This window comes from Peromyscus leucopus, chromosome 5 (genome assembly GCF_004664715.2).
Source record: "Peromyscus leucopus breed LL Stock chromosome 5, UCI_PerLeu_2.1, whole genome shotgun sequence".
NCBI lineage: Eukaryota > Metazoa > Chordata > Mammalia > Rodentia > Cricetidae > Peromyscus > Peromyscus leucopus.
In genome coordinates this window covers 142,639,540-142,783,718 of record NC_051067.1, presented here as the reverse complement: position 1 = coordinate 142,783,718, position 144,179 = coordinate 142,639,540, and the positions used below count along the sequence as shown (strand labels likewise).

General features: G+C 41.9%; 2 protein-coding genes across 7 annotated transcripts; one reads left to right on the top strand and one right to left on the bottom strand.

The window, feature by feature from the left end:
• Positions 1 to 75,213: 75,213 nt before the first annotated feature.
• Xkr9 (XK related 9) lies at positions 75,214 to 114,234 on the bottom strand. Of its 6 annotated transcripts, none has more exons than XM_037206418.1 (5): positions 113,729 to 114,234; positions 109,781 to 109,901; positions 101,947 to 102,596; positions 82,190 to 82,410; positions 75,214 to 75,907 (listed from the first exon to the last, which is right to left on the bottom strand). In XM_037206418.1, the coding sequence occupies exons 3-5, from the start codon at positions 102,216 to 102,218 to the stop codon at positions 75,279 to 75,281; spliced, it is 1,122 nt and encodes a 373-aa protein (XP_037062313.1). In that variant the 5' UTR covers positions 102,219 to 102,596; positions 109,781 to 109,901; positions 113,729 to 114,234; the 3' UTR covers positions 75,214 to 75,278. The 6 variants fall into 6 exon arrangements, with proteins under 6 accessions (XP_037062313.1, XP_037062315.1, XP_037062314.1 ...); XM_037206420.1 differs by having other exon boundaries at positions 109,837 to 109,901; XM_037206419.1 differs by lacking the exon at positions 113,729 to 114,234 and adding an exon at positions 112,931 to 112,961.
• Positions 114,235 to 114,418: 184 nt separating this feature from the next.
• On the top strand, positions 114,419 to 142,978 carry Lactb2 (lactamase beta 2). Its single transcript, XM_028864596.2, has 7 exons — positions 114,419 to 114,607; positions 123,579 to 123,742; positions 126,474 to 126,600; positions 134,334 to 134,512; positions 138,184 to 138,332; positions 142,111 to 142,192; positions 142,676 to 142,978. The coding sequence occupies exons 1-7, from the start codon at positions 114,486 to 114,488 to the stop codon at positions 142,717 to 142,719; spliced, it is 867 nt and encodes a 288-aa protein (XP_028720429.1). The 5' UTR covers positions 114,419 to 114,485; the 3' UTR covers positions 142,720 to 142,978.
• Positions 142,979 to 144,179: the final 1,201 nt, after the last annotated feature.

The following is a 144,179-nucleotide window of genomic DNA, read 5'->3' as shown; positions in this document are numbered from 1 at the left end:
CATTAACATGGAGAGACGGAGAGCATTTAAATGAGGAAATCTGGCTGGCTACAACGCTCAAAATAGGTCATTCAAATGCTGATGTTGGTTGGTGATTGTTTTCACCATCCTTACATGTTCTACTCCTAATTAGCTCTAATTGGAACAGAGCAAACTTGGAAAAGGACCACACATCCTCTCCAGCCTGCCCAGTACCCCTAAAGTAAGACTGTGTCTCTCCCAGTTCACAGGCACCAGTGAAACCCAAGGACAGTCATAATTCTCCAAATGTTCACCTCACCCCTCAGCCAGAGTCAAGCCCAGTACAACCAGGACATAACTAAGTTCCACTTGCTAAGTGCTACTTTCTCCAACATCTGTCCCTCACCCCCTCCACACTGTTCTCTCGACCTCTGGCAGGTTGGGCTTACTGGCCTGGGTGCAGAGCATCCTCCCCCTCTGCACCCCGTTTCCAAAAGGTTTCAGTGTGCTTCGGCCCATTTCCTCACCCCGCTCCACTGTACACCGACATGTCCTGCTTCTCACAGACTCCTGATGGCAACTCTGCCTTAACCCTGCAGACCCGGGCAAATGATGAATTCACTCCACCTCCATACCTGCTGTTCCCTATGCATTATGCCTTACAGCCAAGTGGCAGGGACTTGGAGTCAAGAAGCGCCCATCTAATGGAAACCATAAGTACATCAATAATCACACTAAGTGGCATTATGTGGTGTACATGGAGCTACAGCTCAAAGGAACCAGGGCCTGCAGAGGCTCAATGACCTGCTCCAACTCACCATCAGTGGCAGAACTGTGACTCCGAGCATCCATATCTTGTTCCAGAGCCGGTGATCATGACCACTGTATAGCAATGTGGTTGTCCCCAGTTAGTCCAATTATTTTGAAGTGGAAATCAGAAAATAATTTAGAAATTTTGCTTTTATAAAATATGTCAGAATCATATGTTAAACCAATAGGAGGGAAGTACATATGGAGAGGTCCACTAATCTTCACAGTATATCCCTACTGTGGGCATGTTACAGCACCCGCCTTGGTTTACTTCAAAAAGAATATGATAAAACTGAACATAGATTTATATCCAAAACATAGGAAACATGCTTTATTTATAACTAAGACCTGGAAACTCAACTGTTCAACAACAGGACGACAGACTTTTTAAATGTGGTGTGTTGATACGTAAACAGAACGCCCTATTGATGTAGCTGACAACATTGGTGAGTCCAGAAAGGAGTACTGGGGGCTGGAGAAACGTCTCAACAGTCACAAGTGCATTGTTCCCCAGGGAACCCAGCTCCAGTCCCCAGCACCCACGTGGGTGGCTCACAGCTGCCCGGAACTCCAGATCTAGGGGACACAGTGCCCTGTTCAGGTGTGTACGGTCACCTGCACACACAGGTACTCAATCACAAAGTGTTTGGGTTTTGGTTTTGTTTTTTAAACAACTCTGGAATATAAGAGCAGTCAGACACAAGAGGACCAAGCATACCTCCAATACAGGAAGTCCAACAATGGAAGTGAAAAAAACAAACAAACAAACAAAAAAAACAAGACAGTAGTTACCTCTGAGGGTCAGGGAAATGGGAAGGCCTTTGATGGTAATGCAATGTTCTGTGTCCTGAAGACAGACGGTTTCTATCAAGATTCAGCACAGTTCACTTAGGATTTGTGCGTGTTCGTTAGCTGAAAATCTTTGCTTTTTCACTGAACTTTTAGAGGCCGATGGTTCTGGGTTAAGAATTAAATGGCCAGCTGATCTGTTGCAAATAGCTGATTGAAAAATAAAAGGAAACTCCTTTTCTTGGTGGAAAGGGTTTCATTTGAGTTTTATCTGTGTGTTGTTGCCTTTTTCCTTTTGGAAATAAAGACTAGTTTACACATTTAAAATTCTTCTGTAAATGTCATTTGGGGGAAGTAAAGCTTTTCTGAGAGATCACACAGCTGCACTCTGCAAACTGGGGCGGCAAGCCTCTTCCTGATTATGCCACAGCGCCCCCTTGTGGTTGGCTGGAGTAAGACCTTTAAATTCCTGTCCAGCAAAATTGAGGTGATCCTGTCATTTATGACCCAAAACATTGGCAGGATCTCGTCTTTATTCCAGAGCTGCTCAGTGAGCCCCCAGAGACACTTGGGAAGTGCCCAAAGTACAACTGGGACCTCTTAAATCTTTCTTGGATATAGAATCAATTTTCATATAAGCTTTATTTATTCATATCTAACTCTAAACAATAAATTCACTATTTTTTTCTTTGGTATGCAGTCAGTTTAAATTGCACTATAAAGGAAAAGGATTCTGCTTTATTGGGTAACCAGTCTTGTCCTGTTCAACGTAATTCTTATTAACAATTGAAATGAATACATAGTCTTACATACCCTTCTCGTAAGTAGTCAAAATCCAAGGTGACCAAATTGTAACTAAGAAGTAAGCATTTTCACATGGCATGAAGATAACAAGATTGGCTTTTAAATGAAAAACCTTCCCTAGGAAATTCAACAACACGAAACGTAACTGGTACAAGACTTAACCTCACGTTAAAATCAGTCAGAAAACCGACAGCAACAATATGGGGAAATCACGGGTTATCAGCAACCTCTGCCTCACTGACTCACGTGGATGCATGACAAACAGAAAGGCCGCTCTTCAGAAGCTGACATGAATTAGGCTACATCGAAATGAATGTCCTAAATGTCCCGCAGCAATAAAGTGTAACTATTAGTGTAATTACTCCACTAGGACAGCCGGTAGCAGTGACAGCGAATGAGCCAGTGGTTCCCACACACCACATCTAACCAACGGAGCAGCAATATGCAAATTAATACACATACCGTTTTCATAAACGTCCGAAATTTTGAATGCAAAGTAATGCCATATGTTTCCTTGAAAGGCAACACTATGTTGTCTAATAAAAATACATAGAAGGGAATACTAGGAATGTAGAAGTGATTGAGTTCGGGAGAGCTCAGAACTCCGCTGGGAGTCTATGCACACCCATTGTGCTTTTCTGTGCGTATTTTTATGTCTTAAGGGTCAAGTAAATATTAAACTCTAGATTGTTTTTAAAGAAATGTGTCGTCTATAACAGTGAATGGGAGGTTGTTGACGTCACCTGTCTTACACTATTGAGACGAAACGTTGGTTGCTCTGCCCTTTGTGGAGGTCCCACGCCCTCAAAGGATCTAGAAGAAAGCGAGGTGCGCTGAGGGCTGTGGCTATAGCTCGGTGCAGAGCACCTGCCTGGCATGACTCTGACTCCAGGCTCCATGGCCAGCCTCACAAAAGGGGAAGAAAAAGAAGAGTACATTGAAAAGAGCCTTGGGTAAGGGGAGATTCAAAAGCATGCCGCATGGAAAAAAATAAATAAATAAAAGAAAATTGTTGGATTTTTTTTTTAAGTATTGGATGGGCACTAAGGTATAGACCCAGAGCTTTAGATACATGGTATACACCACTACACCTGTGTTAAGTTTTGTGTGTGCACAGACATGTACATGTGTATGCATGCATGTGGTTGGGCATCTCCTGCAGTCATCCTTCAAGTTATATTTGAGATAGGGTATTTAATTGAATGTAGAGCTTACCAATTCAACTAAGTTGGCTGGCCATTGAACTCCAGGGATCCAACTGTACCCACCCCAATCACTACCCTCAGCAATGTGGTTACAGACACCCAACACTTCATCGAGCTTTTATGTGGACACTCAGATCCAAAGTCAGGTGGTCAGACTTGCGGGACAAGCACGTTACTGATTGGCCATCGCCCGAGCCCCATCAGTGTGTCTTTCTTTTGAAATCCTGTCCCTGAGGCTTGGGGGTCATTGCAGAAGAGAGGAAAGAAAGAACCAGAGGACCAGGGAATTTGCTGTGGGGTTGGACCATCAGAAGCTCCACCCACAGAGTCTCACTGGCATGGATGCCTGAACATAAGCTGAACAAGGACAACCCCAATAGACATGCCACCATGGAAAGAGGAAAGCCCATGAGGCATCAACCCTACACAAAGAACTACATGGAACTGAGGAACACTGGGAGCTGAAAAGAAAGTCCTCCCCAGGGAAGAGAATACCAACGCATCAATTGGTATCCAAAACCAAATGGTCAGCATTGAAAATATATACATGCAAGTGACATTGTACCATCTGAGCAGGATGTGTGTGTGAGAGAGAGAACCGATGAAAAAGTATCAAGGTGGGCTATAGGGTTATGAGAGGATTGGGGGAGAGGAAAGGGAAGGGAGAAATTGTGTGATTATATTATAGTCTCAATAAATCAGTAATTTTTAAAAAACCTTTCTATGGTTTCTAATGTATTTCTGAAGTTTAAAACCACTGGGGTAAAGGTTACTAGATCTTCTGTAAGATATTTCCCATTTCTTATCATTTTATTTAGTTGTTTATTCTTGTTGAGATGTAGACTGTCTGTAGCCCATGGTGGCCTTAAACTCACAACCCTCTTGCCTCCGCTTCCTGAGGGCTGAGGTCACAGGCATAAGCCACCTCACCTTGTGATTCTTGTACTCTTTTTTACTGTCTAACACATCGCAGACCTCTGATAGCAATGTCTGCAGTTTGTTTTTTTATTTTCCTTTTGATATTTAAAGCATGCAGGGGATATAATGTACCTTGCTGAGTGTTAATCCATAATTTAATGATGATGTGACAGGGATTTCCAATGCGGTGAACAGATGACCAGCCAGTGTGGACAGGGGCTTGGTCTGCCAGTCACCACTGTAAAGACATCACTTCTTCATTCGCCTGATTCCACAGAATTGGAGAGGACAATTGCTACAGACTGTCATTTGGAAAAGCCATGACTGGATCCAATTGGTAAATGCTACATTTTATCTCCACCATTTCCAGATGAGATGGGTTTATCCTGGGGAAAAAAATCACTGATAAGCTGTCTTGGGGTGGGGGGAGGAGGGGCGGGGGACATTGTACTTAAGAGTTTAAAGAACAATGTAACAAATTACTGAGATGTGTTTTTGCTTTGCTTTGTTTTGTTTTGTTGTTGTTTTGCTTTGTTTTTTGATACAAATCTTTATTACAAAAGGATTATGGCATAGTCCTGGGATTAGACTGGATTTTGTCCACTTATTCATTCTTTTAATGAACAAAAGTCACCCACGAACCAACTCCAGTGCGGGGCTCTGAGCCAGGCTCAGGAGACTTAGCAGTCAAGGGACTTACGTTCTCCTGGAGATAGTTGTGAATAAATACATTGTTGCAAGTCCTGCCATTGAAGATGTCCATACCACACCCACTATATCTCTTATTGGTTCTGTGACCTGGAGCAAGCTCTTAGCTTCCCAAAACTTCACATGCAAACCCAGGGTAACCTTCCCATAAGGTTGCTTAAAGGGTTAAACACATTAACTATCTCACACACAACAATGCTCAATAGGGACTGTATGGTAATCCTAACTGTCCAGTGGTTACAGCACTTGACATGTACACTCACTCTTACTTGGTGCTAACACCCTTTGCTACAATTAAACTTCCTCTAAGCTCATTCTCTTCTCTGCAGAATTAATTCCCTTTTGATATCAGTTCTGGAGGAAGTCTCCTTCCCTCGGTCAGGTTATCCGCCACAAAATACAACTCCTTTTATCTTTTCTACAAATCTTTTCTTCCACTCCAAAAGCTGTTTGCATCCATCACTGCCACATAGTATTGTATCGCCACGCCTTCTTTTCCCCTTTCGTCTTCTCAAAAGCAGAGAAGATGGTTACAGGTCCAAATCCTACCAATACTCAGCCCCCATTGTTTGTAGAAACTTGAAGAGCAGAAGGTCTTAAGAACTGTCCGTCAGCATACCCTCATCCGGTCTGGAGCATGATGCAAACCCAACAAGACTGAGCTCACAGAGGGGTGAGGCAATGTGTTCGTTTCTGAAGAGGAAATTGCACTCAGGACACCTGCTTTCTAGATCAGTGAGGAGATGGCTAGCGAGCTAAAGTAAACCTCTTAAAAGTTCATTTTTATGTGTAAGTCAAGCTGTGCAGAATGACCCTGGATGGAATTAGGTTTATGGGATAGGAACCAAGAAGTACATTTACAGCTGCTCAGACACAGACGAAAAACTGCTTCCAGGCTCTAGCAGGTGAAGGGAAGCTGCCAGTCTCCAAGAGGCTGGGAGCCAATGCGACAGGCCCTGTGTCTGCTCCCGCCTCAGCCTCAGCGCTCACCAGCCTTGGCCAAGGGAGGCAGCTTCTCCAAGGCTGACCCACACCTATGGATGGAGAAAGTCCTTTCAACACCTGCCTCAGATTTCTTAAGGATCGGAGACAATAATTATGTAATGAGGGCACCTTAAACTTTCTCCATTTTAACCTTCACACACACACACACACACACACACAGGAAATTTTTATGCAACTCTAGGTATATAAGTATAGAAAATAAGTCTACAAACCAAATACTTAGTGACAATATCAAGATTTTTATTTTCTTTTTTATTAAAAAGAGATTTTTTTCATGCATATATTCTGATTACAATTTCTCTTCTGCCTGCTTCTCCCATCCCTCCCCACCTCCCCTCCCATTCAGATCCACACCCTTTCTGTCTCTTGTTAGAAAACAAATCAGTATTTAAGGAATAACAATAAAATAAAATACATTAAAAAAATAAATCTGAGTATGACAAAACACCAAACAAGAAAAAGAGCCAGAGAAAAAGCATAAGAAATATATACACACACACTGTAATCCCATGAAAATCCAAAATCAGAAGCATAAGAAATATACACACACACACTGTAATCCCATGAAAATCCAAAATCAGAAGCCATAAGATATATGCAAAGGACAGGGAATAAAGAAAAAATTCCTGAAAGCATATGAGACAAAGAACCCCAAAGATGCTCATTTTTGGTTGGCCGTCTACTGCTGGGTATGGGGCTTACCCCGCCTGGAGTGGTTTGTTTCTCCAGCGAGACTCCTTTAGAAAAAGCTAATTTTTCATTTGAAAATTGTTTATCAATTGGAGATATAACTGGGTTAGGGATGGGAACATGTGTCCACTTCTCCTTTCAATTCCAGGACCTCATCTGGTGCAGACCCATGCAGGCCCTGTGCATGCTGCCTCAGGCTCTGTGAGTTTATGTGTATACCAGCCCTGGTATGTCTAGAAGGATGTTTATTTTCAAATAATTGTTTGGTATAGACACATGTATGTTTGTAATTTTTAAGATAAGCCAATTAACAGAGCAATGAGATGGACATGATTATTTATTTTTACATAAATAAATAAATCCTTGGCTGAATATGTGACACTGCAAGACATAAAGTATCTTCAATGCTTTCCAGCATCGGTCAGTATTTTATATTTGTCAATATTGAGAACATTCCTTTGCATAAATATACGCCACAAGGTGACAGAACTATATTTAGGGCTGGGAGTATTTTCCTAATCCCAGGGCAAAATTCAGTTAATGATTTTTATGGAACTCAAGACAGTGAATCAAATAGTAGTTTTTAAAATCAAGCATTCCAGTCACAATACAACTCAAAGATAGGCTAATTTGACACAGGCTGGGGAATCATGGGACATCTATTTAAAAACCTTTGTTCTATGTCGTTAAACCATTATCCCTAAGAGCAGGAGATCTCGTCTGTGGAGTAAGCACAGCAATTCACAGCATCTCGTAGGCTGTATGCATCAGCATTGCATGGAGTGGTAGAATGCACAGGAGGCCTGCATGTGTTGCATGCTTAGAACCAGCACTGCAGTGAAGTCACGTGACCTAACACAGGTGAGTGATTCTAGAAACCTCTCAGATTTGTTTCACATTGGACCCTGAATTAATTGTGGTTTGTTCACATTTTGAAACTTTTTGCTGTTGCTAAATTTCCCTCAACCCCACATCAATTTAAGAAACTTTTGGCCATGCATTCTGGGTCTAAGTGGATGTGAGATCTGGACACAGGTTTCATCTTTGGAAAAAGTAGAGAGTGGGAAAAGTCAGGACAAACGATAACAATATAGTCTACTGAAAGATGCTCTGTAAAACAAGGGTTTGCGACATGGACCATGTGCGTATGGCTGCCGTAAAAGGGGAAAGAAGGGAACCAAAGGATGTTTTAAATGGGGACAGGCTTCAACATGAACAGTTTAAATATAAGCGTTAGTTCAATGTTGTTTCCTTTCTTCTCTGAGAAAATGTCTGGAATGGCAAATATGGAATCATAAAATTCAAAGAAGTTAGGTTCTAAAATAGTTACTGTGGATAGGGATGTGGTGAGCGCTAGAAATGTGTGCCGGTATGAGCAAGGTGTGCACTTGATCCCCAGCATGACAGAAAACTGCCCTCACTTATATGTGTAACTTCTCAAAAACCGAGACAACAAGATGGTAGGAGGAACAAAGCATGGGTTTATAACTGGAGATCTGCAACCAAATTCAAATTCTTGGCCATTTCCTAGTTGTATGAACTACAAGTAAATGCACCATTTCTGAGATCTGTGTCTTTGTGCATAAGAAAGCCCTAACAATGGCCATCTTACTGTACTTTATAATGGAGCTGGAAGAAGTGAAATAAGATCATACAACATGTGTTAAGAGTGACTTGTAAACTAACATGTGCAATATCATCAGATGGCATATACCTGGTTTATTATTTTCTATTTAGAGAGAAACTTTTGCTATGCTTTTATGGCAAATTTTAATTAGAATAAGTGGTTTCTTAAGTTCCCATAAATAGGATTCAAAATCCTTGAAACTGTTGGGTAAACAAATCACTTTATCACACCCATCAGGAGTTAGAGGCAGTAGGACATTTGTAAATCCTAAGGATGGTGGCTTCTCAAGGAATCACCCAGAAAATGATCTGAATATAACAAAAGTACAGTAATCAAGAGGTATTAAAAAAAAAACAGTCAAACTCTTAATGCAGAAACCTCAACCTTAGCTGTAACTGGGTCCCCAGCAGTCGTCCATCGGCTGTCAAATAGAAAGCCCAGTGTCTGTTGTAGGACATCTCCCCCTCCCCCACCAGGCTGTTGGTCGGAGATGTCTTGGAGATACTCCAAACAGTGCAGGCTGCTGCTGTGTCTCTTGGTTGCCCACTGGAACTGGATGGTAAGATGGCATTGCTGAAGACATCACACACATGATCTCAGACACTGAGCAACCAGGCCGGCGCTGGTAGGGAAGCTTCCTCCGTGCTGGAAGGTGCTACGTGGACTGTTGGGAGTAAAGGGTCATCAACAGCCTGACCCAGCCATCAACTCTACCTAGTGACTGGCAGGATGTGGGGGTTTAAATCCAAGCACTTTGTGGTTGGATTTAAGCCCTGCGCTGAGCAAGGAAACACATGCCTGATGTGGTCAATTTGGCCAAGAACCCATAATTGCGAAGGTCCCAGGCCCCAGGGGGGAATCTACTACTACTATTTGCTAAGTAGATATAGCATCCAACTGCTCTCTAAATTCACATGTCCTTACCTATAAGTTTGTTCAGCCCTCAGACATCATCAGAGACATTTCTGAAGTGGATGGTGGTTAATGCAGAATCTCACAACTCATCTAAGTGCAAAAAGTAAAAATGTTAAGCGGGGTGCTTTGGCTCCAAATGAGATCTCTTTATCACTTCCCTTCCCTCCCCAAGGCTCACAGGGCACCATGGAAAAGGGGTTGGGAGGACCAGAGTAAACAATGTCAGAGGTGCAAGAGGACTACTGCACTCCGGAGCTCACAACCGCCGTGCCTGCCCGCGGAAGGTCAAGCCAGTCAACATGCTAACATGGAGGGGGACGTTCCTAAGTCCCCACCCCTAAGTGAGGCGCTGTGGACAGCTGGTGGCGTCTGATCACACTTCAGTGGATGGCCTCACACGCAGGGGTACAGGAGCCCCACAACGTGAACTTGAAAGGTTATTTTTAAAAAGAATATGTAAGGTTGTGTGGGGTTGGGGAAGCAGAGGTGGTTCTGGAAGGAGTTAGGGGAAGGTGTGAGGAGGATGAACATGATAATACATTGTGTGGAATTCTCAGAGAAGTAGTAAAAATAGTTGAAACCAACATTTATTTAGTTCTCATTTGTTGTTTTTGTTTTGACTGTTTTCAGGTAGGGTCTCCCTGTGTTGCCCAGACTAGACACTGAGCAACTGGACCCACATGCCACCACACCAGCTAGTGCTCACTGTGTCGAGTGTCTTGTTTACAATCCTTTCCTGTTTCGCTTACTCAGGAGTCCTATGATTGTCCTTTGGGGGGGGGGGGCGGACTGAAGGAGGGAAAGATTACATTGTTTCTAAGGTAATACATTTGGTAAGTAAAGGAGCTAAGATTTAAGTTCACATTGAACCACAAAGCCAATTCTTTTTATTAAAAAGAAAAACTGATACACAAGGACAAGTGATAATAAGTGTGAAAGAAATGTCCTATGTATGACCTACCCTGTGGGCAGAAGTCATCGTGACTTTTCCCACAACTGAAGCGGTTCTTCAGAAAGACCATCCTGAAGATTGTTAAAGGACTAACAGAGAAGTCGAAGTTTTGATGCATGGAAAGACTTTAGAATGGACACTTAGACTTTCATATCAGAACCACCAAAGACTCTGTTGATGATAAGGTTTGAGTAAGATGCCCTTCATTGCTCTGATGTCTTCTCCCTCCACCTTCCTACAGCATTCAACAGAATTCACCCCGATGCCCACGCCAAACCTTAAAAGCTCTGCTCCATTCTTCCTACGGTGTCCTCACTACCAGCTCCCTTCTTTACATTCACAACCGCCATGCTGTTATGATGAGCTAAGGGATGGAGGGACTGTTCATTTCACAGTGACGTCGTGAATCGAGATGTTTAAGTCTGTCCAGACTCTACCTTTTCAACCATGTGTTAGACACCTACTTACAAACTCCTCAGGCTTCATCGCTAGAGACAGAGACAAACTCAAACCCCTAAAAGGCCAACAAATGTGCTCAGTTCTTTCCAAGTTTGCCATGGAACCAAGTCAAAATGTAAGTGGCCAAATGGAAACAGAACCCTACCTCTGCTGCGTCAGCTGCTCCTGTCTGATTGTTATCATGTGTTTTATGTGATGTCCACACTCACGTTTTATAACACTGTTAATGATGAAATTCTTGTGCAAAGAGCATTGTAAAACCACAGTCACTTTATTTATAAATAAGGTGTTCATTGGATTTATTAAAAATATTCATAACAGGTTCGCTTAATTGGAAATATATCTACTAGGATAAAAAAGGAAAGTTCTGTTTAAATTCCACACAAAGTGTAAACTTTTGTAAAGTTAAGCAACTTTTATTTGGTTAAAAGTCTTCCTTTTTTAGTATGTTTTCATACATTTTAATGGTTTGAAAAGGACCACTTTCTTCCCTAATAAATACATTCATAAGCAGTACTGACATTTTTTTGGACTCTGTTTAAGCTGACAGAGATTTTTGGCATTTGGCAAAAAGACAAATTGTAGTGTATATAGGCACCAAGAAACAAGCTTCTAGCTTTGCAGAAAGGATCTGTGACCACTGAAGTGACATTCAAAATTATGCTACAGCTGAGACAGAAGGCTGGAGGGATGTTTCCAAGGTCACACAGCAGAGCTGAGAGATTTTCTTCAACATCACAAAGCCTTCCAAATTTCCTTTATCCTTCCAATTACGTGATGCACCACACATAAAATACCTACACATAACTTTCAGGTGTTATCCTTCTCTGTATGTTTGGCTGCCAGAGGGGGAAAAAAAGCACATTGGAAGTCAAAGGAAACACTAGATAAGCTTGGGTCTTACCTTTGGCAGCCACAGTCCCATATCAGTTTGATGTCTGTTGAGGTCACATTGTTTTCTTCCCTCTCAGTTTTCTGGGAACTAAGCTTTGGGCCATTTATAAAAACAAACAGCAAAACCATATGTGTGTGTGTGTGTGTGTGTGTGTGTGTGTGTGTGTGTGTATACATACATATATATACATACATATATACATACATCTATATATGTGTGTATATATAGATGTGTATAAATAAATATGTGTGTATATATACATATAGATGTGTGTATAAATAAAAATGCATGCAAATATGCTTTTTAATTATAATATAATCCATCAAAGAGACTTTCATGTTCCATAGAGTAGGTTCTCAAATGACTCCATGGTATCATGTTAAAAACCAGAACACAGTCCATTTTTACAGTAGATTTACCCAATCACAGTTACTAATTAGATTAGCATCGCTTTTATGTCCAACCAATTCTAAAAGTGGAGGAATCATTAATGTTACACTCACATGCCTTGCAGCTTGTGTTATTTTACTTGTTGACTTTTACTGAAAGGAGTCTTCGAAAGCCACTTCAAGGCATTATTTTTCTTTGTAAGCTATACTTAAAATAAAATGCAAATGCATCATTAAAAATGAAGTTACTGATGTCAAGTGACTTGACATCAGTATTAGTATGTTTTAAAATACTAAACACTTTTGCTATATAAATGTAGCTAAGTTCCATTTCCACATAGATACTAGTTGGGACTAGTACAGGGATGTTCCTGAAGGCTTTCTTGGAAAACTGTATCGTGGAAAAGTCCTTTATATTTAGGCAATGGAAAGCCTGAAATATCTATTACCAAAGTTAATTTGGTGTTAATTCTCATGTAACAGAATTCAATATAAGAAAATCTATATGGTTAGACAGAAATTTTCCATGCCTTTAAATTTCTTATAACTTAAATTCAAGTACCATTTAAGTCATTTTGGTAGCATTGGATTTGTATTTTACTTTATGGTATCTTCTACACAAAGACAGAAACACTATGTCTAATTATATCTATGGATAAAGGATGTTGTTCAGCAATGAAAAAACTAATCTGAAAAAGCGTTTGCTTTTGCTAATTATAGGGGGCAAGCAAAGAAAGATGTCACAAAGTTTCCGGCCGGCCAAAAACTAGTTAGTTCAAATTTCATCTACTGATTTTTGTGATTCATATTTTGGAGGCTATATTGAGAATCAGTTACAAATTTTGGATACAGAATTAAAATTCAGTATCAGAAAATGAGTTATATGGTGCCTTGGACAACACACCCAGCCAATATGATCCTCCATTAGGAAACAAAGCCCTGAGTAAGCTGTAAGACTCACCAGTGTGCCTTATCTGCTTTGAGGTCTCTGGCCTTAATTTTTATTAAGAAATAGTTTATTTCACTCTGTACCCTAATTTTAAACTAATTACATGGTGTTTTAGGTGCTTACTCATTATGATATAATAAAAATACATTATTCATTATAAATATAACTATGGTAACATAAATATATAATCCATAAATAAATATACTGCATCTACAAATGCAAGTACGTATGTATATACAATGACGTTATGAGCACTAAAACCCGTCTGGAGGAAGGAAGCACAGTTCAGGTTTTTAAGTTTCCTTGTGGAAATTCCATTCTCCAACACGCTCATGGCAGGACGAGAGAAAGACGGAAGGAAGCTGGACAGTTAATAGACCATGTCCAGAGATCCCGCAAATGAATGATCAATTTTCAAAGGATTCTTAAGTGTCCAGGTGTCTAATAGATTTCCCCACGGCTTATCTATTAAAACTCTGGATGTCAGCAATGACCTTCACAGACGTGACTCTGCGGTTTGGGAGACACGGAAGTGCCTGGCTGCTCATGAGAAGACGCTCTTTGGGCTGGCCTTATGAAAGAATTTCCATCCTTAGCATCTCCAGGGACTGAGGAGAGAACCACTAAGCCTTCAAGAAACGTGCTTTCAGCCAACACATGCAGATCATTTTTCTAGGATAAGGCATCTTTTGGGCATGCTGTGAGAGAATCATGTGAGTTATAAACTCTGCACTAAACCCAGTGAAACCCTCAGACTCAATAAAAGGAATGAGATAAGCTTCCCTAACAACAGAACTCAAAAAAAAAAAAAAAAAAAAAAAAAAAAAAAAAAAAGAGGTCAGGCCAACAAATAGCCAAGCAGGTTATTCAATGAAGCAAGGACGAGTGAAACACATCAACCCAGATGAGAACTCCAGCGGGAAGTAGAGAATCCACGTGGCCAGTGGGGAAATGGAGTTATGGTTACAATTGGTCTTTCACTTCATAACTCCAACAGAGAAAATAAGACTTCCAGGAAAACTGAAGCAAAGGCCAGTCTGAGTGTCCAAACAAGAATGCCATAATGAGTATGGCACTGGACTCAGCTTAAAGCAACATTCGGAAACTGCAGTGAACACTGTAACCTGACCTGGAGGACATCAGGGTCTAGGCAATGTCATTATTGACTTCCTGTTACCCTAGGAGTCCCTGTCTCTCCATCATCCCTCAATAAGTGCTTTCATTTCAATGAGTCCACTTAAAGGCAGTGCACCATAATTCAAGGAGACAAGAAAACAGCTTTCTTCACGATTACATGTATTCACCGGGCACTAGTCTGCCTTTGTTAATGTTCCACCGGCAAAACCGCTAATGTTCCCTGTATCGGAGTTTTGAAAAGCAGAGAGAGGGAAGGCAAAACTTTGGTGGACTTCGTGCTCAGCTTCTTCATGGCTTCAGTCCACCAGCAGCTGATAAGGGGCTGTGACGAGCAGAAGAACATCACCCCTGTGTAGTCCTCCTTTGGTCTTTCCCAGGGATCTATTGCTTGAGTCTCTCTGACCCCCTGAGGCAATAAAAGGCATTTTGGTCAAGGTGTTAATGAGAAAGCTTGACAGTAAGATTATGAGGCTAGGAGAGAGGGAGGCCTAAATATAGAGGGAACAGGGAGCCCCAAATAAAGAAAAAAGAGGGAGATCCATATAAGGAGGGAAAAAAAGGAGGCCCAAATAAGAAGAGAAGAGGGAGACCTAAATAAGGAGGGGGTCTGGTCGTGAAAAAAGAAGAGAGCTAGAAGACCTAGTGAAAAGAAAAGAAATAGTAAGCAGGGCTTCCACTTAGATTTCAGCAAAATTCTATGTTGAAAACAATAATCCCCGTGGCCCTACTGCAGCCAGGATCTGGGTTGATATCAGTGACTCCTGATACTACCAAAGGCCATGCAAATATCGGGGTCTGGGCTGTCACCTGAGACCTTGTGGGGATCTGAGGGTCTTGTTGCAGCTGGGGCCATACAGATCCAAGCAGCCTGCACTGCCACAGGGTGCCATGATGACAGGCGGCCGGGGCTGCAGCTGAAGGCCATAGTTTGGTCCATGGCCCTACTGCAGCCAGGGTCTGTGTTGATATCTGTAGCTCATAATACCATCAAAGGCCATGCCAATGCCAGAGATCTGGCTGCCACCTGGGGCCATGTTGGTGTCCAAGTGACACACTGCCGCTGGAACCTTACAGATTGGAGTGGCCTGCGCTGCCACCTGAGGCCAAGGTGACATCTAATCCCAGTCCATGTTGGTGCTCCAGGGCCATGCTGACACCAGAGTCACAGCAATCTGAATGGTGTGTGCTGCCCCCTGGGGCCATGTCTGGGTACCGCAGCCAGGGGTCTGAACTGATGTCTGTGGTTGCCGATACACGGAAGGCCATGCTGATGCCAGGGGTCTGGGCCGCCACCTGGGGCCATGCTGGTGACTGAGTGCCCCTCTATTGCAAGGGGTTTGCAGATCTGGGTGACCTATGCTGCCAGTTGGAGCCATGGAGATATCCGATCCTGGGCTGCTAACTGGGACCATGTCTGGGCCCGTGGTCCTACCACAGTCAGGGGCTGTGATGTCTGTGGCCCGTGATGCCACCAAAGATCACACGGATGCCCAGGGTCTAGGCCACATCCTATGGCCATGTTGGTGTCCTAGGGCCTTGCTGCCTCTGAGGGTCATGCCAATCCGAATGGCCTGTACCGCCACATGGGGCCAGGCCTGAGCTGCTGCCCTGGGCCATGCCTGGGTCCGTGGCCCAACAGCAGCCAGAAACTGGGCTGATGTCCATGGCTCGTGTTACCACAGTGGGTCATAGGAACCACGTGTGTTGAAATCTGAAGGCCTTGCTGAGCCAGCCCTGTCCCTCACTGGCCCTGGGATAACTGGCCCCGCCCCTCACGGGACACAGCCGCAGGAGAACTGGCGTCTCCCCGCTCCGTGGGCGAGCTGACCCCAGCACTGGGGAGAGATGACCCCATCCCACACCAGAGTCGTGGGAGAGAAGACCCTACCCCTCACCACAGGCGTAGGAGAGCTGGCCCCAATGGCAAGGGTCCAGGAGAGCTGGCTCGGGCCCCGTCGACTGAGGGGGTGATCCCAAGGGCCCCAACTGAGCAGCTACCACCAGCCCCACATCCTGGGCCTTGAGTCGGCGCACTCTTACAGCCACCCCATCTTTGACCTGCTGGAGTGGCCCTGCAGAATCATAGGATCCCCATGACTCAGGGCAACAACAGGATATCTGAGAGGAGTTTTGATGAGGACCCAGTGACGGTGGTGTGCCAGTACCAGAGGCTTTGAACCAGGCCATGTTCACTGCCACGAACATTTTGCAGTGGGGCTGAGTGGACAAAAGGGGTGTACCGCATGACACACCACAGCTCCTGACGCCACTAGGATGAATGAAGAGGTGTTGGAAAGATGGAGGAGCGAGGTGGGTTTTTTCTTTGTCTGTTTTGTTTTGTTTTTAATTAATTTGGGGGGACATACGGCAGGGGTGAGGGGTGGATTTGGAAGGACTGGGAGGTGAGTGGGATTGGGGTGCATGAGGTGAAATTTCAAAGAATCAACAAAGAATTATGTTGAAAATAAATTAAATTTTTTTTCAATGAAAGAAAACATAATCCCACATTTGCTGTTGTGTCAAAAACAAATTACAAATGTTTTCTACCTACTATGTAACTGAATACCATTTAAAGCAGGTAAAACACAAGATAAAGAATAGCAGGCATTCAGATACTTTCCTAAATAGCAGGAAATGGTCTAGTTTATTCTAATGCAATATCTCTAAAGTCATATCTCAGAGCTGTAATATATAGTTCATTTTTCTAGTATTCTCTGCGTAGTATTATATTTCATCTGTTGTACTCCAAAAATTGCTGGTATTATGCTTTCTCATTAATTAAAATCTCAAAAGAATATAGTGATTTGCAATTCTACCACAAGGAGTTCTTGCTATAAAAACTAAATCTTTTTGAAACAGATTTCCATCAGAACACAGATGTGTAAAGCCACCACTGAACTGAAGGGAAATGGGAAAGGAAGAGATTCACAGCACCACCATTATCCGTGGACAGGCAGATTCAGGCAGGTCCACTCCTGGCCATCTGATTTACAAATGTGGTGTCATCAACAAAACAAAACATTCAAAATTCTGAGAGAGAGGCTGCCAAGTATGCCTCCCAGGATGCCTGAGTTTTGGAGAAACAAAGCTGAGAGTGTGATCATGGTTCCACTATTGACATCTCCCTGTGGTAACCTCAGACCAGTTTAGTGTGTTCAAGGTCACAGCCAAGCATGGTGACCTGAGTCTTTAATCCCAGTACCAACCATAGAGACCAGGAGGTCTGTAGAGACAGGCAGTGACAAGAAAGACATGTGACTGGGCTTAGAGCCAATGAGAAGGCAGAACAGGAAAGCAATAAAACACAAGACACACAGGAAGAAGGTCTCTCTCTCAGGGGAAGGACAGCAGCGAGTGGCAAGCTAAGGTGGTCTTGGCTCTTCACTAGTGCTCGGGTCTCTTGGGCTTTTAACTCTGTATTTGGCTGTGTGTTTCTTATTTAATAAGACCATTTAGAATTTTGTCTACACCACTCTGTTTGCATTTTGAGGGTGGGTAAAGTCTTTTTGTTGCACATACACTAATTGTACAAATAAAAGCAGTTCATTAGGACATGTCCACATGAGTGTGTCATTTACTTTGATTGTGTTCTCCCTCCAATGGCTCTCTTTTTGTTATTCTCCCTTCCCTATCCTTAGTGAAGACGACTGACTAGTTATTCTTCCATAACTTATGGTAAATGTCCTATAATTAAGGTTAAAATCACTCTGATAAAATTTAAAAAGATATACAAGATCTCTTTTTAATTAAAATGTTAAAATAAATAGTATGCAATGCAAAGGATTATGTTGATTTTTTAATCAAGTGGATATGATGTCAAAGGCACGTCTACATCACTCTACAATAATGGGTTAAGTCTATTTAGTGCATGTGTAGTCTCCTTTCATAGATATAAACAAATATTATCCTTGAAAAGATAGACTGTGGAGAGAACAAAGCTTCTAGCTTCTCCCATCACTGGCTGATGCCGGTAAACAAAAGATAAAGTATGCAAATGTATTTAATGTTTTTAAATGACACAGACTTCAGAAATGAAGACCCAAAGAAACAAGTGCACTTATTTATTTTTATGTTTAGACCTGTAAAAGGGCAGATGATCATCTGTGGGAAAATAGGGTTGTTTTAACAAAGAGATGAGGTCTATTGTTAATGAACAGTGGAGAATTTGGCAAGGCCTCTTCAGATTCTCCTGAATCCCCAAGTCTTCAGTCTTCAAAAATGAGGATACTCATTTCTTCTGCTTTGGAGGCCAAGGCCTCCCCAAGGGACATCTTCTGCCCTGCTTCGGGGAGAAAGAACGGGTGAAGAAAGTGAACTTCCTCCTTCTGCTGTTTCCTGTCAGAAGTCTGTGGTTCCCAGGAGACTTGCTCGAAGACCTGTGATTTAAAAAAAAAAAAAAAAAAAAAAAGTTTGGGGGGGGGCCTTCCTCTGACTAAAGGTTAGTAGACTGAGACGGACTTAAAGACCTGAGGGTTTCTTCTCCACTTTCCTCCAAACAGCATCACAGAGACTGACACCTGTTGTGTCTGGGAGCAAGTGTGGCCCTGGAGGAATGACTAACTTCTGGCGGTTGGAAAAAGCTGATATTTTCTTTACAGAAAGGGGGAAAGAAAGAAGCCTTGGCAAGGACAATAGCACTTTACATTTGCAAAAAGCTTCACAGGATACAAAATATTTTCATTTCCATTATTTTATTTGGTTCTTAAAACAGCCCAATGAGGTAAGTAGCAGCTGGTATTTCTATCTTACTTGAGGAAATTGAGGCCCAGAGATGTTAAGTGGTTTGCCTGAAGTAAGTCCTCAAATTGTTAAGTGACACAGTCATAACGGGAACCTTTCCTGAAGTCCCAGCCATAGCCATCTTCTCGTCACCACTCCAAAAACAAACAACAACAAAAAATCTGAGTCCTGAAACCCCAGTGACAGCCTTCTGAAAACAGTCATCCTTGGAGAGGGACTGGAAACCGGACACGTGATGCTAGCAGACTATAAACGTCTAAGAGATATGGTTATCTCTCTCCTTCCCTCCCTTCCTCCTCATCCACTACCTTTTCCTCTCCCTGAAACATTACTAAACCTTTTATGTCAAAGAGCGGGGGAGAGACAGAGTATTGTCTTCACTTCAGTCCCTGCATGGAAAACGTGGACATCTGCGGCTATCTCATCAGTGAGCTAAGACACCAAGAGGAAGCTGGAGTTTTATTATAACAGACAAACCAGGAAATCTGTTTCTGTGCAATGCTAAACTAACAGCTCACAGGGGCAAGAGAACAGATCCAAGCTGCTGCTCAACATGCAGCAGCTCCCTTTCCTCATAGCTTCCTGGTGTACGTCTTTGCCTGTAAGTAGTGTTATGAAATGGTGTGATTTTAATCAGCTTTGACTGCACCTTGCTCTAAAGGTTTACTCAGCGCAGTCCTTAGAGGCACATTACCACTCGGCTCCTTTCCAGGGAAGAAGTCTGTTCTTCATCAGGGCGAGAAAGACAGGAGTGCTTTTGTCTCACCGTTCAGAGCCAAAGAAGGACCTAAGACCCAGATGGCTAGCCACAGACTTCATCTTGTCATACTGCAGCTACATTGTAAACAGAGCGGTGCGTAATTCAATTCTCCAGTAATGAATTATCAGAGATACGTCAAAAGGCTGAGGGTTCAGTCTCCAAAACCCTGTTACATTCTCTAGAGTGATTTAGTACAAATGAAAACCCCAGGCCATCAGGAGCATTCAGCAAAATCCAGCACAAATACTGCCCAATGTATACATCTTTCTGCCTGTGGGTTTCATATGTTTTTCCAGAATTTCTGCAGATATTAAGATATAGTCGTTCAATATATAATGCCCAGTATAGGTCATTAATTTGTTATTATACAAGGAATAAAATCATAGTATCACACTCACAGTCTAAGAGACTGATGGCTCATGGGTAAAATGCTTGCTCCGCAAGCATATGACCCCAGATAAAATCCAGCACCCACATAAAAAGACAGGCACAGAAACATATGTGGGCGGCAGGGACTTGCTGACCAGCCAACCTACCCAAAACTGTGAGCTCTGAGTTTAGGAAGAGACACTGCTTCAAAAAACCAGAGAAATGATTAAAGAAAACGTCCTGAGATCTACCCCTGGTTTCCACACACAGTCACAAGGGCAAGTGAAGCCATACATATACATATGCTGTATACACACCAAGTGTATCATCTAATCAATAGACAGTCAAATGAGAAAACAAAATTAAATGTAATTACAAAGTAAGAGAAGTATGCAGATTCAATTCAATAAGGGACTGTAATAGAAAGTGTTTGGAAGGAGTCTGGTGAAAGATCCACCTCGGCTCCCTCCCCCATCTCTTTCCCTAAACCCTCCCCTTCAAAGCCTGCCAAACACAGCTCCACCCCCAGAGAGGCTCAAGACCCCTCCCACAGGGTATATAAGCTGCATCCCAGAAAACAGACTCAAGGTTCTTCCGGTCTCTCGTCCCTGTCTCCTTTCTGCGTGGCGGGGAAACACCTGGGAATGCTTCACCCATTAAACCTGGGCTTTCCAATTTGGTCTGATTCAGTTTGTTGCGATGGTGGAGAGGCCTTCGGGAGGCCTAAAACTTATCAGAAAGTAACAGTGCCTTGATGAGGAAATGTTTTACATAGGATAACCATGGATAGAATTTCAGAGGACTCAAGCTAATGCTTGAAGGTTGAAAAGGAGATAATTGTGAGAAATGAACAGGGAAAGGTACTCAACGATCTGAGTGAAGGCGCTAAAGCTTAAAGGCCCGTGAGAAGATGCAATGGAACCAAGGGGGAGTGTTGAGATTGGAGGGTGAGTATGGAACAGGTGAGACCTCAAAGTCTGTAGTCAACACTGTTACAGTATTCAAAATACAAGAGAAAAGAGTCAACTATTTAAAGTTGAAGATGAGCCTAAGCCTATTTATATTATGAAAAGGCCGCTCCCCATCACCAGTTCTGGAAATGCACTGGGAGAAAGGCAGGCAAGAAGAAAAGACATCAGTCTGAGGCTGTTGTGGTTTACATGAGAGATGATGGTGATGCCGTACCTGAACTAATATTACAGCATTGTAGATGGGGAAATATTGACAGGTTCAAGACATATTTGAGAGACTAACTCTCCAGGCCATACCATTGGATGAAATAAGGAGAGGGAGTGTTAAGGAAGATTAAAGAATTATAGATACTCTCTTAAGGCAAAGAAGACTGAAGGAAGAATCAATATCAGGAGGATGTGGAGGGGACCCTGGGGATTAGAGTCCCAACTTAGGCTACATTAACTCTGAAATAATCCTATGAAATACATGATATGAGATATCACAGATGCAGCTAACTGTACGGGTACAAGGAGAGCCTGTGCTAAAAATATAAATTTGAGATCCACAAATACAATGGTTTTATACAAGGTCATGGGAATAAGTGCTATCACCAACATAAAAATATTTAGAGAAGACAAGGAACCTATGACCTAAACCCTAAAAAAAAATTCTAACTCCTAAGCCAGGTAGAAGAAAAGTTGAAAAAGGAACAATACAGAAGGCCATGGTGGTAGTTTTATTGTCATCTGAACATGATTTAGAATCACCTGGAAAGAGACTCAATGACAGATTATCTGAATCAGGCTGGCCTATGGACATGTCAGTGGGGGATTTTCTTGACTGTGTTAACCGATGAGGGAAAACCCAGCCCACTGTGGGAGGCACCATTCCCTAGGTTTAGATCTTGGTATGTGTCAGAGTCGAGAAAGTGAACTGAATAATGAGCATGCTTGTGTTCATTCTCTCTCTGTTCTTGACTGTATGTGTGTCATGTGACCAGTGCTTCAAGTATCTGCCACATTGACTTCCCTACAATGATGGGCTGGGACCTGGAATCTTGTGCTAGAATAAGTCCTTCCTCTCCTAAGTCACCTTTTGTCGGGATGTTTTATCACAGGAACAAACATGAAACTAGTCAGCCACAGCGATAGAGCTGGACTCAACTGGCCGATCTCCAAAGGTGCCCTCATCATTACTGTGTTTCTGTTTGCCAGTGAGGATTGAGTCACACACATCTAACACAAAACCCCAAATAGCAGTTGCTTAAACAGGTATCATTTAAGTGATGGTCTTGTAAATGAAGACAAGCAGTAGCAGCTCCATAATTGATATTCAAGCCCAACATTCTACCAACCTCAGCATGTCACTTCCCTTTTGAAGGTCACTTCACAGTGTATGGTAGTTGCTGGAGCTCCATCTGCCTCATGTATCTCATTCAAGCCACAGGAGAGTGGGTGGAACACTAAGAGCATGTCCTCTTCTTTCTAATGACTCGTCCCAGAAATACCATACAAGACTGTTACTTGTGTTCTTTGGCTGAAAGTTAGGTGCCAAATTATGCCTTACTGTAAGGGAGAGCCCTTCATATTGTTTCTTAAATTTGTACCACAATATGCTGATCTTAAAGTGATGTCTTTCTACTAATAAAGAACTGATATTTGGACTGGACAACTAGTGGTATCTGCTACAACCCTCACCCCCAAATCATGGTGGAACATGACTTCCTTCCAGAAGAACTCTTGAAAGACAGAATAGTTAGGAGTGTAGCTCTGGAACCAAACTGCATGATTTATATTCAAGCTTTTAAAATATGTGTGACTTTCTACCAGGGACACCCCTCCCCCTCCCCCCCCCTCAGTGGTCATACCAGACGGGTCAGGTCAGTGCCTCAGTCAGCCAGCATCAGAGAAGCTTCTTTGTGCAGTAGATAGGAACTATTACAGGACCTACAACTGAGCAATGTGCAGAGAGTGAGAGACCTTGGAACACTCAGTCCTATATGGTAGGTCTCCATCAAACCCCTCCCCTCAGGGTTCAGGGATCTACTGGGAAGAGATGGAAAGATTATAAGAGCCAGAGGCAATGGATGATTCCAAGGAAACAGTGTCTTCCAGACACACTAAGACTGTTGTAATATAAACTCACAGAGACTATGGCAGCATTCACAGGTTCAAGCCAGATGGGTAACAGTGTTGCAAAGGGAAGTCGACATGGGCTCCCACCCTTAACCAAGAAGCTACCTGCAACAGACAACTGTTTGTGAAGAAAAAAATAGTTTTCTCCAATCAAGTATCACTGGGTATAATAACCACACTTCAGGGTAGGTAAGTTATTTACTATATAAAAACCCATATCCAGCAGTAGATAGCCAACACAAAACAAACTCAATGGTATTTTCGTAGACTTTTTAGATCGTATTCTTTGGGGATTTTTTTGTTGTTTTATTGGTCTTTTGCTTACATATTTTAGTTTCTGGGGTTTTTTGTGGAAGAGCATGTGTTTCTTGCTTTTTTGTTTATTTTTATGTGAAGGAGAAATGGCATGAGGTTGGGTGAATGAGAAGGTTGAAAGGATCTGGGGGGAGCTGAGAGCATTGTTATCAATATATATTGTTCAAAAGGACTTTTTTTCAATTTAAAAGTAAAATAAAATGCGTATTTCAGTTTCTCTTTCTAGAAATATAGTCGAGGACCATTATCTCATAGACTTGATATAAAGATTAAATTTGTTATATGTTAGAATGGTGCATTAAACAAAAACCATAGTAAATATTGGTCAGTATTATTTTCTTAGATATTTTCTTAGTTACTTTTCTACTGCTGTGATGAGATACCAAGACCTGAGGAAACTTACAGAAGAAAACATTTACTTTGAAGCTCCCAGTTCCAGAGGGTTTCAGTCCATGGCCATCAAATGGTGTGGAGCATGGCAACAGGCAGGCAGTCATGGTGCTCAAGCACTAGCTGAGAGTTTACATCCTGATGCACAAGCATGAGAGGGAGAGACGGACTGAAAACGGTGTGTGCTTTTGAAAACCTCAAAGCCTACCCCTAGTGAGCCACATCCCCCAACAAGGTCACTCATCTTAATCCTTCCCAAACACTTCTCCCAACCAGAGGCCAAATATTCCAATATGTGAATCAATGGAGGCCGCTGTCATTCAAAACACCACTTATATTCCTCTCATTTTTAAAACAACAGATTTCTGCACCAGACATCCATCACCCACGTCCTGTCATGAAAACCACTCCTCTAAACAAACATCTTGCCTAAGATCTGCATGTACAGAATAGATCCTTCCATAGAGAACCAGCAATCAGACTTGTATCTGCCCTCCGAAAGGAAACAAAATATCCGATCAATCTTCCTTCAGTATTAATGGTATTAGTCCAGTTATGTGTTCATGGTGAGTTCCTTACACGGCATACAAAAGCTAGAATTTACATCATTCTTAACCTCTGCTGGGCATTATTCTAAGCATTTTAATACTGTGAACTAATATGACTCCCCATGTAACAGCTGGCAAACTCAGGCAGGAGGAATCAGTGACTCCATTAAGATCACAAGTAGAAGCTGCAGTTATGAAGGAGGTGACCTGATTTGAAAAGCGTGGGGCACCTCCCTGCCTCTGTATTGTGGAGCCCTTAAAGGCTAGGGCTGTGGCATTGAAACTGATGACCAAATAATTCAGAAAACCGGTTTGATTGATTTACACTGTCGTTTGGTCTTGTTTTTATCCACTTGTTTAAGTTAGCATACAAAGTAATGGGTTCCATTGTGGTGTTCTCCTACATATAGGAATATTCTTTGTTCTGATCATATTCCCATCACTCTCTTCTTGTCCCTTCTCACTTATCCTCTTCTGATGACCAAGTAATTCCCACTCTGGCCTTCGCGTCCCATTTGTCCCATTACTCTCTATATTCCTTTCTCTACCTTCCCTCTGACTCCTTCCTTCCTTCTCATGAACCTCTTTCTACTTTAATGAGATGGACAGACAGACAGACATTTAAATTTAGATTCCTGGTGTAAGAGATATATGATGTTTATTTGGGATTGGCTTATTTTATATGCCAGAATTACCACCAGCTTCATCTATTGTCCTAATATCATAGTATTATTCCCCTAAATCTCCTAAATATCATAGTAGTATTCTTTGCAAGTGAACAAAATTCTATTGTGTCTATATACCCCAATTTCTTTCTCCATTCATCCATTGTAGCTAGAGTTTTCCTGCCTGGCCCACAGTCAGGACAAATCTCTCTTACCTACCAGTCCCACAGCTGCTCAGACCCAACCAAGTAAACACACAGAGACTTTTATATTGCTAACAAACTGTATGGCCATGGCAGGCTTCTTGTTATCTACTTCTTCTATCTTAAATTAACCCATTTCTACTAATCTATAAGTTGCCATGTGGCTCATGGCTTACCAGTACCTTACATCTTGCTTGTCATGGCAGCGGCTGGCAGGTCTCTCCCTCTGCCTGCCTGTTCCCTCAATTCTCCTCTCTGTTAGTCCCACCTATACTTCCTGTCTGGCTACTGGCCAATCAGTGTTTTATTTATTAACCAATCAGAGCAACACATTTGCCATACAGAACATCCCACAGCAATCCATTGAAAGGACTCTAAGCTGATTCACACCTTGACTGCTGTGCACAATGCAGCAGTGTCAGAGAGGCTGTCCTCTAGTGCCAGCACATGCTGGGGAAGTAGTGGAGAACGAGGACCTTTTAACACTGTTGCTGAGAATCTGAACTGCTACATTCAGTTCCTCTGGAAACTAAAAATAGAACTATCACAGGATCTAGACACACCAGCACTGGATATAGACCCACAACTGTGAGTCATCATACCACAAGGATACTTGCTAGATTGATTTTACTTTTTTTAAAGTTATTTGAAAATAACATCTTATGGAATAGTCTTTTTGTACACTGTGAAGATGTGTCTTTGCCAAGGCACCTTCTGATTGGTTTAATAAAAAGCTAAATGGCCATTAGCTAGGCAGAAGGTAGAGGCAGAAAAGCCAGAGAGATCTCTGGGATAAAGAAGGGTGGAATCACAGGAGTTGTGAGCCAGACACACAGAAAGCAGGAGATGAGCATGCCATGTTGAAAAAAAGGTACTGCCACGTGGCACAGCATAGATAAGAATAATGGGCTAATTTAAATTGTAATAGCTAGTTAGTAACAAGCCTAAGGTATTGGCTGAGCATTTATAATTAATAATAAGTCTCTATGTGGTTATTTGGGGAGCGGCTGACAGGACAGAGGCAACTAGCAGTCCTGGTTTTAAAAAAAAAAAAAAAAAAAAAACTCTGCCTACAATAATGTACAAAACTAATAAGAGAAAAGCACAACAAATGTTGAGTGTCCTGGTTAGCTTTAGTTGTTACCTTGACATGGCCTAGAGTCATCTTAAAGTAAAACCTGGGTTAAAGAATTACCTAGATCACATTGACCCTTGGGCATGTTTGTTGGGGATTGTCTTGATTGTTAACTGATGTGTGAGGGCCCAAGCCCACTGTGGGCTGTATCAGCCCTAGGCAGGTGGTCCTGGACTGCATTAGAAAGCTAGCTGAGCATCAACCAGTCGGTCAGCACTCCCTAGTTCCTGCTTAAGGTTCCTGCTTGAACTCCTGCCCTGACTTCCCTCAGTGATAGACTCTGATCTGAAAGTATAAGCCAAGTAAATAGATACTTTCACCCTCTAGGTTTCTTTTGCTAATGTTGTTTTTCACAGCAACAAAAAGGAAATGAGAGCAGGGCAACATCATTTTTCCTCCAATGTGTCCTTTGTGCTGGACAAAGTGTTGCTACATCATATCAAACAGTGTGATTACTAGGGAGGTATCTTAATTAAACAGAGCTTAAGTTAGTGTTTCCAAGAATTAAAATTAAACTTACAGTCATCCTTCAGGCTTCTCCTAAGTCTAGCTAGATGAGTCCACTTGATATTCCCATCCACATATCCTGTCCAACTCCTCACATCTAGCCCAGGTCCCAAATCCAATACCCAGTCTAGTGAGGCCACCCCTGCCTATGAGACAGTCAACATCTAGGCTTCTTCCAAGACTGCTCTACCTGCTCCAATGCACAGGCCCGTTCCATACTATGCCCAGCCGCTCTACAGATCCTGAACACCCTTCTCTATAGTCTATCTTGGTGAGTCTACCTGGTCCTCCCAAACACACCCTCCCCAATCCCCAGATCTGCCCTCAACCTCCAGGCTTGAACCAGGCCCCACATCCTGTATACCAGCCTAGGCCCTGGTATCTACTTCACATCATTCCACTTAAGCCATATCCAACTTCTAGGCCCAAACTAACTTGCACATCCTCTCTTCTACCCCAAACTTCTGTGTCCATTCCAGACACAGAACAAATAAAAGAAGTCTGCAAATGCAGATCTCATCACAAAAATACAAACAATATGTAAGATCAAAGCACTATTTTCCCCAAAAACTCCACCATTCCCATAGAAGTGTTTTCCTATGAGAATTACCTAGATGAGCCCCAGAGCACAGAATTTTTTTTTTAATTTTCCAGAGCTGAGGACTGAACCCAGGGCCTGTGTTTGCTAGGGAAGCACTCTACCACTGAGCTAAATCCCCAACCCCAGGGCACAGAATTTTGAAGAACAATTATAAACTTCAAAGAATTCAAAGAGTATAAACAAGATATGAAGAATCAGTTCCATAAAAATAAAGAGAAAGAATGTAATGAGAACAAATGGCTGAGTGATGCCCAAATATAAGGCTGATGGAAATGAAGACAATCCAGTATCTGACAATGTAAAGAGAGGACAACATTGAAGAAAACTTGAGCTGAAATGAAGATGGAACTGGAAAGTCAATGAGCTAGCTGGAAAACTCAGAGAAAGCCTTATAAGCAGAATGAATCAAGAAGATAGACTATCAGGACTGTAAGGTGAAACAGAGGATCTAAATGAAGCAGCCGAAGAATATACAAATTATTAAAAGCACAAGAAGGGAACCTACAGAAAACGTGGAACACCATGGAAAGAACAAACCTTTGAGTTATAGAAATAAACAAGGGAAAAGGATCCAAAGTCAATGTCATAGACCACATCTTCAACAATATCATAGCAGAAAGCTTTCACAAACTAAAGAAAGACACAGACCACCAAACAGACAGGACCAGTAAAAAGAAGTCCCCCATAGAACATCATAATTAAAACACTAAGTATACAGAACAAAGAAAGAGTATTGAAAGCCTCAAGAGAAAATAAACACAAGTCACATAAAAAGGAAACCCCACCAGAATAAGTTAATTTCTCAATGGAAACTTTGAAAGCCAGAAGAGCCTGCAAAAATGCATTCTGAGTCTTCAAAGACCACAAAAGCCAACGTAGACTAATATCCCCAGCAAAACTATCTGCCATATTTTAAGGAGAAAGAAAAGCTTTCCATGATATAAACAGTTTTGAAAAAAACTATATACAACAAACCTAAAGAAATTACAGGAAGCAGTATTTCAGGCTGAAGCAGGGAATGGGCATAGCCACAAAGCTACGGAAAGAAGTACAACACCATAATTACTAAAACACAAAGTACCACTGAGAACACAACACCAGCAAAAATCAACAACCCAGTAATGGCAGTCAACACACCCCTTTCAGTAAAAACTTTAAACAGTAACAACCTCAAATCTCCAATCAAAACACAAAGGTGAGCGGAATAATGGACCAAGAAACAGAATCTATCTGTTGTCTCCAAGAAATACATCTTAGCTTTAAAGACAGGCGCAGCCTTGGAGTAAAAGGAAGAGGAGAAAGGACTCCAATCAAACAGATCCAAGAAGTAAGCAGGCATCCCCATCTTAATACATGACAAAACAGACTTCCAAATAAAACTAATCAGAAATGATAACCAGGGGTACATCCTTTGAACCAAGAGAACAGAAAGGCATTACTATTCTAAATACAGATGCACCAATCTCTGGTGCACCCAATTTCACAAGAAATATACTTCTGCATTTTTTTATATAATTTCTTTATTGAATCTTTGGGAATTTCATATCATGTACCCCAATTCTGCTCACCTCCCAGTCCTTCCATATCCTCTCCTCACCCATGTAGCACCCCCAAAAGAAAATTTTTAAAAAATCAAAACAAAACAAGCAAACAAACAGAACAAAAACTAAAGCAAGACTTTTTAGCGCCTCCACCTTTCCCACCTCCCCAACACCTCTTTATTTGTCCTGGTGGCATTGGGAGCCACACTGTATACCCTTTTGTCCAATCAGCTTTACTTACAAATGCTCATTGCGATGAGTCATTGGTGCGGTTCAAGGCCTCTGGTTTCTGGTGCACCACCATCACTGAATCCTCACCAGAACTCCTCTCGGACAGCCCTCGGCAGCCTGAGCCAAGGAGACCTTGCAGGTATCGTGTGTTCCACCAGACCAGTCCCGTCATGTGCTCCAGCAGGTCCGAGCTATGGGGGATGTTAGGGTGGGCCAACCACAGGCCCAAATGTGAGCCTGGGTGGTAGTTGAGCTCGTCAGTCCAGGCCACCGGGGCCACCCCCATCAGGCAAGGGGCAGAGCCAGCTTCCCTATGCCCATGCCATCAGGGTCAGTTTTCCCTCGCCTGTGGTGAGGGGTGGGGCCATCACTCGTGAGTGCAAGGTCTAGCTCTCCCAAGAGGGTCAGGGTCAACTCCTCTGCTGCAGTGTCTACTTAGGGGCAGAGCCAGGGCCAGTGAAGGGTGGAGCCAGCTCAGCATGGCCCTCTGATTTCATCACACATGGTTCCAATGGTCCCCTGAGGTGATATGAGCCACAGGCATCAACACAGCATCAGGACCACAGACCCAGACATGGCCCTTGGCAGTCAGTATCTTGAGCCTAGACAACATCCTGGCTCTGGGTAGAAACATAAGCCATTCAGATCAGGGTGGCTCTGTTGGCAGCATGCCCTCCCACCTCCCGGACACCAACAAGGCCACAGGTTGTGGCCTCAACCCCAGGTTCCATGTAACCTTTTGTGGCAAAATGGTCCTCAGACTTTAACAGAGATCCTAGCTGCAGTAGGACCATGGACCTAGACATGGTCCTTGGCAGCAGCTGGGTCTGGATGTCACCATTGCCCCAGGTGGCAGGCATGGCCCCAGCAGCAGCATGGCCCTTAGAGACTAAAATGGCCCCAGATCTCATGCGCTCACATGGCCTTTGGTGGTAACAAGAACCTCAGACATCAACACAGACCCTGGCTGCAGTAGGGCCATGGACCCAGACATGGCCCCCAGCTGAAGCTCTAGCCTGAACATCACTGTGGCACCAGATAGTGCTTCTGCATTTAAGAACACAGATTAACATCAATCCATTAATAGTAGGTGATTTCTATAGACAGATAATCCGGACAAAATATAAAACAAAAAACATTAGCATCAAATGGCATCAGACATCAAATGGAGTTAATAGAAATCAACAGCATATTCCATACAAACACCAAAGAATGTATGCTCTATTCAGCAGCACAGGGAAACTTTGTTAAAACAGACCACATCCTAGAGCACAAAGCAAAGCTTTACAAATTTAAAAAGATTAAAATGACTTCATATATCTTATTTGAAGATAACGCAATAAAACTTAAACAGCAAACAAATCTCTAATAAGTACACAAACTCATGGAGCTTAAACAACTCATTACTGAATGATGAATGGGTCAAAGAAGAAATCAAGACAGAAATAAAAAATTTCCTGGAACTAAATGAAAACAACAAAATCACTCCAGGATTCTCATATTCCATACTGGCTGTCTTCCTTCTATATATTTCTCTCTGTATCCAAGTCTCTCTCTCCTTTAGGTATTGATTATTGGATTAAAATCAACAGTAACCCAGTCTGATTTCCTGTTAATTAAATTAGCCTTACAAAGACATTATTCCCAATAGGTCATATAACAGACACCAAGGGTTGGGACCTCTTTTTCCAGGACACCATCAGCCACAACACAAGAAATTTCACTTCTAATTCCTAAGCCAAAAAACTGAAAATAATGTGTCTTAGTTAGAGCTTCTATTGCTATGAAGAGACACCATGACCATGACAACTCTTACAAAGCAAAACATTTAATTGAGGTGGCGAGTTACAGTTTCAGAAGTTTAGTCCATTATCATCATGGTAGGACATGGCGGCATGCAGGCAGACACAGTGCTGTGGCTGAGAATCCTACATCTTGATCCAAAGGCAACAGGAAGTGAACTGGGACTCTGGGCATAGCTTGAGCATATATGAGTCAAAATAGCCCACCTCCACAGTGACACACTTCCTCCAATAAGACCAACCTCCTAATAGTGCCACTCCCTTTGGGAGCCATTTTCTTCTAGGTGTTAAACAAAACCTATACATGAATAATTCATAGTAACAAAAGTGCAAGCAACTCATCTGACCATCAACTGATGAGTGGATAAACAGAACGAGGTGTGTAAAAATAACAGGAAGACATGAAGTGCTGCCAAAGACTGAAAATATTCCCACTTTGCAAAGGGGGAAAAGGTTACACACAGATAGTCACATTATATAACTCCGTGAAATGTTAAGGGTAAATAAATTCAGAGTCGGAACACTAGGTGTGTGTTTGCCAGGGTGTAGGAAAAAGAAGAGTGGAGACTATCAACAGTCTTTGGGGTCATATGTACAAGTTCTGTAATTAGGTAAAGTCAGTAATAAACCTGTTGAAATAGGAGAACAAACCCTGGGTTCTGTACTTTAAAGCAATATCTATTTGCCAATTTCATCTTCATAAAAGTAAAATTTAAAAAGCTGTAGATGCAAATCTACAATGAGAATGTACTGATTTTCTCTCTTAAAATGCCTCCATAGAATTGAAGACCCAGAAATAAATCTACACACCTATGGACACCTGATTTTTTTAATTTAAAAAAAAAAAAACACTGGAAAAAGACACCATCTTCAGTGAATGTTGCTAGTCAAATTCGATGTGTATGGGTATTAGAATCTAAATAGATCCATACTTATCCTGCACAAAATTCAACTCCAAATGGACCAAAGACCTTAACATATAACCAGATACACTGAATCTGATAGAAAAGAAAGTGGAGAACAGCCTTGAAATCATTGGCACAGGAAAAGACTTTCTGAACAGAACACTGTTAGCACAGGCACTAAGATCACAATAAATGGGACCTCGTGAAACCAAGAAGCTTTTGCATGGAAGAGGACAATGTCATTTGGACAAAGTGGCAGCTTCACAGAAGGAGAAAGAAAAAATTTACCAACTACACATCTGATAGAGAACAAATAGCTAAAATATATAAAGAACTCAAAAAACTGAACATCAAGAAAACAAATAACCTAATTTAAAAATGGGGTATGGATCTAAACGAAGAATTCCCCACAGAGGAAACTCAAATGGCTGAGAAACACTTAAATGTTCACCGTCCATAACCATCAGGGGAATGCAGATCAAAACTGCTTTGAGATTTCATCTTACACCAGTCAGAATGACCAAGATCAATAAAACTAATGGCAACTCATGTGGGTGAGGATTTGGAACAAGGAGGGCACTCATCCATTGCTAGTGGAAGTGTAACCTTGAACAGACACTATGGAAATCAGTGTGGCAGTTCCTCAGGAAGCTGGGACTACATTTACCTCAAGCTTCAGCTATATCATTCTTAGGCATATACTCAAAGGACTCTCCATCCTGTTGCAGAGACACTTGCTCAGTCATGCTCATTGTTGCTCTGTTCATTATGGACAAAGATTGGAAACAACCTAGATGGCCATCAGTGGGAGAAAACAACCTAGATGGTCATCAATGGGTGAATGGATAAAGAAAATGTGGTACATTTACACTCAGCCATTACAAAAAATGAAATCATAGCTGGGCGGTGGTGGTGCATGCCTTTAAGCCCAGTACTCGAGAGGCAGAGGCAGAGGCAGGCAGATCTCTGTGAGTTCAAGGCTATCCTGGGCTACAGACTGAGTTCCAAGAAAGGCACAAAGCTACACAGAAAAAAAAAAAAAAGGAAATCATGAAACTTGTGGGTAAATGGATGGAACTCAAAATAATCATCCTGAGTAAGGTAACCCAGACCCAGAAAGACAAATAAGCATGTATTCACTTATTTGTGGACATTAGTTGTTAAGTCATTGATAAGCAAGCAACAAGCAACAATTCCTAGAAGCATAGAGGTTAGGTATAGAATAAGGGAGTGGGAGATGAAGAGATCTTCCTAGCAAGGGAAAATAGAATAGATAGTTAGAGATGGACAAAGGGGTTCTAGAATGAGAAACTCAAAAAAAGGAGATTGAGGGAAGTGGGGAAGTGGGGGGCGCAAGTGAGGGTATATGGGGAGGGACAGATAAAACCAGAGGTCATATGGAAACCTAAAATAGTAGAAGTTTCCTGAAATATACATATATGAAATCGGTCTAAATTAAACTGCCAAATAATGGGGAAGACAGGACAACTGGACCTCTCTCATCACCAAATAAAGCTTCCAGTACTGGGATTGGGTTGGTTACATATAATTGAGTTGTTGGCCAAAGGGATGCTATGGGAACCCCAAACAACCCAGGCTGTTGCCAAGGCTATTGTTGGCTCCCCACAAACTGACAGTAAGGCCCTGTTGCTGAAGACCACACCCACACAATGCACTGAACATGGAGAAGATGAGCGGGTACCTACTTAGAGTCTTCCCTCCATGGACTATGTTCGTGGTACTGGAGGGTACTCTGCAGCACACGACCAGAGGAGAAAGGTAAAGACCAAACCATTCATAAACATTTTGGTCTACAATGGTTACCTGCCTGCAAGACATGCTGGTGTAATAGTGGCCCAAAGCTTATGAGAGTAGCTACCCAAGATATGATTTGATTTAAGGCCCACTCCATGAGATGGAATCCATATCCAACACTACTGCTTTGGTGGCAAAAAATCTGAAGCTAGATAATCCAGGAACTTCTAGATAAAATCAAATACTACCATTTGACTAAAGGAACGTGGCCATAAAATGACTCCTAATGATGTTCTGCTGTACTCCATAGATCAGTGCCTTGCTCAGCCATCATCAGAGAAGCTTTCACCTGCAGCAGACGGGAACAAATGCAGAGACCCACAGCCAGACAACATGTAGAGAGTGAGAGACTTTGAAACACTCTGTCCTAAATGGGATGTCTCCATCATATTCCTCCCCTTGGGGCTCAGGAAACCCCACAGAAGAGGAGGAAGAAAGAGTACAAGAACCAGTGGGGTTGTATGATACCACCCAGCATGACCAATGCACAAATGAACCCACAGAGACTGAGACAGCACACACAGGGCCTGTGTGGCTCACACCAGAGCTGAGAGAAGTGGACACACACCCCCATCCCTAAGCCAGAAGCTAGCTCCAGCTGATAACCACTTGCAAATGAAAAATTACTTTTCTCCAAAGGAGTCTCACTAGGGAAAACAAACCACTCTTTAAGAGTAGGCCCCCATGCCCAGCAGTAGATGGCCAATCCAAAAGAACTCAATGGCATCTTTGAAGATTGTTCATCTCATAATGCTATGTTTGGGCTTTTTTGTGTGTATATATTATGGCTTCGAGGTCTGTGCTCGTAAGTGATTCCTGTGTGTACAATAGTGCGGGTCTTTGTATCTGTATGTTTCTCATGCTTTTTCTTTGGCTTTTTTCTTCTGTTGTTTTGTACTATTCTGACTTATTTGTTATTGTTTTATCTTATTATATTTTATTATTATTCTTTTGGTACCTGTTTGTCTTCTAACCAGAGATAGAAAAGAGGTAGGAAAGAATTGGGAGGCATTGGGGGAGGGGAAAACATAATCAGAATGTACTGTATGAAAAAAATTATTTTAAATAAAGGGAAAAATTAAAAGTCTCCTCACAGAGATAGGGATCATCAGTATATATTGATATCAGTCTACAACCTGATCATTTTAATTGAGTATACTCATTATTTAGAAGGCATTTACAGAACTCTATTATGGTCTCTGGACATTTTTCCTCTAGCATGTTATTATATGATGATTAATTATTATTGAAAGTTAGATGGAAACTATGCTAATTACACAGATCCTAAAATATAGCCTCTCTTCTATTTGCATCATTTTACCAACACACACACACACACACATACACACACACACACACACACACACACACACACACACACGCGCACACACACACACACACGCACACACACACGCACACACACACACACACACAAAGCTACTGAAAAATCATGCTGCAAACTCCCATGTGAGTGTGGATTTCATACTTTGTCCTAACATCTGACAACCCAGCAACACTATAAAGCAGGATGATATCATCAGTGATTCAAACAAGAGTCAAACGGCCTCATGTCTGTATCTTTTTCTCATGTGAACATCCTATGTCCTATAATTTGGGGCTGAGAGTACAGAGGAACATTCTTAGGGCACAGCAAAGACAATTTTCAAAGCCACTTCACTCCTCAATAATAGTCATGTCAGGAAGATTTTTTTTAGAATAAATTGTCTTAGCTGTGAGCTTAAAACAATAACAACAACAGCAAATCCCAATGTCATGTGCCACTGGCAACTCGTCGATCTGCTGCGTGGACAGGCAAGCTAAGATGCTGGGCTTGTGCCTCACAGGCCTGATGAATTCACAGACCTGACAACGACAGGGCAGACTGACAGTGTGGGACAAGCCCCCACTGAAACTTCAATTAGGCCTTCAACCGAGCCATTCCTGCTGCGTCTATTTTTGCTGTTCCAGTAATGACACATTGTAGCAGATCCACCCCGGGAATAGCGGGAATAGCGTCGTCCTCCCAACTTCTTTGCAGGTCTCCCCACCTGCAGGCATTCTGCAAAGACTGCACACAGGGACAGCGCCTGTCACCTCAAACTTGACATTCACCCTTCAAATAAACAAGAATGGAAAAAGTATCAGTATCGGATCTGACTTCACCAAAAGCCAGAGAAAACCCCTTGAAGTCCCTCAAGCTGCTCTTTCCTAGCATTGCTCCGACATCCTCAACTCACCAGAAAGGCCAGTTATCCCAAATAAATGTATGTTCTCTAGACATAGTTCCTCGTCTGTTACAATCAAGCATGATTTGCTTAATGCAGCATCAGTAATCCTTGCTTAACTAACAAGCGAACCATTTAGGGAACTTCCTTCAGGCAAAACCTGCTTTATTATTTTTGGAGAGAAATGTTGCTGTGAGGAGATAGTCTCTGTTGAATTTTCTGACTTTCCAAACAGCTGCTTTCCTGAGCTTGAACTACTGTGACGAATGGTCTGGTTATATCAGAGGGTGTTGTCAGCACAACGACAGTGTAACTTCGGAAGAAACACGATGTTTGGCCAGCTGATTTGCTAACAAAACAATCCAAACTTCACAGTGCCTTAAAAGCATGATATCCAAATTCCACTCTTTGGTTTTGACATGATGTGGATACAGTGGCAATTAAAAAGTAAATTAAATGTCACGGCACAGTGATACATGGTTAGTAAAATGTTGCTGAGTTATGACTGTATCAGTGCAATTTAGTCACGAAGCAGCGGTGAGAAGCAACAAGCCATCCCATATGGTCTCCGTCTCAGCCCTTCACTCTGATAGCGGAGCTGGAAAGGCTCCACCACAGCGTATAAACAAATGAATGTGGCTCTGCTCCAGTAAAACTGAAAAATGAATTTCATATGATAGTAATTCACCAAGAAATATTATCATTTTGATTTTTTTTAATCAGATAAAAATGTAAAAGCCATTTTCACTAACTGAGCACAAGTAAAACTGGAAATCTGAGGAGGGTTGGTCAATGGTATCAAAGCCGGTATCTTGAACGTGGTACTACACAAGGTAGTTTTTCAAGCGGTTACTAAAAGAACTCTTCCACTTAAAGAAGACGTCCTAAAACTGAGTTCTATGTGTAGATGTAACCAACCATCTTATTAAATAAGAAACACAGAACCAATGTAAAAGAGAAAGCTAAGAGGTCAGAGCTCAGAGCTAAAACCTTACCCTTCCTCCTGCGGTGGTCCTACCTCTCCGAAAGAGACCTACTTCCTGTGTGTTTGTCTTTAATATAGTCTTTCTGTTTTGCCTTCTCATTGGTTGTAAACCCAAACACATGACTGCCTCGTCACTGTCTGAATGTACAGCCCCCCAGGTCTTAAAGGCATATGTCTCCAATGCTGGCTGTATCCCTGAACACACAGAGATCTATGAGATTAAAGGTGTGCGCCACCACCGCCACACTCTGTCTATGGCTCTAATAGCTCTGACCCCCGGGCAACTTTATTTATTAATATACAATCAAAAGCACATTTCAGTACAATTAGAATACCATCACATCTATGTTCCTGGAAGTCTGTACAACTCCTGGAGATTGCTGAAGAAAAAGCAGCTGACCCTACCCCCAGACCAACAGGTGGTGGAAAAAACAGGCGGATCACTCACCCCGAAGTTCCAAAAACAGTATATCTAGAGAAAACAGTTCACTATAGCTCACTTCCCCTATTCTGCCCCTAAGGAAACCGGCTTGCCCGGCTTGCACCTACCTATAGCACTTCCGCTCCCCATAGTCCACCCTTCCGGAGTTACTCAGAAATCCCGCAAACCACATGGTAGTTATTCTCTAAGCCGCTACACGTGGCTGCACTAGGGAGGCACTTCCGGGAAGGAAAATCAAGGAGTTAATTATTCCTCTCATCTTCCTTTCGGTAGCATGCAATGCCAGGCTCTATCTGGGGCTAGGGCGGAAGAAGAACAAAGCCCACATAACTTTATCTTTTCAGGGAATAATTTAGATCCCAGCGAATCGGGAAGCTGATGTTTACATGTCTAGTGTTGCCAGGGAGATGGGAGATGAGGTCAAAGGCGTCGATAGCCGCCCGCTCCTGTGACTGGATTGCAAGTTTCAGGAGCTGCTCTATCGGGTGAAAGCAGTGATTGCAGCTGTACTCAAGAAGAGCCTCACGGTGAGAACAAATTTCATCCCAAGATGTCGCCTTTTCCTCAGCTATCCCTCTCTGGGAGCTGGAATCCTCCCTCGGATCATGTAAAGACACACTAAAAGAACAGGGGAAAACAACGGTTCATCTTGCTGGCATAATACCCATAAATCTGGTGAGATACCGCCAATATTTTAACCTTGAACCATAAAGTCAGAGTTAAAGCATCCCGTGATTCATGCAGTACATTATTAGTTATCAACTCCCACTGACTCAGAAGTCCCCTATCTGACTGATGTCATTTATTAATTGTTTAACCATGACTCAATCAAAGAATGTGCTTGTATTAGGTGGCTAGTTAAAAGGTTCAAAGAATATTTCAGTAGGTTAATATATAGATTTCATATCTACATTCTAAGAAATTACCATTGTGCTTGGGTCGGAATCGATGTGCGTTATGTAAATACTGCAAAGCGAAGGTGTGAGAGAAGCTCAGATAGATGAATGTATTCCTGTGCACGAGAGCAAACCCCTGGCTCAACTGTTCTTTCCCTTTTTGCAATATAAAGTTTGCTAAGTGTATGAGAAACAAAAAGAACAGCCTCACTGCATTCTTGGTTCCGGGCCTTTTTTAAAGGGAGTGGGAGGAGGGGAGATAAAGGGTGTGTGCAGCAGCAGGAGAGAGAGATACCACTGGGAAGTCCTGTGCTCTCCCCACTGAACCAGACAGCGGCTGTCAGCTCTGAAGTCTCCGATGCTCCGAGAACTGAACTACACTTTCAGGAAACTCGAAGCAAGTGCCGCAGAATCATATGCAGAAACCGAGCCTGTAGAATACTTCTAGACTATGGGGAAGAGCATTTGCCTCAGAACTCCAGAGTTCTCACTGAAGTGGAAAGCGGGTCAGAGACAAAGTCTGTGAAGAACTTCCACATGGGTTCCGAATGCATTCCCAATGTTGGTAAGGAAGAGCAAGGATAAAGGCCAGCATCTACAGTCCATGAGTCCTAAACAGCTACCTATATGTTGGCCATCTCTGTGATCCACCCCATGAAAGATTGCTCACTGACAGGACAAGCATCTGTGACCTGGCCTTGGCTGAAAATAGGACCATCCAGAGCTGTGAATAGCATCTGTGACGTGACTCATGAAGGAGCACCAAGGAGAGTGACAGCCTTCTGCAAGCCCAGGAAGGGATGCTAAATTAAGGTTGCAACCAGGGAAGGCCCCAGTCAGGCTCTATTCGCCGCCAGCTCTCTAGCCTTCATATTTATTTCCCCTCTACTTAGTACCCAATGCTAATATAGCAGGCTAATTAGTCCAGCTTGTCCTTGCTCTGTCTGTCTATCTATCTATCTATCTGTCTATCTATCTATCTATCTATCACCTACCTCTCCATCTTTTCTTCCTTTTTTTCTCTATTCTTCCCCTCGCCGCCCCCCTTTTTTTCCTTTTCCAAAGACTGTCTGCTAACTTGGTTTGTGGGACCTCAGGGTGTCAGCTTCCTAAAAGCTGACTCTCTCTTAGACTGTCTGCATTTCTTACCTCCTTTTCATTCTACCCTTAGCCACAAGGACCTCACTCCACTCGCATCCCCCCATTGTTTGTCCCCTCCATTGACTTTTCTCTCCTCTACTCCTCTACAGACTCAGTCTTAGTCTCCAGTCTTAGTCCTTGAGGAATGGAATGATTTCTTATTACTTGGTATTACTGTATGCTCATAGTAGGCCTACCCTTGGATAGGAATCAAGACAGTCTTCTCCTTTTAGGGGGTTCAGAAGACTGGCCCCGGTGCTCTGAGCACAAATATAGCAAAGGCAATGACAGCCAACCCTAATGAACTTAGCCACTCTGGAACATTGCAAACCCTTCCAGTGAAAGAATAAGGTGATTAAACAACAAGAGCAAACATTTAAATAACTACCTCTCCCCACATGTACAAGTCCAAATGCAAAAGTACAAGAAACGGGAAGAACCAAGGCAACGTGACTCCTCCAGAAATCGATAATCCCACAGCAATTTCCTCCAATGAAAGTGGAGTAGATAAAATTCCAAACCAAGAATCCAAAGAAAACACCTAAATAAATTCCAAGAGAACCCAAACCAGCAACTGGGTGGGATGAGAAAGCTAACACAGAGTATGAAAGGGAAGTCAATGTGGAGATAAACATACTTGGAAAGATCAAAAACCCTGAAATACTGGAAGTGAGGGTGAAAGTCCCATTGAAAGCCTCATCAATAAAATGAATGGAGGGGAGGACAGACTATCAGAACAACAAGACAGGGCAGAGGAACTGAGACTTAAGCCCATTACAAAGATGCATTTATAAGACGTACAAACACAGCATTCATGATCCACTGGATAGTGAAAAAAACAAATACCTAAGTTATGGACAAATAAGGAGAACTTTATCCTAATTGTATAGAAAATATTTTCAATAAAATTACATCAGCAATTTCCCCAAATCTGAGGGAGGAAATGTCCACTGAGGTACAAGAAGCACTTGGTAGAATATCATATTGTATCATATTATAGCCACTAAGCATGCAGAACAAGGAAAGTATAGTGAGAACTACAAGAGAAAACTGCTGTTACGCATGAAGACAGACCCATCACAACTAGAGACCCAGCAAAATCTTTAGAAGAAAGGAGGGCATCAAGTACTCAAATACCAGAACCATCCTTCCAGACTGCTATACACAGCAAATTTCCTGTCACAACTAGAAAGGAAGGAAAAATTGTCCATGGTGAAAAAGACTAAACATATTCATGACCATGAAGCCAGGGCATAGAAGATACTGGAAGGACTGATAAGAAAGATAAAAACATTGAGGAGACTAAAGAAACGAATATACCACCGTAGACCAGTAGTTAAGCAGATGGAGAATCAAAAGATACAAAATCAAGAAAATATCAGAAATTAATAAACATCTTTCAGTAACAGCCTAAAATATCAGCAGTCTCAATTCCCCAATCAGTAGTCCGATTTGACTATGAACTCTGCAAGAGACAATGCCAAGCTGCCAAGCAAATGAGCCCACTTGCGAAATAGTGGCATGGTTGTTACAGGGGTAACCAACTACTTTTTTATTAGAATTTGGGCCCACCCCACTGAAGAAAAATCATGCCTTGCACAGTAAACCTGGTCAAAAGCCCTTAGCTAGGGAGATCCTAGGCCCTGGGATGTTTTTCTAAATGGACATGGTATCAAGCTGGCCTCTAAATATTTGTGTTCGTAACTGTATACCACTGCTGCTCTCAGCTTTAGTGAGAGTAGTTTTTCTTAAGAAAGTGAAGGAAGGAAGGAAGGAAGGAAGGAAGGAAGGAAGGAAGGAAGGAAGGAAGGAAGGAAGGAAGGAAGAAAGAAAGGAACTTTCTGGCCTACCTTGTCTTGTCTGGTAGTTGGTTAGACTTGACTTTAGGAGCACTGTTCCATACTTACAAGGAAGGAATGCTGAGTGGCTTTACCGGGTTTTCTCATGCAGTCTATTAGCATGAGATCATTCTCTTTTAGTCCAATCACACAAAACCCCAAAGGAATAAGTTTGGAGAGTTTTCTAAACAGCTGGACACCTGGAGGCTTGGAGGAAGACAAACAGAAACACATCTCCATGCTGAGAGGTGGCCCACACTAACTCCTTGGGAACAGAAACTCTTGTTTGGGACACTTCCCGACCATGACCTGTATACCTGTTCATCCAGCTGCTTATTTTTAAATATCATTTATAATAAACTTGTAATTGTAAGAATAATGTTACCAAGTTTTGTGACCCACTCCAACAAATAAGTCAAGCCCAAGGCAGGTCCCAAGAGACCTCTCATTCACAGCAGATCCTAGGCCAGGGCTTGCAAATGCGTCTGAAGTGGTAGCAGGGTTGGAGACTGAGACCTCAACCTTCAGGATCTGCTGCTGTCTCCAAGTAAGACAGCATCAAAAATGAATTGGAGAGTTTGTGTCCAATTGTGTTCACTGTGGAACTAACTTCTTGCTTGCTGATGTGGAGAAATTCCCAACCCCTCTGAGGTCATAGAAGTTGTTTGTGCTGATAACATTATTACAGGAGCAGAGGAAATGTATTCTGTTTTATCTACAATCTATGCAGTAGATTTATCATAAGTATACATTTCCATTACTTGCATGAAACAGATTTTAACTTAATATTTTCATTGTCAATTGATTTCTCACCAAGCCAGAGAATAGAGCATTAGATATAATTCTCAAAATTATCTGACTGAAATTAACAATCCTTTACCCTTGCCATTAAAATCCTTTAAAGTCATGTGCCAGCTACATTCTTTTATACTATTTTAGAAAATTGAGAAGACTGAAGTTTTTTAAGTCCTAAAAACAAAGACTTCCAACTTAAAAAATTAAAAACTGAAGAATTGATTTTGGTGTTCATTTTCTCACAAGATATTTTTTTTATTTGTTAAAACATCTGAATGTAAAACTGTTAATGAAATTAAAATTGCCATGGTATTTCACTATGAGGGTATGACCAAGAGATATGATCATCAAGACTACTTCAGTATATCAAAATAAAATCTTTTACAGCATACATTGTTAACTCCCATGTCACAGAGTCCCAGGCTAGTTATCTAACAGAGGCAGTAATAACAAAGTCATTTCATAATTTTTAAAAACTGGGTTGGATTGCCAAGAAATCTGTTTTTAACTAAATTTCCCTATTATTACATCAGACCATTTAGAACCATGGCAGGGTCAACACAAACTGGAAATAAAATCTTGAGACTCTTTTGTCAGGGAATATTGTCCCAAAAGTGAAGAACTGAAGAGACATGTCATTTCCTTCATGTTCTTTCTCAGAATTCTGTTTTGAGATTACCACATATCTACACAGAAGCAATATCTATTAAACATCCATGGTATCTCAGTTGTCATTCTGGACTCTGGAACAAAGCATGGTCCTGGTCTCAAATTTCTTATTATCTAGTAGAGAAAACACATTACACAAGAACTAGAAGCATTCTTCTGGTGTTATGAGCAATCGTAACAAAAATCTATGTATAAAAGTACTTACTAGTGCATTATACATGGCAGAAAATGTTTGATTCTGTTTATCTAAAGTTCTATATGGAAAAGTTTCTTGAGTTTTTTTAGTAAACTAACTTTAATTTTTCAAAGACATTCATGCAAAGATCTTATTAATATCCATAATCTTCCTTTTTACTATGTCCTAAAAAATGTATACTCTAGCAAGACTGGATGATCTACTTTACCCAAGTCTCAAGAGAAAGGGTTTGATAAGGAAAAATGGATTCTCAGAAAGCAATCTCCAAGGTATTATTAGAGGCTGGAGTTAAAGGAGTATTCCAGCCAATCCTTCCTTATATCTCAAAGAACATAAGTCTAATGTATCACAAATGAAAAATGAAATTAATGAGACCCCCCAAGACCCAGAGCTACAAGCTCTGAATCCTCTATTTCTGTTTCTATTTCAGGTAAAGCCAGCCTGAAATAGAGGCATTCTGACCTCACACTATAATTTATAGTCCAGTTCTGTGTTCATTTAATGTCATCTTTGTTCTAGGTTAACTAAAACTGTTATTTGGTCCACAGGTGATAAGCATAATATTTTTAAGTATATTGCACTTTCCTCTTTAAATTTCTTATAAATACACTGAACTTCAGAGCCTAAAGTTTTCATTTTCCTTGAGGAATGAGAGGATAAGCATGTTATTGCATTGGCATAGTCATTTGAACCATGGAACACAAAAGTTGAAGACAAAACTAGAATCCAAAATAGTCCTACAAATCAAGCTTTGTAAGAGAAAAATGAATTTTCTAAATTCCTTAATCTCTCTAATGAATGAAGAGGCAAGTATAACTGACTTGAAAAAATCTATTCATACATTTTTACACAGGAGACACTCAGATAGGACAGAAAAAAATGGGCTGGAAAGATGTCTCAGTGCTTATGAGCACTGGCTACTCTTCAAGAGGACAAGGGTTCAGTTCCCAGCATTCACGTGATGGTTCACAACTCTTGCCAAGCATGCAAGTGGTATGCAGACATGCATGCAGGCAAAACACTTGTACCCATAAAAAAATTAAAGATAACATGAATTATGAAAGCCTACTTCTTTCTTTACCAATACACTTTTGGGACGGAGGGGAAGACAGAAAGGGGGAAAGATGGGATTTTCTGACCTACCCTCTCCTGGTTAAAGTCCTCAAAAAGAGAAGCTTTTAGACAAGATGGAAGGAATTCTGCATGCTGATGGGTTTGCTTTGCCCTCTGGTTCTCAGAACCAGACATCTGTGGAAGACTTCAGTCTTGCTACCCTGCAGAATAAACAGGGCATAAAAAAGTATAGCCAAGCAGAACTGAGGCCTAATATTCCCAAGCTCTCCTTGGGTGTCATAAACGCGAGGTTCTGCACTTACCTCTAAGGAACGAATCAAGTGACAAGGAGCAGTTGACCTGGGACCTTCTCGGAAAGGGTCAGTCAGAGCTCACAGGTAAGGTAGGAGACAGGGTAGGTTCCGAGCTGTGTGCAGTGGGTAATGGATACTTAAGACAAATAGAGCATAATGGGAGTTCACATAAAGCCGTCCAGACAGGCTGTATCTCCAGCTCCTGAAAAGCCTGAGTCTAAGGTTACATAATGAATCATATAATTTACAAAATCCACAAGCCAACCAAGGACCAGCACAAGACCTGGGTATAAGTCCCTCCTCCCCAAGGTACTTGATCATTAATTTGAAGGAGAATAACCCCACTGTTTGCATTTCTACTTCTACTAGCAAACAGAAACAAGTCACTGACTACATTTGCTGTAAGATGTCTGGTGGGGACGGGGGGGGGGGGGTATGAATTTTCAGAAATAGCTTCTAGATTGCCTTTGAAATCCGAAATTTCCTTTTAGGATACAAAATTCAAATTAATTGAATATATGTATTATTACTTTTTTTTTTACAAGAATCTGTTTTAAATCTGCATTGAATATAGTCATTATATAGAATAATTATACCTAAGGATATTTTTATACAAATATATATTGAATGTTATATCATTATTTATGAAAATTATATATTATAAATAGAAGAATAACACTAATGAGAACTCACAAGGACCAGAGCAGCAGCTATGAATTCTCAAATTCTATTTCAGATGAAATATATGTGGGGTCTCTGTGTGTGTTTGTGTATGTATATGTCTGTCTGTCTGTCTGTGTCTCTGTGTGCCTGTATATGTATGTATCTGTGTGTGTGTTTGTATGTGTGTGTCTGTATATGTCTATGTACATGCATAAATAAATATGCTGGGGACTGAATCCACAGTACACTAAGCTGTATCTCCAGCCCCTACAGGAGGCTCTGATCCTATACTCAAATGGTAGAAATAACAGAAACTTACAGGATACTCTTGAGTTCTATGAAAGAACTCCATCTATGTGGTTCCTGTTCTCACCCATCAGAACCTCCCAGAAGGGTTCATAAACATGTGCAAAAGTAGGCAAGGCCATTACCTCAGAACAGTGTTCAAACTTCTTCACCATGCTTCTGGAACAGTGGAGAACCTTTTTCTACCACTACATGTTTTGAACTTTCTCTGGGGCAAGAGTAATCTTTCAAAGTGCCTCAGAGGCCATAATTTTCCCTCTGCTAGCCTCCAGGTTGAAGTTAATCTTTAGATCATGTAAAGGGCAGAAATCACTGTGTAGTAAAATCTGCTGGGCAGTGGTGGTGCACGTCTTTAATCCCAGCACTGGGGAGGCTGAGGCAGGCGGATCCCTGTGAGTTTGAGGCCAGCCTGGCCTACAGGGTGAGTTCCAGGACAGGCACCAAAATTACACTGAGAAACCCTGTCTCAAAAAACCAAAGGGGAAAAAAATCTCCTTTTCACTTTTGTGTGACTCGGGAACTACGAAGAGCTCTTAGGACTGGACACTTTCCCTCCCTCTCTGCCACAGCATCAATGGCTGCTGTGATGTCTGGACTACAGCTGCTTTTCTTTAAGTACTTAAGAATATGAATAGCTGTACTTAACCTTACCATATGCTAATATTTTTTTGAAAAACATATGACTTTGAAACCCGGCAGAGTGGCACACACCTTTAATCTCAACACTTAGGAGGTAGAGGCAGGCAGATCTCTCTGAGTTTGAAGCCAGGCTGGTCTACACAGTGAGTTCCAGGATTACATAGAGACACCCTATCTCAAAAAAAGTGTGTGTGTGTGTGTGTGTGTGTGTGTGTGTGTGTGTGTGTGTAATTTTGGATGGCTCAAATTTGGAGACAGAATGACTCCAAATTTCAATAAAGCTTTAAAAGGTGTTAATGTTAAAAATGTGAACACAGAGGAAAATGTTGCACATGAAACTAGCACATAATCCATCAATTCAACTCTAAAAGAACTGAGGGTGAGAAAATGTACTGAGGCCAGTACACCAACATTTATAGCAGCATTCTTCACAGAAGCCCAAAGACAGAGGCAACCTAATCATCCATCATTATTTTACTTGTAAATAAAAGTGTGACATATAGATACAATAGAAAAGTGGCCATAAGAAGCAATAAAACTCTGACATATGCCACAATGTAAACAAACCTTGAAAATATTGTAAGTGAAATGAGTCAGAAATTTTAAAAAGTTCCATATGATTCCACTTATACAACATACCCTGCGTAGTTAAATGACAAAAGTCAAGGAGAGGCAAGGTCTGTTAGAGAGGGGACAAGAAGTCACTGTGTAGTGGGTACATCGGTTTTTATCACAGCGGTTGAAAACACCCAGGGAATAAATAGTGGTGGTAGGAGGGTAAAACTTAGTATAATTGATGGTATTGAATTCTACATTTAAAATTGTTAGAATGGTAAATTAGATATTATTTCTGGAACAAAACGTCGTAGTAGCTCTTCTCCCTTCCTCCTCCATCGTGCAGTGGACTCTTGACTTGGCTTCTCGCCATGTCTTCTTGTGGTGGTATTGTGTTCCCCAAAAATATTGTGTACTCTAATAAATTTATCTGGGGTCAGAGAACAGACAGCCACTAGATACAAAGGCTAGAAAATGGTGGCACTCACACCTTTAACCCTAGCGTTCCAGAGATAGAAATCCCTCTGGATCTCTGTGAGTTCAAGGTCACATTGGAAATAGCCAAGCATGGTGACACGCCTTTAATCCCAGAAAGCCAGCCTTTAATGCCAGGGAGTGGTGGTAGAAAGCAGAAAGATATATAAGGCGTGAGGACCAGAAACTAGAAGCATTTGGCTGGTTAAGCATTTGGCTGGTTAAGCATTTGGCCTGGTTAAGCTTCAGACTTTTGAGCAGTAATTCAGCTGAGACCCATTCCGGATGAGGACTCAGAGGCCTCCAGTCTGGGGAGACAAGACCAGCTGAGGATCCGGCGAGGTGAGATAGCTGTGGCTTGTTCTGTCTCTCTGATCTACCAGCATTGACCCCAATAACTGGCCTCAGGTTTGACTTTATTAATAAGAACTTTTAAGATTCCTGCTACATCTGGTGCCCAACGTTCGTGTTACGAATTCATGAAAAAGCTGTTTGCCTGTGGTCTTGTGAGCCCCAGCTCAGGCCCAAGCTACACTCAGCCGGTTGTGGTGGCGCACGCTGGTAGGATTTACTGAAGGAGGCAGAGGCAGGAGGATCCCGAGTTTGAGCCGGCCTAGGAGGCTTGGGAGAAGCTTTGGCCCGGACTGAACCACAAACAGTGGTGAGACCATGGAAGCAGTGGCTACTGCTCCACATTGCCAGCTCCTTCTCATGGTGTTGGTGACTGCGGTGATGCTGCTACCTGGGATGAAGGGTTTACTGCTGCTGGTTCAGAGAAGAATCGCCAGGACCATTGTGTTACAAGAAAGCATCGGCAAAGGTCAGTTTGGAAAAGTTTGGCAAGACAAATGGTGGGGAAAAATTGTTGTGAAGATTTTCTGTTCTAGGGGAGAATGTTCATGGTTCCAAGAGACAGACATTTATCAGACTGTGATTGCTCCAAACCACAGAAGAGGCAAAAAAAGAAAAAAAAATGAGTCTGCAGGAAACCATGACCATGCCTAACAGTGACTTTGAAATCTTCAAAAAGATGACAGGATCCTACAATGATGATTCCACATGGACTATGATAAAGCCTAGGCTGATTAACACCATGGAAAAATCGACTTTGGACTACAAACTGGTCAGGACAATTTCAAGATGACTAGCTGAGATGATCCAGCCTGACAGACTACTTGAGCAAGGACTTGTGACAAGCCCTGAACTTTCCTTTTATGCAGAGACTGGACAAATGATACAGGACTTGAAAATTAACCCAAAAATTTTCTTTTCAAGATTCCCTAAAGATATCTTCACCCCTAGAAAGCAAAAAGAAAAAGAGAATATAGATATGAGATAGATCATCGAATCTACTCTGAGAAAAAAGATAAAGAAATAATAGGATAAATAGGTAGATCACTGAATCTACACTGAAGAAAAGGGGGAAGATATAAAAATGACAAAAGGTAGACTAATGAATCTATTATAAAAAAAGAGAAAATATGGATATGATAAGATAAAAAGGAAGATTATGGAATCTACTTTTAAAAAGGAACTACTTGTTTTAAATAAGATAAGTAATGATAATTTTTTGGTCTGAGTTTATCAGATGTTACTGGACTGGACATTGTTAATATATATAATGGAGTTTTTTGTCTGGATCTGTCAAATGTTAATGGGCTGGACATTGTTAATATAATCTTGACTGTATATTGCATATACTTATTGAAGATAGTTTTTCTTGTATTAGTTATAAGCTTTTTTAATTTTAGACAAAAAGAGAGGAAATGTGGTGGTATTGTGTTCCCCAAAAATATTGTGTACTCTAATAAATTTATCTGGGGTCAGAGAACAGACAGCCACTAAATACAAAGGCTAGAAAATGGTGGCACTCACACCTTTAATCCTAGCATTCCAGAGATAGAAATCCCTCTGGATCTCTGTGAGTTCAAGGCCACATTGGAAATAGCCAAGCATGGTGACACACACCTTTAATCCCAGAAAGCCAGCCTTTAATGCCAGGGAGTGGTGGTAGAAAGCAGAAAGATATATAAGGCGTGAGGACCAGAAACTAGAAGCATTTGGCTGGTTAAGCATTTGGCTGGTTAAGCATTTGGCTGGTTAAGCATTTGGCTGGTTAAGCATTCAGGCTTCTAGCAGCAGTTCAGCTGAGAGCCATTGGGATGAGGACACAGAAGCTTCTAGTCTGAGGAAACAGGACCAGCTGAGGAAATGGCAAGGTGAGATAGCTGTGGCTTGTTCTGTCTCTCTGATCTACCAGCATGGACCCCAATAACTGACCTCGGGTTTGATTTTATTAATAAGAACTTTTAAGATTCCTGCTACATCTTCTCACAAGACTTTCAGAATCAAGCAATGCCTGGCCAAGAAACAAAAGCAAAATCATCCTATTCCTCAGTGGATTCGGATAAAAACTGGTAACAAAATAAGGTACAACTCCAAGAGAAGACACTGGAGGAGAACAAAGCTGGGTCTGTAAGGATTCACACAATGGCAAGACAGAGTTTATACTGAATTGTGGGTCATCAAGCAATCCTACCACATGGAGTTCAACATTTTAACCTGAAGACTTGGTCATGTTTTAAGTTGGGGGAGTAGTTTGTCCAGTAATAAAATGCAGAAACTTCCAAAAAAAAGTGGTAGTAACTACTAAGCATTGAAATAACATCTCATAAAATACTTTGTACCTGTGCAGTGAACTTAAGATAAATATGTGGCATATCTCATTTGCTACATGAGAAACAAAGATTAGTCAATTGGTAGGCAAACATTGAAGTAACTGAATATTCATAAAGATCAATGATAATTATCTTATCAGTGGCCTTACCATCCTACAAAGTGGTTGCAAGTCAAGGTAAGTTTTGTTTGCCTTAGAAGTTAACAGAACAGGTAAGTATATGTTGTCCTAAAGAATTTGAAATCGTTCCAGATTGGTGCCTGAAATCAAGAACTGGATGAATGTTTTAAAGATCATTGGAAACATTCAGTCACAAATAAATACAGGATTAAATTAAATACATATGGTTTCAAAATAAAAATACAATAGGATATGGTGGAAATACATAAATTAGATTGTTATGGCCAATAAAGGGTTAAAATGAGCTGCAGTCTTGGAGTGCTCACCCTCCTCGAAACATGGCTTCATAAATTTGATTCATTTATAGAGTGTTTTTGATGATAGGCAATTCTTTGTTGAAAGTTAAGTGCTCTTTTATATGAATAAATAAAGAAGGTTTTGGTTTGAACTAATACATTACTTTGACAAATGTTTATTGGAAGCCCAATTATGGGTTCATAAATCAAAGTTCTTTGTAGTCCATCAGGTGAGCTTGCCGATGCCAGCAGATGTTATGGTGTATACCAACAGGGTAATTACAACAAGTCCATGGAATGCTGTCCCTTTCCTACACAATGCAGTAGTCAAAACAGGAAGAAATGGCTTATTACCTTTTGGTTCACTTACTGAAAATATTTCTGCAAGATGCCATGGCCACAACTTAAATGGGGAAAAAAAGCATTTGTTTTCTGTTTATTGTTACATTCAAATAGCAAGGTCAAGTGCATGATATTTAGACATTTCTCACAGTGAAAAGTGATTCATATACCTATGAAAACTGTATTCTTAGAATTATCTAAGAATTCTTAGAATTCTTTTTTATCCCTTTCCTCCTTCCCTTTCCCTGTTTTTCCCCTTTCAAATTCCTGTCATTCTCCACCCCCTCCTTTTATTTTGAAAATCCTGTCTGTTCCTAAAGAAGTTACTCTCAACAATGCCTAATACACCCAACATATGATACATTCAGCTGCATAGTACATAAACTTGAGCTATTCGAAAATTTCTATAATGAAAGCATATATTCTTCAATTGCTAAATAGGAATACTGGCAAAACAACCCCTGCAGAGCAGAAAATGCATTTTCATCTCAGAATTGGAAAGATGCTTTACTCTAAAGACTTTTGTCACATGCCTATAAGCCAGCATTTGGGAAGCAGAAACCAGAGAATCAGGAGTTCAAAGTTATCCTCTACTACATAGCAAGTCCAAGGCAAGCCTGTACTACATGAGATTCGGTCTCTAAGACAAAATATAACAAAGCAAAAGGCTTTTGAATGTCTCCATAAAGTCCTAGAACTGTCAGGCAAACAGGAGGGGAATAAGGTACTTAATGAAAACACATATTTGCATATTATAGCTAAGTGAGGGGAATTCTTTGATATTTGATTATCCTATCTTAGGAAAAGCATGGGGGGGGGCGGGAAACACACCTGAGTGACCAGCACAAATAAAATACAGTCTACAGATGTCCATGGTATTGTCAGAATTATTCAACTAATCTCTATTGTAGAGATTTTCCTGTCTTAATCCTTAACTGAATTCATTCCTAGAAAGGCAATGTATGGATTTATTTGGAGGATAATAAGTATGACTTCTTTGCTGTGGATGATTGATAAATAAATAAAGTGCTGACTGGCCAGTAGCCAGGGAAGAAGTATAGGCGGGACAAGGAGAGAAGAGAATGCTGGGAAGTGGAAGGCTGAGTGGAGGAAACTACGCTGCCAGGCGCTGCGATGGGGAGGAGGAGGATGTAAAGTACCAGTAAGCCATGAGCCACGTGGCAAGGTATAGATTTATAGAAATGGATTAATTTAAGCTATAAGAACAGCTAGCAAGTAGCCTGCCACGGCCATATAGTTTGTAAGCAATATAAGTCTCTGTGTTTACTTGGTTGGGTCTGAGTGACTGCGGGACTGGTGAGTGAGAGAGATTTGTCCTGACTGTGGGCCAGGCAGAACCAGGAAAACTTTAGCAATATTTCTTTAAAATTTTTTAGTAATTTCTGCATTGAAAATATAAATTTCAGCCAGGCTGTGGTAGTGCACACCTTTAATCCCAGCACTCAGGAGGCAGAGGCAGGCGGATCTCTATGAGTTCAAGGCCAGCCTGGTCTACAGAGCAAGTTCCAGGACAGCCAAGGCTACAAAGAAAAACCCTGACTCAGAAAACAAGAAAGAAAGAAAGAAAGAAAGAAAGAAAGAAAGAAAGAAAGAAAGAAAGAAAGAAAGAAAGAAAGAGAGGGAGAGATAGAGAGAGAGAGAGGGAGGGAGGGAGGGAGGGAGGGAGGGAGGGAAGGAGGGAAGGAAGGAAGGAAGGAAGAAAGAAAGAAAGAAAGAAAGAAAGAAAGAAAGAAAGAAAGAAAGAAAGAAAGAAAGAAAGAAAGATAGATGGATGGATGAGAGAAGGGAAAGGATGGGAAGGGAAGGGAAGGGATGGGATGGGATGGGATGGGATGGGATGGGATGGGATGGGATGGGATGGGATAGGATAGGGTAGGGTAGGGTAGGGTAGGGTAGGGTAGGATAGGATAGGATAGGATAGGATAGGATAGGATAGCATAGGATAGGATAGGATAGCACAGGATAGGATAGGATAGGATAGGATAGCGTTGGATAGGATAGGATAGGATAGCATAGGATAGGATAGGATAGCACAGGATAGGATAGGATAGGATAGGATAGGATAGGATAGGATAGGATAGGATAGGATAGGATAGGATAGGATAGGGTAGTATAGGATAGGATAGGATAGGATAGGATAGGATAGGATAGGATAGGATAGGATAGGATAGGATAGCACAGGATAGGATAGGATAGGATAGGATAGGATAGGATAGGATAGGATAGGATAGCAAAGGATAGGATAGGATGGGATGGGATGGGATGGGATGGGATGGGATGGGATGGGATGGGATGGGATGGGATAGGGTAGGATAAGGTAGGATAGGATAGGATAGGATAGGATAGGATAGGATAGGATAGGATAGGATAGGATAGGATAGGACAGCATAGGATAGGATAGGATAGGATAGGATAGGATAGGATAGGATAGGATAGGGTAGTATAGGATAGGATAGGATAGGATAGGATAGGATAGGATAGGATAGGATAGGATAGGATAGGATAGGGTAGTATAGGATAGGATAGGATAGGATGGGATGGGATGGGATGGGATGGGATGGGATGGGATGGGATGGGATGGGATGGGATGGGATAGGGTAGGATAGGGTAGGATAGGATAGCAGAGGATAGAATAAGATAAATTCCATCTTTCCCATATAGCAAAGTTGTAAAGGGCTTCTGCATTTTCTGTTTGTCCATCCATGTTTAGTGGGACTGGAGGAGCCCAAACTGTAACTGCTGGATAAACCTCCGTATAATTCACCCAAACAACCACAGCTAGCATAGGTCAATGCAGAAATACCTAGTGGCTAGGTTTTTAAGTTGCCACTTGCCCTGGGCAGTGTAGTTACAGCGGTGGACAGCAGAGCTCTGCATGTGGGACACCTGCTTGACTGGTCCAGACACAGATCCGCCTACTTAAAAAGCTAGCCAAGGATACACTAACCCTGAGTCTTTTTAACGCCTTAAAACAGTTGTTATTTGTGAAATGGAAATGAAAAGACTGCAGACATTGTATGCTAGAACAGTATTTAGAAAATACGAACTGTGATCAGGGTCTCCCAGAGCATGGTTTGAAGCATGATCCTAATTAGTCTTAACAATAAAAACCCAGAGTCAGATATCGAGGGTAAAAGCTGGAAGATCAGAGAAACAGAGTAGCAGCCACTAGAAACTTCTTTCCTCTAGGAGATCTCAGACCGAATGGGAGTGAGATCCTGTTTCCACCTCCCTAGAGCTGGGACTAAAGGCATACACCACCACTGGCCAGCTGTTTCTCTTTTAGACTGGTTCAATCTCCTGTAGCCCAGGGTGGCCTTAAACTCCTGATCTCCCTGCTTCCTCCTCCCAAGTGCTGGGATTAAAGGTGTGTGCCACCACTGCCTGGCCTCTATGGTTAACTAGTAGCTGGCTCTGCCCTCTGATCTCCAGGCAAGCTTTATTTGTCAGAACACAAACAAGATATCACACAACAATCGATTATACATCATCTAGGAAGACTCAAGTAAAAACAGATCTGATTAAACAGGGGTCTGAAAGGCCCTGAATTCTCGGAAACAAGAGACTCTTACTGGCATGTGTCATAGGAACCTTCATAACACCAGGTCAGTAGAGACCTGTCAAGAACATCTGTGAACAGTGTCATGGCAGCTGTCCTGGTTCACGTTTTGTTGATGTGATAAATGTCATGACCAAAAGCAGCTTGGGAAAGAAAGAGTTTATTTGGCTTATACTGAGCAATCACAGTCCATCACTGAGGAAAGCCAAAGCAGGAACTCAAGCCAGGCAGGAAACTATAGGCAGGAACTGAAGCAGAGACCACAGAGGAATGCTGTTTACTAGCTTGCTTCCCACGGCTCTCTCAGCTCGGTTTTTTTGGGGGTTTTGTTGTTGTTTGTTTGTTTGTTTGTTTGTTTGTTTTGATACATTCCAGGTAGCCTGCCCAGGTACAGTGATGCCCACTATGGGCTGGGCCAGCCCACATCAGTCACTACTAAAGAAAATGCCCCCCACAGACTTGCTTACAGGCCGATCTAATGGAAGCGCTTTTGCAAATGATGCTCCCTCTTCCCATGTGATGCTACCTTGTATCAGGCTGACAAAATCAAACTAGCACCATGCCATGAGGAGCTCCATTGGCCTACTTGTTAGACTGTGGGATTCCACTTTAAGACACTGGTCACTGGGCCACTAGTGGTAGTGGTGGAGGTCCTGGTCACTCTAAGAGACCATACTAGATCCATAACCTGGAAAATTCAGGCCATGCCTCTCTGCAGCACCTCTCTCTCTCTCTCTCTCTCTCTCTCTCTCTCTCTCTCTCTCTCTCTCTCTCTCTCTCTCTCTCTCTCTCTCTCTCTCAGAACTAAGAACTGATCATGGGTGCTACTCCCCCTCCTGGGGTGAGGAGAGTATGGAGCTGCAGGGCTGCAGTAGGCCAGTATGATAGCCACATCCAGGGGCCAGCCTGAAGGCAAGGAGGTGTGCAGCAACCTAGAGCTCACACATGTTCTGCCCCCAACTTGCTGTCCAGCTGCATAATCACCCTGGCTCGGAGCAACAAGATATCCGAGATAAAGGACGGTACATTTTCTGGATTAAGCCTCCTCAAAAGACTTCCATGGTCTCTGCTACTGCTGGAGGCCATGTTGGTGTCTATGATCTGTGCTCCATCCAGAGGCTGTACAGGTGGCTATGGTCCATGATGCAGCCACAGGTTGTATTGATGCCTGTGGTCTGGTTGTCACCAGAAACCATGTGAATGTCAGTGGTCTGTGCTGCTTCTGGAGGTCATGTGGATGTCTGTGGTCTGTACTGCTTCTGGAGGTCATGTGGATGTCTGTGGTCTGTACTGCTTCTGGAGGTCATGTGGATGTCTGTGGTCTGGGCTGCCTCTGGAGGTCATGTGGATGTCTGTGGTCTGGGCTGCCTCTGGAGGTCATGTGGATGTCTGTGGTCTGGGCTGCCTCTGGAGGTCATGTGGATGTCAGTGGTCTGTGCTGTTTCTGGAGGTCACATGGATGTCAGTGGTCTGTGCTGCTTCTGGAGGTCATGTGGATGTCTGTGGTCTGGGCTGCTTCTGGAGGTCTTGTGGACGTCTGTGGTCTGGGCTATCTCTGGAGGTCTTGTGGATGTCAGTGGTCTGTGCTGTTTCTGGAGGTCATGTGGATGTCTGTGGTCTGGGCTGCTTCTGGAGGTCATGTGGATGTCAGTGGTCTGTGCTGCCTCTGGAGGTCATGTGGATGTCTGTGGTCTGTGCTGTTTCTGGAGGTCATGTGGATGTCAGTGGTCTGGGCTGCCTCTGGAGGTCATGTGGATGTCTGTGGTCTGTGCTGCCTCTGGAGGTCATGTGGATGTCTGTGGTCTGGGCTGCCCCCTAAGGCTATGTTGACATCTATGGTCTGTGCTGCGGCCAGGGTTATGTTGGTGTTCATAGTCCAGGTTGCCCTCCCTGAATACATGTTGGTGTCTATGATCCATGCTGCTGCCAGCTGCTATGGGCAAAGAAGCTTCTTTTGCAGTGTGCAGTGGTGTTGATGACTGCAGATTCATAACTGAGAATGAAAGACATTGAAGGCTTCTGTGTTACCCTCTTCTGAAAAAGAAAGGAAGGAAGGAAGGAAGGAGGGAGGGAGGGAGGAAAGGAAGGAAGGAAGGAAGGAGGGAGGGAGGGAGGGAGGGAGGGAGGGAGGGAAGGAGGGAGGGAGAGAGGGAGGGAGGGAGGAAGGAAGGAAGGAAGGAAGGAAGGAAGGAAGGAAGGAAGGAAGGAAGGAAGGAAGGAAGGAAGGAAGGAAACATCCAGACAGGAAGTTATCGAAAGGATCCTTAAAAATTGTGATAAAGAGGTCGGGAGGCAGTGGCACACACCTTTAATCCCAGCACTTGGTAGGCAGAGCCAGGAGGATTTCTGTGAGTTTAAGGCCAGCCTGGTCTATAGAGTGAGATCCAGGACAAGCACCAAAGTTACACAGAGAAACCCTGTCTCAAAAATTTTTTTAAAAAATGTGATAAAGAGCCAGAAGTTATTGGCGGATGCCTTTAATCCCAGCATTTGGGAGGTAGAGGCAAGTGGATCTCTGAGTTCAAGGCCAGCCTGGTCTACAGAGTGAAGACACCCAGGGTTACACAGAGAAGCCCTGCCTCAAAAATAAATAAATAAATAAATAAATAAATAAATAAATAAATAAATAAATAAAATTTAAAAATTAAATTTAAAAAAAAAACATTGTGATGAAGATACTGAAATGTAGCTCTTCACAGTTGATCGTTTCTGTCAGGGGTGCAGGTGGGGAAGGACTCTGTTATCTTTAAGGGGCTGACGACCAGCAGTTTCACCATGCTCCAAAGAGTATATAGGCAGCACAAATTGGACCTGGTGTCTTTCTTTCTTTCTTTCTTTCTTTCTTTCTTTCTTTCTTTCTTTCTTTCTTTCTTTCTTTCTTTCTTTCTCTCTTTCTCTCTCTCTTTCTTTCTTTCTTTCTTTCTTTCTTTCTTTCTTTCTTTCTTTTTAGGGAAGGTACAGGGTGGCAGGGTGGACCTGGGAAGAATGGGAAGTGGGTGTGATCAGGGTGCATTGTATGAAATTCCCAAATAATCAAGAGGGATATTATGATGGGGAAAAATACAGAAAAAAAATATTTTTAAAAGATGTGTGCTTTATCAAACCCCACACACTAGTAGTGGGAGATTTCAACACCACTGAATAGAACTGCCAGACTGAAACTTAACAGAGAAATAAGGGACCTAACAGAAGTTGTGACTCAAATGGACTTAATAGATATCTACAGAACATTCCACCCTAACACAAAAGAATATACTTTCTTCTCAGAACCCCATGGAACCTTTTCTAACATTGGCCACATGCTTAGTCACAAAGCAAATCTCAACAGATACAAAACTTTGGAATATCCTCCTGTATTTTATCAGATCACTATGGCTTGAAGTTAGATTTCAACAACAAAAATTACAGAAAGCCTACAATCTCATGGAAACTGAATAATGCCCAAATGAATCATCAAAGGGTGAAGAAAGAAATAAAGAAAGAAATTGAAGATTTCCTAGAATTCAATGAAAATGAAAGTACAACATACCCAAACTTATGGGACACTATGAACCCAGTGCTAAGAGGAAAATTCATAGCACTAAATGCCCACATAAAGAAGATGGAGAAATCCCACACTAGTGACTTAACAGCACACCTAAAAGCTCTAGAACAAAATGAAGCAAACTCACCCAGGAGGAATAGATGCCAGGAAATAATCAAATTGAGAGCTGAAATAAATAAAATAGAAACAAAGGGAACAATACAAAGAATCAGTGAAACGAAGAGTTGGTTCTTTGAAAATATCTCCAAGATAGACAAGCCCTTATCCAAACTAACCAAAAGGCAGAGAGAGCATCCAAATTAACAAAATCAGAAATGAAAAGGGAGACATAACAACATACAAGGAGGAAATCTAGAGACTCATCAGATCATACTTCAAAAACCTGTACTCCTCAAAAATGGAAAATCTGAAAGAAATGGACAATTTTCTGGATAGGTACCATATACCAAAGTTAAATCAAGACCAAATAAACTATTTAAATAGACCAATAACCTCTAAGGAAATAGATAAGATCTACATGAGCAAACTGGGGATGGGGGTAGAGGGCAAGGGATGGGGGATGAGAACATAGAGGAACGGGAGGTTCGAGCTGGAACAGGAACAGAGTGGAAAAGCAAGGAAAGAGATACCATGATAAATGAAGACACCATGGGAATATGGAGAAACAGAGTGCTAGGGAAATTCCCAGGAATCCACAAGTATGACCCCACCTTAGACTACTGGCAAGAGTCTACTAGTCGAGAGGGTGCCTGAACTGGCCTACTCCAGTGATCAGGTAGCTGAATACCCTAACTGTCATCACAGAGCCCTCATCCAGTGACTGAGGGAAGCAGATGCAGAGATCCATGGCCAAGCACCAGGCCGAGTTCCAGGAATCCAACTGATGAGAGAGAGGAGGGATTCTAGGAGCAAGGGGCATTGAGATCATGATGGGAAAACATACAGAGATGGCCAGCCAAACTAGTGGAAACGCATAAACTGTGGACCAATAGCTGTGGAGCCCCCATAGTACTGGACTGGGCCCTCTGGATAGGCGAGACAGTTGTTTAGCTTGAACTGTTTAGGGGTTCCCCAGGCAGGCAGTGGGATTGGGACCCATCCCTGGTGCATGAGTCAGATTTTTGGAGCCCAGTGCCTATGGCGGGACACTTTGCACAGCCTTGTTGCAGGGAGGAGGGGCTTGGACCTATCTCAACTGAATGTACCAGGCTCTGCTGACTCCCCATGGGAGACCTTGCCTTGGAGGAGGTGGGAATGGGGGGTGGGTTGGGGGGAAGGCTACAGGGTGAGAGGAGGGAGGAGAGGGGAATCTGTGATTAGTGTGTAAAATGAATAGGAAATCTCTTAATAATAAGAAATATATATAAAATAAAAAAACAAAAAAGATGCTGTACTTTAATTCAATAATTTTTTCCCTTATTAGAATCTTTCTCTTATATATTACATCCTGATTGCAATTTCCCTCCCTCCTCTCCTCCCAGCCTCTCTCCACCTCTGTATTTCCTCTCCCCTAGATCAGATCCTCCTCCTTTCTCTTTAGAAAAGGGAAGGCCTCCCAGAGACATCAACCAAACATGGCATATCATGTAGCAATAAGACTAGGAATATCCTCATATTAAGGTTGAACAAGGCAACCCAATAGGAGGAAAAGGGTCCTCAAAACAAGCAAAAGAGTCAGAGACAGACCCTCTCCCACTGTTAGTAATATCATAGTAACCCCAAGCTACACAACCATAACATATATGCAGAGGACGTAGGCCAGACCCATACAAGCTCTCTCTCTGGTTGTCAGTTCAGTCTCTGTGAGCCCCTATACACTCTGGTTAGTTGATTCTGTGGGTTGTCTTTGTGTGGTGTCTTGACCGCTCTATAATCCTTCCTCTCCCTCTTCTGCAGGATTCCCCAAGCTCCACCTAAAGATTTGCTGTGGGTCTCTGTATCTGCTCCCATCAGTTGCTGGATGAAGCCCCTCTGGTGGTGATTATACTAAACACCAGTCTTATTACATAAGATGTCCAGTTCAGATTTCACATCCCCATTTCTAAGAGGTCTTCACTAGAGTCATCATCATGGATTCCTAGGAGTTTCCATTGCATTAGGTTTCTATCTTGCCCCTGAAATGTCCCCCAAATCCAGTCATCTCTCCCAATACTCCATTGTGTATATGTACCACATTTTTTAACCATTCTTGGGTTGAGGGACATTTAGGTTGTTTCCATGTTATAGCTATTACGAATAAAGCTGCTATGAACATAGTTGAGCAGGTGTGATGAGGCATCCCTTGGGTATATGCCCAGGAGTGGTACAGCTGGGGCCTGAGGTAAATCAGTTGCCAATTTTTGGAGAAACTGCCATATTTGATCTCCATAGTGGCTGTACAAGTTTTCACTCCCACCAGCAATGGAGGAATGTTCCCATTGATCCACATCCTCTCCAGCATGAGCTATCACTTGTGATTTTGATCTTAACCATTCTGATAAGTGTAGGATGGAATCTCAGAATCATTTCAGTTTGCATTTCCCTGATGGCTAAGGATGTTGAACATTTCTTTATGTGGTTCTCAACCATGTGAGATTCCTCTATTGAAAATTCTCTGTTCAGATCTATACCCCATTTTTAGTTGGATTATTTGGCTTGTTGGTGTCTAATCTCTTGAGTTCTTTATATATTTTGGAGATCAGCCTTCTGTCAGATGTGGGGTTGGTGAAGATCTTTTCCCATTCTGTAGGCTGCCGTTTTGTCCTGTTGATGGTATCCTTTGCCTTACAGAAGATTTTCAGTTTCAGGAGGTCCCAGTTATTAATTGTTGACCTTAGTGTCTACACTGTTGGTGTTCTGTTCAGGAAGTTGTCTCCTGTGCCAATACATTCAAGGCTATTTCCCACTTTCTCTTCTTTCAGGTTCAGTATATCTGGTTTTGTGTTGAGGTCTTTGATCCACTTGGACTTGAGTTTTGTGTAGGGTGATAGATGTGGATCTATTTGCATTCTTTTACATGTCGACATCCAGCTACGCCAGCACTATTTGTTGAAGATGCTTTCTTTTTTCCATTGTATATTTCTGGCTTGTCAAAAATCAGATGTCCATCCGTTGTTGCGTGAATTTATGTCTGGATCTTTGATTCAATTCCAGGAATGGGAAGTGAATGTGATCGGGATGCAGTGTATGAAGTAACCAAATACTCAATAGGGATATTATGTTGGGGGGAAAATACAGAAAAAAAAATTTAAATGTTGTGCTTTAATTCAATAAAAATTCTTTAAAATTTTGAAGAAGGAGGAAGAGGAAGAGGAGGAGGAGGAGACAACATATCCCATGCTACAGCTTCGCAGATCTGCCCCTTCAAGGCGGCAAGTGTTCAATGGCTCCTTGACATGTAGGCTCTACTGAATGATGTAGTATAAAATTTCCCATCAGTCCACCAAGAACAATAAAAGCCATAACACCCTCTTTGTTCAGGAATTTTTTCCTGGAAGCCTGCTTCGCTCCTGCCTCATGCTGCCCATGGTGACTCGGTCCTTTATCCTCTACTTAAAACTGTATTTGACAATGTTTTCATAAAGCCTGTAATGTTTTCCACTCGAGGCCTGATCATGGCTCTGTTAGACATGAGGCTCTCTCCAAGGAAAGCTCATTTCTAAGTGGGTGATTTCAAGTCAGCTCCTTCCCTGAACCTGCTGCTCTCGTTCCCAACACTACTCCAACGACACTGGTGAAAAGTCTTTTAAAAGCAAGCACGAGAAGCTTCGAAAACACGGCTTTACATGCAAACAGCAAATGAAGAAAATCTACCTCCAAAATGTACAAAACTTCACAGAGGGCAAAGACTACCCTCTGAACTCCCACCTCAGAGTCGCCAACTCACAGACAGTCACAGTCAATAAAAGCTACAGGACTCACCAGATGGCGGTGGCGCACACCTTTAATCCCAGCACTCGGGAGGCAGAGGCAGGTGGATCTCTGTGAGTTTGAGGCCCGCCTGGGCTACCAAGTGAGTTTCGGGAAAGGTGCAAAGCTACACAGAGAAACCCTGTCTTGGAAAAAAAAACAAAAAACTACAGGACTCCATCTTCCCCAAGCTTCCAACATGGGCGTTCTTCCCGGGAGGAACAGATACTTCTTCTCTTGCTTCTGTCTGGCTGTTGCTGAGTCTGATCTAGACAAGTGTGGCCAAGAGGTGAAGCTTCCTTCTTCTGCTCAACCCCTAAGTATGGAACCAGGCCATGGTCCACAAGCAGAGTACACCAATAATACGGGGACCCCCAAAGACACGCAAGTCGAGATGACCTCAGACTAACTCCTGCCCACTCTAGCCACTCCGTACATCTTCTACAGGGAAGGAGGGTCGGAATGGTCCTTAGCTCTCAAAGCAGGCAATGAGGACATAAGTCTCCTAACCACTTCCAAGGATGTAACTTCATTCAGAATGCCATTCCTTCCTAAGGAAAAGTTTAACATACTAGGACTGTCAAGCCAGGAGAGCAGGGCCGGAGTGGTAGCTTTGTGGATAAGATGGCTTGCTCCTCTTCCAGAGGATCCCAGTCCTGTTCGCAGCCCCCACATCAAAGGCCTCTAGCTCCAGGCAATCTGTAGTCACATCTATACATATGAAAATAAAAATGCTGGAGAGAAAAAATCAACAAACTGGAGGTTATGTGAGAAACAACAAGGAATGAAGCCCTGGGTTGCTGCTCGGATTGCTAAATGGCCTTTCTAATGATCTTATAATAAAAAACCCTGACCTAGATATTGGGGTAAATGCTGAGAGATCAGAAAGACAAAGGAACAAGCCACTGCCGCGTCTCACCTCTCCAGCTCCAGAAATCTTCTGACTAAAATTCTCTGAGTCCTCTAGCTGAAAGGGACGCTTCTGCCGAAAAGCCTTTAGTTCCTGTCTCCTCACTCCTTATGTACCTTTCTCTGCCCAGCCATCACTTCCTGGGATTAAAGGCCTGTGTGCTTCCCAGTGCTGGTATTAATGGTGTGTGCCACCACTGCCTGGCCTCTATGTTTAATCTAGTGGCTTTTTCTGTTCTCTGATCTTCAGGCAAATTTTGTTAGGATACACAATATATCAGCACACTAGGTTCAATCTTCAGTACTGGAAGAAAGGAAAGGAGAAGACAGGAGAGAAGGGGAGACAGTGGAGTTAAGGGAAAGGGATTAGGAGATTGGAGAATCTAATTAAGAAGTCTAAACTGGCTAGCTAGTTTTGAAGGAGAAAACTGAGAAATAAGATAGATGGGAAGGTGGCCCCTTGGGTTCAGGTCAAATGTCAAGTACTGACTATAGAAATTATTGTTTTCAAAAAGTCACAGTTTGACTGGATTAGTATATAGGGATTTATGCTCCAGAGCAGACAAATGGGCCAGCAATTGATGGAGTCCCACAGCGGGTGTGGTCAGGGAAGCATGGAAGCCAGAGTACCAATGCTGACTGTCATTCTAAACTGTGTCTCAAGAGGAGCAAAGGCAGACGCTTAACACTGTGGAGGAAGAAGCCGCCAAGAAGGATGGGGAGAGCCAGTCACTAAACAAATAAGCAAAGAGCAGTACCACACCCAAAGTAGGGACCATTGCCCATGTTATCTATACTATATTATCCACCAACAGAAAGTTATGAGATACACACAGCTCCAGAAAAAGAAAAAAAGTAGATATTGCTTGTAAAAGCAACCTAATGTCCATTATGAGAAGGAAAATGTATAAGTAGCCACCTGAAGCCAAGGCAGGAACCCAGAGACGGGAACTAAGGCAGAAACAGTGGAGGGAAGCTGCCTACTGCTCACTCCTGCTGGCTAGCTTGGCCACCTTTCTCACTTAGCCCGAGCCCACTGCATCACCCATGGTGGGCTGGGTCCTCCCACGTCAGTTAGCAATAGAGAAAATGCCCACACACACATGCCCACAGGCCAATCTGATAAAACCAGTCCATGAGTTGAGACTCCCTTTTCCCAAAGGTATCCAGGTTTGTTGGCAAGTTGACAAAAACTATGACACAATTGTAATAGGGCCCCAGACCTTGGCACAACTCCATGATGAAAGTGCCCTTCAGACTGTAACACTCAGACTCTAGCAGACAGCACAACCAGGCAAAGCATAAAGACCTAATCCATCAAAGCACATAGTTCTTAGAAAGTCTCTAAATGTATTAACCTTGCCTTTTGGCTTCTGTAGTTCCACTGGGACTGAAAGAAAAAAAGAATTAGTGAGTTGAAGATAAGCTGGTAGGGACTACACAAGTCAGAGAACATGGAGGAAACTGAACAGAAATGTGGCAAAGTACTAAGTGTGTTAATATGCACCTGTCTTAGTTAGGGTTTCTCCTGCTGTGAGTAGACAGCATGGCCACTCTTGTAAAGGAAAGCACTTAATTGAGGTGGTGGTTTACAGTTGCAAAGCCTCAGTCCATTATCATTATGGTAGGACATGGTGACATGGAGAGGTAGCTGAGAGTTTTACATCTTGCAGGCAACAGAAAGTGGACTAAAACACTGGGCAGCATGTTGAGCATATATGTGCTGGGGATGTCTTTCTGTATGCTGTGAATGTGTTGCTCTGATTGATTGATTTTTAAAAAAAAATGCTGATTGGCCAGTAGCCAGGTAGGAAGTATAGTATAGGTGGGACAAGCAGAGAGGAGAATTCTGAGAAATGGAAGGCTGAGTCAGGAAATGCTGCCAGCTGCCACTGCCATGAGAAGTAAAATGTAAAGTACCAGTAAGCCACAAGCCACGTGGCAACTTATAGATTAATAGAAATGGGTTAATTTAAGATATAAGAACTAGATAGCAAGAAGCCTGCCTTGGCCATACAGTTTATAAGTAATATAAGTCTCTGGGTGTTTACTTGGGTCTGAGAAGCTGTGGCCTGAGCAGGACTAGAGAAAATTCCAACTACATATATGAGACATCCACAGTAACACACTTCCTCACACAAGACCACACCTATTCCAACAAGGCCACACCTCCTAATAGTGCCATTCCCTTTGGGGGCCATTTTCTTTCAAACCACCACAGCACATAAGAGCTGGTGGCACTTGTCATCAAGCCTAATGGCCAGAGTTCAACCCTCAAGATCCACATAATAGATCACATTTTATTTTTTTTTTTGCTGTACTTGTACACACACACACACACACACACACACACACACACACACACACACACACACTGTAAAGCTTAAATGAAAACAGTAAGCAATAACCATGATACTACCGGGCAGTGGTGGCGCACGCCTTTAATCCCAGCACTCGGGAGGCAGAGGCAGGCGGATCTCTGTGAGTTTGAGGCCAGCCTGGACTACCAAGTGAGTCCCAGGAAAGGTGCAAAACTACACAGAGAAACCCTGTCTTGAAAAATCAAAAAGAAAATAAATAACCATGATACAGCCCCATAGGAACCTGAAGCTGTGATGTCTAGGGGCAGAAAGAGACTAAATTCTGCTCTAGAAAAGAGCAGTTCAACTCTCCACTATTGCTTTGTTTTTTCTATGGTATCAGCTGGTAGATGTCACCAACCCTGCCCACACGGAATAAGAGCAAATTCTCCTTGCTCAGTCCACGGGTTCAAATGCCTTTCTCTTCTGCCTCACGAACACTCCTAGAACAATGCTTTACCGGTTGCCTATTTCATCACTGTGACAACCACCAACAGAAGTAACTTGGGAAAGAATGTACAGTGGCACTTAGTTTCAGGGTTACATATTGGCAAATTAGGAAAAAGAGCTCCGGCCAACACCAGAAGTAGATATAACCTGCAAGGTCTGCTCCTAGCATCTCACCTCTGCTAGCTAAGCCACAGTCCCAAAGGTTCTGCAACCTCCCAAAAATGGTCCCACCAGCTGGGAACCAAGTATTCAGATACACGAGCCTGTGGGGGTCATTTCACACTCAAACAATAGCACCAGCTATCTGAAAAATCCCTTAATCCATTCTTGTTCTCACCTAAAATTGACTATTACATGGATTTTAGAGGCTGATAAATCCAAAATCTCCAATGTAGGCCACTAGACTGGAAACACAGAATGAGCCAAGGCTGCAGCTCAGACCCAAAGGCCAGAGTTTTTTCCTTGTCTAGCAGAGATCAACAGTCTGTCTATCCAAACTCTCAGCTGATTATATGTGATGCCTCCACATTAAGGGAAGGGAGATGATATGTTTCAAGTTCTTTAATTAAGTGCTAATATCATCCAAAAATATTCATAAAAATAATAATAATGCTTGACCATGTATCTGTTGTACCTGATGGTCTAGGCTATGCTGGCATGTAAAATTAACCTAATTAATTATCACAGAAGTGATAGTTAATGGTAAGGGTTTCTTTCTAAGGAGGCAAAATTGTTCTAGGCTTAACTACAGAGATGGCTGGAGTTCAGAAAAGGTCAAGGCCAAGAATTCGAAACAGATGAACTGTATAGTACAGGACTTACATACTGATAGAGCTATTTTTGGAAAAGAGCTGACTGCAATAACCATTTTCATATCCTTGAAGAATGCCAAAATGTTATGTCATCTACGATTTGTAAAAAAAAAAAAAAAAAAAAAAAAAAAAACTAGTTTTTATCTACCTGCCATGAGGAAACACAAATCATTCTCTGGAGGAGCGGTCTGTCAATTAAGCACCCAGCCTTTATTCAGGCACCCTAGCACTGTATTGAACACTAGCCAGCCCTCGGGAAGACGTCTGATAGACTGATTCATTGCTATCCCCGTCATAACCTGCTGTCACTTGACATAAACCAAGACTTCCCTGGGAAGAGGAGATCTCAACTGAGCAACTGCCTCCGTCAGATTAGCCTGTGGGGATATCTGTGGAGCATCTTCTGGATTGTTGATTGATGGAAGAGGGCCCAGCCCACTGTGGGCAGTGCCATTCCTGGACAAATAATCTTTGCTGCATACAAATACTGGCTAAGCACAAGCCAGAGAAGAAAGCCAGTGAGCCGTCCTCCTCTGAGGTCTTTGCTTCAAGCTCCTCTTTGAGTTCCTGCTTTGGCTTCCCTCAGTGAAGGCCTAAAAACTGTAAATTAAGTAATCCCTTCCTTCCTCCAAGTTGTGTTCAGTCCATGTTTTATCTCAGCAGCCCCCAAACAAAGCCAGCATACCAAAAGAAAGTAGATGATTATCCTGTGAAATGAAATATACTGTATTCAAATTTTTTGAGAGTTTCATGTAGTCTGGGCTTGCTCTGAAATCACCAGGTATTCAAGGATGATCTCAAACTTCTGATCCTCATTTCTCCACTTTTGAGTTCTGGATCACAGGCAAATACCAGCATGCCTGTTTATGTGGTCTCGGATGTTGAAGTTGGGGCTTTGTGTGCGCTACACAAGTACTTTACTAACTGAACCTATATTCGCTTTTCTAGAGATTCAAAACGAGTAACCAAATTTGGCTGCTAACAGAAAACCTTGTAGACACTATGCAAAGGTGTCTGAGGGACATGGAATTATAATCCCTTATTCAAGTGGTCTATACTCAAGTTTATGAGCACACAGACACAAAATAAAATGTAAGTTGGACTTTTCTAGGTGAGCATTTCCCCGTGATTAATCTTAGAGCAAACATAACTCCAGAAACCTATGATCTCAAAAAAAAAGTAAGAAAATAATTTGTATCAATATACATTGAATGAAATCTACAAGTTATCTAAGTGTATGCATGCATACCTACACCACAAACATTCCCAAATACTTCAAATGCCAGAAACTAACTTGCCAACCAATCTTCCTTCATTATCTCGTTCATCACGAACTGGTAATACTAAGAGTCTCTGTAAGCCAGACATGGTGGCACACGCTTTTAATCTCAGCATTCGGAAGACAGAGACAGGCAGCTCTCTGCGAGTCGAAGGTCAGCCTGGTCTACATAGAGAGACCTTCTTAAAAAAAATCTATATACTACTTTCTACATGTCAGGAATAATATGCAGCATACAACATTCTAATGAAAGCTAATATGTTTATGCAAAAGGATTAAACTTGTCATTCGATTTCCAACTTTTCATAAGATTATTGTTATTTCATACCTACATAGTTTTAGAAGTATATAATAATAGCATAAAATCATGCTAAAAATACTGTATACTAGAGGGGAAATTTCAAAAATAGAAAATCTAGGGGACTATTAATAATTCTCAAAATATTGTTGCATATAGTATCTCATAAACTTTTCACAACAGTAATAACAATTATTATTATTATTATTATTATTGCTACTACTGTGACTACTCCAACTCCAAGAATTGAATTTGTATTTTTTGGATTCATACAAAAGTTCTCCAATAGTTGGAATGGAAGTACCCTGCATTGGTAGATGAACCTGTTTCCAGAAGTCATAGACTATTAAATGAAAATCTCATGTGTCATGGGTGGGCTACCACCATAGCTGTGAGAAAGGTCCCTGGGGCTCCCAAACAATATGGGTAACTGCCACTTCTGTTGGATTTCAACCTGGTCAAAGTAGTGATAACACATGACTATTGAATGCTCAGCTGTAAATAGGAAATCTATATTATCCCCCCAAGGTTTAGGGAACATCAAGGAAAAAGGAGGAAAAAAATCTAGAGCCAGCACAAGTGTGGAAATTGGTGTTCAAGCTGACTTCAGTCGTGACAAAGCTGTTGCACTCTTGAGCTCATGGTAGCTGTGATTAACTGCACAAGATGGGGCCTGCCAACATCCTACCATGTGGTGGGAAGGGCCTCAGGGGGCTGTTCCTCTCCCTGAGGATTTATATGCAGTTTTGGTTGACTGGGAAAGGAGCAACATTGTCTTCAATGGTGTAGCCATTGCTCAGATGGCCATATTCCTGTACACAATCCCTCACCTGTGCTCCTGTAAGCAACCCTAGTAAAACTGGATCAAACAGGAAGGGAGGGACGGAAGGAGGGAAGGAAAATGGAAGGGAGGGGAAGGGAAGGGAGAGAAGGGGAGAGGAGAGGAGAGGAGAGGAGAGGAGGGGAGGGGAGGGGAGGGGAGAGGAGAGGAAAGGGGAAGGGAGGGAAGGGAAGAAGAGAGGAGGGGAGGTGAGAAGGGGGAGGGAGGGGAGAGGAGGGGAGGAGAGGGAAGGGAGGGAGGGGAGAAGAGGGGAGGGAGAAGAGGGAAAGGGAGGGGAGGGGGAGGGAGAAGAGGGGAGGGGAGGGAGAAGGGGGAAGGGAGGAAGGGGAGGGGAGAGGAGAGGGAGGGAGAAGAGGGAAGGGAGGGGAGAGGAGAGGGGAGGGGAGAAGAGGGAGGGAAGGGAAAGGGAGGGGAGGGAGGGAAGAGAGGGGAGGGAAGGGAAAGGGAGGGGAAGGGAGGGGAGGAAGTAGCTTGGAGGCTGAGGACATTCTCCTGCCCCAGTGCTCTGCTGCCGTCTCCTGACACAGACCAGCTGGCTCCATGGGGTCAGAGAGCATCTACTTGCTTCTCCTTCCGTGAAGGGGCTTGCGTGGACTTAACGCCATACAGACATGTCTGAAAATTACATGACTGTTTTGAAGTTTGCCCCCAGTTAAGTGTATCCACACAGCAGCCCCCTTTAAATAATGCTTCTCAAAATCCCTGGTTCCCCCACGCTACTTGACACAGTAGTGAACAGGGTAGAAAGTCGGCATTCACTAAACCTTTGAGCTAAAATGCCTTAGGCTGGGACATGCTACAGAAAGACATAACATGGAAACACAAGGCCGCCCACCTCTGCCTCTGGTCCCGGAAGAGGCCTGTGCAAAGGGACATCTCTGCATCTCCAGTGTGATGGTGCCACCCCGATTCCTGGGCAATGCAGTTTTGCAGTTACCACTGACTGCTCCAAAAGCTGGGTTGACCAACAACCTGGGAAGCGTTCAACTAGTAGTCTGCATCACTTTATGTGGACTGACCACTGGGTATTGGATAACTAGTTGGTGTGCTCTTCCCCGGGGAAGACTATTTCTCCCACTTGAGCATTCCTTAGGTGCCTGTAGTTATCACATTTGCCCTACTAAGACTAGACTGCTTGCTGACATCATGACATTGTTAAGAAGACACTTATTTCCCACACCACCAGACTGTGTTAGTGGAAAAGTTAGTTTCACTCATAAAATAGCCAGCTCGTTCCTCCTTGGTGTTCCCACTGGATAAAATTGTCTGGCCTGGAAGCTTACTGTGTGAGAGCCAGCAATGGATGGTACCCAAGCAGGGCAGGAAAGAACAGCATTCCAGGAGCACAGTGGCCACAGGAATCTCTAGCTGAGACAGGTATCATGGATGAGGTGCAAACTAGGAAGTTAAGCATCAAGCAGAGAAGAGCCGAGCGCTCCCCTCCCCAAAGGAGAGAGAATGTATCGTGAGTCTGGACCTGCAGTCAGTCACACAGAAGAATCCCAGATCAAGTTTGGAAGCTGATGTGGACAAGTGGTGGGTAAGAACTGGAACAAGTGCCGGCGGTGGTGGCACATACCTTTAATCCCAGCACTCGGAAGTCAGAGGCAGGTGGATCTCTGTGAGTTCGAGGCCAGCCTGGGCTACCAAGTGAGTTCCAGGAAAGGCGCAAAGCTATGCAGAGAAACCCTGTCTCAAAAACAAACAAAAAAAAAAACGAAAAAAGAACTGGAACAAACTGGAAAACCTAAAACTAGGGTGCTATGGCGTGAGGAGCGATGGGTGGCATAAGTCCAGTCAGTACCCAAGCCATTCTAAGTGAAGGATTCCCGTCTTTTACAGAATTCACGTGTCATCACTGTCTTCTGAATCCTCCTTATCTCAGGGTTTACTGGGTTACACCTGTGGACAACATGGATCAAATGTCCATCCAATTAACACAGCCAACAATAATCATAACAGTAATGGTAATGATATTTGCGAGAACTGGCACACAACACTCTGTTCTCAACATATATTCATTATAGAATAAAGGTAATTGTGTGTATAAAAAAAGAAAAGAAAGGGGGAAAGGACAGGGAAGTAGGAGGGACTGAGGGAGAAGGAAGAAGAGTAACAGGAGGGGAAGAAGAACTAGATAGAGTACTGGGGCAAATATGGTTGAAAACATTATGTACGTGCATAAATTACCACAATGAAACCCATCGTTATGAACAACCAATGTATGCTAATAAAAAGTTTAAGTTCTACAATACAATGAAAAGTAATTGCTGGTCAAGTCACTAATTAAGAAGGGTGTTGTACTTGTTCTATTGCTGGAAAAAACAACCCACATGACACAAAGGGAAGGATTTAGCTTGACTTCTAACTCCCAAGAACACAGTCCATCGAGACACGGAAGGTTTGGTGCCAGGAACGGGAGGCAGCTGGTCACATCGCACCCATATTCAGAAAGCAGGAATCAATGGCTGCTGATACTCAATGCTTTCTCCTTTTAATTCTGTCCAGCAATTACAGTGGGTCCTCCCACATCAATCAACCTAATCTAGAAAATCCCCCACATATATGCCGGACACTTGCTTCCCGGATGATGCTAGATCCTGTTGAGTTGACAGTCAACGTAGCCTGGCACAGGCATTTAACATTAGCCACCAGAAGAGAATTTTAAACGGGCAACAGCATCAGTAAAATCAGCTTTCAGTTTCTACACCAGACCAGACAGAAGATCGTTTAATGTCCTGGCCGACATCTTTTGAGTGTCTATATATATAAGGAATTGCAAACTCACTATATTCTGTGATACTTACCCTCTGCCCACTTAGGTTTCTTATACATAAAATTCAATATTTTAAAACAGGTTTCAGCTTTACTTTCACAAACTCAAAAGCACATATCTTAAAAGAATAGATGCCACACAATATGCATGGAATTTTCTTCTTGATAAAATAGATCTGATATCAGAATGGAGTATCATTGGAAACCACAAATAGTTCCTGTTAACCCTTCAAGACTTCTTGGTACATGTGCAAACATCTACCCACAAAAGTCCATGTTTGGCTGTATTGTGAGTATTAAATAGGCATTAATCAGATTAGGAGATGCAGTGTACTCCACAGACTCCCGCAGTCACAAAACAAATTTTGCCCTACAGTACAGATGGGGGTGAGCAATAATGTAGGAAACTGATGCGTGCTTTTTACATTCTCCTGGCCTGTGGTCATCACTAGCAGGCCGAATAACTGAAGGAAGAACAGCACATCCCATTTGTCCAGGCTTCCATCGCCCTCTAGCGGTTATTTTGGAAGTAGTTCTTAAGAGCTGCACCTCAGAACTCAGGTCTCAGGTTGGATGGGAGAGTGGCATCAGCAGTGCCTGGGAACTTCAGACATAAATGTTCAAGTCTCACCTTGCTCTCTGATAGAGACACAGTCAGTCTGTTTCAGTGACTGCCCAAGCTAAAGGTCGAAAGGCACCATTCTAAGAGGAATGCATCCGAATTTGAAGTCCACGGAAAAGACTTAGGAGTTGACATGAAAGATTTATGCATATTTGGATGTTCTTTAGTAAAGCTATTGTTCATAATTCTCCTTTTATGTTTTTTAAAATTGCATTGCATTGTGTGTGTGTGCGCGCGTGCATGCGTGCATCTGCACATGCGGAGGTAAAGTAGACAACTTTCAGGCTCTGGCTCTCTCCTTCCACCATGTGGGTCCTGAGATGGAACTCAGGCCACCAGGCTTGGTGGCAGGTGTTTCCAACTGGATGTGCCATCTCACTAGCCCCTATTTTCCTAAACTTCAAAAAGTCTTTTATGCATACAGAGTTACCAAGAAAAAGCTTAAACGTTAATACTTTAAAAACTTAAAAGAGATTTAAAGTTCTATAAGCCATAAGTGAATGATACAGGAAACAGGAGATACATAGATAATAATAAATATATTAGATATTAAAATTCACTAGATATTAAAAATTCATCTTTAGAGTGAGCAAACTCGGCAAACGTCTAACTAGGATCTAGCCACTTATTTAAATATCTGGCTATTTTTGTTTTGTTCATATTCCCAGTGACACCATCCCAGCTCTATCTTACGCCAAGACTGAACATCACCAGGGCAGAAATGTGATAATTATATTATGGGCAAATAATACAATTATCACATTTTTAAAAGTTTAAAAACATGCATAACAGTGTCAGCTCTAGGCTTCTCACAGCAACCTTAACTGATTCATCGGCTAACGACTGCATAATACCATAGGAAGAAACCGTGCTTGAGGTGAAAAATCAGAGACTCCCAACAAGTTACCTGTACGAAACTGTTGGTACCAGTACCTCACCCATCCCTCTCCTCGGTTTTTCCGTGATCTCCACAGAAAGCATTCAGAGCAAAGAGAACAGAGTAGAGAAGACAGGCAGAGAAAAAATGAGGCACCCTCAAGGTCGAGAGTTGGCAAAGGGCAAAGGAAACACTGAATGGGCAACATTCCCAAGGGGTGAGAACGGCCAGGGGTCAAAAAGATCATTGTGCCAACCTCCATTTGAGGTAAGCTTTATGCTATTTCTCGGAGTTTCTACAACAGATAACTTCCAAGGGGGTAGTTTTCTGGCCCAGGTGGTTTAAAATCCCACTTGAGACTGATTCTTAAGGGATGGAGGACAATGGTGTGTCTTTGTTCATTATTGAAAGCCTCCAGACAGATGGTACTCATGATCTTTTGGACAGTCTAGAATGTTGTGTCTCATCCAGGGCCAGGGGTCTGACTCAGCCTCCGATCTTCTGCAGTCTCAGGACCTGGCTTTCCAAGCTACTGACTGTGAGGAGGACTCTACCCTCAGTGTCCTTGAGTCTGCTAGTATCTGACTAGCAGCCTAACAGGTTTTCCAGTTTTCTATGTTGTCAAGTCTTTTTGAGGATTAAATAAGCAGGCATAAGAGAAATTATTGCTAACTAAGAACAGTTTAAATAAGATGTTTCATTTCATTAAGGTAATGTGGTAGTAAGAAGTAAGATTGGCAAATATTACAGAAAAATATTGAAAATGTTAAAAATGAATTAAAATACAATTATAGCTACTGTACCCATCACAACCACTATGAGCTCTACAGAAAATACCTCAGAGTGATTGAAAGATAAACAAAACCAACCACAGAAAGAGATGGACTTTTAAGATAAGAAAGAGCACAGCAACTCCAGACAGAGTTGGCTGGGGAGACGGCTCAGTTGGGAAAGCCCCTGCTGTTGAAGCCTGAGGAAGTGAGTGTGGATTCCTGGAGTCTATGGAAACTGGGAATGAAGACACACCCTTGTGAATGCAGCTGGTGGTCGTGCAGAGACCGGCAGATCCAGAAAGCTCACTGGCCACCCACAATGGCCACATCAATGAGCTCCGAGGTCAATGACAGACCCTAGAAAGTGGCCAAGGAAAGTTTCCCCAAAGGGACCTCTGGCCTCCACACAAATGTGCACACCCTTACACTAAGAAGTGCATACACACACAATACAGCATGCGTACACAAGACATACCACACACACAAATAAAAATTACAAGCACAAATAGAAATCTTAAAAAAAAAAAAAAAAAACTGCTGGAACTTCTACAGTCTTGGTGACTTTAAGGCCCAGGTGACAGAATGTGCTGTGACCCCAGATGCTCAAAAGGGGGGAGGAAAATCTTATGAGAAAACTAACACGGAGGAGAAATCACTCCATATACTAACTATGCTAGTTCTGAATTCTGAATGTGAAGGACATAATCCAAGCAGCCCACCGAAGGATAAACATTACTTAATGTTCAAAATTTAAAATTCAAGTAAGCTGACTGTCAAAAGGAAAATCAAACTACCCTGAGAAATGAGGCAGCCAGGACAGCTCAGCAGATAAAAACTCTTGCTGCCAAGCCTGACTGCCCAAGTTCAACCCCCTGGACCCACATGATGAGGGAGAGAGCCCGTCTCTAAAGGTTACCCTCCAGTCCCACCCACATGTCCCACCTCCACACACACAAGACAAATAAACATAATTAAGATGTTCAAAGTTAAAAAGGGTCTGGTAAAGATTATTCATAAAGCCAAGACACAATTCAAAATTAGTATATGTACAAGGAAACAAAAAATGTGTCCCAGACCCAAGGTAAAAAAGCAGCAAATGGAGACCAATCCCAGAATGACCTGGGCTATTAGAATTACCATGTAAAAATTATAAAGCAGCTTGTAAGAGCTGGAGGAAGGAGGTAGTGGTGTAGAACAGTTTTTTAGTCTGACATGGCTCTTACAGCCTGAAACTCACAGTCGCTGTAATATCTACAGGAAACTGAGTCCATCGACACTCTGTCGTGGAGGGATCATGGAACTGAGAGGCCCACCCCTCAGTAAGGACTCACAGTCAGTTATGGCTGATGAGAAGAGAGAGGGGCATAAAGTGACGGTGTTCCTGTAAACAACCACAATGAAACTCACTGGGTCGTAAAAAAAAGAAAAGAAAAAACTAAACTGAACCAAGATATGAAAGTAGGGAAGCTAATTGGGAAGAGGGGGGTCATCAGGACAGAGAGGGATCAGGGGTGAACCTGACTGAAGTGCATTATGTGATTTATGAAAACGCCATAATGACACCCATTGTTATACATAACTATTTATATACTAATAAAAATGCGTCTATAAAGCTAATAATCAGTAAACAATGAATTTTCACAGCAGCATAAAAAGGAAATTATTTTAAATAATAAAACATTATTATGGTCTTATTTACCATGTACCATAACTCATTCAAGTTAAAGGTGACAGAAATAAGAAACAACGCATGCATATAACATTTTCTTTACTAGGTGATGAAACAAAAATAAAACATTTCTCATAAATTCATAACTTAGTGCATTAGAAAATATCTCATTCTACAATCTCTCTGTGCTGAGTTCCCATCAGTTTCATCGTACTGTGTTTCTGCATTTCTGTTTGGGTGAAAAATTCCATAATAAACAGTGAGAAAAATAATCCCAAGGAGAAGAGCGAGAACTATGGTAGCACTAATAGGAATAAAATAGTCTGAATTAAAAATAGAGAGAGGAAAAGCCCAGAACACAGTCAAGATTCCCAGAGTGCCTAGCACCCTTACAATATAATAGCAAGACATTGGACATTTGGTATTCTGTCCCTTGATATTAAAAAATGTAAACACAAGGATGAATCCAACAACAATCCTATATAAGAATTCCATACTTAGAGAATTACAAAACTGTGTTTGCTGTATAAATGCCCAAATGAAACCCATGAGCCAAAGAAATAACAACAGAAACAAAGCCACCTTCATGTCCATAAAGAGCAGAAGCACAACACTCAGAGCCCATGATAACAAGGTAAACAACTTATAAAAGAGGTATGTGAGTTTGGGGCAGAGTCCACCAAGCAGATTTTTATCAGGCAAGGATTTTCTTAAAGCTACTTGATAATCCACTGTTGACCAAGAAATAGCACAGCAGGAAATCATGATGACTGCATCTACAAAACAAAAGAGAAAAGACATATTGGTTTAGGAATGGTAACACTAATATTAGTAAGAATAGTAATAGAAGCTGGGTGGCAGTGGTGCATGCCTTTAATCCCAGCACTCGGAGGCAGAGTCAGGCTGATCTCTGTGAGTTCAAGGCCAGCCTGGTCTACAGAGCGAGATCCAGGATAGGCACCAAAACTACACAGAGAAACCCTGTCTCAAAACACAAAACAAAACAAAAAAGAATAGTAATAGTAAATTAGCATGTGCCATGCATGCTTTAGCAGTGAAGACACACACCAACACGTCCGGCAGTTTACTATCTAATACTTTGAGGGTAGATTTTGATATCTCCACATGGCATTAGGGGAGCCAAGGTTTGAAGAGATTCATTACTTGATTCTTATCATGCAACTGGAAAGTGATGGGACTGAAATTTGAAACTAAAGCTGTCTGAAAGTTGGTATGTTAGTGAATGATATCATACTGCTTTAGAATAATCTTGAATATATTCAGTAACAATACTTTGGCTAAACACTATAAGTCACGTTTTCTACACTATTTGGTTTTGACCTTGTACACATACCTAATTCACTGAGAGTAGCTTAATGGGGTATTAGACAGTTAAGCAGAAATTTGACATAAGTATACATCATGAAGAAAATCCTTTTTCGGGGTTGGGGATTTAGCTCAGTGGTAGAGCACTTGCCTAGCAAGCACAAGGTCCCGGGTTCGGTCCTCAGCTCAAAAAAAAAATCATTTTTCATAACCTATAAGCACTTAGTCACGTGAACAAATATACTCTGAAATTCACAAAGTTCTAGAGGTTTGACATCTTTACTGTTTTCTCCCAACAAACACTCAAAGAAAAAGTTCCTTGCTGTTCTGGAAATGCAAGCCATTTCTAACCTCACTGTCAAAGCAGAGAATGTTCTCAAATAGATGAGAAATCAGAACGAAGTAGTCAGAGGAGAAGACAGAGTGTGAGTGGCGCTGAGCCGCATCCACGGTCTACACGTGCCTAGTCAGCTCTCAGTGGTGTGTTTCTTGCCAGGGCCTTAAAAACACCTTTCTCCTCTCTGGATTTTGGCACAAAACACGATGGAGCTGGATCTTACTTTCTCCTCTTGTTTAATTGAAATATCACTTTCCCCTAAATTGCCCAGTGACTTTTTAATTTTTTCAAATCTTATGTCTACAGGTGTTTTGCCTGCATGTGCCTGATGCCCATGGAGGCCAGAAGAGGGCACTGGGTCTCCTGGAACCAGAGTTAGAGACAGTCGAGTCATCTTATGGCTTCTGGAACCTGGCCTTGGTCCTGTGCTGTGGAAAACCTTTTTCATTTTGTGCAGCTCCATTTGTTGGTTCTGGAGGCTAGCTCCTGTGCTGCTAGAGTTCTGTTCAGAAAGTCCTCGACTACACCATTCTGTTTTCCTCTAGCAGTTTCAACATTTCGGGTTTTAAATTATGGTCTTTGTTCCACATTGAACTGATTTTTGTACAAGGTAAAAGATATAAATCTCACTTCATTCTTCTGTGGGTGACTCTGCAATTTTGTCAGCACCATCTCTTATTATTAAAAATGTTATATATTTTTAATAAGAAACACATCATTTCCCCTTTCCCTTCCTCCCTCCAACCTCTCCCATATACCCTGTGCCTTGTTCCCTCTTAGAATCATGGCCTTTAAAAAAAAACTGTTACTGTTATACATGCACACACGCACACATACACACATGCCTCAATATATAAATTCATTTAGTGTTGCTTGTATGTACACGAGTTCAGGACTGACCACTCGGTATTAGATAACCGGGACGATTTCTCCCAGTCCCGGAATTCCTTAGTTGCCTGGAGCTCATTGCTACGGATGGGGCCCTGTGAGATTCCCCGCTCCACGTTAGCATGTCTATTGGTATTCTACTTCTTCGGGTTTGGTTTAGGCAGCCATATTGTTGAGGTATTGTGGGTGAAACCTCCCTGTCATTTCTAGGAAACACATCTCACAGCAGACTCCCTGGACCTCCGGTTCTTACAAGAATCTGTTCACTCTTCTGCAATGTTCCCTGAGCCTTAGGTGTGGGAGTTGTGTTGGAGACGCATCAGCTGGGGCTGGGTGTCTCACAATCACTTGTTCTAGAACAAGGTTGCGACTCTCTGTAACAGTATCTACTGCAAAGAGAAGGTTCTTTGATGAGGGGTGAGAGCTCCATTTATCTGTGGGTACAAGGACAAATATTGCAAATACTGTTAGGAATTATAATGCTTAGTAAGATGACAGTGGGGAGCTCTCCTCTACGGTCCTTGACCTCACTAGTCCTGGGTAGTTGGCTAGGTAGAACACACATGATTTTCCTCCTGTTGAGCTGGCCTTAAGTCCAATTAGAGAGCTGTTGGTTACTGCCAAGATAATCACTATTGCACCCTTAGGATTATCATGCCATCCTAGTTGTGATTCATAGGTATTACAGTTGGGTAGGAATATTGGCTGCTTCCCTCCCTTGGAAACTTGCATAATAAGTTCCAGCACTATGAAAGCTAGTTCTCGGGCAGAAGGGGAATGGGGATGGGTGGGGAGGCAGAACTTTCAAGTCAGATCCCGCCTGGGTCCTCCTGGCCTTTTACTAAAGTGCCAGGTATCTTCAGAAATAGTGCATTGGCTCTACCTTTTGGAGACAAACAAGGACAACAGCAATAGCCTATATTGTGCCACAACTGGAAAGGGGGTGTCTTGCGCCTGGTATTGCAGTTGTGTTGCTAGAGTTTTCCGCCTTGCCCACAGTCAGGACAAATCTTTGTCACCCGCCAGTCCCACAGCCGCTCAGACCCAACCAAGTAAACACAGAGACTTATATTGCTTACAAACTGTATGGCCATGGCAGGCTTCTTGCTAACTGTGCTTATAGCTTAAATTAGTCCATTTCCATAAATCTATACCTTGCCACGTGGCTGGTGGCCTACCGGCATCTTCACATGCTGCTGGTCATGGCGGCATCTGGCAGTCAGTCCTTCTGCCTTCCTGTCTTTTTATTTCTCCTCTCTGTTAGTCCCGCCTATCCTTCCTGCCTAGCCACAGCCGATCAAGTTTTATTTATTGATCAATCAGAACAACTTGACATACAGACCATCCCCCAGCACAGCCAAGTGCAGACCATCTCAGACACCTGCACTCAGGCCCATGGTCCTAATCATCCTCTATGCGGACCTGCTGGGTAACACCACAAAGAACCCAAGAAGGGCTCCCACAGGACATACAGAACATCCCACAGCACAGTTGTTTTCAGATATCTGTGGCTCTTGCAGGAGCACTGTTAGGCCAAGCCAACACCATTTCTTGAATAGACTGTCTTTTTCCACTGCATGTTTTAGACAACTTTGTCGACCATCAGGCAGCCATAGCTTATTGGTTTATTTCCAGGCCCTCTATTCTGCTCCATTGGTCTACCTATCTGTTTTAACGCCTGTCCAAGACTGCCTTCATTACTACATCTTGACAGTACAACTTGAGATCAGTTATTGTAATAACTCCAGCTGTGTTCTTCCTCCTTATTATTGCACTGGACATTTGTTGTGTGGACTTTGGTGGATCCCCATGAGTTCTTAGATTACTTTTACTAGTCATGTGAAGGAAGGATGACACTGTAATTTAGATGGAAATCACATTGAAGCTGTAGATTACTTTTGGTGACACAACCATTTTCACAACGTTGGATCTGCCAAGCCAGGAACATGGCAAATCTTCCCGTTTCCTAGCATCATCTTTGGTTTCTGTTTTTCAATGGCTTGAGTTTTCATTGTAGAGGTTTTCCTTCCTTAATTGGGTTTATTCCTAGGTTCTTTATTTTTGTAAGCTATTATAAATGAGATGCTTTCCCTAATCTATTTCTCTGTGAGTTCTTTATTGGTATATATGAAGAGTTCTGATCTTTGTGTACTGATTCTGTGTCCTACAACTTTACTGAAAGTACTTTATTAGGTCTAAAGTTTGTGGTAGACTCTATGGAGTCTTACAGTATAGAGTCATACAGTCTGCATTAGGGACAGCCTGACTTCCTCCTTTCCTATGTTTATCCCTTTTATGTCTTGTTTATCTAACTAGGACTTTGAACTCTATTGAGTAAGAGAGATACGAGTAGGAATCTTTGTCTCATTCCCAGTTTTAGAGCTAATGCTTTCAGTTAGTCTATTAGTACAATCTTGGCTATAGGTTTATTGTATATGGCCTTTACAATTTGAGGTATGATCCATTCATTCCTAATCTCTTTATGATTTTCATCATGAAGGTATGTTGAATGTTTCAGAATCTTTCCTGCATCTCCTCCTTAAATTATTTATATAACATATTACATTTATTGAATTGAGTGCATTACACTAACACAGTATGTCTGGAAGGAAGCTCATTTGATCATGATGTATGATATTCTTCATGGCATAATATAATATTTTTACATTTTGAGTAATTTTTATGATCATCAAATAACATCCATAAAACAAAAAAGATGAAAAAAAATCATTCAAATTTCCACTACCAACCGCAGCCATACTTAATATTTTGGCACACTTTCATCCAAACATGTTTCTTTCTAGTCATTTCTTTGTATCCTTAAGAATACATTGATGGGCTGGGCAGTGGCAATGCACGCCTTTAATGCCAGCACCCGGGAGGCAGAACCAGGAAGATCCCTGTGAGTTTGAGGCCAGCCTGGTCTACAGAGCGAGATCCAGAACAGGCACCAAAACTACACAGAGAAATCCTGTCTCGAAAAACTAAAATATATATATATATATGGAAATCCTTATAAACAAGTTTAATTAAATTTGATCTTATAAATGCTTTCTTACATCATTAAAATTCTCTGAAAAGACTCTTCTAAAAGCTATATGTTTTATTCTAAATGTCTACAGAAATTTGTTTATCAAGTTCTCTATTGCTAGATAATTGCTTGCTTGCTCTCTATCTTTTTTTTGTTTTGTTTTGTTTGTTTTTCAAGACAGGACTGTCCTGGAACTTACTCTGTAGACCAGGCTGGCCTTGAATGCACAGAAATCTGCCTGCCTCTGCCTCCCAAGTGCTGAGATTAAGGTGTGCGTCACCACTGCCCAGCTACTATTTTAAATTAACTCTTCAAATTCTTCCCTTAAGAAGAAAAAGCAATAAAGTGGACACATGCATCCATCCCTACCCAGAAGCTATCTCAAATTGACAACCCCTTGCAAATGAAAATTGAATTTTCTCCAAGGGAGTCTCACTGGAGAAATAAACTACTCTTAAGTGTAGGCTGCATGCCCAACAGTAGGCAGCCAACAGAAAATGAGCTCAAAGGCATCTTTGGAGGTTCCTTGTCTCGTAATATCATACCAAGGCTTTTTCTTTCTTTCTTTTAATTTTTAACTCTTTATCTATCTATCTATCTATCTATCTATCTATCTATCTATCTATCTATCTACTACCCTACAGGTCCTTCGCACATATATTATGGTATTACTGAGTGTGTAAACAGTGGGTCTCTGTGTCTATATCTGCTTCTTGGGCTCTTTTCTTTCTGCTTGTTTACTTTGTCCTATTCTGATTTGTTTGGTTTTCTATCTTATTGTATTTTATTATTATCCCTTAGATGCTTGTTTGATTTCTAGGGAAAGACAGAAAGAGAGTGGGTCTAGATGGGAGGGGTAAACTGGGAGTGGTAGAGAGAGGGGAAACTGTATTCAGGATATAGCATATGAAAACATTATCTTAAATTTTAAAAAAGATGAAAAGAAAAAACAAAGATAAGGACAGAATCATAACATAAATTTGCAAAAATTTGCTTGTCACATCATTTTATAGTCAGATATTTTTAAACAATCTAAATTAACATAAAGAACAGAGTGGCTGGTAAATTATGGTTTATCTGTCATTTGTAGCATGATGCATGTGACAAGAATGAGGGAACCTTCCCTGTACTGATTTGTACAGCTCTGAGGATGTACAGTTGAATACAAAAGGCCAATTGCTATATTCTTTGTCTTACAGGGAAAAAAAATAAAACAAAACATAGCATACACTTTTTCCAGGTTCTCTGAAGGATTGTCTAGCAACCAACAGCGGCAGTGTCCCTTCTAGGCGGACAAGGGAAGGAACATAAAGAACAGAAATAGAGATTATATCTTGACATATTTCTTAATATTTGAAGCATGTTGCTAAATTTCATTTGAAAACGCCATTTTTAGGATTAAAACATTCTAGAACAGTCCTGAGATTTATACAGCTATGATAAGATCTCTAGCCAGGGGTATCAAGAAAGACTTACACTGACTTAAGTTTGCCTGGCCGCGCTCCAGAAAGGCGTAGAGCTGAAGAATGAGCTGTGGGCAGCCTTCCAGGTAGGTCTCAAACAGCCTGAGCATGCTCAAGTCAGTGGCTGCGTCTATAGCCTCTTTGTGAGGATCCGTTTGTCCCTCCGTAAAACTCCTCGTTCTGCTGCTGTGTTTGAAAACCACATGGTAACCCTTTCTCAAGGCAAACCAATACCTATAAAGTAAACACAAGCATTTCTCCTCAGTCACATACTTTTAGACATTACATTCATTTTAAATAACATATAAAAGATAGAATTATGCATATGTGTATGAGATACAGATGTTTCAAAACAGATACATGTTCAGTGTTTAAATCAAGTTAAACATGTTTATCACTTCAAATATTTATTACTTTTTTATAGTGAAAAATACACAAAAATCCCTCTAGCTTTGTGAAATATACATACAATATCATTATCTATAGGCATCCTACTGTAGTGGGTAGCCATTCCAGCTTTGATCTGGAAGTTCCAACCCCCATTGATGCTTCAGTAACTGTCACACCTACAAGTCGGGCCTAAGGGAGGACCCTGGAGACCCGAGATCTGGATGGCCAGCTCTCTCTGTTCCTGGACCCTGGACGGTGGAGGTTGACTGAGCAGAGCTCCAGAGAACACCGCTGGATTGTGATATATCTTCCCCAGACCCTGCGACCTACCTATCCCTTCATTTGTAAGTTATGCCACTAATAAACTTTCCTTTTAACTATGTGGAGTGGCCTTAATAATTTCACCAATATCCTACCATGCAACAGATCTTCCTTTTTATTTCTTACTATTATTTAGCACCTATTGATCAACTCTCTGCACTTATACATTTTTATGATGTGTATATTTATGGACATATTGAAGCAATATATAAGTACAGAATTTTCCACAAATAATCCACTCACAGGCTTCACTGAGATTCGGACCTCATGAAATTTTAACACCTGAATGATGTGTGTATTAAGCACAGATGATCATAACTCAATTTTTACAATTTTTTACAATAATCCTGAGATAATTAGGAGCTTTTCTAATTTTTCAGTTAAGAAAGCTAAGGCTGTAAAGGGTAAAATGATTACTGATATTTATACAAAAATAATAAGATGACCAAAAGTCCAAATCCAGATTCTGTGATCCTTAACTACTGCATTCCAAAGGACAAACTATAATTTAGTGTTGTGGTGCTTTGAATGTAATTGGCCCCCATAATCTTATAGGAAGTGGCAATATTAGGAGGTGTGGCCTTGTTGGAGGAAGTGTGTCACTGTGGGGGCAGATTTGAGGTTTCCTATGTTCAGGATACCACCCAGTGTCTCAGTCGACTTCCTGTTGCCTGCCAGATGGAAAACTCTCAGCTACTACAGCACCACGTCTGCCTGCATGCCACCAGGCTCCCCAACATGATGATAATGGACTGAACCTCTGAAACTGTAAGTGAGTCACTCCAATTAAATGTTTTCTTTATAAGAGTTGCCATGGTCATGGTGTCTCTTCACAACAATAAACACCCTAATTAAGACGAGTATTTATCAATTTATCTTAACTACAACACAAAACATTTCCCTACAGAATGTGAAGGCCAAAGAGGAGATTGAATCTTTTCCACTTTGTTTAGTAAATCATTAATGCTAATGAGGGGTCTATGAGCATTTTTATAGTAGAAATACAAAAGAAAAACAAAATAACAAAACCCTTCAAGGACTCTTAAAGTACCCCTGCTCAGGCCCTTATCCTGAAAGAACTCTTAAACAAATACTAACTACCAACCTACAGATAAAATTAATAATAAAAAAATATTTAGAAGTAATATAAGACTAGAATAAAGGCAACCAAGACACTATTTCAAAACTTATCAGAATTCCTTATTCACAGTCAGTTTCTTCACACGTATAATAATGGACAGAAAGACAGATAGACAGAGATAGAGATATATAGATATAGATAGATAAATACATAGAGATATGGATATAGATTTAGATATAGATGATCTATATATAGATATATTCACCATGCTGTTTAAACTAAAACCATAGAAAATTTGCAGACCCTGTAAAGTTCTTTCCAAATTTCCTAGATTCTAATGTCAAATATATCCAGACTCTAAACACTTCATACCACTTATGATATGACTCCATCCCCAAGTTAATCAGACAACCCCTGACCTGAATTATCTCATTAGCTCCATAATAGTTCTATAGTTCTTAGGCCGGGCAGTGGTGGCGCATGCCTTTAATCCCAGCACTCGGGAGGCAGAGCCAGGCAGATCTCTGTGAGTTCGAGGCCAGCCTGGGCTACCAAGTGAGTTCCAGGAAAGGCGCAAAGCTACACAGAGAAACCCTGTCTCGAAAAAACCAAAAAAAAAGAAAAAAAAATAGTTCTATAGTTCTTTGATTCTACTATTTTTTCCTTTTTCTTTCTTTCTTTCTTTTTTTTTTTCCCCTGAGACAGGGTTTCTCTGTGTTGTTTTGGTGCTTGTCCTGGATCTCACTCTGTAGACCAGGCTGGCCTCGAACTCACAGAAATCCACATAGCTCTGCCTCCTGAGTGCTGGGATTAAAGGCGTGCACCACGACCGCCCGGCTCTGGTTCTATTCTTTGGGGGAGGGTTGCCACAGCATATAAGTGGAGTTCAGAGAACGGCTTTGGGGAGTGGGTCCTCTCCTTCCACCATATGTGTGCTGAGGATCAATCTCAAGTTGTCCAGCTTGGCAGCAGGCACCTTTACCTTCTGAGCCATCTTGTCCACCCTGGTTCTATTCTTGTTCCTCATCTAATCTATTCTCTTTACAACGTCTAGATCGAACCCTTTAAATATAATTCATATGTCACTCCTCTAGAAAAATGTTTCAATGATTTCCATCAGATTTATAAGCCCAAATTCTTACCATATCTTCGAAGGTTCTTCATTACCTGCTTCCACACATACTACCATCACTGTCTTTCCATTTTTCTCCCCAACTCCAGTGTGCCTCCTTGCTATTTTTCACTACTTAAAGGCCTCTGTCTTCACTACCAAATCTACCTAGAGCTTTTCTAAACCCAATATGTTTTCATAGTTGGCTCCTTAACTTAAGTTTCTACTTGGTTGTCACGTCTATGAATTTTATTCAGTATGGGCTAGATGCCAGGGTAAAGAAAAATGTCAGCAACAATGACAACTGCATGGTCTCTTCCTCAATGATCTTACAATTCAATAGGCATATCAAGTACATATACTACTAGCTGCAATATAAGGCAGAAGAAAGAAACAATTATTAGAAATATAAATACCACACCATGAAAGTATAGCACAGAAGGAAAATTAACACTGCCTGGGCCTAATTTATAATAGAAAGCTTCACTTGAGTCTCTTCTGGGTATCTAGCACAACAGAAAACATCTGGTTCCTATTTCTGAAGTGGTTTGTAAACCAGTAGGTTAACTACTATTTAAAAACATGAGTCGGGTGGTGGTGGTGCACGCCTGTAATCCCAGCACTTGGGAGGCAGAGGCAGGTGGATCTATGTGAGTTCGAGGCCAGAGAGATTTCCAGGAAAGGTGCAAAGCTACACAGAGAAACCCTATCTCGAAGCCCCCCCCCCCAAAAAAAGAGTAGAAACTCAGCCAAATGTGGCAGTATGTACATGTAGACATGGTATATGTATACACATACAGGAGGATCACTTGAGCCCAGGGTGACAGTGAGACCATGTCTGTATCTATAGATAGATAGATAGAAGACAGGTAGATATAGATAGATAGATAGATAGATAGATAGATAGATAGATAGATAGATAAACAGATGTTTTCATGGTTAGCGGTAATTGCCTATTTGACAGAATCTAGACTCACCTGGGAGAGGAGCATCCCTGGGGGATTATCTTGACTTGGTTAATTGGTGTAGAAAGATCCATCTTACCTGTGGCCGGGGCTATTCCCCAAGCAAGGGATGCTGGCCTCTATAAAATGAAGAGCTTAACACCAGCATGCATTCACTTCCTGTTCCTTGCTTTGAATACAATGTGACTAGCTATTTAAGATTCCAACTTCCTTGACTTCCCCACAATGGTAGATTACACCTTGAATTGTGGGCCAAAATAAATCCTTTCTCTCTTAAGTTGATTTTGTTGGAGTAGGGAAAACTGAGAGAGGCAAAAACTCTAACAACATCAAAATGACTTGATCCAAATCCAGATTCTGCCCATCTCTAACCTCTCTTTGCTCAGTTTCCAAAACTGAAAACTGGAGTTCTTCATCTTCATTCTGCTCAGTGAGCTGGGCTCCACATGAACTACCACATGAAAGATGCCCACCTAGACCATGTCAAGTGCTGTGTAAGCCCCTGGGAAACAAGGTGGACAAGCTGTTTACACTTCCAGGGACAGGAGGAGGAGTTGTGCTTAATAGTGTAATGAGTCATGGAAATTTTATATAAATCTTTGTTTGAGGTTAATTTCATAGAAAGGAAGATTTGAGTATAATTTCCTGATTGGTAGAACACTGTTTCAGTTTATGGAACAAATAGTCAATAAGCCCAAGAGAAAGAGAGTGCTTTCTTGGCATAATTTATTCCCATATATTCTCTTATTTTCCAGTGATGAATTAGTATTATCAAGTGAACTTTCATAGTGACAATAGATGGCTTCTGGGAAACATACACATACCAGCAAGAAAGAGAAAAAAGAAAAACAACCCAAATCAGGAAGGAACCAAAGGAGGTTGTGTGAACTGCCCTGCATGGTTACTTGGGTTTTCCTCTGAATGCACCAGCAGTACAAATGACACGAAGTAGATCCAGCTCAAGACTGGTCAAAACATCCCAATGAGAAGCCTGGGTGAAGCCCACAGAGACTTAGAATTTCAGGGTGTCCCAGAAAAGGAAGCCAGGGGAAAAGAACCCCAAATGTGCCTGTTCCTCTGCACACGTGGGGAGACTCACTCTCCTCACACCTGTGTCTGTGTCTATTCCTCTGCACACATGGGGTTAGACTTGGAGAAACAGGGGAAACAAGTGAAGGGAACCCCTAGAGATTTCACCAGCCAGCTATATTAGGGAAGAGCTTAGAATTTGACTCTCACCAAATTAAAAGTGACAGCAAATATCTCAGCAACTCCCCAAGTCCCAGAAAATGTCAAATGTAGAAGCATAAAGTATATCTCAAAACTAAGAGATTTTACCATAGGGGAACAGCAAAAGAGACTTGCCCAATCTAATCCTCAACCAAGCTCCTGTAAAATATCAAGGGAATTTGCCTATTATTTGGCTGTTGCTTTGAAAGAAACCAATGTCTTTACAAGGTATCAGTCACCTTGTAACAGTCACAGCACAATGGAAACATTCCTTGACATACAGCCAACGAGGAAATGTCACTCAAAGCAAAGCGGGAAAGCAGTTCCAGAAACATCAGTGAAGAGAAAATGCAGCCACACATGACACTCATGTTGAGATCAGCAAACAAAAACTAAAGTAAGCCTGAGAACTATGGCAATATAATATCTATGGTGATATTAAGGGTGAAAGGTGGGAAATATAAAGAACAGACATGTAAACTAGAATAAAGTATTTAATTGAACTCTTATACAAGTAAAATACACAAAATCAAGATTAACTGGATGGAATTAACAGCAAATTTAGCCAAAACCAAACAGATCATTGAATAAAGATGGGTGTTATAGCTTGAATATTTGTGTTTCCCAGAATCCATACATTGAAAACTAATTTCCATGTGATGTATGGTGGGAGGGGTGTTCAGAGATAACTCAATGATGGGATTAGTGCCCTATAAATAAGACCCCAAAGAGTGTCTTACCCTCTCATCAACCAACTAGACAACTAGAAGGCAGCTCCTAAGAATGATAAAGCAGGACCTATGTGTTTGAATAAGAATGGCCCCCTTGGTTTATATCTTTAAATGGTTAGGAGTGGCACTATTTGAAAGGATTAGGAGGTGTGACCTTGTTGGAGGAAGTGTGTGACTGGGGGTGGGCTTGGAAGTTTCAAACCCCAGGTGGGCCCGGTGGCTCTCTTCCCGCTGCTGTGGATCCAGATGTAGAACTCTCAGCTCCTTCTCTAACACCATGTTGGCCTGTGTGCTGCCATGCTTCCTGCCATGACGATAAAGGACCAAACCTCTGAACTAGAAGCCTGTCCTAGATAAGGCTTTCCTTTATAAAAATTGCTGTGGTCATGGTGTCTCTTCATAACATCACAACAGCGACCAAGACACTAGACCTTAACCTGCCAGGACCTTAGTCTTAGAATCCACAGCCTCAGCCAGGCGGTGGTGGTGCACTCCTTTAATCCCAGCACTCGGGAGGCAGAGGCAGGCAGATCTCTGTGAGTTCAAGACCAGCCTGGTCTACCAAGTGAGTTCCAGGAAAGGCGCAAAACTACACAGAGAAACCCTGTCTCAAAAAAAAAAAAAAAAAAAAAAAAAGAATCCACAGCCTCTACAACTGTAAGATATGAATTACTTTCACTTAAAGGCCACCAAGTCTGTTACCACAGACCATTTTAAATGTTATAGGAGCCTCACCAGACTAACGTAATAGCTCAATAGAAACCAAAGGAAAGCATGTAGAAAAGGGGGGGGGGGGGTGAGATGAACTTGAAAACACCGTGTAGAATTTAAATCCCCAAAGAAAAGGAGACTAAACCAGGAAAGTCGATTTGACAAAATATTGTGAAAATATGTTTCCTCATCATTAAAACAGCAATTTACAGATCCAAGAAATGTAATGAACCCAGACAGAAGTAATATAAATAAAGCCACACAGGGCCACATCATTCTTAAATGCTCAGAGTTCAGGATATAGAGAAAAGACATCTTCTACACAGGAAAACAATGAAAATGTTAGCTGATTTCTCACCAGAAATAAGGTAAGCCAGAACACCATATCAGTAAATATACTAAGTAGAAATAGGTTAAGCACCCCACCTTAAAGAGGATGTCGGATTTGATTTTTAAAAAGGTGGGGCAGGGCAGAAAAGTAGGTCAAAGTTTAAAAGCACTGGCAGCTCATCCAGAGGACCGATTCAATTCTCAGCACCCACATGACAATTCACAGGCATCTGTAACTCCAGTTCCAGGGGATCCAACACCTTCTTCTGGCCTCTGCAGGCACCGTGTGCATGTAGAACATAGACATAATGTAGACAAAAACACTCATACACATGAAATAAAAATAAATAAATCTTTCTTTTAAAGATGCAAATTTATGTGACTAGCAAAATACTCACACATAAAACACAAGTAGTTTCAAAGGAAATCACACAAGAAAAGTTGGCTATACTGACATTCCAGACAAAAATAGACTGGGGGAGGACTAACAAGAATAAGGAGGGAGTGTTATAACAACATAAGAATCAACTCATGATAGCATAACACAGCCAGCGGTGGCGCACGCCTTTAATCCCCAGCATGTGGGAGGCAGAGGCAGGTGGATCTCTGTGAGTTTGAGGCCAGCCAAGTCTACAGAGTGAGTTCCAGGACAGCCAGAGCTGTTAAAAGAAACCCTGTCTCAAAAAAAAAAAAAAAGATGGCATGATAGCATAACACTCCTAAATCTGTATACCATAAAAAACATACCATATTTAGAAGCAATAGGCATATATAGGCATATATACTTAATAAATAATTCATGGAAACATTCCTTATCATCCACCTACCAGCTCAAACACTATTTATTCTTATTCTTAAAGGAAATGATCCTACAGTTGAGGAAATCCCAAGATTTCAAATCTGGACAAACCTGTGGATTTAAGGAACTGCTCTAACTTTGGCTTACATCTTACTCCCTTGTCTCAGGAGTTTTCCACTTCCTAGACTAAGGAATTATAAGAATAAATATTAACAAACGAAGGGGCATTTGTTACCTATCTTTCACTAACAGCCAACATAATTCAGTGGTTTTTCTTTCTCGGCTCCATTTAGTTGTTTGCACAGGAAACACATTGACATAATTTTTAAAGCCATATTGTGACTAATCTCCATCCCAAGGCTATGATCCTACCTCTTGATCTCCATGACCACAATTCATTATTATTTGTTTCATGTGGACCTTCTCAACTCTCTTTGTGTGCGTAAAGCAGACATGAACATAGACATCTTTCATGACCTTTGTCATTTTACTCAGCTATAAAGAATGAAATCAGCGGTAGGCATGGCGGTGGCCGGCAGAGACAGACAGGCCCAGTGGCAGCCCGCAGAGGCAGACAAGCCCGTCCCAGAGGCAGGCAGGCACAGCAGGCGGCGGCGGCAGCGGAAACACAGTCGCAATAAAGACCAGAAACAGAGCTATTACCCGCTGAAGAGCTAGTGAAAACAAGCTCTTAATCAAAAGCTTGGAACAGGGACACCTCTAACCCCAACACCCGGGGAAGAAGCTATCTCCGTGAGACAGAACAAGAACGAATCTGAACACTCAGTCTGAGGCCATCTCAGGGCCCAGCTGCTGATCCTGTGAAACCCAACAACTTGGAGGTGTTGGTGAGACTACCCCGCTCAGCTGAAATCCATCCGGGAGAAGATTCAGATCCCTACAGCTTGAAGTCTGAAGAAACAAGATCAGCTGAGGAGTTGACAAATGAACAAAACGTGACCTGGGAACACAGAAGAAGGCGCTGCCCAGCCACCAAACCAGATCACCAGAATCATAAGTATATACTTCACCGACTGAGATCAGCTGCCCCTGAAGAAACAGCCCAATAGCACCAATTTAACCAAGAACTCCTACTGAACCAAGACTAAAAATTAAAACAAGGGAGGCACTCTCAGACACAGTCACCACCTGTACCGAGCAGAGGAAGAGATGAGTAGATGCCAGTGCAAAAATACAGGCAACAACATAAAGACCTATATGGCAACATCAGAACCTAGTGATTCTACACCTGCAAGAACTGAACATACCAAGACAGAAGAAATCAATCCTAAAAATGACTTTAAGAAGATGATAGAGGCCATTAAAGAAGAAATAAAAAATTCCCTTAAAGAGGAAATAAAAAACTCCATTAAAGAGGAAATAAAAAAAAACTTCCTTAAAGAAATGGAAGAAAAAAACGAACAAAAAATGGGAAGAAATCAAAGAAAGCCAAGAAAAAGCAATTAAACAGATGAAAGAAACATTCCAAGATCTGAAAAATGAATTTGAGACAATAAAGAAAACACATGCTGAGGGAATGCTGGAAATAGAAATCCTGACGAACAGGAACTACAGAAACAAGCATAACCAACCAATTGCAAGAGATGGAACAGAGAATCTCTGACACTGAAGACACAATAGAGAAAATAGATTCGTCAAAGAAAACACTAAAGACAAAAAAGTCATAACACAAAACGTCCAAGAAATTTGGGACACCGTTAAAAGACCAAACCTAAGAATAATAGGGATAGAAGAAGGAGAAGAATACCAACTCAAAGGCACAGAAAATATATTCAACAAAGTCATACAAGAAAACTTTCCTAATCTAAAGAAAGAAATACCTATGAAGATACAAGAAGCTTACAGAACACCAAATAGGCTGGATCCAAAAAAAAGTCGCCTCACCACATAATAATCAAAACACTAAACGCACAGAACAAAGAAAAAATATTAAGAGCCACAAAGGAAAAAGACCAAGTAACATATAAAGGCAAACCCATCAGAATAACACCAGACTTCTCAATAGAGACTATGAAAGCTAGAAGGTCCTGGACAAATCTTATGTAGACACTAAGAGACCACAGATGCCAACCCAGACTATTATACCCAGCAAAACTCTCAATCACCATAGGCAGAGTAAACAAAACATTCCAAGATAAAACCAGATTTAATCAATACCTGTCCACAAACCCAGCCCTACAGAAAGCACTAGAAGGGAAAATCCAACCCAAAGAAACTAAACACATCCATGAAAAATCAAGCAATAGATAATCCCACACCAACATACACCAAAGAAGGACAACACAACACAACCACAAAAAATACAGGAATTAACAATCACTGGTCATTAATATCGATCAATATTAATGGTCTCAACTCACCTATAAAAAGACACAGGCTAAGAGAATGGATAAGAAAACAGGACCCATCTATCTGCTGCATACAAGAAATACACCTTAACTTAACTTCAAAGACAGACACTATCATCGACTAAAGGGCTGGGAAAAGGCTTTCCAAGCAAATAGACCTAAGAAACAAGCTGGTGTAGCTATCCTAATATCTAATAAAATAGACTTCAAACTAAAATCAATCAAAAGAGATCAGGATGGACATTACATATTTATCACAGGAAAAATCCATCAAGATGAAGTCTCGATTTTAAACATTTATGCCCCAAATACAAAAGTACCCACATTCATAAAAGAAACACTACTAAAGCTTAAAATGCACATCAAACCCCACACATTAGTAGTGGGAGATTTTAACACACCACTCTCACCAAAAGACAGATCTACCAGACTGAAACTTAACAAAGAAGTAAAGGACCTCAGAGGTGTTATGACTCAAATGGACCTAATAGATATCTACAGAATATTCCATCCTAACACAAAAGAATATACCTTCTTCTCAGAACCCCATGGAACCTTCTCAAAAATTGACCACATGCTGGGCCACAAAACAAATCTCAACAGATACAAAAAAAAAAAATTGGAATAACCTCCTGTACCTTCTCAGACCACCATGCCTTAAAGTTAGACCTCAACAACAACAAAAATTATAGAAAACCCACAAACTCATGGAAACTGAATAATGCTCACCTGAAACATCAATGGGTCAAGGAAGAAATAAAGAAAGAAATTAAAGATTTCCTAGAATTCAATGAAAATGAAAGTACAACATACCCAAACTTGTGGGACACTATGAAAGCAGTGCTAAGAGGAAAATTCATAGCTCTAAATGCACACATAAAGAAGATGGAGCAATCCCACACCATTGAATTAACAGCACAACTGAAAGCTCTAGAACAAAAAGAAACAAACTCACCCAGGAGAAATAGATGCCAGGAAATAATCAAATTGAGAGCTGAAATCAACGAAACAGAAAACAAGAGAACAATACAAAAAATCAATGAAACAAAGAGTTGGTTCTTTGAAAAAAATCAACAAGATAGACAAACCCCTAGCCAAATTAACCAAAAGGCAAAGAGAGGGCACCCAAATTCACAAAATCAGAAATGAAAAGGGAGACATAACAACAGACAACAAGGAAATCCAGAGAATCATCAGATCATACTTCAAAAACCTGTACTCCACAAAAATGGAAAACCAGGAAGAAATGGACAATTTTCTGGATAAATACCACATACCAAAATTAAGACCAGATAAACCATTTAAATAGACCAATAACCCCTAAAGAAATAGAAAAAGTCATCAAAAGTCTCCCAACCAAAAAAAGCCCAGGACCAGATGGTTTCAGTGCAGAATTCTACCAGACTTTCAAAGAAGAACTAATACCAATACTCTTCAAAGTATTCCACACAATAGAAACAAAAGGAATACTACCAAACTCCTTTTATGAGGCTACAATGACCCTGATACCCAAACCACACAAAGATGCAACAAAGAAAGAGAACTACAGACCAATCTCCCTCATGAACATTGATGCAAAAATACTCAACAAAATATTGGCAAACCGAATCCAAGAATACATCAAAACAATTATCCATCACAACCAAGTAGCATTCATCCCAGGGATGCAAGGATGGTTCAACATACGAAAATGTATGTTGAATAATGTAATAAACCATATAAACAAACTGAAAGAAAAAAAACCACACAATCATCTCATTAGATGCTGAAAAAGCCTTTGACAAAATCCAACAGCCCTTCATGATAAAGGTCTTAGAAAGATCAGGAATACAAGGAACATTCCTAAACATAATAAAGGCAATTTATAGCAAGCCAACAGCAAACATCAAATTAAACGGAGAGAAACTCAAAGCGATACCACTAAATTCAGGAACAAGACAAGGCTGTCCACTCTCCCCATATTTATTCAATATAGTACTAGAAGTTCTAGCTAGAGCAATAAGACAACAAAAGGAGATCAAAGGGATACAAATTGGCAAGGAAGAAGTCAAACTTTCACTATTTGCAGATGATATGATAGTATACATAAGTGACCCCAAAAACTCTACCAGGGAACTCCTACAGCTGATAAACTCCTTCAGTAAAGTGGCAGGATAAAAGATCAACTCAAAAAAATCAGTAGCCCTCCTATACACAAATGATAAAAGGGCTGAGAAGGAAGTCAGAGAAACATCATCCTTTACAATAGCCACAAATAATATAAAATACCTTGGGATAACACTAACTAAACAAGTGAAAGACCTTTTTGATAAGAACTTTAAATCTCTAAAGAAAGAAATTGAAGAAGATATCAGAAAATGGAAGGATCTCCCATGCTCATGGATAGGTAGGATTAACATAGTAAAAATGGCAATCTTACCAAAAGCAATCTACAGATTCAATGCAATCCCCATCAAAATCCAAACACAATTCTTCACTGACTTGGAAAGAAAAATACTCAACTTCATATGGAAAAACAAAAGACCTAGGATAGCTAAGAGAATCCTATACGATAAAGCAACCCTTGGAGCATCACCATCTACCTCAAACTCTACTATAGAGCTATAGTAATAAAAACAGCTTGGTACTGGTATAAAAACCGACATATGGACCAATGGAATCGAATGTAGCTGGCCTCGAACTCACAGAGACCCGCCTGGCTCTGCCTCGGAGTGTTGGGATTAAAGGCATGCGCCACCAGTGCCTGGCTAGCTATGTAACTCTTATTGGTCATATGTGCAACACAGTAAGCCTTATTTACTATAGATCTATTTGCATATCAGCACTAACCTCTACTCCATTCCTTTTCATCTAACTGAAAATGTGCACTTCCAGAACTGACTAAAATACTGTCTTTTCAGCTCCCCTAATGCTAAAAAATTTCTCTTTCATTGAACATTTTGTCTCTCTTAAACACAGTGAAATGCCTATTAAATGAAAACACTGTATTAATGAATCTGGAAAATTCTGGCAGTAGAGCAATGACTCCCACAAACAGCAATAACAAAGAGCAAGTTACCTTTGTGCTACTTTCAAATAAAGAACCTTTGTACTTTTGCTCATGACTACTCAGTCACAAGAATGGTCATGTCTGTTTGGATTAAAGGATTCAACGTTGGTTACAGTCTCCCTGGCTCACACTCAGTCCTGGAGCAGCCAGCCTGTGGGAGCCCCCTCCTCCCAGCCCAACTCCACCTCTTGGTGCTGACTCGGGATGACCTTACCCTTTCATCCCAGTCTCTCCAGACTTACCCTGCCTGCCAGAGCCTCTCCTCCCCATACCTCTATTCCCTAGGAACCCAATCACCCCCTCCCCAGCTCTTTCCTACAGTCCCTCCCCTCTCATTTCCTTTCTGTTACCCACCAACTTGCCAAAGCACTCTCTACCAGGAACCAGACAGTTAACACATTTGCCTAGGATCCAGAGAAGGCAACAGCAACCAAAGAACAGAACACCTAAACACCAATAACAAGACCAGATATCAACATCAAGAAACACCTCAAACATCGTAACTCAGGATGCCTAGACCTGAATGCAAAAGCACAAATATGAATGGCCAAAACAAGATGCTCCACCAGAAAACAGTAACCTTATTACAGCAGGCCTGAAGTTCTGTGGAAACACAGAGTTGAATAAAAAATGAAATCACTTCAAAACATGAGAGTAGAATTTAACAAAGAAATCACTAAAGAAAACCAGACTGAATAAAACAAGTGAAAATTCTAGGGTTTCAAACAAAAACCCAGAGGTAAGCTTACCAACTGTGGTGGTTTGAACAGGAATGGCCCCCATAGGCGCATATATTTGAATGTTTGGTCATTAAGAAGTGGCTCTACTTGAAGGGATTAGGAGGTGTGGCCTCCTAGTTGCAGGAAGTGTGTCACTGAGTTTCAAAAGCCCAAGCCAGTCCCAGTGATCTTTTTCTCTTCCTCCTGCCTTCGGATCTAGATGTAGAAATCTCAGCTACCATGTCTGCCTGAGTGCTGCCATGCTCCTCACCATGAAGATAATGGATGAAACCGCAGAAACTGTAGGCCAGCCCCAATTAAACACTTTCCTTTATAAGAATTGTCAAGGTCATGGTGTCTTCACAGCAATGAAACACTGGCTAAGATACCAACAGAGTACAAAACATGAAGGAGAAAATCTTGGCTGTTGAAGATAAATTAGAGGATATCAAGAGCTCATTCAAAGAAAATGATAAATCTAAGAAAAATGCAGTTTCAACATTCAGGAAATCTAGGACACTATGAAATAAACCAAATCTATGAATAAAAGGGATAGAGTAAGGAGAAGAAACCCAAGTCAAAAGAAAATACTTTTAACAAAATCATAAAAGAAAATTTCTCTGACCTAAAGAAGATACCTAGTATCTTTATATAAGTATATAAAAACACCAAATAAATGGGACCAGAAAAGAAATCTCCCATGACACACAATAATCAAAACACTAAATGGATAGAACAACAACAACAAATAGGGATATTAAAAACTGCTGTTAGGGTCCAAGAATCAAAAAAAAAAAAAAAAAAAAAAAAAAAAAAAAAAAAAAAAAAAAAAAAAAAAACAGGTTTGAGCAAGCCAAACATTTATTCAGAAAAACTGATAGGGAGGTAGGGAGGCAGCAGGGATCAAGCTCCAAACCATGTCCCCAAGGCAAGGGCAGCAGCCAGTTTTAAAGGGAAAAACCACAAAAAGACAGTTCCTGAGTCCTGACCAATCATAATGCAATGTGGAGAGAAGCGGTTGGGGACTTTCCTTAGTGGTACACTTCCAGCCTATCAGGGAGTTATGTGGTTTGGCACCCCAGATTCAGCTCTGGGCCAACCACCCAGAGGAGGATTGAATGTTAGTGTTTGGCCTTATTCTAGACACCTGCACAAGGGGGTTGGGGGTTGTAGCCCAGTCTCATGAACTGGGTACCAGCTTAGAGTAGAACAAACTGGAGCAAAATGGAGTTCTTGCTGTTAACAAGAAGCTAACACTGAAGGGAAAAAGAACAAATAACATATAAAGGCAGACCTATTAGAATAATACCCGACTCCTCAATGGAAACTCTAACAGCCAGAAGGCCTGTAAAGATGTTCCACAAATTCTGAGACCTCAGATGCCAGCTGAGACTACTATACCCAGCAAAACTATCACAACTGACAAAGAAAGAAAAATATTCCACAATGAAACCAAATTTAAGCAGTATCTATCGACCAATCCAGCTCTATAGACAACACTAAAAAGAACCTCAGTCTGAAGAGAATAACAATACTCAAGAAGACAGAATTGATAAATGTCAGGATAGAATAAAAACAGGGAGAAAAAACGTACACCATAACAACAAAATAAATACTATTCATTCATAGTACCCAATATTAATGGTCTCAATTCCCCCAAACAAAAGACATGGATTAGCAGATTGGATTATAAAACAGGATTTATCTTTCTGCTATATCCAAGAAATAAACCTTAACATCACCTTAGGGGTTAAGGATGGACAAAGATATTCCAAGTAAGTAGACCCAAAAAGCAAGCAAGTGTAGCCATTTTAACAGTCAAAAACTAATCACAGGTGATAGGGAAAGACACTACATACTCATTAACAGAAAAATCTACCAAAAGAATAATGTCATTATAAACATGTACACACCAAACATGGGGCACCCAAGTTCATAGAAGAAACACTACTGCAGCTTAAATTACATACGAACCTGGATATGCTGATAGTGGGAGCCTTCCATATCCCACTCTTGCCAACCAAGAAGTTATCAAGACAAAACAGAAAAATGCTAGAGATAACTGACATCATAAATCAAATAAACCTAACAGATATTACAGAACATTTCACCCAAATACAAAAGAATATAACTTCTTTTCAGCACCTCATGGAACTTTCTTCAAAACTGACCACATAACTTGGGCACAAAGCAAGTCTCAGCAAATATAAGAAACTTGAAATAACACCCTGCATCCTATCTGACCACCACAAATTAAAGCTGGATATCAACAATAGAAAGTAAAAAAGAAATGGGTCAAGAGAGAAATGGAGATGAAAACAAACCTTTAAAATTGAATTAAAATGAAAATACAGCATACCCAAGCCTATGTGACACAGTGAAGGCAGTTCTAATAAGCAAGTTCATAGCTCTCAGTGGCTACACTAAAAAAAATTAGAGAGATCTCATATTTGTAGCAGGAATCTTAAATCCTCAGCTGGTCTTGTTTCCTCAGACTGGAAGCCTCTGAGTCCTCATCCAGAATGGGTCTCAGCTGAATTACTGTTCAAAAGCCTGAATGCTTAACCAGCCAAAATGTTCTAGTTTCTGGTCCTCACGCCTTATATATCTTTCTGCTTTCTACCACCACTCCCTGGGATTAAAGGCTGGCTTTCTGGGATTAAAGGTGTGTGTCACCATGCTTGGCTATTTCCAATGTGGCCTTGAACTCATAGAGATCCAGAGGGATTTCTATCTCTGGAATGCTAGGATTAAAGGTGTGAGTGCCACCATTTTCTAGCCTTTGTATTTAGTGGCTGTCTGTTCTCTGACCCCAGATAAATTTATTAGAGTACACAATATTTTGGGGAACACAATACCACCACACATATTAGTAACTTAGTAACACACCTAGAATATCTAGAACAACAAGAATAAATAACACTCAAAAAGTATAGATGGCAAGAACTATTCAAACTCAGGGAAGACATCAATTAAATAAAAAACAAAATAAATAATACAAAGAATCAATGAAATGAAGGGTTGGCTCTTTGAGAAAATCAATAAGATTGACAAGCCAAATTAACTAAAAGACAGAGAAAGAAGATGCAAATTAATAAAATTAGAGATGAAAATGGGTACATTACAACAGATACGGAAGACATTCAGAGATTCATTATTGACATATTTTTAAAATCTGTACTTTACCAAACCAGAAAACCAAAAAGAAATTGGTGAATTTTTTGATATATAGCCTAACAAGGTTAAATCAAGATCAAATAAGCAATTTAAACAGACCTGTAACCTCTAGTGGAACAGAAGCAGTAATTAAAAAAAATCTCACAACTCCAAAAGGCCCGAGGTCAGATTGATTCAGTGCAGAATTCTACCAGACCTTCAAAGAATCATTAACTCTAACACTCTTCCATTTATTCTACAAAGAAGAAACTAAAGGAATATTGCCTAATTCTTTCTATGAGGCCACTATTACTCTGACACAAAAATCACTCAAAGACCCAACCAAAAAATTACAGACCAATATCCCTTGTGGCATAGATGCAAAAATTGTCAGTTTAAAAAAAATCCAAACTGAATCCAAGAACACATCAAGATTATCAACCATAGGCTTCATCCCAGAAATGCAGGGATAGTTTAGCATACCTAAATCAATAAACAATCCACTACATAAACAGACTGCAAGGAAAAGATATATGGTGATATCATTAGATGCAGAAAAGGCCTTTGACAAAAATCTAACATCCCTCCATGATAAAAGTCCTGGAGAGACTAGCGATACAAAGGCTATACAAGGAATATAAGAAATACGATTTACAGCAAGCCTACAGGCAACATCAATCTAAACGGAGAAAAACACAAAACATTTCCACTAAAATCAGGAATAAGACAAGGTTGTCCACTCTCCTTACCTATTCAACATAGTAACTAAAGTCTTAGCTAAAACAATAAGACAATTGAAGATGATCAAGGGGATACAAAATTGGAAAGGGTCGGGCGGTGATGGTGAATGCACTCGTGAGGCAGAGCCAGGCGGATCTCTGTGAGTTCGAGGCCAGTCTGGGCTACCAAGTGAGTTCCAGGAAAGGAGCAAAGCTACACAGAGAAGCCCTGTCTCTAAACCCCCCCACCCCCCCCAAAAAAAAACGGAAAGGAAGAAGTCAAAGTATTTTTATCTGCAGATTATATGATTTTATATATTAAAAAAAAAACAACTAAAAGCTCCACCAGGAAATGTCTACAGCTGATAAACACTTTCAGAAAAGTAGCAGGATATAGAGTTAACGCAGAAAACTTAGTAGCCTTCCTCTATACAAATGACAAACTGAGAAAGAAATCAAAGAAGCAGTACATTTCATAGCCTCAGAAATATAAACATCTTAGGATAACACTAATGAAACAAGTGAAAGATTTGTATAATAAAAACTTTAGGACATTGAAGAAAGAAATTGAAGATGATACCACCATATAGAAAGATCTTCCACATTCGTGGACTGGTAAGATTAATATTGTGAAAGTGACCATTCTACCAAAATCATTCTACAGATTCAACACAATCGCCATCATAATTACAGTACAATTCTTCACAAAAATTAAACAATTTTCATCTTTATATAGGAACACACAAAAATAACTAAGACAATTTTGAATAATAAAATAATGTCTAGAGGTGTCACAGTCCCAGATTTTAAGTTGTACTACAGAGCTATATGTAATAAAATAACATGGGATAAAAAGAGACATGTTGATCAATGGAATCAAACTGAAGACCTAAATATAAGTCCACACACCTATAGACACCATATTTTTTTTTTTCCCCGCAAAGAATCCAAAAAGGTACACCAAAGGAAAGTAGCATCTTCAACAAATGGTGCTGGTCAACTGGGTGACTGCATGTAGAAGAATACAAATAGATCCATATTCATCGCCCTGCACAAAGCTCAACTCCAAATGGATCAAGGACCTGAACATAAGCCAGATACACTGGATCTGATAGAAAAAAAAGTGGAAAATAGGCGTGAACTCATTTGCACAGGGCGATCTTTCTGAACAGGGCACTGTCAGCACAGACATTAAGATCCACTACTAATAAGTGGGACTTCGTGAAGCTAAAAATCTCTGTACGGCAAATATTAGACACATCGTTCAGGCAAAGCGGAAGGCTGGCTACAGAAAGGGAAAGAGTCTTTACAAATTATACACCTGATAAAAGGTTAGTATCTAAAATATATAAAGAACTGAAAACCTAAACAGCAAGAAAACAAATAACTAAATGAGGTACAGAATTAAACAAAAGATGAAACACAAATGGCTGAGAAACACTTAAAGACATGTTCAGTGTTCTTTAGTATCAAGGAAACATAAATTAAAAATACTTTGAGATTTCATTTTTTACCAGTCAATATGGCCAATATCAATAAAACAATTGAGAGCACATGCTGGCGAGGGTGTGGGGAACAGGAAACCCTCGTCCATCGCTGGTGGGAGTGCAAACTTGTACACCCACTATGGAAAAGAGTGTGTCAGTGCCTCAGGAAGTTGGGTGTAGATCTACCTACCTAAAGATCCAGCTATACCATCCCATTCAAAGCACTTGCAGAGGGTAACGGGACAGGGGGTGGGGAGAGTGATGACAGAGAAGGCACTGTTAACGAATCCAGAGAAGGTCTAAGAGTTCAGCAATGAGTCGGGCGGTGGTGCACGCCTTTGATCCCAGCACTCGAGAGGCAGAGGCAGGTGATCGCTGAGTTCAAGGCCAGCCTGGGCTACAGAGTGAGTTCCAGGACAGCCAGGGTTCTACAAAGAAACCCTTTCTGGAGAGAAAAAAAAAAAAAAAGAGCTGTACATAAAACTGATGGCAGGAAGCATGTGATATGTGCCCTACTTGCAAATGGGGAACCTTCCACATTTGACTATGTAAATTTAAAAACGGATAAAATAACAATGCTGGGGATAAACATTTGCACTCACCTTGTAAAAACTCCTCCTTGCAAGCAATGAAGTAGAAGAAAATAACGCTCGCTTTCTTGTCCTGCTTTCTTTAAATCATCCTTCAGCCATGAGTAGCTAAAACACTGGACTATGAGTGTTCCACAAAGCACGAAGCTTAAAGTTAAAACACCAAACACATATTGTCCATCATGGAAATACCTAGCAGATAGGAGGATGTCCGCAACCAAGTCAGTCACATAGATCATAATGCCAAAAACCGACATCGCAAAGTTGCATTTGGTGTATTTCATTATGAATGACTAAGGCTCTTGGTTAGCTACTCTTTTTCAGATACAAAAATAGGCGGTGGGGGGCGGGGGGGAACGCCAGAATGAGTAATATTTTATCCTGTGACTTAGCACTGAATTTTAATTTCTACTCTTAGTATACTTAGAGAAAGGAATATGGGGATAGACTTCAGGGACCGAGTGTATATCTAACATTCATGAAGTCCTATATTCAGTCCCAAATACCAAAAATAAATAAATAAATATTATGAATTGGAACACTAAACAAAAGTAAACAATTTTAACTTTCTTTTTAAAAAATCTCTAATCCAGATCCAGTGGTACACGAAGATCTTGCCGTATCTTCTCTTCTACCGTGATCTTCATTACAGATAACGATGTCTAAAACAAAACAAAAACATGTTTCTAACTCTTAACAATAAAGCCTGACCCATGATTTTATGATCCCATATCACTAAATGTAGCACGAAATACACTTCTTAGAAAAGTCAAGTCTCAGGAATATAGTTACTAGTTGATAATGTCATCTCAAACTCAGGTACTTATCATTTAAAACTATGTCTTCTCACAAAAGTATTTATTATAGGACCATTTATATTGGCAAAAAAAAAAAAAAAATGCAAGCCACCTAAATGTTACCTGATTTCAAATCACAGGCCTGGCACAAAAAACATACATGTATACCAATAGGTCAGCCCACAGGAGCCAGAAGTAAGCCCACATAGCAGCAGCAGGCAGATCTGTCACAAGTGTCAAAACCAAACAAGAGGGAAAAGACAGCCTTGTCAAGAAATGGTGCTGGGAGATCCAGATGTCCACACCTGGAAGAATGAAATTAGACTCCTGTCTCTCTCCTTGTACAAAAATCAATCCCAATAGATCAAAGACCTTAATGTAGGAGTTGACTTTGTAATTAATATAACTTCAGAGGAAAAAACAAGCCACAGGCACAGACAAGGACTTTCTGAAAAGGACTCCAAAGACTCAGGAAATAATAGCAAGAATTGACTACTAGGACAGAGTGAAACTAAAGAGCGCTTTCACAGAAAAGGAAACATCTACTAGATTAAAGATACAATCTGAAGAATGGCAGGACAATCTTTGTCACTTATTAGGGATTAATACCTAGAGTGTATTTTTTAAAAACTAGAAAAATTAAACATTAAAACAACAAATTAGGGGCTGGAGAGATGGCTCAGAGGTTAAGAGCACTGGCTGTTCTTCCAAAGGTCCTGAGTTCAATTCCCAGCAACCACATGGTGGCTGAAAACCATCTGTAATGAGATCTAGTTCCCTCTTTGGGCCTGCAAGGGATACATGCAGGCAGAACACTGTATACATAATAAATACACACATCTTTAAAAAAACAACAACAAAAAAAAACCAATGGGCAAATGAACTTAACTGATAGTTCTCAAAAAAATGAATAAAACTAGTCAACAAACATATTTACAATGTTCAGCATCCATAGCCATTTTGGATATGTCCATCAAAGCTCCACTGACAGAGCGAGAGAGATCTCAGCCAGTGCGAGCACGCATTACTGCCAGCCGAGGGCCTGCCTGGGTCTGATTTCCAGCACCCACCAGTTTCCAGCACCCACATCAGGCAACTGACTCCTGCTTGTTAACTTCAGTTCCAGGGGATCTGACTGTTCTCCTGGGTCCCAGGGCACTAACTCAGATATATGCAAACCACACACACACACACACACACACACACACACACACACACATACACACACATACACACTCACTCACTCACATAAATACAAATAAAGAATAAATCTTAAATAAATAACCACATTGAGATTCTACCCCACTCAATCAGAATGTTAAATCATCAAGTATTCAAGCAACAAATAATACTGGTGAGGATGTGGCATGAAAGAAACCTTCATATACTTTTAGGTTGGATGTAAATATCTGTAGTCACTACAGAAATCAGAATGGAAGTTCCTCTTGTAGATATCAGCATAGATGTCTATCAACAAGTAAATGGATAAGGAAAATGTGGAATAACTATACAACAGAGCATTATTCAGTCATTTGCAAGAAAATGAGTGGAGTTGAAAGATTATCGTGTTAAGTAAAAGAAGCCTTGGAAAGGCAAACATTGCATGTTTTCTCTCATATGCAGAATCTAGACTTTTAAAGGGTACTCAAAATTTGGAAAGAGAAAAGGACAGTAGACGAGGTGAAGAGGGGAAAGGAAGTTGTTATGGGGAAGTGAATTAGACTGGCATACATGATATACATGCATAAGAGTAACATAAGGGCCGGGCGGTGGTGGTCCACACCTTTAGTCCCAGCACTCGGGAGGTAGAGGCAGGTGAATCTCTGAGTTCGAGGTCAGCCTGGGCTACAGAATGAAAGGCTATACAGAGAAGCCCTGTCTCAAAAAAACAAAACAGCAACAACAAAAACAATATTGTAAGGAAAGCCATTTTTTATAATAAAATAAGACCATTAAAAAAGTATCAAAATACACTTAACAACAGTACAATAGCTATGAAAATTCTCAATATGCTTTCAAACCAGAGATTCCATGCAAGGTTCCAGGCTAGAGTTACGTTTATAAATAGGCACAGAGAGATGTACTCTTTTGTAATAGTAAAAACTGAAAACTACCTAAATGAGAAGCCTACTTCAATAAACTGTGATACATATTAAAAGCCAAATGGTGCAATCTTTAAGAATATCAAGTAAGTTCATTTTAGATGATCTCAGAAGATCTCTAGAACATACTCAGTGAACAAAATGAAAGATAAATGGCAATTATAGTTTTTAACTATATAAGGAGCGAGAAGGGAAATGAGCATGGGAAGAAAATACAACTTCAGTCATTGATTTTTATGCTTCTATGTTGTTTGAATTTTGACAATATATACATGTACTTGCATGTTATTTTAAGAGGAAAGCAACAGTAAATAACACGAGTAATTTGAGTTAATAAGAAAATGTTTTCCAGGTAGCCTCACTGGTGATGTGAGTAGCAGTCCAGTCATCCTTGTTCCACATCTAGCATCTTCCTATGAGTGAGTACATACCATATTTGTCTTTCTGAGTCTGGGTTACCTCACTCAGGATGATTTTTTCTAGATCCATCCATTTGCCTGCAAACCTCATGATGTCATTGTTTTTCTCTGCTGAGTAGTATTCCATTGTGTATATGTGCCACAATTTATTTATCCATTCTTTAGTTGAAGAGCATCTGGGTTGTTTCCAGGTTTTGGCTATTACAAACAATGCTGATATGAACATAACTGAGCAAGTGCTCTTGTGGTATGATTGAGCATTTCTTGGGTATATGCCCAGGAGTGGTATAGCTGGATCTTGGGGGAGATTGATTCCCAATTTTCTAAGAAAGCGCCATATTGATTTCCAAAGTGGTTGTACAAGCTTGTATTCCCACCAGCAGTGGAGGAGAGTTCCCCTAGTTCCACATCCTCTCCAGCATAAAGTGTCTTCAGTGTTTTTGATCTTAGCCATTCTGACAGGCGTAAGGTGGTATCTCAGAGTTGTTTAGATTTGCATTTCCCTGATGATTAGGGATGTTGAGCAATTCCTTAAATGTCTTTCAGCCATTTGAGTTTCCTCTGTTGAGAATTCTCTGTTTAGTTCTAAGGCCCATTTTTCAATTGGACTGTTGGTCGTTTTGATGTCTAATTTCTTGAGTTCCTTATATATTCTGGATATCAGTCCTCTGTCACATGTGGGGTTGGTGAAGATCTTTTCCCATTCTGTAAGCTGTCGCTTTGCCTTGTTGACCGTATCCTTTGCTCTACAAAAGCTTCTCAGTTTCAAGAGAGACATGGAGAAATGGATGAGATCTACATAAACAGCCTGGACATGAGTGGGAGCAATGAAGGGCGAGGGTTGAGGGAAAGAGAGCAGGAGATCCCAGCTGGATCAAGAAAAGAGAGGGAGAACAAAGAATAGGAGACCATGGTAAATGAAGACCACATGAGAAAAGGAAGAAACAAAGAGCTAAAGAGGCCCACAGAAACCCACAAAGATACCCCCACAAAAGACTGCTGGCAATGGTTGAGAGACAGCTGGGACTGACCTACTCTGGTGATGGGATGGCCAAACACCCTAATAGTTGTGCCATAAACCCCATCCAAGGACTGAGGAATCTGGATGCAGACATCCATGGCTAGGCCCCTGGTGGAGCACTGGGAGTCTAATTAGTGAGAAAGAGGAGGGTTTATATGAGCGAGAATTGTTGAAACCAAGGTTGGATAAAGCACAGGGACAAATAACCAAATGAATGGAAACACATGAACTATGAACCAAAGGCTGAGGGGCCCCCAACTGGATCAGGCCCTCTGAATAGGTGAGACAGTCAATTGGCTTGATCTGTTTGGGAGGCATCTAGGCAGTGGTACCAGGTCCTGGGCTCATTGCATGAGTTGGCTGTTTGAAACCTGGGACTTATGCAGGGACGCTTGGCTCAATCTGGGAGGAGGGGACTGGACCTGCCTGGACTGAGTCTATCAGGTCGATCCCAGTCCTCAGGGAAGACCTTGATCTGGAGGAGGTGGGAATGGGGGGTGGGCTGGGGGGAAGGGGAGGGGGGCAGGAAGGGAGAGAACAAGGGAATCTGTGGCTATTATGTAGAACTGAATAGTATTGTAAAATAAATAAAAAAAGTTAAAAAAAAGAAAATGTTTATCCTCCCTCTGAGCTAACACTCACTGAGCACAAGATGACTGACATTGAGTTAAAAATAGTTCTTTTAACAAACGTAGGAGGTAGATACTATTATGATCCCTGCTGTATTAATGTTCTGAATGCAGTTTAATAGCAAGACTTATCTGACTCAAGCATTTTTGTTTTGTTTTTCCTAATTACCAGTAGTTCACCAAACAAAACAAACAAAAAATCCAGATATCTGTCTGCTATACTTTGGCTCAGATTTAAGAATATTGTATTCTATGAACTGCAACATTCTTACAATATATATAAAGTATATATATTGTACAGTAGCAATGACTTAATTATAGAAAACAAAGATTTTGAACATTTTCCCACCTTCATTCCCCAGCATGTAACTATCATTATTTGTGTCTCTTTGGATTTTGTTGTGTTCTAGTGTTTGATTTTAAAAATTACTCTTAAAGTTTCATTTAAAGAAATAGATAAGTAGCTTTTGACTTGGGACTAGGGCAGAAGTACTAAAATGTCACTAAACATATCTCTGCCACTTTGTACTAAGTATCTATGAAAAGTGAGATTCTCAACACTGACAGTTATAAAATATCTATCAACTCCAAAACTTGAAGACGCTCTTTATCCCACAGTGCAAATATTCAGCCAAGAGAGAATTCCACATGGAAAAAGAAACAAGCACATCCATCTTATCATTATTGAAATTTTCTTTAATCTTTAATAAAGGATAAAATGATATGTCTATTAAAAATTATAGTAAAACAAATTTTCTCTATAATTTAGTATCAGTAAATGTTTGGTCTGATATTGATTTTTGTTTGCCTAGATGTGTAAAGCTGCATAAAAATTTCATGGATCACAAATGGAAAAAGTTAAGCTTTGCTTTATTGAGTTGTCCCGAAGGCTAAAAAAGATAACCCACAGCTGGGTGGTGGTGGTGGTGGTGGTGGTGGTGGTGGTGGTGGTGGTGGTGCTGCTGCTGCTGCACGCCTTTAATCCCAGCACTTGGGAGACAGAGGCATGTGAGTTCAAGGCCATTCTGGTCTACAGAGTGAGTTCCAGGACAGCCAGGACTACACACAGAGAAACAAACAAAAGAAGATAATCCATACAGCCCATAGAACTCCCTAGAAAAGTACTTGGCACACAGGACTCAAGAAATGGTGGTTATTATTTGCCATATGCCTGATTGTCTGTGGAAACAGCTGAGTTTCCCAACTGACTTAATTTTCTATAACTGAAAAGGTTCTTTTTCACGGTGTAACCTCAGAGCTTTGAAACACAAAGGAAATATGATGATAAAAACTTTATATGTCGCTGGGCAGTGGTGGTGCACGCCTTTAATCCCAGCACTTGGGAGGCAGATGCAGGCAGATCTCTGTGAGTTTGAGGCCAGCCTGGTCTCCAAAGCGATTTCCAGGAAAGACACAAAGCTACACAGAGAAACCCTGTCTCCAAAAACCAAACAAAAAACATAAAAAACAAAAAAAATTATATGTCAACTGTGGTTTTATCTGTGGAATGAATGACATTTCAGAAGATTGTTTTTCTTCATCATTCTTTACCATATGCTATAGATTAAACCTTTTCTCCTCAAATTTCACATATCAAATCCCCAATTCCCAAGTATGACCTATTGGGAGATGGGAACTCTTAGAGAAAACAACCTATCTGACTAGTCTTAGAAGGGCTGGTGATGCAGCTCCGTTCAGAGAAAACTTGCCTAGGAGGAGGTCCTGGGTTTGACCCTCCATGCCTCAAAAAGGGGCGTAGGGAGAAAAGAAGAGGGGAAAGGGGGACAGGGGGAGGAAAAAACAGCCGAGAAAAGGCCATGTGAGAATAGAGAACGTAGCAAGGAGACAGCCTGTCCAGGAACCACCCCTGCGGCTCCTTCATCTTGGACTTCAGTCTCTACAAGTGCAGTAAAATTGTAATCCGATAAGTCAGTGGTGTTCTCCATGGGAACCTGAACTCTCTCTAAAAAAAAAGCTTTTAGTACTGTAAAGGAAAGAATCACAAAAATGCACGCGGGCGCGCGCGCGCAAACACACACACACACACACACAGTACTACTGTTTCATATCATTTCCCACTTGTACACACTCTTTTTAAAAGTCCACAGGATAATCCTAGAAGGTATTACACTCTACTTATTGAAACCAAAGTAAAAATCTGAAATTCATTCTCCAGACTCTTCCAGCAAAACGATTTATAATCAGATGACTTCAGAATATTAAAAGTTGACCAAAATGCAACAGTTAAGCTGAAACTTCACATAGGATTTTTAATGTAACTAACTTACTCAGTTATAGACGATTACACACCTAAGTAGTCTGTGTGCATATTTATCAGTCTATCCCTAAAGAGAGCTCCCTTTACCTGACATGATTAAGTAAAACCCCAACAGCTTTTGGTTAACATTTTTACAAGGTAGAGCCATTTCTAAAAAACAAAACTGTATTATTATCAGAATGTTACTTAATAGACTTGTTAACATAGCAATGTCCACATTACTGATTCAGTCAGACAGAACAGGATTCCAAGAGGAAGCAAGTCTACACAGCAACCTGGTAAACAACGTAGCCATCATGAAGACATCACACAACTCTCTGAATAACTATAGTTTTATAACTTGTATTACAGATAGCCCATCTTTACCTCCACAGTTGATCAGTGTTCCAGTACCACCCGAGTGAAACCACCACCTACAAAATGTGGCTTCTACTTACGGACTTAATGCCCGGCTGTATGGCTAGTTGGCTGCCAGCCAAAATATATAACCTTTGCCCTAGTACAGGATCACCCTGCCATAAAGCAGTTATTTTAAAAAAATTAAAACTAGGAAAGTTTCACTTAATCAACCAAACTTAATTCATATAAAACTAGACTTACTTGTGACAAATCTAAAAGTTTTCTTTAATTCAATGTCCCGTCTTCAAAATCCTCACCTTAGAGATTTTATTTCTTGACTGAACACAAGGATAACAAGCGTATAATCCTTTTGGATCGAACACTAAAATGAAACCAAAATCACCTGTTAGTCACATGTAGCCTTCTCCAATCTGTTGATAAGAGTCCCTACTGAGGAGAAATAGCACATTTCCTTCTTTATGTTTAGACTCCAAGCTTTAACATATTTATCACTTAACAGTTAAGAAAATGTCATTTGATACAGGAAATATCCTATTCACAACAGCTTCAAACAATAAATAAATAAAATGCCTAGGAACAAATCTAACCAAGAAACTAAAACTGAATGGACTCTACAATAAAAATCTTTTTGTTGTTGTTGTTGTTGTTGTTTTTTCAAGACAGGGTTTCTCTGTATAGTTTTGGTGCCTATCCTGGATCTTGCTCTGTAGTCCAGGCTGGCCTCAAACTCACAGACATCTGCCTGGCTCTGCCTCACAAATGCTGGGATTAAAGGCATGCGCCCTCACCACCCTGCTTTACAATAAAAATCTTAAGACACTAGAAGATGGAAAAACTGCTCATGCTCATGAACAGGCAGATTGAATTGTGAAAATGGCTGTGTTACCAAAAATGATCTACAAATTCAATGTACTCCCATCCAATGCCCAATGACTTCTCCACAGCATTAGGTAAAAGTCCTAAAATTCACACAGATGCACAAAAAACAACACACAGTTCAAGTAAAAAGAGCAATGCTGGAGGTATGAACATAGCCCATCTCCAGTTACAGCACAGAGCCATGATAGCAAACACAGTTAGGTGTGGACACAAGAGCAGGCAGGCAGACCAAAGAACAGACGAGAGAGCCCAGGAAGACAGCCACGGTTACAGCATAACTTGGTGCTGAGCACTTGGGAGGCGGTGCCAGGCAGATCTCTGAGTTGGAGGCCAGCCTGGTCCATAGAGCAAGATCCAGGACAGTCAGGATAACACAGAGAAACCCTGTCTCTAAAACACAAAAAAACAAACAAAATAAACAAACAAGAAATAATGCTGAGAAAACTGGGTTTCCACAAGTAAACAGATGAAACTAGATCCATATTTCTCACTCTGTGGAAGAAGCAATTCAAAATAGACCAAAGCTCTCAATACAAGACTTGAAATCTTTAAACTGCTAGAGGAAATCATAGATGAAATACTTCAAGATGTGGGCAGAGTTAAGGATTTTCTGAACTGGACTACACAAGAAATAAACCCAAGAATTGACAAACTGGATTACATGAAATTAAGGGCTTCTAAACAGCAACGGAAAAGATGGCCACTCATCAAGTAGGCACGCCATCCCATCCTCCACCGAGGAGGACAGCCTCACTGGGATTTCTCCCACAGACTGCCCCCCCCCCCAGATGTTTCTTCTGTGTAGAGAATTCAGCCTTGGTTGTGTGTCTGGGCACTTGCTGGGGGGGCTGTGTGACCCCTGACAGAGCAAGAAGACATGCTATCTCATACAGTCTGAGACAAGGTCACCACATTAGGATTCCCTCTGTGGACACTCCAGATCCTGCCGGCTCAGCCTCAGTTGCATATCTCACGACCATGGAACCACCTGTGATGCAGTCTAGGGGTGTTGACCGGGTTCATTTTCTCTGCCAGTTAAAGAACTAAAAGGCAGGAAAATCTGAAGCTCAAGAGGTAGCAGAGAATCTCCAGCACCGCAGACAGAATCAGCCGTGGAAGGAAGGTGTTTACTGGGGTGAGGAGACACACATGTACAGCAGACACACAGAGAAAAAGACCCTCTGAAAAGCAGGTCGGGGGACTCAGTAAAAAATCCTGTCCCTTCTCGAGGGCTGGGGGCTTAAAAGCCTCAGAGGAGCTTTCTTCCCCTAATTCAGGGTTGGTCAGTTTAAATAAAGCTAGAATGGTTGATTCATCCAGAACTGTTGTGACATGTCCTGAGCAGGCCTTGACCTCATGGAGTCAGTCCATCAGCAGGGCCCACTGGTGGGAGACAGAAGTCCACAAAACCTTGTTTGAAGCTGCCAGGCTTTTGAATCAAGTCAGGAAAGTAAGGAAGCAGCTGGACATCTTGAAAATTCACCTCCTTTATTACCTAGTCACGGCCCCTCTCCCTATCTGTCTGCCTAACAGAGTCTAACTCCTGGGCTCTCACTAGCACGGCCAAAAGGGACACATTAACACACAGGATACGCAAAAGGACAGCTGTTTTGGAACTTCCTCCAGGGACGCTTCCCCCTCAGGCTGCTCAGCCTGGGTTGCATGCCTCGATCCCCCAATAGCCAGCACCAGGTCATCCTGCCTCCCCAACTCATCTTTGGTTCTGGTAAAAAGTGTTGTGGTGGACTTTTCCCGGAGAGACACAACACGACAGTCCAAAGTGACAGCTGCATCAATGTCCAACTTAATGAACCCGTGAGTTTTTTTCCCTGGGATTACCAACAGGAGTATGGGTGAGAGGTCACTTCCGAGCAGGGATGACTCAGAAGTAGCTGTGTCACCGGAAAGTCCACCCCAGCATGGATGGCGACTCTGACCTGCCAAACCACGGAAAAAGACGTTTGGACTGCAGGGCTACCGGCAAGCTATGCACAGAGCTCCACGGTTGCAGTTTCCAGCACTCATCATCTATAAATAAATATCGGTAGAATGAAAACACCTGACATAAACGATTTTGATGGGTACCCCAAGTCCTCTTGAAAGGACATATTGTACATCATAAATATGACAATTTCAATAACGCTTTTCAAATTAAGCTCATTCTTGAGACACAAAACGAATTTATTCCACATAGCAAACATATATTTGAACTACTCTGAAATATTGAACTGCTAATTTGTGAAGTCATTTCTTCTGTAAAGAATGAATGATTAAAACTGACTATCCTAAAAGCCAGACCAAAGTATCAATCACTCAATTATTTCTAAAAGGAGTAGGCTAAGGCAGTGAATGTGCTCTACATCTCTTTGGTTGTATACATGTTATAACTTGATGGAGATCATAGAACCTGGGCACTTTCTTGTAGGTAGCTTAGAACTCAAATTTTTTTTTGAAGAGTTAAAACCCCAGAGATCAGAGCAGTAGCCAAGAGCTAAGACCATCTTATCTTACCACTCGCTGCCATCCTTCCTGAGTGAGAGACCTTCTTCCTGTGTCCTGTCTTTTTATTGCCTTTCTGTTCTGCCTTCTCATTGGTTCTAAACCCAACCATATGACTTCCTTGTCACTGCCTGTCTATACAGACCTCCAGGTCTCTATGTTCATACTGAGATTAAACTAGAACTCAAATTTTTAAAGTGGGAAGCGATAGTTAATATTTGTCGAAAAATACTTTATTAGCTGGGCGGTGGTGGTGCAGACCTTTAATCCCAGCACTCAGGAGGCAGAGGCAGGCGGATCTCTGTGAGTTCAAGGCCAGCCTGGTCTACAGAGTGAGTTCTAGGACAGCCAGAGCTACACACAGAGAAACCCTGTCTGGAAAAACCAAAAAAAAAAAAAAAAGCCCAAAAACAAAAAGAAAAATATTACAGAGAAAATAAGCCACTTTCATCTTGGATACAATTCTAACCTATTTCCTTGGGCAAGTGGTAGTATAGAGAGGAAGACAGTCAGGCTCCTCCACTCTCCACAAATGGGATCATGCATTGCTGCTGCTAACCAAGTAGAAACAGAGGCCCAAACGCAGAGCTGGGGTCTTCCAAACTCCGTTTTACATTTATAAAGTGGGGATAAATTGTGCCTGATAAAGTGTTAGGGACCACATGGGATTTTAAGAGTTGAGGATTAATGGGGGCTGGGGACATAGCTCAGTTGGTAAAGAGCTTACCTTGTAAACATGATGACGACCTGCGTTTGATCCCACAGAACCTACATAAAAATATGGGGCGTGGTCTCACATTTTTACAGTACCTGTCCTGGGGAGACGGGAATCTGTGAACAGCTGCCCCATGGAGCCGAGCTGGTGAGGGGTAGACGGACGGACGGCCTGAGGATGACACCTGAGGTTGTCTTCTGGCCTCTGTTTTTTTATTGTTGAGGATTTAAAAGGGGATGGGGGAGGGGCCTTGGCAAGAAGCGCTCAGGTAGGAATGCTAGGTAAGCCTCCGTTGCACCGTTTATTATGAAAGCTAAGTTATTCTTCAATTGCACACCCCGCCACTGCCCAAAACCCAGCCCGCCATTCCTTCCTGGGGTGGGGACTCATGAACTACCCCACCCCTGCCTACCCTTATTCCCCTCCTCCCCCGCAGGTTAACTTCCCAATGAACTAACGTCAGTCACTCATCGTCCTGACTATGCTCGAATGCTTGGGTGCAAAGTCCGCAGGGACACGACGACGGAGCCGGCTTCCCGCTTCGCCTCTGCGGGTTGTCACGCCCCTCCAGGCCTCCTCAGGCCACCTCAGGCCTCCTCAGGCCACCCCAGGCCTCCTCAGGCCACCCCAGGCCACCCCAGGCCACCCCAGCCCACGGCCACCGCAAACACCCTACCGCCGCTGCCAGGCAGGCGGGGCCTCCGTGACGGCCCCGCCCCCGCCGGCTGCCAATCCGCTCCGGACCGCCTCCTCCCGCGGCGTCACCTGACCGCCGCCCCGCCCACCGGGCCCCGGGCGCGCTGCGCGCCGAGTGACAAGCTAACTAGTCGCCGGCGGTCGGCCGGGCTGAAGATGGCTACCGCCCTGCAGCGCATCGAGCGGCTGTCCAGTCGGGTGGTGCGCGTGTTGGGCTGTAACCCGGGTCCCATGACCCTGCAAGGCACCAACACGTACCTGGTGGGGACCGGCAGCAGGTAAACGCCCCCCTTCCCCCCCGCGCCAGCGCGTCCCCCCGAGCTCCGAGGAGGACTGAGCGCAAGCAAGCAAAGCACAGACTTTCCGCTTCCGAATCACGGTGTGCTTGCTGCCTGGCTGCCCGCAGGTAGTCACCGTGTTGAATTGGGATTTCCTGGAGGTAGTTCTCCGGAGCCCGGGTGTTGGCGCACGCCTGGAATCCAGTGCTTGGAATGCAGAGGCCAGAGGGTCGCCACAGGTTCGAGGCCATCCTGGTCTACGAAGCCAATTTCAGGCTTGGTAGGGTCTTATCGCATGGCCCTTAACCACCGTGCCCCAAAAGCTGACAGTATTTGCTTCTCTGATTATGTTTTGCCCGTAGCCTCCTGTTGTGCAAGCTACTGACAATGCTGAAGCCATTCCCTTACAGTAGAGGGCAGAATTTTGCTTCCAAAATTCAACCTGAGACTGTGGGTAGGAAAAACTAACTCATTATGCTTTTTCTTCTAATTGGGTATAGCAATCATCGCTTGTTTGCATTTAAAGTCTCTACTATATTTACTCTTCTTGAGGAAAAGACATTTACAAGCAGTCAGCTGTAAGGAGATGGAAGTATTCCGAGTCAAGTAGGCCAAAGGTTAAGCCCCGAGTGAACAAGGCCACGGTCAAGTACAGGACTTTTAGGCTTCCTGCACACTTTAGGGGCATAGAAAATTAAGCATCAGAGTGTCTAACCTCTAAGGTATAGTCTGAGCTGGGCTGCCCTCAGCCCAGTGAGTACACACGGACATTCTCTTCGGTGTGTCATTTAAAACCCATTCTGAAGTCAGTACCTAAGATGGAGAGGGCAGATAGTCCGAATAACCCCGGAGAGTTCCCTGGGAGAGTGCCCTGTTGGAGATCGATGGATGGTCCCAATAAACTCAACACAACCTGCTTTTCTTCGCTGGCTAAGAGATGGCTGGTTTTATGTGAAAACCAGATGAAGAAGTTGGCTTGCATGTAGAGGCCAGACTGTGAAAAATACACACTGTATCCTTAAATGTTTGAATCACTCAGCATAACAAAACGCTTATGCTGAAAGAGACTTAGAAAAACTGAAACTAATTGAGGAAGGGCAGATTCATAGTCTTCCATTAAGCAACTTAAGTTACTAAGAATGCATGCCCAGTGGAATCACTCGAGCTATTTAAATAATAATTTTTTAAAGATTTATTTATTATGTATACAGTGTTCTGCCTGCATGCCAGAAGAGGGTTGGAAGCCACCATGTGGTTGCTGGGAATTGAACTCAGATCCTCTGCAAGAATAGCCAGTGTTCTTAACCACTGACCCATCTCTCCCGCCCTAAATAATATTTTTTTCTGGGATATTTAAGTAATAAGTAAAGGCCGGGCGGTGGTGGTGCACACCTTTAATCCCAGCACATGAGAAGCCAAAGTAGGCAGATCTCTGAGTTCAAGGTCAGCCCGATCTACAGAGCTAGTTCTAGGACAGCTAGAGCTGTTATCTATAGAAACCCTGTCTTGAAAAAAAAGTAATTAGTAAAGCTAAAATAATTAATGCGCAGATGATGCTTCTCAACTAAACTAAAGGGTGACTGGAAACAAATATTAACTGAGTCCAAATCAGATTTGTGTCCACTACTCCACTTCACAAAAAGGCGTAAGGTTATAGGTGGCTTCTGTCTCATTCAACTCAATGGCGTTTTTGTTTTTTTTTTAAATATTTCTGGGACCCGTTGGCCATTCCCTCCTTGGTTTGCTAACACTGCCTCCTCTCGCTGCTTTTCTCACATTCTCCATCTTCATCAGATCTTGGCAATTCCTCTAAATGCAATCCTAACTTCATTTTTTTCAATTTCGTTTATTTATATATTTGTGTGTATGTGTGTGAGCTCACAACATACCATGGCAGGAATATTGACATTGGAAGGTAATTTGTAAGAGGTGATTCTTTCCTCTCACCCTGTTATCCTGAGGATCAAACTCAGGTTGTCAGAGTTGGCAGCTAGCACCCTTACCCACTGCACTCTCGCCTGCCTAATCCTAAACTCTTGTGATGATTAATCATGACTGTCAACTTTACTGAATTTAGAATCACCTAGAATACAAACTTTTGGGAAGGAATTTCAAGAGAGGTTTAACTGAGTAGCATGGCCTACCCTGAACAGCAAAAACATACCATGTACTCAAGTCCTAAGCTGAACTTGAAAAAGAGAAAACAAGCAGATCACCAAGTATTCCACTAACTCTCTCTCTGCCTCTTGACTATGCACATGATACGACCAGCTGTCACTTCTGCCACCAGAGCTAGAATGGCCCTTGCCATCACATCGTCCCTTCCATAATGGCCCGTGTCCTCAAACTGAACCAAAATAAAGCCTTCCTTCGGTCGCTTTGGTTGGGCCTTGTGCAATGAAAAAAGTGTTTGTACACTCTACTGTTCAGACGATCTTACCTGCTTCCTTGTATCACCTATCATCTGCTTATTAATAACACCCAACTTTAAACAAAAGCCCAACTTCATCAGGCTCAGAGCTTGATGCATTCTGAAATCGCCTGCATTCTCTGTTTTTCAGACTGCACTCATCTTTCCTATTAAAGTTAAGCCCAGGCCCTCCTGAATTGGTGGTCCCTGTCATGGTAAACAGAACCACCATGCATTTGATCGAACAAAATGCCTAAACACTCACTGGCTTTCCCCCCACTCCTGATACACATCCAAGCCATCTTGGAAATCTGTTTGTGACTACGATCCACCAGTTCAGTTCTGTGTAGACATCTGCATCAGCCTCCTAACTGGCTTGGACTTTTGTCCCTCCTCAGTCCATCCTCCCAAATGTCGCCATCTTGTTCATCTTAAATGGCTCTGGTCCAGCCTTGTTGGCCTTTGTGGTGTCCCGGATGAGGCATATCATTTCTCCTTCCAGGCTGTGGTTTCCACTTTCTTCTTTCTCTACACAGTCATCCCATTAAGGTAAGTTCAGCCAGGATGTGTTTTTGTGCCTCTAGCACCAAGTCTTGCGCAGCAGAGGGAGTAGAGTGAATACTTGCTGAGTAGTTGCTTACATTTTTCTCTTAATTTTTGCTTTTTTTTTTTTATCCTTGGAGTACTGACAGCTTTAGCTCTTCATCCTCCCTTGCTTTGATCAATTTATAGATATCAAAGTTCAATAAATCCCTAGTAGACCTACTTTGATACTTAATATGCACATACTGATTAAGCATTTTCCAGGGCAATGTCACATTCTTCCTCTGTTCAAGAACCTTTGATAGCTGAAATTCTAACCTTTCCTATCAAAATTGCGTATACTTTGAGGACAGGCTTTTATGTTTTTTGTTTTTTTGTTGTTGTTTTGTGTTTGTTTGTTAGTTTGTTTTGGGGGGGTTCAAGACAGTGTTTCTCTGTGTAGCTTTGCACCTTTCCTGGAACTCCCTCTGTAGACCAAGCTGGCCTTGAACTCACAGAGATCCACCTGCCTCTGCCTCCCGAGTGCTGGGATTAAAGGCGTGTGCCACCACCGCCAGGTGGCTTTTATGTTATAATAGAAAAAGGCTATCGAGTTTAGAATATTTTTGGGGTGGATGTTATTTGAGAATCTCACATATGAATGCTATGTTTACATAATTTCCTTCCTCCCCTCCTCCCTCCAGCTTTCCCTGTGTCCTCTCTCAAATTCAAACCTCTTATGTACTGTTGTTACATATAGACATGTGTAAGTACAACCTGCCGAGTCCTTTTAGTATTGCCCATATGTGTATGTGTTTAGGGTTGCCCACTTAGAATTGGATCACCTATCAGAGGGCTCTTCCCTGGAGAAGACTGATTCTCCCTCTCAGCAGCCCTTAGCTGCCTATAGCTCTTTTTCTAGGAGTGAAGGAGGCATTGTGAGATTCCCTCCATCCACGTTCGCATGTCAGCTGGTGGTGGCATTTTCAGATCTTGTTTGGACAATCATATTGTTGAAGTTTCATGAGTGCAGCTTCCCTGTCTTATATAGAAAACATTGTCCTGCAGCAGCCATTCTGGTTCTCTGGTTTTTACAACCTCCCCTCCCCCAGTATCCTGAGCCTCTGTGTAGGGCTTGTATTGTAGATTTATCAACTAGGCTGGACACTCCATGGTCAACTAACCTTTACCTACTTCACAGTCCTGGCTGCTTGTTAACTGACAATCTCCCTAGCATGTTCTTTATCTATACAGTTGATTTTATAGTACCTACCTCATAGGACTATGATGAGGCTTTAGTGAAATCTCCATGAAAGCATTTATCAAAAACAACAAAACTTTATCATGAGGAAAGCGTATTACAGTGTTTGTGCTGGCCAGTCTTATGTCAACTTGACACACAAACTAGAGTTCTCTGAAAGGAGGAAACCTTAATTGAGAAAATGCTTCCATAAGATCCAGCTGTAAGGCATATTCTTAATTAGTTATTGATGGGGGAGGGCCCAGTCACTGTGGGTGGTTCCATCCCTGGGCAGGTGGTCTTGGGCTCCATAAGAAAGCAGGCTGAGCAAGCCTTGGGGAGGAAGCCAGTAAACAGCACTCCTCTATGGCCTCTGCATCAGCTCCTGGCTTCAGGTTCCTGCCCTGTGTGAGTTCCTGTCCTGACTTCCTTCCATGATGAACAACAATATGGAAGTGTAAGCCAAATAAACCCTCTCCTCTCCAACTTGCTTTTTGGTCATGGTGTTTCATCACAGCGATAGAAACTCTGATAAGGTCAGTCAGTTATCAATTCTATTGACTACCCTGGGCTCAATAGGTGGTCAACAACTAGCAATTTGTTGTATGAGTGAAAGCAAATAGACACCCAGCAGTTAGTAACTATCTTAATGTTGATATAACTTATTATTGATATAAAATCCCTAGAAAGAAATGGATTCTGCTAACTTGCCCTAACTTGAATTTTTCTCTATTCATAGAAGAGATTATGTGTCTACTATGTTTCCAGCCTTGAGTTCTGGTGAATAAATCAGCCCTGGACTTCTACAGCTTCATCTACACTCTTTCTCCTGAGCCCCTTATGAGTACAAGAGATAGCCAAAAATCTAGGACCATGGTCTAGGGAGAGTTTCATATTGTAGTTTGTTTTATATGTTTTTATTTTAGTGTGACTAAATGTACGGAGGGCCAAGCATTCCACAGTCTATTCCAAATGTGGAAATGAATCCATGAATTCCTGGAGCCAAACAGACGAGTTTCCTGCCGTCATGGGGCTCACATTGGTAAAGTAGTAAAGGGTATGCAAATAGCAAGGAGTAGAATAATGCCTCACTTCATGGTACGTGAATAACTGCGGGGGAAGCAAGGAAGGGTGGCCAGGATGCCATCTGAAGTCACGGTAACCCAAGTCAAACTCACGTCCGAATCGCTTCCTCCGGTCTCTACAGTCTTTGATGCAGACACAGTACTCCCCCAGACATCTCAGAATATCCACCTTCTTGGTTTTTTTTCCAGGCCCTATTACTTATGCCTTCTAAACGTTCTTTAAGCCATTTCAGACCGCATGTGTTCACTCAATAGGACCTTATAATACTTCCGTGAGCCAATGTAACCGTATCCAGAAGAGTTTACGGTGTCTTTCTGAAGTCCATCCACCTGTCTCCTCACTGAACATTGGCCGTGAGGTCACTGCCAGCCCCAGTGTTTAGTTTTTCATTACATTCATGTAATGAATAGGGAGAGTGTACGTGTATGTTTTGTTTGTGTGTTTATGTATATGTGTGAACTCACCGCCACATACATGTGGAGATCAGAGGACAACTTGAAGGGGTCCGTTTCCCCTGCCACCACGTGGGTCCCAAGGATTGAACTAAAGTCGCCAGGCTAAGTTGCAAAAACAACCATCTTGCTCACCTGAGAGGTCAATTTTTTAAGTTTTATTTTTAATCATAACCTCAAAGTTTAGACAAATTAATCAACACATAATTTTGATAACACATACATTGTATAATATTTAAGTCACATTAAACATGTATTTCCTCACATAATTTTTTGTGAAAACTTTCAAAATCCATCTAGCTTTTAATATTTTTGTTCTTAGACATCAATCTGCTATACAAAAGCATACTATAACTGTACCAGTACAAGACGAGTTGTTTGTATTGGCTGTATATGGTGATATTTTATTTGTATTAAAATGTTATTTGTATGTTAATAAATAAAGTTGCCCAGAGGTCAGAGCTATTAGCAAGCCATAGGAAAGCAGGGCAGTGGTAGCGTACGCTTGTAATCCCAGCACTTGGTAGGCAGAGCTAGGTAAGTCTCTGTGTGTTCAGGGATACAGCCAGTATTGGACACACACGTCTTTAATCTCAATACCAACCACAGAAGACCTGGAGGTTTATACAGACAGGCCGTGGCGAGGCGGTCATGTGGTTGGGTTTATAACCAATGAGAAGGCAGAACAGAGACTCTATATAAAGACTTTAACACAGGAAGTAGCTCTGGTTTGGAGAGGTAGGACCACCGCAGGAGGAAGGGTAAGGTTTTAGCTCTTAGCTTTTTTTATTAGATAAAAAGGGGAAATAAAACCTCTTGGCTTCCTTCTTTGCATTGGTTCTGTGTTTCTTATTTAATAAGACGGTTGGTTACATCTACAGCTGTAGCTATTAGAAACAAACCCATCAAATGTAGTATAGCCAGCCAGATGTGGGATAACCAGGACGGGCACAATGGAGATGAGGTAACGAACATGTGGAAGAACGTGGATTAAAAAGTATGGGTTAATTTAAGTTATAAGAGCTAGTTAGACACAAGCCTAAGCTAAGGCCCAGCTTTCATAATCAATACTAAGTTTCTGTGTCTCTTTTTTTTTTTTTTTTTTTTTTTTTTTTTTGGTGAGCTGGAGGCCCAAAGAAAAGCCCTGCTACGTGCAGGTGCCATCCTCCATCTCAAAGCAGGAGTGAAGGAGACACCAGGGAGGACAAGTCCCTGGAGTATCTGCTGGTCCCACGCAGATCTCCAGTCTCGTTTCCTCCTTTGTCTGCAGCCTGGAGCCAGTGATGGGGCTTCTTTATTCAGTGCTCTTAAGTTGGAGTCTGTTATTCCCTTGGTAAAGCTAACATCCAGTTCTTTCTGGACGTCTCTGTTGTCTTTCTGTTCACTGTGGCCCGCTCTTGCCTTTCCCCAGGTTTGCATCTCACTCTTCAGTCGTGTGGTTTCTTTTGTGGGGACACAGGAGAGTGTAATCTGTCCCTGTTTTGCCATCTTCTTTCTATCAAAAGACCATGTTTCTGTTTCTTCTGATTATTATTATTATCATTATTATTACATTTCCCCCTTCCCTTTTCTCCCCCAGACCTTTCCATGTACCCCTCTTCACTCTCCTTCAAATTCATGACCTCTTTCTTCACTAATTGTTATAATACACACACACACACACACACACACACACACACACACACACACACACACACACACTCACTCCTAAATATAGCCTGTTCAGTTTGTATAATATACTTGTGTGTGTGTCTTCAGGCTGCTTGGCACTGGACAACCAACTGATGTTCTCTTCCCTGGGGAAGACCACCTCTCCCATTCCCAGCTTTCTTCACTTGCCTATAGTTCTTATGTAGGGCTGAGGCCACGTGGGCTTTTCTCCACCCAGTTTGGGGTGTCTATTGGTGTCACCCTTGTTCATCCCATGTGGGCAGTTATGCAGGTGAGACTGTGTGGGTGTGGGTGTCTTCTGATGTTACTAGGAGACATAATCTCACAGCAAACTCCCAGGTCCTCTGGCTTTTACAATCTTTCTGCCCCCTCTTCCACAATATTCCCTGAGCTTTAGGTATGGGAATGTTTTGTAGATGTATCCATGAGGACTGGGCTCCACAACTCTATTTGTTTGTTTGTTTGTTTGTTTGTTTTTTGAAACAGGGTTTCTCTGTGTAGTTTTGGTGCCTGTCCTCTCTGTGGATCTCACTCTGTGGACCAGGCTGGCCTTGAACTCACAGAGATCCGCCTGGCTCTGCCTCCCAAGTGCTGGGATTAAAGGCGTGCGCCACCACTGCCCAGCCCACAACTCTGTATTTTGATTGGTTGTGGTTTTTCCGTAGTAATCTCCATCTGATGCAAGGAGGTTCCTTGATGGAAGCTGGAGGGTGTTTATCTATAGATATAAACCTGTTCAGCAAGAGGGAAACCATGACTGGAACTGGAAACCTAGCCAGCGTACTCAGTGCTAGTGAATGGTTATTGGCCGAGAATCTACAGCTTCTAATTTAGTAAGCGAGCACGATCCTAACAACAGTCTATAAATGTGTCCATTCACCCACAGAGAAGATCACATTTCTCTAAGGGTGCTGTGAAGTCAAATTCTATGAGATACTTGAAGAATGTATAAACCATTTGGAAGGCAGAGTAGGTAGGAGCACATATTCTGGAGTCAGAAAACCTGAGTTTGAATGCAGAGTAACACCAGGCAAGTTACTTAACTTCTGGATGTAATGATGCAATGCCTGCCTTAGGAATACAGTTGGAATGGCGCTGTGTTCACTTGAATTGCTATGCGAGCGCTCGAGGTAACTTCCGACGGCCCTGGTTCACATTTACATTCAGCTATAATTTCTTTCTAAGAACTCCCTTACAGTAAGATTACATTAAACTAAAGTAATATGTTAAAAGCAAAATTTTCTATTTGCTCAAATTTAATGCAAGTTATCTGTGTAAGAAATATACTAATGTGGGCCGGGCGGTGGTGGCGCACACCTTTAATCCCAGCACTCTCGGGAGGCAGAGGCAGGCGGATCTCTGAGTTCGAGGCCAGCCTGGGCTACCAAGTGAGTTCCAGGAAAGGAGCAAAGCTACACAGAGAAACCCTGTCTCGAAAAACCAAAAAAAAAAGAAGAAAGAAAGAAAGAAAGAAAGAAAGAAAGAAAGAAAGAAAGAAAGAAAGAAAGAAAGAAAGAAAGAAAGAAAGAAAGAAATATGCTAATGTGAATTCCAGTTTCCAACTGTGATTATCTTCCTTGTTGTTTGTAGGAGAATCCTCATTGACACTGGAGAGCCATCAATTCCAGAATATATCAGCTGTTTAAAGCAAGCCTTGGTTGAATTTGACACAGCAATCCAAGAAATCCTAGTGACTCATTGGCATCGTGATCATACCGGAGGGATAGTTGATATTTGTAAAAACATCAGTAATGGTAAGCAGAAGACATTAAGCTCACCGAGGAAGGCTATGCTTGAGGAATAATTTATAATTTAAGCTTTCAACTATGTTGATATTTAATTTTTTTTAAATTGATATGACTTGAATACTGTCAATTTTAGCAGACATGAGATGTAAAGCTCTGTTTTCTTTCCAGTCCTTTCTCTGTTCCTTCGCCCAGTGGTAGAGCTCAGCTTTAGTAGTCTCTGTGACAACCAGAGTTTCAGACATAATAACTAACAACTCTTAGGCGTTTGCTGTGTCTCAGGCATTGCACTAAACCTTCCCCATGGCGACTCTAAGGCTGTTGCTCTTCTTGTCTGCTCCCAGCAGATTATCTGGGCCTTACAGAACTCTAAGACAGCTGCTACGATAGATGGGGAGCTGGGCAACACATCAGTGTGTCGATCGCTTTCTCTCCCTGAAACCTGTTCAGTCCTGACATTTGACCTGTCCTCTTAGTCCCTTTATCCTGCCATCATGTTCCTCGATTGAGACATTCATTAAACAAACATTCAGGTGCCACTGTGGGTCAGTACTGTGAACAAAGCCCAGTGTGCTGTCAGGGGGCTGTCATTCCCCAGCTGGAACATCCCTGATCCAGAGTCCACACCTAATGCCACAGTTGACAGATGGCGGTCAAAACACAAACACCCTGAAAGTGTCGCATAACATTTCCTTTGTGATTGCTCAAAGAGAACATAGTGCTAGGTTCCGTACAAAATAGCAAATATTAGTATAACTACCATTCAATTGATCGAAAGAAAGTAGAAGAGAAATTTGACATAACTTTTTATAGCTACAGCATGCCAGTGCTTTCTTGAGAGAGGCCTTGCCTGCCCTTCCGGGGCGTTACTGCAGCTGCATGAGCTGTGTGCAGACGTGGGCCGCTTGGCATTGAAATGGTACCAAGATGCTTTGCGTTATCATTCCCGTATTCCTTCTCTACCTCCCGTCACTACATTCTTATCCCCTTCAGCTGTCCTGTAGTTTGCCCTGCTCCGAGTTGGTTTACGGTTTACTTACTGTAGGGCAGATATAGTCAAGTAGCTTTCAGTGCTGGCTACCTGGTTGGGTTTTTTTGATTTTGTTTTTGTTTTGTTTTTTAAGCTACATGTATTTTATAGGCAATACTAAAATATATAAATGCCATTTATATAATTTCTTTGGCAAGATAGAGTAAATTTGAAGCAACTGATGACATTTTTTTTTTCAAAAACCATCAGTTTAGGGCAGGAGATTTGGCTCAGTGGTTAAGTGTGTGTCCTGCCCTTCTAGAGGACCCGAGTTCAGTTCCCAGCACATGTCAGGCAGCTCCTAAGTACCTGTAAGTCCAGCTCCAGAGGCTCAGATGCTGTCTCTGGCTCACATGGGCATTGCACACGTGTGGCATACGTCACACACACACACACACACACACACACACACACACACACACACACTAAAAACAAAACAGATCTTTAAATTAAAAATCATTAGTATCAGCCACGCCTTTAATCGAAGTACTCTGGAGACAGAGGCAGGAGGATCTCTGAGTTCCAGGCCAGCCTGGTCTACAGAGTGAGTTCCAGGACAGCCAGGGCTACACAGAGAAACCCTGTCTAAAAAACAACAGCAAACAGAACCCCGACTGTCACCTGTGAATGTCTCCCTTCTCCAGCGCCGCTGCCCTAACCTGGAGTCTTCCCGCCCACCGGACTGTCACAGCCATCCCTCCACCGTCACCACCTACAGCTGCCATTTGACCCGCCAGTACTGCCACGCCGTCATTTAAAAACGCCACAGTGGCCACAGTGGCCAGGCTCAGTCCTCTCTCTGTCAGCGGAGCTCATCTCCCTGGACAGCTTTTCTCCGCTCTTCCCAGCGGCAGTAGTTCGCACTAGACAAGGGGGAAGCGTGGTCACCCTAGACCGCGCCCACCGCACCCTAGACCACACCCACCGTCGCTTCCACAGCTCTCCGCATGCTTGCTCCTTCCTACAAGCTTTCCCTGTCCCTTTGCCCAGCCTGCCTTCCTGTCAGTCGTGGCTCAGCTTCTGTCCAGTCCTGACTCCTTTCCTAGTAGCCGCCCTTTGTCTGGCTCCTGCTGCTTCTCCTGGCGGAGCTCGCTCTCTTCAGGATTGCAGGAGGCTTCCCTGTGGGTCCTGCTTCCAGTTCCCCGGCTGTCAGATTTTCAGTGCCTTAGTTCACTCCACTCACTGTCCTGGGTAAATGATTGGCCCTGCAGATTGGGAAAGGATTGAGTTTCCTTCTATCAGTGAGGAGTCGTGCGTGTGAAATTTATCTTAAAGGTTTACCCTCTTAGCATCCGGGACCTCTTTCAGCCCCGACAGCACAGTCTTCTTATTAACTACTGATACGTTCAGTGGCCACCTAGATAGAGAAAAGTGCTCGCGTTCCATCAGACTGTCCCCTCGTCACCTCCCTGGTGTCAAGTGCTACCCGAGATTACGGAGAACCATCTGAAGTTTTTACACAGAAGGGAAATGACTAGAAAATCACAGGCTTTTATGGGACCTACAAGGGCCTGGGAGAATCCACCGCTTTGGAACCAGGTGAACTAGTTTCACCTCAGAGATTCACGGCTTTAATTCTTCCTGTCTCCCTGTTGTCTTAATGCCAGGGTTTTGTGTAGTCTTTAGTGGCTGTTGCCTGTATGAACGCTGATCTCTTCAAAAGCTGAATCTCGGAGTATGACTTAATATATTTACATGTTTTATGACTAGACACTACCTATTGCATTAAAAAACTCCCACGGAATCCTCGGAGAGAAGAAATCATAGGGAATGGAGAACAGCAGTACGTTTATATAGAAAATGGAGACTTGATTAAGACAGAGGGAGCCACTCTCAGGTAAGGAAATGCCCCTCAGGAAATGGGGGCCTGTGAGTGTGTGTGTGTGTGTGTGTGTGTGTGTGTGTGTGTGTGTGTGTGTGTTATAAAGAAGGAGGAAGGCGAAGTTAGGTCTGTTTGCCTGTGTGTGTGAAGAATCGGGAATCTGACGCATTTAATCCTCTCAGGGAAGAGAAAGGGCTTGCTTGCAGACCAGAAAAGCAAGAAGTTTCTTTTCACTCTGTCTATCCTCTTTAAGTGCTTTTCTTTTGTTTCTTTAACGAATTCCTACATGAATACAAATTGAGAAAACTAGGCCCAGGCGTGATAGCTCATAGACATGGGAGGCTGGTGCGGGAAATGGGCCCTAAAATCAAGTCCAGGGTAGGTGCCAGGCACTGAGTAAGTGCCAGGTCAGCTTGGGCTCTAGTGGGAGACCCTGGCTCACAAAGCACATTGATATTAAAAGTCAACATTCCCCCGTGGGTGACTGAGGGATCTTCCTGAACCTCAGTGCAGGCTTTCCCAGTGTTCTCCCTTTGAAACGAGACCTAGACCTATTGTGAATACTTCTGGGGTAGGCCCATGACCCCTCATGACCTGGGTCTGGGATAAAGCATTTCCAATTCTGATGTTTTGAAACTGAACTAATGGTCATTCTCTGTCTCCTGGAATCTGTTCTTGCCTTCAGATCTCAGAACATCTACTGTGCTCTGCAATTGGGATGTTAATCCAGGGTTACCTTTAACCTTTCCACTGTTCTTCACCTTTCCCCTTTCCCTGGCTCCTCATCACACTGGGTTAGATTTTGCCTCAGAAGTGCTTGTCAGGGGCAGCAAGATGCCCGGTGGGCAAAACCATTTGCTGTCAAGGCTGATGACCCGCGTTCAGTCCCTCGGACCTCCATGATAGAAGGAAAAGAACTGACCCCCCAAAGCTGTCCTTTTATCTCCACACACACCCTGCCCCCAGCCAACCCACATACAAATAAATGGCAGTGTAACTTTAAACAAGTTCAAATGAAACGTTTGTTAGTGCGGTCCCCTTTTCATGTCTGCTGCTGCTCTCTTCTCCCTGACCCTCATCTGCAGACCTCCCCGTCTGGTCTCCCTGGTACCCATTCACTTGAGCCTTTGCTGATTCCCCCTGGCTACAAGACAGTGTCTACTGTCTCCATACTTCCACAGTCAAGCCTCATTTCTGGTCTTAACTCCACTACCCCGCTCACAAACACCATTACATGTGTAAATCTTTGTGGGCGTGTTCTGTGTTCACACCTCGTTCATGTCTCCCCTTCCCCTGAGCCATGTGTAAAATCCTCATGGGCATGTTCTGTGTTCTGTGTTCACACCTCGTTCATGTCTCCCCTTCCCCTGAGCCATGTGTAAATCCTCGTGGGTATGTTCTGTGTTCTGTGTTCACACCTCGTTCATGTCTCCCCTTCCCCTGAGCCATGTGTAAATCCTCGTGGGCATGTTCTGTGTTCACACCTCGTTCATGTCTCCCCTTTCCCTGAGCATTGCTCCTCTCCTCAGACTCTCTCCATGGCACACTGCTGTTTGCCCAGCTCACAAGTTCCTTTGAGTATCCTTTCTCAGCAGAATCCTGCTCCCTCCTCCAGCTCTCATCTAATTCTTGTTATTTCTCTAAAGCACTTAATAACTGTGTTATAGTTTATATATGTGAGTAGGTGGCTTCTGACAATTCACAGTAGTAGTTTATGCCAGTTGCCATAGCAAGCTAGCTTAGCAATATAATAGTTCAAACATTAAAAAAATGTCTAAGTCACACTAAGTCCAAAAAAGATTCCTGATTTGTGAGTGGCCTTCGGGGTGTAGAGCAGGACAGTGATTTGGGTTCCTTTGATCATGTGACTCTGCACTCGGCTTTCAAAGTCCCTACACTTAGCTCAGTATAAAAGTATATACAGCAAGTATAAAAGAACATAAAGAAGATATCATGCAGGAGGTTTCATGGGCCAAGGCTTCTGGTACATTTGCTATAAATTCAGGCATGTCCCGCACATGATCGTAGAGATGCAGGGACATGAACACCATGCCCAAGAGAAAGAAGAAATAGGATTGGTAGTTGGCTAGTCTTCCTCTTTCCCAGGCATATACCGGGTTGATCTTTGTGTCCTCTGTCCCTGGCACATAGAAGGCACTGAGTAGTCTAAGAACAGTGTCTTTAAATAGGCAAGTGGGTGTGCAGTTGATGTGACAGGGGAAATGAAGCCGAGAGGAGCCACTGTACTCTTCCAAACCAGTGTCCCCTCTTAGCCAAGGTACCGTCATTTTTACAATCACGGGTATCATTTATCTCCCAGCTAGTTTGGGGTGGGTTTCTTAAAATCCTCTAGTTAACACACACACACACACATACACACACATGCACACGCACACACACACGATGAACTCAGTACCTTGTACTTGCCAAGGGTCTAAAAGGCTCTGGTTCCAATTCCTAGTGCTGCAGGAAAAGAAAATACAGAACAGATAGACAGGTGCTTGACTGGATTTTCTCATAATAACAACTTTTCCATTGCTGTGACCAAACCCTATGGCCAAGGCTGGTTTATAAAGGAAAACGCATAATTGGGCTTACAGTTTCAGAGGGCAAGGCAGAGGTATGAAGGCAGGAAGAGCTGAGACTGCACCCTGATCTGCAAACGGGAACAGAACGGGCTCTACCATGTCCCCAACAGGTGGTTTTGTTGTTTTTTGTTTTCCAAGACAGGATTTCTCTGGGTAGCCCTGAACTGTCCTGGAACTTGCTCCTTATACCAGGCTGGCCTCAAACTTAGAGATCCGTCTTCCTCTGCCTCCCAAGTGCTGGGATTAAAGGTGTGCACTACCATGCCTAGCTTAAATTTTTAAAAGCCTTCATAGTTTCAGTATTTAATATTAAGGTCGGTTAATTTTTATTTTTTGGCAAATGGTGAACTCCAACTTACAGTTATTTCACTTCTTTTTTTAATTAAGAAATGCTTTTATTCAATTTACATACCAATCGCAGATCCCCCTCTTCCTTCCTCCCACCCCTTCAACCCTCCCCCTCCACAACTCATCCCCCCATTCCCTCCTCCCTGTCTGTCTGTCCTGTATTTGTTTTAGAGGGCTTGAGGCTACAAAGCAGGACCCTGTCAGAAAAGAAAGATGGGAGGGAGGGAGGGTATGAGTGAGTGTGTGTGTGTGTGTGTGTGTGTGAGGGAGGGAGGGAGTGTGTGTGTGAAGGAGTGTGTGTGTGTGTGAGGGAGTGTGTGAGTGTGAGGGAGTGTGTGAGTGAGTGTGAGGGAGGGAGGAAGTGAGTGAGGGAGTAAATATGTGAGTGAGTGTGTGAGTGAATGAGTGTGAATGAGTGAGTTTGTTTATGGATACAGATTAGATTCTAAGTTGAAATTGTTTCATTTTGTGGGCAAGATTTCATTTTCTTCTCCATTTTGATAAATACAGGCCCTTCTGAATCCTGAGATTTCTCATTATCTGTTGTTCTGTGTATTGTGGGGGATTATTCCTTCTTAGCCCTCTTTTCCTGAGATTTCACAGTTAAGTGCTTTTGTGAGTTTGTAGTTCTAGGTCCTGATAAGGAGAAAACTACCTTTGTTAATGTAGACAGACTTGAATTGAAAGGGGTCCATGGAAATAGGTGCAGGGACATTACCGTGGGGTCTCACTGTGGAATAGCGGGACTGAGCTGCACCCCAGCTCTGCAAGGGCAAATGGGGAGCGAGTTAAGGATGAGAGCATGGGAACTATCTAAGAAGTAACCAGTCATAAGGTGCTTCTGGTATTGACAGCAGAGCACTTCCCGATCTGACTACTCAGATCAGCCGCCTCCAGGACAGAGAGGGAAACTCAGTGTCAGGTCAGCACAGGAGAGCAGCGTGTCCTCTGTCTTCTTAGGGCCTTGTCAAGGTTGGAAAATAGTGTCGACGGGCAGAATGACAGGGGAAAAATTAAAGCTATGTCTTTATGAGACACTGGAGTGTTCGGAAATAAAGACCCAAATTAACAAGGAACACAGCCTATTTTTATGTTCTTCGATGGAGTCAGCAGTCCTAGAGAAGTGAGACTGGACAAGAGGTGGCCTAGGCTTAGGGCACTGCAAGGCCTGTTGGCTGAGACTCTTCTTCAGAAGAGTTCCTCTGTGTCTGAGTATGAGGCTGGGGCCTCAGAGCCAAGTCAAGAAGTCCTTACAGGTTTGAAAACTTAGTCAAAGCAGAGAAGGCATTTGGAGGTCAGAGAAACCGCCCTGCTTTTCCTGTGTCTCTGATGCCCTCTGCTTGGCCCACTCAGGATGCTGGAAGTGCCGTGTTACAGCAGAGTAGACTCTGTAAGGCCTGTCATTGGGAAAAGCTCCTAGGGGGCTGGAGAGGTGGCTCAGAGGTTCAGAGCACCTGCTGCTCTTGCAGGGGACCCAGGTTAGGTTCCCAGCCCCTCATGATGGCTCAGCCACCTGGAACTCAAGTTCAGGGGATCCTACACTTTCTGAACACTGTAGGCACGAGACACACATGGTGCACATATGGATACGAAAGCACAACACTCATCTACATAAAATAAATACGCTTTCGAAAAGAAAAAGGAAAAATTCCCGGGAACCTGACCAAAGTTAGCCATAGGAAGAAATCTTTGTCCAGCTCCAAATAGGACTTTTGTTCTAGAAATTGTTCTTGCAGTTGCTTCTGGTCCATTCTCTCTCCTGTTTTCTTGTTGGTTTCCCAGCCCTCCAGGACTTTCCTCAGAACCGCACTGCGCATCTGCTCCACCCTGTCCTGGTTTCCCTCATCTCCTTCCTCCGGCACCAGGGAGCTGTGTGTCTCCATTTATCACTCTCCGCCCTTGGTGCCCCTTCACACTAAGCTCTTCTGGTTAGCTTGAGGTTCTCTTTTTACCTTGCTGAGGGCTTTACCGTCAGTTTTTGGGTTTTTTTTATCATCAGTTGTAAAAGGTGGTTCTTTGTAGTTTGTTGCTTTTGGACTCCTTTGCTTTTTCTTACCCACTGCATGCCGCGTATGCTAATTATCTTAATTAGCCTCTCCTAGTTCCTGCTTTTCTTCTGCTGAAAACTGAGCCCTGAGAACTGGGAGAAGGGAGAGCTGTAGGCATGAACCTCATGGTGCCTTAATCTAGTAATTTAATGTAGTCTGTTCCCAAGGTAGTAAAATGACTTAGAAAAGGCTTTCTTGAGGTCTTCAGGAAGGGTAAAGACCTCACTGACAGCATTATGTAAACTGATGTAAAAAGGAATCTACCTGTGTTGGAGTTATCTTCATTTTCTTAGCGTATTATCTCCACTTCCATCCATGCCTGGTTTACACTTTTGCAAGATCGAGTCCTTTGTTACAGGCTTAGAGCACTTGCCGAGCAGCTCAAAGTAAGAATGGAACTTGAACATTTGGAAAGTTTCTGTTTTGTTTGAGGTTTGCTTGGGATTTTTAGTGTTAAGGATCGAACCCAGGGCCCCACATGTTCTACCCTGAGCTACAGCCACAGCCTGAATATTTGTTAAGCAGATTTTCAATCTTTTTTATTTTAACCACCTTCCCCCTACTGTCCCCTCTTCTTCCAGATTCCTGACACCCCAAATCCTTAGCTTTCAGGGAATTCTTCGGGCTGATCCGGGCTGTTCTCATCTTCCTCTGTCTGTTTAGGCCTCAGCTTTGCTTCGACTGTTGATTCCTTGTCCTTCACCTCTCACTTTAGCATCTCCAGTCCTGGAGCTGTGCTCTCCCACCCACTCTTCCCATCCCCGTGGGGTAAGGAGACCAGATGCCGCTGTACACTCCACTGTCTTCAGCCAAAACCCCACATTGAGTCCCTAAGCATTAAAGAGAAATACGCAGTTATATTTGCCCTGTCGCCAAATAGTTCATTATTGAGAGTTTTATTTAAAATATTTCAAGACCATAAAAATCAATGTCTAAATCAGACACAAAGGCAATTGAATTAGTTTCTGAAGCTAAATAAAATTAAGTTTGAACTATATTCTTCAGGCATTTATTACTATCTTCTGTGATTCACTCATCTAAAACGCAAAGGTTGCTAGAGCCCACCTCAAAGTAGTATAAGGATTAAATGCACAATACTCACAAGCTCCTGAAGTCAGTGTCTGAGACGTGGAAAGCTATGGATTAAAATGAGATGCCACTAAGAGCTGAGTGCTGGAAACAGACCGTGGAAAAAAGAGGGAGTCCTGCCTGTCAGGAGACTGAATGGTAAACAAGTAAGACTGTGTGACACTTACAGAACAAGTGGAATTCAAGATACACAAGTAAAACGGGAAACCACCATCCCGAGGTCTAAATGTGGCTGAGAAATCAAGAGGTGCTTTGCAGAGCAAACTAGTTAGTCTTTTTGTTTACTGTTGGTATAGATATAAACCTTAATGTGAATATAAATAAAAGCCCTTGCACTATTTATCATGACTTAAAGGTATCATAATCAGTTTTGAAGTTTAAAGGGTTTTTGTTAGCAAATATCGATTATAGACAATAATGGGTTTCATCGTCACATTTTCATTCCTGAATATAATGCATTTTGTATTATTACCCTTTATTATCCTGTCCTCTCTCACTCCCTTCCCACCCTGCTGATCCTCTTCTTCCTCCCAGTTAGTCCCCCTTCTACTCCCACATCATTCTGTGTGTGTGTGTGTGTGTGTGTGTGTGTGTGTGTGTGTGTGTGTGTGTGTACATGTGTGTACGTGCATTTCTACCAATGAATTTGATAAGGATTACTTGCAGGAGCATAGATGAGGGATTATTTAGAGTTTGGGCAACCAAACCAGTGGCTGCACTACCAAAGAAAAGCACACAACAGGTTCTGCATACCCACATTTAGGATTGTTTATGGGTCTTCATCTCATTCAAAGGCCTGTTTATCCTTGTTTCTGTATCACACTGTTCTAAATGTTTTTATGGTTTACACACACTTTCCACATTAATAGGTACCTCATCTTTATTTAATTAGGTTTTTTAATCTGTTTGAGTGTTTTGCCATCTTGCATGTATGTGCACTGCATACATGTTTGGTGCTACAGAGGTCCGGAGGGGTTGTTAGACCCCCTAGAATGAGAGTTACAGATGGTTGTGAGCCACCGTGTGGGTGCTGGGAAGCAAACTTGCATCCCCTGTGAGAGCAACAGTGCTCAGAACTGCTAAGCCGTCTCTCCAGCCTCTACATTTACTTAAAAAATAAGCGGAAACAAATACATTTAAAAAATGTTTCTCTTAAATGTTTATATAAATACTATTAGAGTAAATTTTTATTTTTGAAACATATAGCATTGTGCCACATATTATGTAGCGCACTTAGGTATTTACCTAAAGTATTTAATAATGTATAAAAACAATAAGTAAATGAAAACTTCAAAAACCACTTTTGTTTTTTAATTAGCATAGGAAATTGAAAAGCTATCTTCTTACTAAAAGTTTTATTTCTCAATAATCTTAATTTTTATCTTTTTATATTTTTATGTATTTGAAATTTTTTGTAATCATCTTTTTATAAAAGAAGAAAATGTGTTATTAAATTTGTACTTCTGAATAAGAAAAGTGATCTAGTAATAGGGGATATTTGTCTGTAGTCAGTTTCCCATGAGCACCCGGGGAAAAAGGAGATGATGAGATTGTTGACTCCTTGGTAGCATGTTGATGTCTTGTCTAAAGATAATAGAATTATTTACTCCTCAACATTTTCTCCAAGCCTATGAATTCATACGTGTTATTTTATGACTCATAACTTTTTGACTAGAGTTATATACACTCCTGGCCACACTGATGACCACATGTCTTTACTCCTGGAAGAAGAAAATGCCATATTTTCTGGGGATTGTATCCTAGGAGAAGGAACAACAGTATTTGAAGACCTCTATGATTATATGAACTCTCTACAAGACTTACTAAAAATCAAAGCTGACATTATATATCCAGGTGAGTGATGTTTTTACTCCAGTTATCGGGTAGCACAGCTGTGGGGTTCACTGTGGGGTCTTTCATCGGTCTGTGCATCACTTTTGGTGACAGAATCATACTGGTTTTGCTATGGTAGCTCTAGTATAATTTAAAATCAGATATTATGATTCCATCAGCATTGCTCAGATTTGCTGTGGCTATTTGAGGTCTTTGGTCAATAAATTTGATAACTGTTCTTTCTAGTTGTATGAAGGATTTACCAGAATTTTGATAGGGATTTGCATTGAATCTGTTTATCATTTTGGGTAATAAGGCTCTTTTCACAGTATTAATTCTGCCAATCCAGGAGCATGTATTTGTGTCTCCTTCAGGTTATTTCTACAGTGCTTTATAGTTGCCATTATAGAGAGAGGTCTTTCACATCTTCTGTTTGTTTATTTATTTTCCTTTTTTATGTTCAATTTTGTTTAACTCTTTTCCCTTTTGGTTAGTTTCACTAAGGGTTTGAGAGTCTTATTCTTTAAAAAAAAAATCTCTTGTATTGGTCCTTTATATTCTTTCCATCTCTATTTCATATTCATTACTTTCTTCCCTGAACTGTTATTATTTCTATTTATTTTGACTTTTCTTATTCCAAGACATAAAGGTGCTTTGGTTATTTTGGTTACTTGTTCCAAGTCTCTGGGGGTTTTTTTGTTTTGGTTTTTTGAGACAGGGTTTCTCTGTGTAGTTTTGGTGCCCATCCTGGATCTCGCTCTGTAGACCAGGCTGGCCTCGAACTCACAGAGATCCGCCTGGCTCTGCCTCCACCCAGGTGCTGGGATTAAAGGCATGTGCCACTGACACCCAGCTTCTGGTCATGTTTTTGGGGGATTCTAAATGCCTCTTAACTTGAATGTCCATTTCTTTCCATACATTTGGGGATGTTCTGCTGTAACGTCACTGAATACATTCTCTGTCTTTTATCAGCGACTTAGTTTCTCTTCAGATACACATCCATAGGCGTGGTCTGTCCATCTGCCCCAGAGGTCTGGAGTGTTGTGGCCATGGTTGCTTACTGACATTTGAATGTAACCATGTCGTAACGTCTTCAGTCCTTGATGCTGGCCGGGGCCTTCCCTCCCATAAGAGCTTCCCTTCTTATGTCCAGCAGCCACTGCCCCAGCCTTTATGGCCTGTGCGGCTAAGTAGGCTCTCCCCGGCGCCAGAGGTCCACTAGGTTTTGCACCCAGAGACGGCAGATTTCTAAGCCGGGGTGTGCACACATGTCAGAGTTCCTCGACCGACATGAACATCCGAGGGAACTCAGCAGTCTGCCCGCTAGCATCAGCTCCTCCAAACACTGCCAGGCGCTCAAGCCCCTTGCAGAGGGAAGGCTTCCTTCCGGGAATCCACTGCCGAAACAAAGCAGGCCTGCAAGGGAACGGGAAACGTCTCCATCACTGTTGCTCCTGTTAACTGACTTCTCACAAAAACCACATTTTAGCTGTGGAACTTTGGGTAAGACTTGCCCTCTGTACTTTAACTCACAGTGTTGACATGTCAGGTTTCCATAGCAACTGTAAAATGGTACATTTCCAATCTCCAGAAGAAGAAACCTGTTATATGTCAGATATCACTGCACTGCTTACAATATGAATGTTCCCTCCATCGTAGAAGCTAAAAAGAACCCAGCAAGAGCCCCAGAAGGAAAAGGGGGATTGGCTTGTTTTCTGACTTGCTCCTAACAAACAGCCAGGGGAGGATCTGTCCACACTGGCAGTCTCTCCTGAGTTCTCGGCGCTTAGGAAATCGTGTACCGTGTAGCTGGGCGTGCATATCATCACGGCACAAGAGGAGCAGGCTCCACAGCTGCAGGAAAGCCAAAGGCGCAGCTGCCCAAGGCACCCCAAGCCCGGCCAGAGAGAGGCCGCCTGCAGCCCGGCCAGAGAGAGGCCGCCTGCAGAGGTTCTTAGTGGAGCCAGTGAACCTCACATCTTATTAGCAGGGACGTGTTTTTATGGAAATTATGCTCTGTCGCCATAGTTACCTTACAGTAAAGACTGCTTCCCTGCAGGTACCACGCAGGGGCCTTTATAGCTATGTGCTTACAAAGCCCTGTGAAGTAGGTGCTGGTATCACTGCACCCCTGAAGAAACAGGCTAAGAAGGAAACAGCTGGTTATAAACTAAAGTCCAGTGCTCTTTATGTGATACTGGGTTAGCCTGCATCTGGGTGTTTTGTTCTTGAAGATTTAAAATATCCCTTTTGTGGACTTCTGTACCGTAGAGCAATGTTTAAAGGGCAGGCGAATTTCAGTGTAACTGCATCTGGGTGGTCACAAGTTCTGGATGGCTGCATTTGCTGTAAGATTTTAGTTCTCTTGTGGGCCTCCGACTGCCTTGTATTCACCCTTTTCAGTCTTGTTAGTGGGCTTGCTACAGTGGTTACGACTGTGCCATAGTGGTTAAAAACTGCCGAGTAGGAATCTCAACGCCACCCCTTCTTCCCTGTATAGCTGTAGGCAGGTGCCTTCCCTGTGGATAGTAATAATACCTACCTCATGGGGTCCCTTGTAAGCGCCCCGTACTTCAAGTATGTGGAATAATACTAAGCACCCAGTAAACACTGCATATTACCTACCATTATTGTGGTCACTGTTCTAGTGCATATATTATTGCTAAAATAGATCTTACATTTTAAGGTACATAATATTATATAGTTTTACTTGATATAATTCTCTAAAGGTTTTTGGTATTATGCACAATTTTTTTCTTGCCATCAAAGCTTTATTTTTCCCCAAGCTATCTATAATGTAGTGCTTTTTTATTAACATATATTAGTTTTACATAATAATCAGTTTCCTTATGACCTTTTCATAGGTTTATATAATGTATTTGAGGGGCTGAAGAGAGGCTCAGTGGTCAAGAATGCTTGCTGTGCTTTCAGATGGTAGAAGTTCAGTTCGCATGTCGGGTGGCTCACGGGGGCTTGAAACACCAGCTCCAGGGGAGCAGTGACTCCACCAGCACCCCCCCCAGACATACGCATACCCACAAATAACAGAATACATCTTTAAAAATATTCTTTAACTATATGTCCCTCCACTACATTTCTCGTCCCCTCCCATTCCCGCTGACCCTTTCTCTTCCCAAACCCCTCCCCCTGTTTTCATTGTCTTTGGTAATCCAGTGTCACGGGGGTCGCTTACAGGAGCTTGGGTGACGGATTCTGCAGGATGGACACTGGGGGGTCACCAGCGGCTGCACTGAATAGGAACATGTCTCTTCCTCTCCGGCAGCTGTTAGGAGAGGTGGGAGAGTCTCATGAGATCTCCTCCCCTCACAGAATGGGAATCACTATCAGGAAAAAGGCATTGGAAAAATTAATACAAGTATCTTCTTGTGGGACTGAGAGATAGGTCAGGCACTGGAGTCTTACTGTGCAAGCACGGAGACTGAATTCAGTCCCCAACAGCTAGTGTTCCTGTAGTCCCGGTGCTGGAGAGGCATTCACGAGGCCCACTTCGGAAGGTCCTGTGTACACAGTCTTTAAATCTCATGCCTGGTGTAGCTTTCCAAGCAATGGCTATTTATGTACTCATATGCTTTTCAGTACAGCATATGAATTATTCTTAAATAGAGTGAATTAGCTTTGTACTTAATGTTTTTTATTTGGTTGTAGTAATTTGTATAATTCTTTTAATGCAGGTCATGGCCCAGTAATCCATAATGCTGAAGCTAAAATTCTGGAATATATTTCTCACAGAAATAGCCGAGAAGCACAAATTCTTACATTAATCCGTGAAAACTTTGAAAAATCATTTACACTGACTGAACTTAGGAAAATGATTTACCAGGTGATTTTCTTTCATCTTATCTGTACGTGGCTACTGTTCGCTGGGGTATTATTCAGTAAGCTATATGGTAAGCCTAATATATTCCAGGTGAGCACAAGTCCTTTGATTCTGTAAGTAATGATAACTGTCTTGACTTGAGGCCAGTAGTTTAAGAAAGAAAAATGTCCATAGAGAACAAAATGACCATCCTGAGCCCTCGTTAGACCTTCCTTACTTGACTCACAGGAGAAACTGCTCTGGGTGCTTTAGTAATGACAGATACTGTTGCAGCCATCTTGGTTATCTGGTCACCTCCAGTAAATGACACAGAGTGATCTTCTAAGTAAACAAAAACAAAACAAAACAAAAAAAACCTTAGGATAATGGCCGTGAGAAGTTGTAGCATAACAATGGAAAAATATGCATCAAAAACCATGAATAGAATACTTTCTATAGGGAAGAACAGCACACCCCAGTATGTGGCCTCTGGGTACATCCCTGGAGCACTGTGTGGTAATCAGGTAATGTTACTCAGCGTTTCAACAAGGTTAATATCTGCTATGCAGGTAGAGTACCTTAGTGACTCCGTGTACATGGTTTGGCAGATTGCCTACGTTTTAAAAGTCTGTTACGGTTCACACAGTGGTACACATATGTAGTCTCAGTACTCAGGAAGCAGAGACAGGAGGATTGCAAGTTTAAGGCTAGCCTGGGGTATATAGTGTTGAGTTTATAAAGGTAACCTGGAGATAGTAGCAATTAGTAAAGGACCTTAAACATACCATAGGCATATGCCAAACTGTTAAATCATATTCAGTGTGCCTCATTTCAAAAGAGAATGATGAACAAATGAAAATACCTTTGACTGGGGATGTAGTTCAAGAGTAGAGTGTTAGCCTAGCATATTCAAGCCCTGGGTTAGGATTCCCAGCACGATCAGGAAAAAGTCATTGGAAAAATTAATACAAGTATTTTCTTGTGGGACTGAGAGATAGGTCAGGCACTGGAGTCTTACTGTGCAAGTACAAAGACTGAATTCAGTCCCCAACAGCTAAAGTGTTCCTGTAGTCCCGGTGCTAGGGAGGCAGAGACAGGAGGATTCCTGGAGCTTGTTGCTCAGCGCATCTAGCTGATCAGTCAGCTCCAGGTTCAGTGAGAGACAGACCCCTTCTTTTTTTTAAGGCAGAGAGCAATCGAGGAAAGACCCAGTGTCAACATTAGCTTCAGTGTGTACACATGTGCACGCGCACTCATGCACACACCCAGTGGAAAGGGGCATTGAAACTGTGTGAAAGAGCTCATTACCTCTCTAATCCAGCGTGTAGCCACTCTAACTATACATTAGTACATTGAGGGTCCAACCCCACCCTAATCTAAGTACAGTCAGCAAAACTCTCAGACCGTGTCACAGATGAATCATCAAGTAATTGCTCATGCCTGAGTAAACACTGAGTCTTCATTCAGGAGTATATTCTGTGTATACACAGAAGCATACTCACCATGCCAGTGTGTGAAGAACCTCATGCATTCAGAATGGCATGGGATAGCCTAAAGTGAGTTAGTCATGCCGCATGTATTTGACTTGCCACACGCTAGAGTAGGTGCAGAAATACATACATAACTATGGACCCTTGCCTTGAAGGGTCTAAAGATCACTGAAGACAGACCTATTTCAACAGGTATGGCTCTACTGAACACACTAAACACGTTAGACACTGCACTAAGTTTTATATAAGTTGAGCATCCTTAAACCAAAATACTCTAATACTTCAAAGGCTCCATATGTTGGAGCATTTTGAATACTCAAGTCTTATATTTTTTTCACACAAAACTTGAGGTTCTATACACCACATATTAAGATACAAAAATTAAAATCCGTTTTACCTAGTGAAGATGCAGAGTAATGAGCTTTGTCTAAAGAAGGAGTAAGCATTTCCTAGGCCAGAGTAGACGAGAAAAGAAGTCATTCTAGACAGTGAGGGCAGGTCCAGACACTGGGGATAATGATAAACCGATGTGTTGGGAAACCCACCAAGGAGACCTGTCACAGGAGCACAGACTGCGGCTGTGGGTGGACAGGAAAAGAGCCCAGAAAATGAGGTGGGAAGAGGAGATGTGATCAGATCACAAGAAGACTTCACTGCCAGCTGAAAGTGTCAGAGGTTACCCAGTGACATCTGGGAATGGTCGCTTTCAGATCGTAGGTGGGTAACTTACACGCTGAGATCTAGAAAATCACACTGGTGGACAGTCAGTATGTGGTTCTGGTGCTTAAAGAGAAGAGGAGTTGAAAATTCAGATTTGGTAGTCACCAGTGCTTAGTGTTTGTGTGTGTTAGCTGAGGGAAAATGAAAAGGGAAACTAGTATGGTGTCCCACACCTCTAATCCCAGAACTCAGGAGACTTCGTGAATTTGAGGCCAGCCTTGCAGACAGTAAGTGGCCAGGTTGAACTCTCTCAACAACTCTTTGTAAACATCAATGTTTAAGGTAGTCTAGGGGAGAATATGCAAGAAGACTGTGAATGCTAAGAGAAGTGGGATAAATGCACAAAAAGCAGTCTTCAAAAAAAGAGAAACAAGCCAGTTAACTTCATGTACAGAGAGGGAGACAGACAAATCCAGTGAATTTTGACTGAGATAATTTGATAATCTAGGCAAAATATGTCCAGGGAGCTGAGAAACAGAGTATTCTGGTCTTGTTCCATTGCTGTGATAAATCACTCTGACCGAAAGCCACTTTCGAGAGGATTTATTGATGTATACCTGCAGGTCACAGTTCATCCTCCAGGCAAGTCAGGGCAAGAACTCAAGGTGGGAACCATGGAGGAACCGCTTTAGCTAATTTCTTATTTCATATAACCAGGCCCCACCCGTCTAGGGATGGTACTGCCCACAGTAGGCTGGACCCTTCTAGGTCAACTGATAATCAAGCGCCCTACAGACATGCCATGGACGGTCTGATCTAGGCAGTTCCTCAACGAGGCTCTCCTTTCAGATGTCTGTGGGCTGTGTCAGGATAACAGTTAAAGCTAACTAGGGCAGAGAGAGTGAATTTAGTCAAGAAAATTGACTTTATAATTATAATCATTATTTAAAGAATAAAATAAAATTTCTCTTTATTCAAATGGCATGTCAATATTACATCATTATTTTAACAAGAGTAAAGGAAAACTGTGAGTCATAAGGTACAAAGATATTATCATAATACCTAAGAAAGCGTAAAGCAGATTCAGAACTATTTGAAAACTAAGAATAATTTTTATATTTATTCATTCCTTCATTTATAAATATTAATGAGTTTCTACTGTGTGTCAGTATGCTAAACACTAGGAATTCAGGGGTGAACAAAATAAGACACGGCTATTGTTTTTATGGCATTTGTTCCAGTTTATCTATAGAAATAGCAAAGACCATTTGCAAGGTAAAAATGGTTTGGGTTGGTGTTATATTTTTTTATTTGATTTTGGTTTTTTTGAGGCAGGATCTCATATATGGCAGGCTGGCTTCAAACTCACAATGTAGCCAAGTATGACCTTGAACATCTGACTGTCCTGCCTCCCCCTCGGAGTGCTGAGAATACATGTCCGCCACTCCCCCGTCTATGTGTTCCGGGAATGGGGCCTGGGTTTGTGTGTGGTGGGAAAGCTCTCAGCTGAGCCTCATCCTGACCTGTTCACGCTCAAGTGTACTCCGGTTAAACTTTCCTTTTTCTGGTGTGTGTGTGTGTGTTGTTTTAAAGATTCCAGACAACTGTCTTCTTCAGAAATGAGACTCCCTTTCGTCCCTGTTACCTTTCAGAATGTTCCAGAGAATTTACATAAGATGGCAGAGCATAATCTCCTGCTTCATTTGAAAAAACTAGAGAAAGAAGGAAAAATATGTATGTATTTCTGAATTTTAATGCCTTTACTACTAGCATTTAAACATGTTTGCAGGTGCATGGGTTTCTTTTGAGTTAAAACAGCTATCTGAGCTCTCCCTTAAATATCACATTCATTAGAGAGAGATAAACACAAGGAGTAGGGTCAGATCCTGCCATAGACACTCACAGTTGTGCATCAGGAGGATGGCCTCTTCCAGACGCTAAGATCAGGAAGTGTGGTACACTTGAATACAGGCACAGTTCTATGTGCTAGTGAAAATAGTGACGTCAGAGATAGTCAAGTGTTCTGTAATTATTTCCTTATGGTAGATTAACAATTGTAAAAGCCTTAGTCATATGTTTACATAGAAGAAGAAACTCACATTATAGTCATCAACAAAATTCATTTAAGGAATGTGCACTTTTTCTAATTACAAAATAATTTAAAATCCAGTGGATATACTTAGCTTTTGTTTTTACTTTCTGGTTTTCTTTCTACAGTTTACACCACAGATCCTGACAAGAAATGGAGAGCTGTACTTTAGTTTCCAATGAATGAAGCTCTATCTTGTTTTGCTTTTAGAGCATGGTATGTTTTTTTAGCTATAGATTATTTATAGAGAATATCAAATGTGGAACTTTGAGAATAGCCCTGGATACTTTTCTAAAATATGTAAATTACATTGCACATACGTAGGACAGGTTATTGATCTAACCTGGGCCTTGGAACATTTTACCAAAAGTTCAGAATCTAACACTTTGTCAATTTCCTATGGATTAAGTAAAATGGTTACTTAAAAATAACAAAACTTGCACAATTCAAACCATTTATTCCTTTAGAGTTTGGTTATGTATTAGCATTTGCCAGTAATAACTGTTTTCTTTAGCTACTTCAGCACAGATGTCTTGTCTGCATACTCCTTCCTTTTCTTCAGCCCTGTCTATACCTTTCACATAGTTTATTTCCTCTTTCAATCAATTATATCATTTAAGTATTGAGTCTGTAGCTCTATGTTATATTTGTTTTCTTATAATGGTATCCCATAAATGATTCATGTTTATCATTGATGCTCCCCAACATGATGATAATGGAGTGAACCTCTAACACTGTAAGCAAGCCACCCCAATAAATGTTTTCTTTATAAGAAAAATATTAAATAAACCAACTTCAAATACTATGTGATTCCTAATAATTATTTTTAAAGATTAATTTTTATTTTATGTGTGTGGGTGTTTTGCCTGCATGGGTGTCTGTGTGTTACATGCAAGCAATGTGCACTGAGGCCAGAAGAGGGCACTGGAGCCCCTGGAACTGGAGTTCCAGATGTGGTTAGTCATTGTGTGGGTGCTGGGAATCAAACCTGTTTCTCTGCAAGAATAGCCAGCGCTCTGACCTGCTGAGCCATCTCTCCAGGTCCTAAATAATTATTTTTATAATCCACTGATACAACCAATATGCTTTGCAAGTTTAGATTGTAGTACAGAAATAGTCATCAGTTTATATATGAATTATATACAAAAAGTATTTTCTTTTAATTAGAAGAATATAAGGTAGGCCTTTTAAAAATATAAATAACATTCTTAAGTAATGGCTAGATTAGTGGTGCTGTGTAGTAATTTCCTTCAAATTGAAACATTTAATTCTGGAAGGAGGTTCCTAAGACTCAGGAAGTACATTAAACTTACAGGGCTCAGGAAGTAAATAACTCATAAGTCTCAGAAAGTTCCTGAAACTTTGACTCACCAAGTCCCTCCCCAAGGTTAACTAAGGAGTAATGATTGCTAGGGAGAAGAAACTTCTCACCTCTTGAGCTCCCTACAAGTGATTCAGGGGAGCGCCAGGAATGAAGCCTCCATGAGTCCACACACCTGCTGGAGTGGGCTTTTCAATAAAGCAGCTGCCTTTGAATCGCCCAGGAGCCTCGCAGTAAGTCTGCACCCGCTTACTGTAAATGACCCCACTAAACTCAGTGCTCGCTAAGCAAGGACTCCTAAGAGCACTGCC

What these genes read in the sequence shown, in the direction of transcription:
- Xkr9 (XM_037206418.1), bottom strand. Translation starts at nt 102,218, where the DNA reads ATGAAATACACCAAATGCAACTTTGCGATGTCGGTTTTTGGCATTATG. An exon ending in CAAGGAGGAGTTTTTACAAG is followed by an intron (nt 82,411 to 101,946) that starts GTGAGTGCAAAT and finishes TTTACTTTATAG; the next exon opens with GTATTGGTTTGCCTTGAGAA. An exon ending in CCAGGCAAACTTAAGTCAGT is followed by an intron (nt 75,908 to 82,189) that starts GTAAGTCTTTCT and finishes TTTGTTTTGTAG; the next exon opens with ATGCAGTCATCATGATTTCC.
- Lactb2 (XM_028864596.2), top strand. Translation starts at nt 114,486, where the DNA reads ATGGCTACCGCCCTGCAGCGCATCGAGCGGCTGTCCAGTCGGGTGGTG. An exon ending in CTGGTGGGGACCGGCAGCAG is followed by an intron (nt 114,608 to 123,578) that starts GTAAACGCCCCC and finishes TGTTGTTTGTAG; the next exon opens with GAGAATCCTCATTGACACTG. An exon ending in TTAGGAAAATGATTTACCAG is followed by an intron (nt 138,333 to 142,110) that starts GTGATTTTCTTT and finishes GTTACCTTTCAG; the next exon opens with AATGTTCCAGAGAATTTACA.